General features: G+C 46.0%; 3 protein-coding genes, 2 non-coding genes and 2 pseudogenes across 6 annotated transcripts in view; 3 read left to right on the forward strand and 4 right to left on the reverse strand.

The window, feature by feature from the left end:
* Positions 1-12667: 12667 nt before the first annotated feature.
* On the reverse strand, positions 12668-13306 carry LOC120367872 (large ribosomal subunit protein uL22 pseudogene; annotated as a pseudogene).
* A 2507-nt stretch (positions 13307-15813) lies between these two features.
* Positions 15814-16533, reverse strand: LOC101030019 (small ribosomal subunit protein uS7-like; annotated as a pseudogene).
* Positions 16534-28946: 12413 nt separating this feature from the next.
* OVOL2 (ovo like zinc finger 2) lies at positions 28947-75823 on the forward strand. Of its 2 annotated transcripts, XM_074406201.1 has the most exons (5): positions 28947-30416; positions 31076-31296; positions 44557-44746; positions 62589-62939; positions 75120-75823. In XM_074406201.1, the coding sequence occupies exons 1-4, from the start codon at positions 30317-30319 to the stop codon at positions 62903-62905; spliced, it is 828 nt and encodes a 275-aa protein (XP_074262302.1). In that variant the 5' UTR covers positions 28947-30316; the 3' UTR covers positions 62906-62939; positions 75120-75823. The 2 variants fall into 2 exon arrangements, with proteins under 2 accessions (XP_074262302.1, XP_039335297.1); XM_039479363.2 differs by lacking the exon at positions 75120-75823 and having other exon boundaries at positions 28948-30416; positions 62589-63826.
* LOC120368047 (U5 spliceosomal RNA) lies at positions 34078-34193 on the reverse strand. The gene has a single exon (XR_005582267.1). It is a non-coding gene; the product is annotated as a U5 spliceosomal RNA (small nuclear RNA).
* Positions 75824-94070: 18247 nt separating the features above from the next.
* MGME1 (mitochondrial genome maintenance exonuclease 1) lies at positions 94071-119218 on the reverse strand. Its single transcript, XM_003933174.4, has 5 exons — positions 118899-119218; positions 117612-118192; positions 109930-110146; positions 96888-97020; positions 94071-95236 (listed from the first exon to the last, which is right to left on the reverse strand). The coding sequence occupies exons 2-5, from the start codon at positions 118126-118128 to the stop codon at positions 95075-95077; spliced, it is 1029 nt and encodes a 342-aa protein (XP_003933223.1). The 5' UTR covers positions 118129-118192; positions 118899-119218; the 3' UTR covers positions 94071-95074.
* The window catches only part of SNX5 (sorting nexin 5), a 27446-nt gene continuing 4577 nt past the window's right edge, over positions 119198-142066 (forward strand). Inside the window, exons 1-12 of the mRNA XM_010343737.2 lie at positions 119198-119313; positions 119550-119632; positions 132092-132196; positions 134073-134183; positions 135402-135523; positions 136866-136989; positions 137669-137764; positions 138847-138952; positions 139042-139117; positions 140140-140179; positions 140267-140353; positions 141888-142047. Coding sequence (XP_010342039.1) covers positions 119582-119632; positions 132092-132196; positions 134073-134183; positions 135402-135523; positions 136866-136989; positions 137669-137764; positions 138847-138952; positions 139042-139117; positions 140140-140179; positions 140267-140353; positions 141888-142047 — 1078 coding nt within the window. The 5' untranslated portion in view covers positions 119198-119313; positions 119550-119581. The remainder of the gene's footprint in view (positions 119314-119549; positions 119633-132091; positions 132197-134072; positions 134184-135401; positions 135524-136865; positions 136990-137668; positions 137765-138846; positions 138953-139041; positions 139118-140139; positions 140180-140266; positions 140354-141887; positions 142048-142066) is intronic.
* Positions 126417-126653, forward strand: LOC120367999 (small nucleolar RNA SNORD17). The gene has a single exon (XR_005582230.2). It is a non-coding gene; the product is annotated as a small nucleolar RNA SNORD17 (small nucleolar RNA).

A 142066-nucleotide genomic window follows, 5' to 3' on the forward strand; every position in this document is an offset into this window, starting at 1 on the left:
AAAGAAACTGTAAAAAGAATACCAATTAAAACCCAAAGAAAGATGAAGAAAGGACATAATGAAGACAAGAGACGTGGCAGCTGGTGAGCTGACGCCAGCAGCTTGGGGTCCACATATCACGAGAATCTGAAGAGGATCTATTAGATGTAGCCAGCACACCATTGTCTTAGTCCTTTGTGCTGCCGTAACAAAATGCCACCGACTAAGTAATTTTAAAAGAACAGAAATGTATTTCTCCCTTTCTCTCTCCCTTCTCTTCCCTTCCCTTCCCCTCCCCTCCCCTCCCTTCCCTTCCCCTCCCCTCCCCTCCCTTCCCCTCCCCTCCCCTTCCCTTCTCTTCCCTCTTTCTTCAGTCTTGCTCTGTCACATAGGCTGGAATGAAATGGCATTATCTCAGCTCACTGCAACCTCTGCCTTCCAGGTTTGAGTGATTCTCCTGCCTCAGCCTCCCGAGTAGTTGGGAATATAGGTGTGCAACACCACACCCAGCTAATTTTTGTATTTTTAGCAGAGATGCTGTTTCACCATGTTGACCAGGCTAGTCCTGAACTCCTGATCTCAGGTGATCTGCCTGCCTCAGCCTCCAAAAGTGCTGGGATTACAGGTGTGAGCCACTGTGCCTGTCCCTTTTTCCATCTTTTACCCTGTTTCAGAATGATCTTTCTGTTGTAGATGTGACCGTCTACCCTCTTGCTCAAAGCTTTTTATGGCTTTTTATTTCCCATAGAATGAAGTCCAAATGATTTTGCATGTTTCAGGACCTTCAAAACCTTGCCATATTCCCAGCCACATTCCTGTCCCTTTATTATCCCTTTGGGTGTCAGAGCTGACTGGTGCTCCTCCAAAAATTTGTGCTGCTTATCCCGTAGAATGGAGCTGTCTCTTAAAGATGGATTCCCAGGCAGGGACTCCATTTCCCGCTCTCCTTGTATCTGTGTGTGGCCAGATGGCTAATGCTTTGCAATAGAATGAGAATAGAAGTGACATGTATCACTTCTAGGCAGATTTTTAAAAGTAGATGGAGAATCCCCGTTTGTGGTTCTTCTTCCGCTTGCTAGAAGCAAAGAGAACCGAAGTCCTAAAGATGGCAGAGCCACAAAAGGGAAGTAGCCTGGGGTCTCAAGTCATTCTGTAAAGAAAAGCTGCCTTGCTCGCCTCTGAGTTGGCTTCATTTTCATCAGTCTTTTTCTTTTTTCCCATGCAGAGACAAAAATAATCTGCAGCAGATTCTGGCTCACATTCTACTAGTTTATTAACTGCAACTGAAAGAGAAATCAGGCGAGGCGCGGCGGCTCATGCCTGTAATCCCAGCACTTTGGGAGGCTGAGGCAGGCAGATCTCTTGAGACCAGGAGTTTGAGACCAGCCTGGCCAATAGGATGAAACCCCATCTCTACTAAAAATACAAAAAAATAGCCAGTCATGGTGGCACACATCTGGAATCCCAACTACTCTGGAGGCTGAGGTGGGAGAATCCCTTGAACTCAGGAGGCGGAGGTTGCAGTGAGCCAAGATTACACCACTGTATTCTAGCATGGGCAACAGAGCAAGATTCCATCAAGAGAAAGAAAGAAAGAAAGAAAAAGAAAGAGAGAAAGAGAGAGAGAGGGAGGGAGGGAACTCATATTTATTGTGAGTCCAGCAAAAGTCATAGGCTTTATTCTCATGGGGCTGCTTTGGGTCACATGTGAATCACTGAGCCATTGTCATGTCTGATATGAATATATTTTTGAGACAGAGTCTTGTTCTGTCACCAAGCGCCAGGCTGGAGTGCAGTGGTGGGATCTTGGCTCACGGCAACCTCCGCCTCCCGGATTCAAGCGATTCTTCTGCCTCAGCCTCCCCAGTAGCTGGGACTACAGGCATGCGCCACCACGCCCAGCTAATTTTTGTGTATTAGTAGAGACGGAGTTTCACCATGTGGGCCAGGATGGTCTTGATCTCTTGACGTCGTGATCCGCCTGCCTTGGCCTCCCACGTGTCTGAGATTTTTGAGCTGACCTACGTCGCTGACCCACTTCTGCAACTGAAGTTTGGAAAACACACAGTCTGAGCTTGGAGCAGACATGTTTCCCCCAATAGCTATGGAGCAGGCAAAAATAAACACACTTATACAGTGGGCTCCAGACTCAAAGTCATCCTGAGGCTGCCTCAGGCCTTCTTCCATGTACAAGGGAAACCTCTCCACACAACTACTCCAGCTCTTTTCCTCTCTGAGGGACAGGGAGAGAATCCGTCTCCTGACCACGTACTCTTCATCTTCCCTCATGCCCTTCTATGGAGATCAGTGAGGTCAGAGGCAGATGGCCGGAGTTGCTGCCTCTTCCACGTTCATTTCCCTTCCACACCAGGCTGAGGCCTGACATTCTTCGAGAGAGTGGAAAGAACTCTGCAGCGTGGCATTTGATCCAAGACCAGAAGGATGATAAAGGAGCAGTGGGGAGACCATTGATAACCAAGGCGCCGAGGTGAGAAGAAACATGGGTTGTGGGAGGAAGGGAAGGAAGCTGGTGTGGATGGATGGAGGGAAGCCAGGGAGAGGTCGGGAGGAGACAGGTTCACAGAGGGAGGCAGAGGCCTGATCATGGGACCTTGTGGCCTGAGGTAGGAGTTTGGATTTTTTTCTACTCATGGTGGAAAGTTGTTGAATTTGTAAACGGCGTGATTTATTCCAGCTTTCCAGAAGTTTCCCTTTCTTACTATGGAGAGACTGGATTGGAAGGCACAAGACAGAGGTGAGGAGACCAGCTGGTAGATAAGTAATGCTGGAGGCTGGGACTAGGATGGTGGCATCGGAGTGAAGACAGGGTGAGCTGGCGTGGTTAGAGCTGACAGTGTGTGGAGGGGTGGTGAGGGAAAGCAAGGATCAAGCATGACTCGGAGGTTTCTTGCTGTGGCGGCTGAATGAACACCATTTATTGACATGGGGAAGCCTGGAGCAGGAACGTGGGGAAGGAGAGATTGAGGGGAAACATCCAGGCTTTTTCAGACTTACTGGGATGTTTGTAAGACATTCAGATGAAGATACCAACAACTCGATCCCTAAGAATCTGGAACTCTATGAAAATTGTGGTTGTATTTATGACTTCAAATTCATGGGATTTAACACTTAAAAATGAGTGGGAGCTCCTTGGGACAGGATAAAGATAGGAAATATGAAAGGGCCAGGGCCAAGCTCTGGGGAATAGTTGAGGATGAAAAGGGAAGTTCCGTGGAAGGAACAGTAAAGGGAAGTGAAAAGCGTGGCACATACAGTAGAGCATGGTGAGATTCTCAAACAATGATCAGAATCACCTGGAGAGCTTGTAAAGCCCAGATTTCTGCGCCCGGAGTTTCTGACTCAGTGAGTCTGGGGTGGTACCCAGGAATTTGAATTTCTAACTGATTCCCAAGTGATGCTGATGCTGAGAGCCTGAGGACCACACATTGAGAACCGCTGACAGAGTGACACTTTCAACATACTTATTTATGAACGGGGACCAGAGAACTAGAAGGGAGTGGGGATACAGGAGGATTTTTTTTTTTAAAGATGGGGTTTCACCATGTTGGTCAGGCTGGTCTTGAACTCCCGACCTCAGGTGATCCGCCCACCTTGGCCTCCAAAGTGCTTGGATTACAGGCGTAAGCCACCACGCTCGGCCTACAGGAGGATTTTTAAAGATGAAAGACAGAACATCTGATTGCTAATGGAAGTGTTCCAGTAGAGTTGGGGAGACGAACGATGCAGAAGGGAAGAGGATGAATGGAGAGACAGAGCCCTTGATAATTCAAAATGGACCTAGGCCCTTTTGTGGCCATCACCAAAGCAGGAGCAGTCAAAATGAAGTTCAATCCCTTTGTGACTTCTGACCAAAGCAAGAACTGCAAAAAGCATTTCAATGCACCTTCCCGCATTTGCAGGAAGATTACGTCTTCCCCTATTTCCAAAGAGCTGAGACAGAAGTACAATGTGTGATCCATGCCCATCTGAAAGGATGATGAAGTTCAGGTTGTACGAGGACACCATAAAGATCAGCAAACTGGCAAAGTAGTCCAGGTGTAGAGGAGGAAATATGTAATCTACATTGAACAGGTGCAGCGGGAAAAGGCTAATGGCACAACTGTCCACGTAGGCATTCACCCCAGCAAGGTGGTTATCACTAGGCTAAAACTGGACAGAGACCGCAAAAAGAACAGAAAGCCAAATCTCACCAGGTAGGAAAGGAAAAGGGCAAATACAAGGAAGAAACAAATGAGAAGATGCGGGAATAAAGTAAGCTTTGATTAAAATTTGAAACAAAAAAAGTGGGTGGGCGGGGGAGGTGGACCTAGGCTTGCATCATCATAAAGGCTCTGGCTTCCGTAGGAGGATGACCATTCCCTCCACAGTGGCAAGTGTGTGCAGGTTTAGAGGATTCCAGGTTGGAGCTGGGCCAGCTTCTGTTAGGAGCGTCAGTATTCTCAGTAAAGAATGGAGAGCTCATCTGGAAGTTTTATTATTCTCTATTCTCAAGGAAGAATAAAGGGAGAGTGGAGAAAATGATTGGGGAGATTTAAGGCAAGGGGGAAAGGCTCTAAACTGGTTATCTTGGGGAGTGGGAAGTCAAGTTTCCCAACCTAGTGTAACAGAACTTTCTGGAATCATGGAAATGTTCCATAACCTGTGTTAACAGAGTAATAGAGTAGCCAGCAGTCACAAGGGACTGTTTATACATACATACATACATATAAATATATATATAATTTTTTTTTTTTTTGAGACAGAGTCTCACTCTTGTCACCCAGGCTGGAGTGCAGTGGCTCGATCTTGGCTCACTGCAACCTCCGCCTCATGGATTTAAGCAATTCTCCTGCCTCAGCCTCCCAAGTAGCTGGGATTACAGGTGCCCACCACCATGCCTGGCTAATTTTTGTATTTTTAGTAGAGATGGGATTTCACCATGTTGGCCAGGCTGGTCTTGAAATCCTGACCTCAAGTGATCCGCACACCTTGATCTCCCAATGTGCTGGGATTACAGGCATGAGCTAGCATGCCTGGCCTGATTATATTTAAGTTAATTAAAATTAAATAAAAATGGGCTGGGTGCGGTGGCTCCCGCCTATAATCCCAGCACTTTGGGAGGCCGAGGTGGGTGGATCATGAGGTTAAGAGATCGAGGCTGGGCGCGGTGGCTCAAGCCTGTAATCCCAGCACTTTGGGAGGCCGAGACGGGTGGATCACGAGGTCGAGAGATCGAGACCATCCTGGTCAACATGGTGAAACCCCGTCTCTACTAAAAATACAAAAAATTAGCTGGGCATGGTGGCGCGTGCCTGTAATCCCAGCTGCTTAGGAGGCTGAGGCAGGAGAATTGCCTGAACCCAGGAGACGGAGGTTGCGGTGAGCTGAGATCGCGCCATTGCACTCCAGCCTGGGTAACAAGAGCGAAACTCCGTCTCAAAAAAAAAAAAAAAAAAAAAAAACGAGATCGAGACCACCCTGATCAACATGGTGAAACCCTGTTTCTCCTAAAAACACAAAAATCACCTGGGCATGGTGGCGCAAGCCTGTAATCCCAGCTACTCGGGAGGCTGAGGCAGGATAATTGCTTGAACCCAGGAGGCGGAGGTTGCAGTGAGCCAAGATAGCGCCGTTGCACTCCAGCCTGGGTAACCAGAGAGAAACTCTGTCTCAAAATAAATAAATAAATAAATAAAAATGGGAATTTAGTTGCTTGGTCTCACTAGTTGCGCCTTAAGTAGCAATGGTCTCACTGAACACATAATTGGCCCAGGAGCTGTGTTGGGTGCATGCTGGAGGCTCATGAAACCAGCCAGCCATGGTTTGTAATTTTCTTCCAGCAATGCTCACCAGCTCAGCAGCAGGCCCAGAGAAGGTGAGAGATATAGGCCTCTCAGGGTGAGGTTTTTCCAGACAAGCAGGACAACTGGAGAGAGGCCCAGAGCACCAAAGGTATTGGGGAAGGAGAGATTATAATGCTGGGCTGGAAAACCTACACCAGAAAAGAACAGTGAAGTTGCAAGGGGTCTAGCGCATGTAAAAATGACCCTTCCAGATTACTTTTTTTTTTTTTTTGAAACGGAGTCTTACACTGTCATCTGGGCCAGGGTGCACTGATGTGATCTCAGCTCACGGCAACTTCTGCCTCCCTGGTTTAAGCAATTCTTCTGCCTCAGCCTTCCAAGTAGCTGGGATTACAGGCACCCACTACCATACCCGGCTAATTTTTTGTATTTTTGGTAGAGATGGGTTTCACTATGCTGGCCAGGCTGGTCTCAAATGCCTGACCTCATGATCCACCTGCCTCAGCCTCCCAAAGTGTTGGGATTATAGGCATGAGCCACCGAGCCAGGCCTTATTTTACTTTTATCTTCACTTTTTCTTTTGTTTGTTTGTTTGTTTGTTTGTTTGTTTTACAGCTACCAACTTCAGTGAATCTTCACTTTTTCTATAAACTCTATCTCAGGGATTAAATTATTGATAAGGGGAAGTTTCTTTTTATGCAAATATTCCAGCTAGTGAAGAAGGAATTATAGAATTAGAGGATCAACAAGCTATAAATTCTGGTGGCTTATGCCTATAATCCCAGCACTTAGGGAGGCCGAGGTGGGCTGATCACTTGAGCTCAGGAGTTTGAGACCAGCCTGGGCAACATAGCGAAACCTCATCTCTACAAACAAAACAAAACAAATTAGCTGGATGTGGTGGCATGTGCCTAGAGTTCTAGCTACTAAGGAGGCTGAGGGAGGAGGATTGCTTGAGCCTAGGAGGTGGAGGCTGCATGAGCCAAGATTGCACCACTGCACTACAGCCTTGGCATCAGAGTGAGACTCGGTCTCAAAAAAAAAAAAAAAAAAAAAAATCTATATGTTCTACTGAAATAATGGGTATAGGCAGTGATCATCAATGGTTGCTAGAATCACAAAAAAGAAAGACAAGGCATTTTGAGCCTTCTGATGGAAGTACTCAACACCACCTGTTGCATCCTTGCAAAAGGAAAAAAAAAAAAACCCTGAGTCTAATCAAGCTTCTATATCTAACAATCAATTTTGGAAAATGCAAGGGACTAAGGGACATGTTAGCATCAGAGGTGTAGAATCAGTAAAATCCAGACTGTGGAAAATTCTCCTGGATAAACAACTTGGTTTCTTTTTTTTCTTTTCTTTTCTTTCTTTCTTTGAGACTGAGTTGCACTCTGTTGCCCAGGCTGGAGTGCAGTGGTGCGAACTTGGCTCACTGTAACCTCCACCTCCCAAGTTCAGTAGGTTCTCCTGGCTCAGCCTCCAGAGTATCTGGGATTACAGGCTCACGCCACCACACTCAGCTAATTTTTTTTCGTATTTTTAGTAGAGACAGAGTTTCACCATGGTGGCCAGGCTGGTCTTGAACAACCTGTTTTCTTCAGCAAATAAGTTGCAAGGGAAAAATAGAGATGGAGGGGGAACCTAAAAGAGATTCATGACACACATCAACAATAATCGTATTATGGTTATATATTTTTGGAATACAGACTGAAATATTAACAGATAAAATTATGTACCTGAGGTGTATTTCAAGAGAATCCCAATGGATGAAGCCATTTGCTGATTATCATAGCTGGTGATGGGTACCTGGGGCTTCATTATACTATTTTACTTTATGTATATTTCAAATTTTTCATAATAAAAAGGTTAAATAGAAATAACACTTCCTACACTAGATATTGTGTCTAGATGGAATCCTGCCTCTCTCCTTTCACAGCCAACTTTCCTGAAGGAATGATCTCTGCTGTTTCTTCATGTCCTTACCTTCCATTCGTGTCTTTAGCCACTGCAGTCTTGAGTCCTCCACCTCTAAGCCAGGGGACACTTTATCTATCTATCTATCTATCTATCTATCTATCTATCTATCTATCTATCTTGAGACGGAGTCTCACACTGTCACCCAGACTGGAGTGAAGTGGCACAGTCTCGGCTCACTGCAACCTCCACCTCCCAGGTTCAAATGATTCTTGTGCCTCAGCCTCCTGAGTAGTTCCATCATGTCTGGCTAATTTTTGTAGAGACGGGGTTTCACCATGTTGGCCAGGCTGGTCTTGAACTCCTGACCTTAGGTGGTCCACCTGCCTGGGCTTCCCCAAGTGCTGGGATTATAGGAAGGAATCACCATACACAGCCCAGGGGACACTTTTCTTTTCTTTCTTTCTTTCTTTTTTTTTTTTTTTTTGAGATGGAGTCTTGCTGGGTTGCCCAGGCTGGAGTACAGTGGCATGATCGCAGCTCACTGCAAACCTCTGCCTCCTGGGTTCGAGTGATTCTTCTTCCTCAGCCTCCCAGGTAGCTGGGACTACAGGCGCGTGCCACCATGCCCAGCTAATTCTTTTTATATTTTTGGTAGAGACGAGGTTTCATCACGTTGACCACGCTGGTCTCTAACTCCTAATCCCAAGTGATTCCCCAGCCTTGGCCTCCCAAAGTGCTGGGATTATAGGCATGAGCCACTGTGCAGGGCCCGCAGGGGACACTTTTCTAACCTCAGCTCCCTCGCCACACTTTTCTTTCCAAACTCTCTCCAAACCAGCATAGCTGGTATCAGACAGCAAGGACTCACATGTCATCTGGCCACACTCTGGCTTGATGTTATCACTGGAGAGACTCTATAAGCCTCCATCTCCCCATTTCTAAAATGATGATAATAACTGTGTTTACCTGTCCTGAGTATCAATTCCTGTGCAACAATCCACCCCAAAACTTACAGGCCTCAAACACTATTTATGATCATCTTTTATGGTCCTGGGGGTGAATGGTCTTAGCTGGGCGGCTGTCACTTGCCTTATGCAATTATAGGCAGATGGTGTCAGAGGCTTGTGTCAGCTTCACTTACATCCCTGGTCCTAGACTAGGGTGGCTAGAGCAGCTAGAGCAGGTCAGGCATCACTCTCTCCATGAGACCTCTCCCTGTAGCTGGCTTGGGCTTCCTTTCAAGGTACTTGGACCTCTTATGTGACAACTGGCTTCCCTCAGAGTGAGCACTTAGGGAGATAGGAGGCAGAAACTTCCAATTTCTTACAGCTGCAATGTGGCACGGCATACCATATTCGATGGGTCAAAGCTGTCACAGAAACTGCCAAGGTTCAAAAGGAGGGGACAGTGAACTACCAGGGAAAAATCTCAAAGTCATTCAGCCTTGAAATAAACCCCACCCTCTATTGTAAAAAGCTCTCTCTCTCTCTCTCTCTCTCTCCTCTCTTTCACACACACACTCTCTGCCAACATCCTTTAGATCAGAGTTTATCAAAATATGAATGTGTTAGATACTCATTTGGCTGCAAGAAACAGCACTGGCTTAAACAATAGAAGGTATTTTTCCTCTCATTATCACGCCTCAGCCTCCCAAGTAGCTGGAACTACAGGTGCACACCACCACGCCCTGGTAATTTATGTATTTTTTCTCTTTTCTAAATTTTCATATATTTGGTAAAGATGGGGCTTCGCTATCTTGCCCAGGCTGATATCAAACCCCCCAGGCTCAAGCGATCCTCCTGCCTTGGCCTCCTAAAATGTTGCAATTACAGGCGTGAGCCACTGCACCCACCTCCAGTAATGTTTCAAAACAGTATATAATATGTAATGCTCGCATCAGGTAACTGGCATGCCCCTTGCCTCATTTGTCATGTCTTTATGATGGGAACATTTAAAAATCCACTTTTCTAGCTATTTGAAAATATGCAATAAATTGTTGTATGCTATAGTCGCTCTGCAGTGCTGCAGAACATGGGAACTTATTCCTCTTATCTAGCTGTACTTTTGTATTCGGCAACCAACCTCTGGCCATCACCCCTCCCTCTGCTTCCCAGCATCTAGTAGCCATTGCTGTACTCTCTACTTCTATGAGATCAGCTTTTTAAGCCTCTACACATGAGTGGGAACACGCAGAATTTATCTTTCGGTGGCTGGTTGTCACCCAGGCTGGAGTGCAGTGGTGCAATCTCGGCTCACTGCAACCTCTGCTTCCTGGGTACAAATGATTCCCCTGACTCAGCCTCTCAAGTAGATAGGATTACAGGTGCCTGCCACCATGCGTGGCTGCTTTTTGTATTTTTAGTATTTTTAGTAGAGATGGGGTTTCACCACATTGGCCAGGCTGGTCTGGAACTCCTGACCTCAGGTGATCCACCTGCCTTGGCCCCACAAAGTGCTGGAATTACAAGCATGAGCCACCAAGCCCAGCCTGGCTTATTTCACTTAAGATAATGTCCTCCAAACTTACCATGTTGCCACAAAGGACAGAATTTTGTTCTTTGCTAAACAGTATTCCATTGCGTATGTATACCTGATCTCTTTCTTATAAAGACATTTTTATTGGCATTTAGGGCACTCCCTTCCAGATGATCCAGGATAATCTCCTCATCTCAAAATTCTTAATCCAATGACATTTACAAAGTCCCTCATTCTAAATAAGGTGACATTCACAGTTTCCAGGAATCAGTGCATGGATATCTTTTGCAGGGAGGAAATGCATTTTTCAGCCTAACACAGTGGGAGTGAGCAAGGCGGAAGAGGATCAGCCTCTCTCACAGAAAAAACCATCTTCCTTTACAAGAGTGTTGCCCCAAATCCTTTTTCTGACACCATCTGTAGGATTTTAGCTCCATGGATGCACCTCCCATTCCATCATATGGCAGCTGTGAGAATGTGCCACTCACATTTCTGACTGCAGGAAATGCGATGGACCCCGGGCCGTGGCCACCACCTTCAGAAGTGCATCACTGCATTGGGGGTGAGGCTCTGCTTTCCATGGGCTGCTCCAGCCAGTGCCTGAGCTCATCGGGGAAGCAAGGGAGGCCCATTATGGCATCCTCTGACAGATGACCAGCTGAGGACTCCCTGAAGGCCTTGCTGAACCTGTCTTAGAACTGCCCTCCAGACCAAGAGGCTGCCACCCAGACCCTTCCCTTATTCCTGCTCTTCAGTGCCCCCTGGGGTGAGCCCTCAATCCCAGTCTGACTGCTCTCAAAACCATCATCTGGCTCCCTCCTCATTTCTCTCACAAACATTCCCCCTAAGAAGTTTTTTGCACGTTTAATCCCTTCTCGGCATCTGCTTCTTAGACAATCTAGACTAACTTATGTTACCTACTTAATACTTACCTTTAACTCAACTTATCATTAAATAAAGGTATTTAAGAAGGAATTTTACGTTGCTACTGGAGATAGGAAGCCAAATCACTTGCCATAAATAGAGGGAAAGCTGCATATGCATAGATAGAGACCAACAAAATAATGTTATTACATTTTAGTGAATTACTCATTGCTTACTTGCCAGAGGATCGAAGTCCGAGATTGGGTTGCTCTTTAAAGGGCGTTTAGCTAGTGTTAGGCCGGTGTTAAAGACCTTTTCACGGCCGGGCGCGGTGGCTCAAGCCTGTAATCACAGCACTTTGGGAGGCCGAGGCGGGTGGATCACGAGGTCAAGAGATCGAGACCATCCTGGTCAACATGGTGAAACCCCGTCTCTGCTAAAAATACAAAAAAAAAAAAAATTAGCTGGGCATGGTGGCGCATGCCTGTAGTCCCAGCTACTCAGGAGGCTGAGGCAGGAGAATTGCTTGAACCCAGGAGGCAGAGGTTGCGGTGAGCCGAGATCGCGCCATTGCACTCCAGCCTGGGTAACAAGAGCAACACTCTGTCTCAAAAAAAAAAAAAAAAAAAAAAAAGACCTATTCACAGCTGGTCGCAGTGACTCACACCTGTAATCCCAACATTTCAGGAGGTCGAGGTGGGTGGATTGCTTGAGTTCAGGAGTTCAAGACCAGCCTGGGCAACATGGTGAAACCCTGTCTCTACTAAAAATACAAAAATTAGCCAGGTGTGGTGGCATGCACCTGTGGTCCCAGCTACTTGGGAGGCTGAGGCAGGGGGGTCGCTTGAGTCCAGAAGGTTGAGACTGTAGTGAGCTGTACTCACGCCACTGCCTTCCAGCCTGGATGACAGCAAGACCCTGTCTCAATAAATAAACAAATAAACAAATAAAACCACACGAAACAACCCTTTTCACATCAAACTAAGACTTTCTCCTGAATCTAATCAGAATGATCAAAAGAGAATTAAAGAGAGAATAACTTTCTCATTTGGGGGTTCCACGTTACCATTTACCATAGACCAAGAAATATTCCTCAGACAGACACATAGTCACACACATGGTTGAAAGGCAGTAATGATGAGTGAATTGTTGGGGAAACCTTGTGGCAGGAAAACTACTGAAATACTAATTTGTGTTTTGTTCTAGTGGTAAGTTTTCCTCCATCAGCACCAAAAAGGTAGCTGCTTCTTCATGCTTTCTGGTCTTTGGGGGTCTGTGTGGAGAGGGCAGGGTCTTTTGAAGGTGCTTCTCCTGCAGTAGTCAAAGCAAGCTAAATTCATGAGTGTTAAGAGCAGTGTGTGAACCCAGGACCATAGAAGCACGGGAGGAGGTTGTTCCAGCTGGGGAGGAGAACACGGGCTTGGGATCCAGAGAGCAGTGAGGACCCCCATTTCCCTCCTTGTGGACAGAGTCCAAAGTGGAGAGGGAAGAAGGTGGTTGCATGGCAAACCCACCACATCAGGACGGAGCCTTGGCATCAAATTAAAGAAATAAAATCACATGACAATATCCATACACTTGAGTTCGTGCCATCTGGATTCCTACACATCTGTAAGCATCTTAAGTAATTCTTTTTTTTTTTTTTTTTCCCTTTTAGTTGCATTTATTTTAAGGCTGAATTTATTCCCGTGCCATAAGTTTTTGTTTCTTCAGTTTCTTCTGGGATATCTTCTTCTTCTGGGCAACCTCCTCTTCTGGTTTAGGAACAATCTGTTCCTTTTCAGTAAGGATCATCTCAATGTGGCAGGGAGAACTCATGTATGGGTTAATTCGACCATGAGCTCTGTAGGTCCGGCGGCGCATCTTGGGTGCTTTGTTCACTTGGATATGCTCAATGACCAGAGAATCTACATCTAAACCCTTAAGTTCAGCATTACTCTCTGCATTTTTAAGCATGTGCAGCAAAAATTCAGCACTCTTTTTGGGCCACCGACCTTGTGTCCAGCCCCACTGCTTGGCCTGGGCACACCTGCCAACTCCACCATTGTAACGTCGGAATGGTACGCACTGTTTCTGTAAAGTGACATCTTTCAGATACTTTGTGGCTTTTCGTATATGCATACCCTTGATGGCCTGAGCAGTTTCACGTGTGTTCTTAAAGTGAACATGAAGATTGGAACCTCTTGATTTGCATGACTTTGTGGGGTTCTCCGGATCAAGTGAATAGCGAACCATTTTCACAGATTACCTCAGGCCGCTTAGGGAAAGAGCAATTCTTTTTCTTTTCTTTTTTTTTTTTTTTTTTTTTTTTTTGAGACGGAGTTTCGATCTTGTTACCCAGGCTGGAGTGCAATGGCGCGATCTCGGCTCACTGCAACCTCTGCCTCCTGGGTTCAAGCAATTCTCCTGCCTCAGCCGCCCGAGCTGGGATTACAGGCACGCACCACCACACCCAGCTAATTTTTGTATTTTTAGTAGAGACGGGGTTTCAGCATGTTGACCAGGATGGTCTCGATCTATTGACCTCGTGATCCGCCCGCCTCTGCCTCCCAAAGTGCTGGGATTACAGGCGTGAGCCACCGCACCCGGCCTCTTTTTCTTTTTTTTGAGATGGTGTCTCTCTGTGTTGCCCAGGCTGGAGTGCAATGATGCAATCTCAGCTCACTGCAACCTCCGCCTCCCAGGTTCAAGCAATTCTCCTGCCTCAGCCTCCCAAGTAGTTGAGACTACAGGTGTGTGATATGACACCCAGCTAATTTTTGTGTTTTTAGGAGAGATGGGGTTTCACCATGTTAGCCAGGTGCCTGTAATCCCAGCTACTTGGGAGGCTGAGGCAGAAGAATCACTGGAACCCAGGAAGCAGAGGTTGCAGTTAGCTGAGATTGCACCACTGCACTCCAGCCTGGGCAACAGCACAAGACTCCATCTCAAAAAAAAAAAAAAGAAAGAAGGAAATACTGTGTGAACCACAGGTGTAATATTAAATTTCCTAGTACCCACATAAAAAGTTTTTTAAACAGCCACACATGGTGGCACGGCCCTGTAGTCCCAGCTACTACATAGGCCGAAACAGGAGGATCCCTTGAGCCTAGGAGCTCAAGGCTGCAGTGAGCCATGATTGTGCCCATGAATAGCCACTACATTCCAACCTGGGCAACATAGTGAGATTCCCATCTCTAAAAAAGTTTAAAATAAATAAAAGTTTCAAAAGTTGATTTTAGGCTGAGCACGGTGGTTCATGCCTGTAATCCCAGCAATTCAGGAGGCCGAGGTGGGCAGATCAAGAGATCAAGACCATCCTGGCCAACATGGTGAAATCCCGTCTCTACTAAAAATACAAAAAAAAAAAAATTAGCTGGGCGTGGTGGCGTGCACCTGTAGTCCCAGCTACTCAGGAGGCTGAGGCAGGAGAATTGCTTGAATCCAGGAGGCAGAGGTTGCAGTGAGCCGAGATCACGCCACTGCACTCCAGCTGGGTGACAGAGCAAAACTCCGTCTCAAAAAAAAAAAAAGATTTTAATAATATATTTTGTTTACCCTGATATATCCAAAACACAATCATTTCAACATATAAATCAATATACAAAATGGTTAATATTTTACATTTTTTTTATATTAAATATTTGAAATCCAGTGTGTATTTTACCTTATAGCACATCTCATTTCACACTACCCACCCGTCAAGTGCTCAGTAGCCAGTAACCACGTGACCAACGGCATTTCCCATTTGGGGCAGTGCAGGACTAGAGGCAGATTAGGCATAAATTTAGGACACCAGAAAAGCAGGAGGACAAAGGAGAGGGGCTGAGAAAGAGAGAGTGACAAAGAGAGAGTTTCTGCTTTGATGAGTTTAGCCAGAACCTTGCAAAATAGTCTAGAGAGTGAAGATTTAAGATAAGCATAGGCTGGGCGCAGTGGCTCACATCTGTAATCCCAGCACTTTGGGAGGCTGAGGCGGGCAGATTACCAGAGGTCAGGAGTTTGAGACCAGCCTGGTCAACATGGTAAAACCCTATCTCTACTAAAAATACAAAAATTAACCAGGCATGGTGGTGCACGCCTGTAATCCCAGCTATTCAAGAGACTGAGGCAAGAGAATTGCTTGAACCCAGGAGGTAGAGGTTGCAGTGAGCTGAAATCATGCCATTGCACTCCAGGCTGGGTGACAAGAGTGAGACTCCATCTCAAAAAAAAAAAAAAAAAAAAAAAAAAAAAGGCAAGTACATACTTTGTGGTTTAGCATTGTTTATATTTTGAATTACAGTCGGATGGGGATGATGAGACGCCATGGTCCTCTATCAGAAGACAGCTGAAGGTCTTAATGTGGTCCTGGGACATCAAGGTACCAAGATGTGGCAGCAGAACTCAATGTTGCCTGTTCAATCAGGAAAGGAAGGTGTTAAACGCTGTCAGGTAGCTCATGGAATCTCAGGAGACGGAGACACCATCTTGAAAGGAAGCATCCTGAATCGATGCTCAAATTAACGTGCAGGCCACTCCTGTGAGGGCGTCTGTCCCTGCCATCTCTGGCCAGGATGTCTGAGTAACTAACTACCATTCTTCCTTCTCCTTCTCCTCCTCCTCCTCCTCCTCCTCCTCCTCCTCCTCCTCCTCCTCCTCCTCCTCCTCCTCCTCCTCCTCCTCCTCCTCCTCCTCCTCCTCCTCCTCCTCCTCCTCCTCCTTCTCCTCCTCCTCCTCCTTCTCCTTGTCTCCGTCTCCGTCTCCTCTTCCTTCTCCTTCTCCTTCTCCTCCTCCTCCTCCTCCTCCTTTCTTCTTCTTCTTCTTCTTCTTCTTTTTTTTTTTTTTTTTGTGGCGCTGCCCCAAAGGGCAGACAGGTTTATTGGGCAGCAGCTGGGAAAATCAGCGGTTGGACTTGGCCGCACGCGCCAGCTCGTCCTTCTTCTTGGTGGCATAGGAGTTGGAGGAGCCCTTGGCGGCACTGATGAGCTCATTTGCCAGGCACTCAGCAATGGTCTTGATGTTCCGGAAGGCAGCCTCACGAACGCCTGTGCCCAGCAGCCAGATGGCCTGATTCACCCGGCGCAGTGGGACCACGTCCACAGCCTGTTGTCTCACAGTCCCGGCTCGCCCCGTGCGTGTGGAGTCCTCCCGGGGACCACAGTTGATGACGGCGGTCACCAGGAGCTGCAGAGGGTTCTCGCCTGTGAGCAGGTGGATGAAATCGAAGGCATGCTTGACGATGCGCACAGTCATGAGCTTCTTGCCATTGCTGCGACCACGCATCATCACGGAGTTAGTGAGGCGCTCCACGATGGGGCACTGAGCTTTGCGGAGGCGTTTCGCGGCTTACCGCCCTGCACTGTGAGGCAGGTACTCGGCATACTTTTCCTTCAGTGCAATGTGAGGCAGGTACTCGGCATACTTTTCCTTCAGTGCAATCATTGATCTGCACATCATCGGTGCTCCACTTCCCAAAGAGCTCGATGTCTGGGGTCTCTGCTGCCGCTGGTGCTCCTGTCTCTCACTCGGTCATCCTGAGAGCATAGCTTGAGGGTCTCTGTCGCTCGGCGTGGAGCACGTGCCGCTCTGGTCCAGACAGGAAGACCAACTCCCATTCTTGCTGAGCACAGGGCTCAACTACCAGGGAACTGGCCACAGCACCCTCCAAGCTGCGGACCTGTCACTCACCCTTGCCCCAGAGGACACTGACGGCTCCTCTTGGTTCATACTGTTCATGTTGGTCGTTTCTAACTGGAGTCTATGGGAAAATCCCAGTCATAGCACCTGGGTCACATGCTTGCACCCAGTAGCATGGAGTCTGGGAAAGGAATTTGCAGACGCTGTTGTGAGGAAGTGAACTCGTAAGTGGGAAATTGCGCAAGCATAAAGGTGTGCAGTGCGACACGTTCCTATACATGCCCACTACGCTAATTGATTTGGTTCCTCTTTTAAAAATTATTGTGACAGACGGGCTGGTTTCAACATAGTGAAACCCTGTCTCTACTAAAAATACAAAAATTAGCCTGGCGTGGTGGCACATGCCTGTAACCCAAGCTGCTCGGGAGGCTGAGGCAGGAGAATCTCTTGAACCCAGGAGGTGGAGGTTGCAGTGAGCCGAGATCATGCCACTGCACTCCAGCCTGGGTGACAGAGTGAGACCTTGTCTCAAAAAAAAAAAAAAAAAAAAAGACATTGTGACAATCAACAAAAGGAGAAAGCAACCCATGGAATGGGAGAAAATGTTTGCAAATCATATATTCAATTAAAGCATACCCAAAATAAATAAGGAAGTCATGCAACTCAATAGCAAAAAGCCCCAAATAACCCAATTAAAAATGGGAAAAGGACATGAATAGACATTTTTCCAAAGGAGACATACAAATTGGGTTGACATGTACATAAAAATGTAGTCAACATCACTAATCATCAGAGAAATGCAGATCAAAACCACCATGAGCTATCACCTCACAACTGTTAGTTTGACTATTATCAAAAAGGCAAAAACTAACAAGTGTTGGCAAAAACGTGGAGAAAAGGAAACCCTCAGAAATTGTTGGTGGGAATGTAAATTGGTCCAGCCATTACGGAAAACAGTAGGGAGGTTTCTCAAAAAAATAAAAATAGAACTACCATATGATCCAGCAGTCCTACTTCTGGGTATATATCCAAAGGAAATGAAATCACTCTCTCCAAGAGATAGCTGCACTCACGCGTTCACTGCAGCATTATTCACCATAGCCAAGATGTGGAAACAACTGAAGTGTTTATCCATAGATGAATGGATAAAGAATAGAAGACATAAATAAATTAATTTTTCTGATACGTTTAGACTCCAGGGCCTCTCTATGGAAAAGTCAGCTTCTTATTCAGACAAGATAATATTCAAAACAAAAAACAGGTATGCGAGACAGTGAGTGTTCAAGACAATGACTGAACTTACACACACTGAGGAGAAATAAAAAGGCAGTTTCAGCCAGGTGCGGTCGCTCTCCCCTATAATCCCAGCACTTTGGGAAGCTGAGGTGGGCAGATCACTTGAGTTCAGGAGTTTGAGACCAGCCTGGCCAATGTAGTGAAACTTTGTGTCTACTAAAAATACAAAAATTAGCCGGCATGGTGGTGTGCACCTATAGTCCCAGCTCCTCGGGAGGCTGAGGCAGGAGAATTGCTTGAACCCAGGGTGCAGAGATTGCAGTGAACCAAGATGGCACCACTGCACTCCAGCCTGGGCAACAGAGTGAGACTCCATCTCAAAAAATAAGTCAATAAAATAAAAAGGCTGTTTCCCTGTTTCCTTTAGTGTGTATGTTTTGCCTAAAGGGATGAGGCTCATTTTGGTGAAAAATGCTTTCATGCAGAACATTTTAAATTCTTTCACCTCCCGCCGTAGATGTTTCAGGCCCTGACCTGAACAAGGAAATCAAAATAAGGTAACACTTGGCTTCACACAAACCTCAGAACTATAATCTAACTGTACCTACAACTTCTTTACTTTAAAGAAATTTCAAAGTCCATTTACCTATGCCGAATCAGTAGACTGAATTTTCTTTTAGAAAGTTTTTAGCCAAATTAAAATTAATTTAATCTCACTTTAAAGTGCAAGAAAGAGACCAGGCGCAGTCGCTCACGCTTATAATCCCAGCACTTTGGGAGGCCGAGGCAGGTGGATCTCTAGGTCAAGAAATCGAGACCATCCAGGTCAACATGGTGAAACCCCGTCTCTACTAAAAATACAAAAATTAGCTGGGCATGGTGGCGCACACCTGTAATCCCAGCTACTCAGGAGGCTGAGGCTGGAGAATTGCTTACCCAGGAGGCAGAGGTGGCGGTGAGCCGAGATTGTGTCATTGCACTCCAGCCTGGGTAACAAGAGCGAAACTCCGTCTCAAAAACACAAACAAACAAAAAAATTAAAAAGTGCAAGAAAGTCTTTGCAAGACTGACTAGTGCTTGTTCTGTTGCAAAGAAAGAGGAGCATGCCTCCGCCAGCACTGGCCTAACAGGTACCACATGAAGAACTGGCTGCAGGACAGTGATCCATCAGATCTACCAAAAAGCGGTGGGACTCCAGGTTCAGCCTAGGAAGAGGGGTCACTGCCAAGTCTGACTTTTGCCAGACAACCTAAATCCCAAACAGATCTTGGGTCCCCAACTGACAAGGCTGGAGCACAGTGCCGGCAGTCAACAGGGCCAGAGTCGTCTCAACGAGTCAGTGATCTTTGCTGAATTTATTTTAAAATTTTTTTAGTAGAGACAGAGTTTCACAATGTTGGTCAGGCTGGTTTCAAACTCCTAGCCTCAAGTTATCCACCCACCTTGGCCTCCCAACGTTCTGGGATTACAGGTATGAGCCACTGCACCTGGGCATTTTGTTGAATTTTTTAATTGACATATAATAGCTGTACATATTTTGGGGGTACCTGTGATATTTTGATAGTTGTATACAATGTATGATGATCAAATCAGGGTAATTAGGAAATTCAACCCCTCAAATGTTTATCTTCCCTTTGTGTCGGGATACTCCTGTGTACACCCTTTCCTCTCCCCCTGGTGGTCACTTCTATCTTGACTTTTGTTATTAGTCATTTTCTTACTGCAGCTAATGATTATTTAAATTATTAAATTTGAGATAGTATAAATTCACAGGCAGGTGTATGTCCTTTGCCTGTCTTCTCCGATGGTAAATCTTACAGATTTAGAGTATGATATCACAAGCAGGATATTGACATTGAGACAATCCACAGCTTTTATTCATATTTACCCCATTTTACCTGTACTCATTTGTGTGTGGGTGTTTGTGTGTGTGTGTATTTAGTTCTATACAATTTCACCACACAACGTAGGCTTGTATATCAACCACCACAGTCAAGATACTGAACAGTTCCAATGCCACAAGAATATTTTGTGTCTTGCTTTTACAAATCCTTAACTCCTAGCAACCACCGATGTTTTCTCCATTTTTGTAATTTTGTCATTTCAAGAATGTTATATAAATGGAATCATAAATTATGCAAACTTTGAGATTGGCTTTTTTCATTCAGCATAATTCCTTTGATATTCTTCCAAATTGTCAATTGTTGTCTAATGGTTTTCATTTTGTTGTTGTTGTTGCTTTTTTTTTTTTTTTTTTTTTTTGAGATAGAGTCTTGCTCTGTTGCCCAGGCTGGACTGCAGTGGCAGGATCTTGGCTCACTGCACTCTCCGCCATTCAGGTTCAAGCAATTCTCTTGCCTGAGCCTCCCGAGTAGCTGGGATTACAGGTGTGTGCCACCATGCCCAGCTAATTTTTGTATTTTTGTAGAGACAGGGTTCCACCATGTCGACCAGGCTGGTATGGAACTCCTGACCTCAAGTGATCTGCTTGCCTTGGCCTCCCAAAGTGCTGGGATTAGAGGCCTGAGCCACCATGCCTGGCCTGTTGCTTGATGTTTTTAACACATATGTTTGCATTCCTAAATAACATACTGTTCACTATTATGTGTTTTAAAAAATAATTTGAATATTATAATATTTTGTAATTTAATTTTTCCATTCAACTATATTTTTGATTGTGTGGCTTTATTGAATGCATGTGGCTGTGGGAGCCATTTATTTTTATCACATAAATTTATCACAATTTATTCATCCAATTAGTTATTGATAGGTATTTGGATTGTGTCTTTTATTTTTAGGTTGAGTTTTTATTTTTTGGAGTATTAGGAATGATGATATTATGAATATTCTTGCCTGTGACTCTTGGTACATGATGTATGACTTTTTCTAGATTAAAAATGTGTTTTGGAACTTCTGGCTCAGTTTTACTAAATAAAGCCAAATCCGTTGCTTGCCCTCGCCAACAGACTTCTAGATTTTTGTCAGTCTGATATAAAACAGTATTTCATTGTCTTTTTTTTTTTTTTTTTTTTTTGAGAAGGAGTTTCGCTCTTGTTATCCAGGCTGGAGTGCAATGGCACGGTCTCGGCTCACCGCAACCTCCACCTCCTGGGTTCAGGCAATTCTCCTGCCTCAGCCTCCTGAGTAGCTGGGATTACAGGCACGTGCCACCATGCCCAGCTAATGTTTTGTATTTTTAGTAGTGACGGGGTTTCGCCATGTTGGCCAGGATGGTCTCGATCTCTTGACCTCGTGATCCACCCGCCTCGGCCTCCCAAAGTGCTGGGATTACAGGCGTGAGCCACCGTGCCCGGCTTCATTGTCATTTTAATTTGTAGTTTTTCTTGTTTATGAATGAGATTGAGCATCTTTTTATATGTTGATGATCATTCATGTTTTCCTGGAAATGCCTGTTCATGCCTTTTGCCATTTTTCTATTGAGTTTATCTTTTAAAAATTGATTCATAAGAGTTCTGTATATATTCTGGATTCTAATCCTTTGTAAGAGAAATGTGTTCCAAAAGTTTTCTCATTTTATTGTTTAGTGTATCATTTTCCTTATTGTGTGTTTTGAAAAAGACATTCTTATTGTTCACAAATGTATCAACATTTTATTTTTTATTTTATTTTATTTTATTTTATTTTTGAGACGGAGTTTCGCTCTTGTTACCCAGGCTGGAGTGCAATGGCGCGATCTCGGCTCACCACAACCTCCGCCTCCTGGGTTCAAGCAATTCTCCTGCCTCAGCCTCCTGAGTAGCTGGGATTACAGGCACGCGCCACCATGCTCAGCTAATTTTTTGTATTTTTAGTAGAGACGGGGTTTCACCATGATGACCAGGATGGTCTCGATCTCTCGACCTCGTGATCCACCCGCCTCGGCCTCCCAAAGTGCTGGGATTACAGGCTTGAGCCACCACGCCTGGCCCCAACATTTTCTTTTTTAAGTTCACAATCCTTCAAGGTGGAAACCCTTTTTCTTTTGTAATTTATTTTTGGGGTATTTAAGAAATTCTTTCTTGGCTGGGCGTGGTGGCTCAAGCCTATAATCCCAGCACTTTGGGAGGCAGAGGCGGGCGGATCATGAGGTCAAGAGATCGAGACCATCCTGATCAACATGGTGAAACCCTGTCTCTTTTAAAAATACAAAAAATTAGATGGGCATGGTGGCGCATGCCTGTAATCCCAGCTACTCAGGAGGCTGAGGCAGGAGAATTGCCTGAACCCGGGAGGCGGAGGTTGTGGTGAGCTGAGATGGCGCCATTGCACTCCAGCCTGGGTAACAAGAGCGAAACTCCGTCTCAAAAAAAAAAAAAAAAGAAAAGAAATTATTTCTTACCCTGTGGTCATAAATATATCCTTCTACATTGTCTAGATACAGATATTGACTATGACATCTTTCCCTGCTGCACTGAATATCCTTCTCATAAATCAAAGGCACACAAAAGTGTGGGGCTGTTTCCAGGCTTGCTCTCAGGTACCAGTGGTCTTTGTGAATGAATGTCACATCATTTAAATTACTATTCACATCTGATCGATCAAGTCTACACACATTGTTTTTCTTGAGGAATGTTTCGACTTTTCTTTCACATAAACTTTGAAACAAATTTATCAGGTCCCACAAAAGACTCAAGTTTTTTAAATAATTGTATTACATCTACAGATGAATCTGGGGAATTTGGACCTCTTTGATTCTGAATCTTCCAATCCATTGATATGGTAAAACTTTGATTAGTGTCTTCTTTAACGTCTTCCAATAAAGTTTTTTTTATTTTGTGGGTTTTTTGTTTGTTTGTTTTTTAAGGCAGGGTCTTCTTGCTCTGTGGTCCAGGCTGGAGTGCAGTGACACCATATAGGCTCACTGTAACCTCCACATCCCAGGCTCAGGTGATCCTTCCAACTCAGCCTCCCAAGTCTCTGGGACTACAAGTGCACACCACCCCATTCATCTACCAATAAAGCTTTTTAAAATTTTATACACAAAGAGTTTGCACAATATTTTTAAAAAATCGATTGCAAGGAGCTTTGTATTTTTGTTGTGTTTTAAATCATTTTTTCATTAGACTTTTTTTTTTTTGAAGTTTTAAAAAATGTTCATTTTATGTACAAAGAACTATCATGGTTTTTCATGTTAGATGTCTTGGATAATCCTTTGAAGGAAGATCATTTAGTCCAACTTAATGAAACCAATATCCTTCGCTTACTGACAGAAACACTGGCGATACATATTGAGGCCATATTTCTAGATCAAACCATGCCGGTTTGAACAGACTTGACAAGAACGAGAACTCTGGCCAAATTTTCGCAGATGTCTCCAGTACAGCTGCTGGTGACCTGTCTTGCTCTCGAGAGTGCAACGAGGTAAAAGGAAGGAGCCCTTTTCAACAGACTTTTAATTTTTCTGACTGTTGCTGGCATATAGAAATTTAATTGATGCTCAAAGCTTACACAGAGATTTTCTACACTGCAACCTTGCTAAACCCTCTTATTAATTCTAATAATTTTTTTTTTTTTTTTTTTTTTTTTTTGAGACGGAGTTTCGCCCTTGTTACCCAGGCTGGAGTGCAATGGCGCGATCTCGGCTCACCGCAACCTCCGCCTCCTGGGGTCAGGCAATTCTCCTGCCTCAGCCTCCTGAGTAGCTGGGATTACAGGCACGCGCCACCACGCCCAGCTAATTTTTTGCACTTTTAGTAGAGACGGGGTTTCACCATGTTGACTAGGATGGTCTCGATCTCTCGACCTCGTGATCCACCCGCCTCGGCCTCCCAAAGTGCTGGGATTACAGGCTTGAGCCACCGCGCCCGGCGCAATTCTAATAATTTATCTATAGATTATTTTGGGTTTTCCTTAGACCATGATACTAACTACAAACAATAGTCATTTTGTTGTTTTCCTTTATAATCCTTATACTCTTATTTCTTCTGTTTTGCCTTACTGTACCTACAAGGAAGCAATCTAATGTGAATGGGGTGGTGAGAGCAGGCAGCCTTGGCTTGCCTTTGGGTGCTTTTTCTACTGGTGAGTTCAGTGGGTGAAAATATATCATTTTCCTAATACTGTCGTATACTTCAATTAAAAGTGTAAATAAAGGCCGGGCGCGGTGGCTCAAGCCTGTAATCTCAGCACTTTGGGAGGCCGAGGCGAGTGGATCACGAGGTCAAGAGATCGAGACCATCCCAGTCAACATGGTGAAACCCCGTCTCTACTAAAAATACAAAAAATCAGCTGGGCATGGTGGCACATGCCTGTAATCCCAGCTACTCAGGAGGCTGAGGCAGGAGAATTGCCTGAACCCAGGAGGCGGAGGTTGCGGTGAGCCGAGATCGCGCCATTGCACTCCAGCCTGGGTAACAAGAGCGAAACTCTGTCTCAAAAAAAAAAAAAAAAAAAAAAAAGTGTAAATAAAGTTTCCTTAGGAATATTTTCTCAACATCTTACCCTCTTCTTATTGCTGTGTGCTCCAAGGATGCCACTGAGCAGGTTTGTACCTGTCTGCTTTCAACCTGACTATATATTACTGGAGAAAACAAGTCTTAAGGGAGGGCGCAGATGGCTGCTTTCAAGAATTTGAAGAACTACCAGGTGGAGGGAGTGCAGGGGGAGTCTCAGCAGCCCTGGAGGACAGAATAAAAGGGGAGGTGGAAGGGCAGGAAGGCAGCTTTCCACAAGCAGGAAGTAAAGCTTCGTAGCATCATTGTTGTCTATCCAGAGAATAGGTTTCTTTCTGAGATAGTGAGCTTCCCAGCATTGGAAGTATTCAAGCAGGGCTAGATGCACACCTAGGGTGCTGTGTAGACTCCTCACCCCCAATATTGGGTGCGGTGTGGACCACATTATGTCTTCTGTCTCTTCCAACTTCAGTCTTGAGATGTTTAAAGAATTGGGTTCATTTTTTCTTTTTTTTTTTTTTTTTTTTTTGAGACGGAGTTTCGCTCTTGTTACCCAGGCTGGAGTGCAATGGCGCGATCTCGGCTCACCGCAACCTCCACCTCCTGGGTTCAAGCAATTCTCCTGCCTCAGCCTCCTGAGTAGCTGGGATTACAGGCACGTGCCACCATGCCCAGCTAATTTTTTGTATCTTTAGTAGAGACGGGGTTTCACCAGGTTGACCAGGATGGTCTCGATCTCTTGACCTCGTGATCCACCCGCCTCGGCCTCCCAAAGTGCTGGGATTACAGGCTTGAGCCACCACACCCGGCTTCTTTTTTTTTTAAATTGAAATTGTTTTTATTAACATCTTGCGGGTGTTTGTGAGTTCTGAGTATTCAACTTTCACTATGACCGAAACATCTATATTTAAATACAAGGTATTTAACACATTGTGTAATATGAGCCACATCATTTGCTTTCATAAAGAGGACCCCTTACAAATAAGACAGAGGCCACGATCTCAGGTGGAAGAAAAAGAAATAAATCTATTTCAAGGTCAATAGCTACACCCCGAATTCACTCAGCTCTACCAAATTTACCCACACTGTCTCAGCAAGTCACCTCTACAATCTGACAAAACAAGCAAAAGTACATTTTGTACTGAATGTGGTAAGAGGTTCAAATATAAATGTCTACTTTTATATATTTTTAATTTATGCAGTTTGCTTATTTAATTACTAGGTTAGTTAAACTGATCTTGTTGCAAATGAGGTATGATGATGTACACATGAAGAATAATTGGGCCAGAAGTGGTGGCTCACATCTGTAATCCCAACACTTTGGGAGATTGAGGTGGGTGAATCATGAGGTCAGGAGTTTGAGATGAGCCTGGCCAACATGGTGAAACCTTGTCTCTATTAACAATACACAACTTAGCCAGGTGTGGTGGCGGGCAGCTGCAATCCCAGCTACTGGAGAGTCTAAGGCAGGAGAATCACTTGAACCCGGGAGGCGGAAGTTGCAGTGAGCCGAGATCATGCCATTGCACTCCAGCCTGAGCGCCAGAGCAAGACTTTTTTTTTTCAGACAGGGTCTTGCTCTGTCTCCCAGGCTGGGGTGTAGTAGGGCAATCTTGGCTCACTGCAACCTCCACTTCCTAGGTACAAGTGATTCTCCTGACTCAGACTCCCGGATAGCTGGGAATACAGGCGTGCACCACCATGCCTGGCTAATTTTTGTATTTTAGTATCAATAGGTTTTCACCATGTTGGCCAGGCTGGTCTCGAACTTCTGACCTCAGGTGATCTGCCTGCCTCAGCCTCCCAAAGTGCTGGGATTACAGACATGAACCACTGCGCCTGGGGGTACTTGAATGTGCTTAGTTTCTCATACCCTATTTTCCCTCCTTTTAAAGAAATGGGACAAATAATATTACCAAATGAATGTAAATAAAGGTATTTAGGAAATAATGTGAAAAAGTTTTAAAGCATTATTTACTTTTTCTTTTCTTTTTAAATTTTAGATTCATGGGGTAGCTGTGCAGGTTTGTTTCATGGATAAATTGCATGATGCTGAAGTATGGGCTTCTAATGATCCTATCTCCCAGTGAACATATGCCAGTTGTGGTAGTTTATGCCTATGATCCCAGCCCTTTGGGAGACCAAGGCAGGTGGGTGTATCACTCGAGCTCAGGAGTTCGAAACCAGCCTGGCCAACAGAGTGAAACCCTGTCTCTACTAAAAATACAAAAATTGGCCTGGTGTGGTGGCACATGCCTGTAGTCCCGGCTACTTGGGAGGCTGAGGCATGAAAATTGCTTGATCCCGGGAGGCGGAGGTTGCAGTGAACTGAGATCTCGCCATTGCAGTACAGCCTGAGGGACAGAGGGAAACTGTCTCAAAAATTAAATAAAAATAAATAGTGAACATAGTATCTGATAGGTAGTTTCTCAAGCCTTCCCCCTCTCTCCCTTCCCACTTTTGGGATCCCCAGCGTTAACTGTTCCCATCTTTGTATCTGTGTGTACCCAATATTTAGTTCCCACTTCTAATTGAGAACCTACGGAATTAGATTTTCTGTTTCTGAGTTAATTTGTACCAGATAATGGACTCCAGCTGCATCCATGTTACTGCAAATATATTATTTGATTCTTTTTTTTTTTTTTTTTGAGACGGAGTTTCGCTCTTGTTACCCAGGCTGGAGTGCAATGGCGCAATCTCGGCTCACCGCAACCTCCGCCTCCTGGGTTCAGGCAATTCTCCTGCCTCAGCCTCCTGAGTAGCTGGGATTATAGGCACGCGCCACCATGCCCAGCTAATTTTTTGTATTTTTAGTAGAGACGGGGTTTCACCATGTTGACCAGGTTGGTCTCGATCTCTCGACCTTGTGATCCACCCGCCTCGGCCTCCCAAAGTGCTGGGATTACAGGCTTGAGCCACCGTGCCCGGCCTTATTTGATTCTTTTTTTATGACAGCATAGTATTCTATGGTGTATATGTACCACCTTTTCTTTATCCTGTCCACTATTGATGGACACCTGGGTAGATATCATGTCTTTTCTATTGTGACTAGTGCTGCAATAAACATGCAAATGCTTATTGGTGAAACGATTTATTTTCCTTTGGTTGTATACCCAGTAACTGGATTACTGGGTCCAATGGTATTTCTATTCTTAGTTCTTGAGAAATCTCCAAACCGCTTTCCACAGGGGCTGAATTAATTTGCATTCTCACCAACACTGTATAAGCATATAAGGAGGAGGAGGGAGGAGAAGGAAGACATTTTTATAGCAGTGTAAAAAATGAGAATTGGGTTCATTTCTTATCATGCTTTCTGGGATACTCTATCAGCTCCTCTCAGAATACTTAAAAAACCAAACCTTACAATGGAGACAAGTCAACCAAGATAAAAGCTGGTTCTTTGTATATGTCAATAATTGTGATAGACCCATGTCAAGTCTGGTCAAGAAAAAAAGAGATAAATAAAACACATTAAAATTCCTTTGTCCCCAAGAAGCACCCAGCAAATATAGTCGGTGTTCATCCAATGATCATAGAATAAAAGTGTTATCCTGTTAAGTCTTCATCCCCAAACCTACAAAGGTTGCATTGCTTTGGAGGTTTCTAGCCTTATACTTAATCATCCTATAATCTTTTCTTTTTTTTCCAAGACAGAGTTTCGGTCTCGTTGCCCAGGCTGGAGTGCAATGGAGCCATCTTGGCTCACTGCAACCTCCGTCTCCCAGATTCAAGCGATTCTCCTGCCTCAGCCTCCTGGGATTACAGGCATGTGCCACCACGCCCTGCTAATTTTTGTATGTTTAGTAGAGACAGGGTTTCTCCATGTTGATCAGGCTGTCCTTGAACTCCTGACCTCAGGTGATCTGCCCACCTCAGCCTCCCAAAGTGCTGTGATTACAGGCGTGAGCTACCGCGCTTGGCCTTAATCTTTTTAAATAACAGAAATAGGCAAAGTAGTCGAGCACTCACTGGTTTGAAATCCAGTGAAAGAAAAAAAAAATCTTTATGAATGGAGTTGACAGCCTCTTCTGTAAAACACGGAGTTCTTAACGAAGTGAAGTTCTGAAGATTTTTAAAGACTGGGAATAATTCTGTAACTTCATAGTTGTACTTTATTTTTACTCTTCCATTCACCCAAGCTCCTTCTTTCTAGCAAATCCCGTTTGTTGGTGGATAAAAATAAATCTGCAGAGTCTCCCGGAAGCTGCCCCATCAGCCTCATAGACAAGAAGCCTGGTTTTCCTGCACTGCTACAGAAATGTCTTCCTCCTCCTCCTCCTCTGGCTCATCGGGATCAAAGTCTTTTTCGTTCTTAGCTGGTTTTCCTTAGAGAAAAGCTGGAGTTCGGAGTTCAGTCCAGCGAGGGTGACTCCTTGAGGGCAGGCCTGGAGGCTTGGCGCGCCCGTCCCCTCCGCAGGCGGGGGAGAGCAGCGCCCCGGCTCTCTGCGCCGCGCGAGTCCTCCAGTAGCGCCGAGAAATCCGTTACCAGGCGGCTGTGTCCCCAAGGGCCATTCAGGGAGGAAGGGAACAGGGAAAACCGCTGTTTTGTTTCCCGGGCCCTGAGGGCTGGGTGCGCGGCGGGTCAGATTACAGACAGGTGAGGCTGGCTGTTGGGTGAGCTGCGGGCTCCAGGGCATCCCTGGCCAGGCGCCCCCCCCACCCCCCCGCAGCACCCGGCAGCTGGCACACGTCTGACGACCTCCTGGAGCAGGGCGATCGCAGCGACACTGGAGGCTGTGCCTGTTGTCCTGGGCGCACCCGAACAAGGTCTTGGGAAGGGCAGCGCGCCCCCCAATGTGAACACAACTGCTTTATAAACTTGGCACCTTTTACCAACTCCCCCTCCTTCTCTCCCTCTCCCCTCCAGACGTAAAGGTTGATTGGAACAGACAGATATAATAATAAGTGCAAAGCTTTCCTTCCTCCCCCGGTAGGGACGGCGAGAAGATGTAGCCAATGTTCACTATGGTGGCTTCCTGGAAAGGTATTTCCAAGCCTCAGAATTTGGGTTCGGGTGGTTAGGGGAGGCAGTGGTGTGAGTGGGAGAGGATTGGGGGCTTGTTTCGAAGCTGCATTTGCATAATATGCTCCTGGCTTCTGTTTCTATTGTGTGTTTAGTTGGGGTAAGGGGGCTTTCGGGGTGCAACGTCTTGGGATGGAAGCTGCTTTGGCGGGGCAAGCCCAGATTTTATGATGCTAGTCAGAAAAATAACGTGTTCTAAAGATGTAACGTGTTCTAAAGATGCCGAATTTTAAAATTTATTTTTACTGCTTAACGGCAGTGTTGTAGCCGATGGATGGCTTAAGCCCCTAAGCCCCCTCCCCCATTATTAATAATCAGAGTCCTTGGAAGCCTCCCGCCGCCTCCTCTTCTGACCGCCCAGATTTCTCCAAGCCCCGGGAAGGCTCCACGAGGTCCAGAGGAACTGAGCCATTTTCTGGCTCGTCTGAGACAGATCCACCGGGCGGGGGAGGGGGGCAACTTGTGGGAGGCCCCAACTCACCGGAGGGGTGCCCTGGGAGGCAAACCTGGGGTTTATCTCGAAGAGCTCACCTCGAGGTGTAGGTGATGGGGGAATGGGAAGGTGGCGGATTAAAATATGTTCTGCTTTTTTTAAAAAGAGGAGGGGGAAGAAGAGACTTTAAATTCTTTTGCAAACATTCATGCCTAAGGAAGGGCTGGAACAGGCAGCCCCGGCCGCCGGAACCGGTCGGACAGGTAGCGAGCTTGTTGACACCGTTATGTTGCAGGGCGCATGCTCACTCCCAAGTTTCCTGGTGCCTTTTCTATTTCACCTTATGAAACTTTTTCCCCGGCGTGGTCTCAACCGCGATTTAAGGCATAGGTGTCGCCGAGCCCGGAGGCTGGGAGTCGCCAGGCGTGCGGGGGAGAGGCCTGGGCCGCGTCGCGGAGGGGGGTGGAGGAAGAGGGCAGGCGAGGCGGGAAGGTGGGCTCTGGCCGCCGGGAGCCGGGGACCGAGACGCCGCCGTCGCCCCTAGCGGGGAGCAGCCGGGAGGAGGGGGCCGCAGCCGGGAGAGGGGACCCCCACCATGCCCAAAGTCTTCCTGGTGAAGAGGAGGAGCCTGGGGGTCTCGGTCCGCAGCTGGGATGAGCTCCCGGATGAGAAAAGGGCAGACACCTACATCCCAGGTGAGCGCGCGCGGGGGCCGGGCCTGGGCGCTGGGCTCCTGGGGTGGGGGAAGGGGTGGCGGGTCTTCTCTGCTCTTCGTCAGGGTCGGGCTCCCCACCTCATCCCCCTCTTCCGCGGGTCACGCGGGGGTCTTCCAGGCGGGGGAGGGCGGCCAGTGAGGGACTGGGATGCCCGGGACTCTCGGCGCCCCCTTACCCCTAGTGGGAGCCTCTAATTGCCCGGCGGCGGGACCGTTGGCTGCGGCGCGGGCCGAGGTGGCCCAGGAAAGGGAACGAAAGCTAGCAGGGGTTAACCCCCAATCTCACGTCCTCATGGGGATGCACAAAGGCCCACCAACGCTTCTAGGGGTAGCTGGGAAGAGATCAGACCCGCCTCCCCCGCCCCGAGAGGAAACTTGGCGCGCGGGGTCCTCCGCCGCCCGTGGCCGCCCAGTTCCTCGTGGGAGCCGGGGCTGGGACCGGGAAGAGGCCCCGAGCACCCCAAGCTAGCTCGAGGGGCCGATCCCGGGCTTACTCGCCCACCCCCGCGACGTCGCCCACTTGGCGAGGTGCCCAGGTCCGGGGCGGGGCGGCGGCGGCACCGCCCGCAGGTCAAACTGCCTCGGGCTTGCGGGCTGACGCCGAGTGTGTGTGTCGGGGCGCGGCCCCTCCCTCCACAGTGGGCCTGGGCAGCCTGCTCCACGACCCCCCCGAGGACTGCCGCAGCGACGGCGGCAGCAGCAGCGGCAGCGGCAGCAGCAGCGCAGGCGAGCCCGGAGGCGCCGAGAGCAGCTCGTCCCCGCACGCCCCCGAGCGCGAAACCCCGGAGCCCGGCGACGCCGATGGCCCCGAAGGACACCTGGCGGCCAAGCAGCGCCCGGTTGCCAGGTCAAAAATCAAGGTACTGTGTCGACTCTGCCCCCGCCGCCACAAGCACCACGCCCTGGCGTCGGGCTCCCGGGGCCCGCGCCCCTCCCTGTCGTGCCCGCCCGCGCAACCCGGCACCCGCGCCCTGAGCGCGCCAGCCGCGCGGCTCCTGCACCTGCCCCTGGGCCGCGGCCAGGGCGCCTCGGCACGTCCTCCCGCCCGCTGGGTAGCCGCTGCGCAGGGGCGGCCGGATCCCGTTGTGGGCTCCGTCCGCCCAGGTAGCCCCGCCGGATGCCGAGTGCCCCCGCCTGATGCCGAGTGCCCCCGCCTGATGCCGAGTGCGGCCTCTGGAGCTGCGGAAAAGGCACAGGTATTGCTGCTTTCTGTCAGCAGCTCATTCCGTGCGCTAGGCCTCCGGAATAACCGAGGCCGTCGGGGGTTCCCGAGGTCGGAAAGGAGGCCCATGCGCTCTCAGAAATTCCACCCTGTGGGACGCAGTTCCTGGCCCCGCGGCTCCTAGAGTCAACCCCCCATGCTTGTGTTCTTGGACTTGGGCGGCAGCTTAGCACATAGTGGGACTCTCCCAACACGAGCGGTTCCCAGTATGTCAGACGGGAGGCCTGTGCTCGGCACTTTAGATCTGTCACCTTTCCAAGCTTGAATTAAATTGATGGGTAAAAGGGTTCAATGCAGATTTCCCGAGCGCCCCTACCACAGTAGATTGGAGTGTTTGCTCCCATCTACGGTGGCGCTTCGGGGCCCCCTCGAGCGTTCTGGACGCCCACCTGAGCTTTTCTGGGCTGAACTTCCATGATGCTCTGCTCGAAGGTATTCGATACCCACCAACATTTAGGAATCCCATTCCACTGACTCAGCCAGCTGCAGCAAGCGGGATGATGGTTTATAATCACTTGACCCCACTTCCTAGCCTGGTGGGCCGAAGTGCGATGTTGTGCACATCCTAGGCCCCCGGTGTAGGTGGTAATTCCAGAGCGCTCCGGTGCCTTCCCGCCACCCAGATCGGGGGCTTGGGGGCAGTGGGGAGGGAGAGCCCCGGCTTTGCTGTGGAGTGAGAAAGCAGCCCTCATTTTCCTGGGAGAGGCCACCCCCACTCCCCTATGCACATTCCTCATTCCCAGGGTTTGACTCCGGGGTGGGCTGAGGAGCATTTGGTTATGAATTGAGGCTTGAGGCTTCAGCTGGCATCCAAAGGAAAGAATTCTTTAAAGAAGAAGCTGCCGACGCCAGGCGGGCCGGCAGCCTAGCGGTAAGTGTGAGGCTGAGGTTCAAAGTCAACTGGCCTGAGGCTTTTCTGGGCCAGGTGGGGTTAAGTGGGAGGGAACAATTTGCCTGAGGCTGGTAGCTCTGCCCTTCGGGAAATTCTACAAAGTGTCCCACTTGCATATTTATCACCAGGCTGTAAGGACAATTGCAACGTTGTTTTGGGAGTCTCTGCAACTAGTTTGCCCCTCTGTCCCCCCATTGCCCTGATTCCCCTGGAGACAAAGTGACAGATTCTCTCCGTCTCTTAACCAACATTTTAGGCAGTCTCTTCTGCCTCAGGCACACACGGCCGTTGGAATCCCGGATTTAGGGAAAACGTAAACCAATCTGATTTCCTAGATTAGTTGCTTGTGTGCTGGGGGAAGGGGGTAGGGAGGCACAGTTTGCTCCTGTACCGTTAAGAGAGTCTTCTTTCCATGGTTTCCAGGGGAGTTTTTATTTACTGGGGATGTTTAGGTTCCTTCTTTCCCCCTCTACCCACCAAAAGGAGGCATTTTGATGTTAACATGCTCCAAGCCTCCAGAATTCCGCGGCATTGGCAGTTTTCAGATAACTGACCAAATACCCTGTGACTTAGCACGTTGCATAATTCTAAAGTTCTTTCCGAGGCATGCTGAACTCAGAGTTTTTCTAAGAATTAGTTTCTTCAGTCAGTGGGCTCCCAGGATCACAAGAAGGGCAGTTCTGAGCCACTGCCTAGCACTGGGAGGCAAACCCCGCCCATCTAACACCTGGGGTGTGTAAGGCGGCAGGAGGTAAAAATGCTTCCACCCTGGTGTTCCTTCTAGAATCATCTGGCAGTAACGGTTGAGCATGTATGCTCTGGCTTTGTTGCTTCTTAGCTGTGAGACCTTGAGCAAGTGGCTCACCCCTCTGGGCCTCAGATTCCTTATCTGTAAGATGATGATAATGTGAGGATAAATGAGTGGAGGGTAGAACCTGGTATGTGCCCAATTACTGTAGATAGTATTTGGGTTAATAGGGAGTCACAAACGTTAACTCTGCTGCAGGACAGTGAATGTGAAACCAGAATTCCAAGCAAAGACGTGATCAATTTGAGCAGGGAAGGTGTCCTGATGTGGAGTTGAAGGCCGTGGAGAAGGTAGCGGGTGGGCTTGAGGGCAGTGTGGGCTGAGTCCCATAACTGGAGCATAGAAAGGAGGAAGCTCTGGTGGCTGAAGATAGGAAATGGGGCTTGCTCGGGTCAGGGACAGAGTTGGCGGTAAATAACTAGAAATGTAACCAGAACAGGGTGAGATGGTGAAGGGGCCAAGCCAAGAAGTGTGGGTGCTCCTGCTGGACAGAGGAGAAGCTCTGGATGATTTGTAAGAAGGAAACCCTCAATAGGGTCTCTCTTTTTTTTTGAGACGGAGTCTCACTCTGTCACCCAGGCTGGAGTACAGTGGCACAATCTCGGCTTACTGCAACCTCTGTCTCCTGGGTTCAAGCCATTCTCCTGTCTCAGCCTCTCGAGTAGCTGGGATTACAGGCACCTACCACAATGCCCAGATAATTTTTATATTTTTTTATTAGCCCTGCCTAAGCAGGACATAAAAAATTTGGTTATAAACTCATAGTTGTTCCTCTCCACAGAAATCTTTAGTAAAAGGTGAAAGATTTATTCGTTATGAAGAGAAACCAGAGCATAACACTTTTTTAAATTTTTATTGTGTTTTAGGCTTTGGGGTACATGTGAAGAACATGCAGGATTGTTGCATAGGTACATACATGGCAATGTGGGTTGCTGCCTTCCTCCCCATCACCTGTATCTGGCATTTCTCCCCATGTTATCCCTCCCCAACTCCCCACCCCCTGCTGTCTTCCCACAGTTCCCCCCAACAGACCCCAGTGTGTGATGCTCCCCTACCTGTGTCCATGTGTTCTCGTTGTTCAACACCCACCTATGAGTGAGAACATGTAGTGCTTGATTTTGTGTTCTTGTGTCAGTTTGCTGAGAATGATGGTTTCCAGGTTCATCCATGTCCCTACAAAGAACACAAACTCATCGTTTTTTATGGCTGCATAGTATTCCATGGTGTATATGTGCCACATTTTCCCTGTCCAGTCTATCCTTGATGGGTATTTGGGTTGGTTCCAAGTCTTTGCTATTGTAAACAGTGCCACAATGAATATTCGTGTGCACATGTCCTTATAATAGAACGATTTATAATCCTTTGAGTATATACCCAGCAATGGGATTGCTGGGTCAAATGGAATTTCTATTTCTAGGTCCTCAAGGAATCACCACACTGTCTTTCACAATGGTTGAACTAATTTACACTCCCACCAACAGTGTAAAAGTGTTCCTATTTCTCCATATCCTCTCTTGCATCTGTTGTTTCCAGATTTTTTAATGATTGCCATTCTTTTTTTTTTTTTTTTTTTTTTGAGACAGCGTTTCGCTCTTGTTACCCAGGCTGGAGTGCAATGTCGCGATCTCAGCTCACCGCATCCTCCACCTCCGGGGTTCAGGCAATTCTTCTACCTCAGCCTCCTGAGTAGCTGGGATTACAGGCACACGCCACCATACCCAGCTGATTTTTTTGTATTTTTAGTAGAGATGGGGTTTCACCATGTTGACCAGGATGGTCTTGATCTCTCGACCTCGTGATCCACCCGCCTCAGCCTCCCAAAGTGCTGGGATTACAGGCTTGAGCCACCACACCCGGCCTAATGATTGCCATTCTAACTGGCGTGAGATGGTATCTCAATGTAGTAATTTTTGTGTTTTTAATAGAGATAGCATTTCACCTTGTTGGCCAGGCTAGTCTTGAACTCCTGAGCTCGGGTGATCCGCCCACCTAGGCCTCCCAAAGTTCTGGTATTACAGGTGTGAGCCACCTCACCTGGCCAGTCAGGTTCCTCTTAATGGCTGTGGTCATGCATACATTATCTCCTCCAGGCCTCAGTTCCCTGACCTGTAAAATGGAGGACTCAGAATCAGCCTTCCAGAAAAGTTACATAGATTAAATGAGATCGTGGGTGTAAAGTGTTTCGTTTTCGGTGCATGTATAAACTGCCCAAGAGGAAGTTACCTGACAGTGACATACAGCAAGTTTTAACACCCAACATTTTGTTGGCAGCAGTAAGGAAATGGATTCACTAACCTGATCGTGTAGATGTGTGGATCTGGAAAAGGAGTCTGAGGTGCAGGTTAGGAAATGTGGCTGTCCTTTCCCAGCCCATCTGCCTTGGGAGGGTGTGCCTCAGGGCAGGTTGTGAAACTGTATCTTTACTACTGAGAATTTTGTAATTTACCAAACAAATAGCGGTGAGAAGATGATGTACATTCCAGAGCGTGTGCATGGCATGCCCTTTTTGTGCTGGATCCATCTGCAGGTCTCCACCTGCGGGGTAGAGAAAACCAGGAAATACTAATTACCACTGTCCTTTGGAGGCTTATTGGAAAGTAACTCTCAAGTTAACCGACTTGGCTGATTGCATTCATTCCTGATTCTCTGGCTGATAGGACCCAGGTCCAAGTATGGACCACCAAGTGAATTTGTCCTCTCACCTCGTCCTATTCTGTTCTTTTTTTTTTTTTTTTTGAGACAGAGTCTTGAAATGCTGCTTGGGCTGGAGTGCGGTGGAGTGATCTCAGCTCACTGCAACCTCCACCTCCCTGGTTCAAGTGATCCTTCTGCCTCAGCTTCCGGAGTAGCTGAGATTACAGGTGCCTGCCACCATGCCCAGCCAATTTTTTGTATTTTTAGTAGGCACGGGGGTTTCACCATGTTGGCCAGGCTGGTCTCAAACTCCTGACCTTGTGATTCACCCGCCTCAGCCTCCCAAAGTGCTAGGATTACAAGTGTGAGCTACCGCACCCAGCCCTCTTTTTGTCCTCTCCCGTGGACTCTTCAAAAGAAATTAAGTTTAGATTCTTTCAAAAGTATTCTTGGCCTTTTATCCGGCTCTCTAATGAGTCCTATAGTGGAGCAGATGTGTGTTTATGAAGTAGTCCCCATACCCACATCAGTTTTTATTATTTATGATCTCAAAGACCTAGTCACATGTATCTGCCACCCAGCCCCAACAACAATTAACCGTGGCCAGTCCTGCCCAGCTACACCCCAACCCCTTGCCCCACACATGATTTTGAAGCAAATCTAGGACATCATACCATTTCAACCATAAATAGTTCAGAATGTGTGTTTAGTGGATAAAGACCAAAATTTGTGATCATACCCACATTATCAATTGTGTTCACATTACTAATCATCTCATAAATTCATACATTTCCCTCTAGTTTGCTTGATCAGGTCCACATAATGTCCGCACATTGTAATTGATGGGCATGTCTTCTGAGCCTCTTTTAATTTCATGTTTTTCCTCCACCAAGTTAATTGTTGAAGAAATGGGTGATTTGTTTTGCAGAGTTCCCAACAGTCTGGATTTTGCTGAGCGAATCACCATGTGTCTAACATTCCTCAGTCCCCTAGCTTTCTCCAAACGGGTAGTTGGATCTGCAGCTGCAGCATCCAGTATCACACGTGACTATCGCAGCCATAGTCAATTAAGAATAAACAATTAGACCAGCTGCTAGGATCACGCCTGTGATCCTAGTACTTTGGGAGTCCAAGGTAGGCAGATCACCTGAGGTCAGGAGTTCAAGACCAGTCTGGCCAACAGGGTGAAAGCCCGATTCTACTAAAAAAATTTAAAAATTAGCGGGGACGTGGTGGCACACTCATGTAATCCCAGCTACTCAGGAGGCTGAGGCAGGAGAATCACTTGAACCCAGGAGGCAGAGGTTGCAGTGAGCCAAGATCGCACCACTGCGCTTCAGCCTAGACAACAGAGAGACCCCGTCTCAATATAACAATTAAGTTCCTCAGTCCCACTAGCAACATTTCAAGTGCTCAGTAGTCATGTATGACTAGTGGCTACTGTACTGGATAATACACAATAGAATTTTTCTGTCACCACAGAAAGTTTTATTTCAACTCTCCCTGCTTGGTCAGGGAGACAACGCAACTCTCCCTGCTTGGTCAGCTCAATTTTTTTTTTTTTCTTTTTGAGATGAAGTCTCACTCTGTCACCCAGGCTGGAGTGCAGTGGTGCAATCTCAGCTCACTGCAATCTCTGCCTCCAGTATTCAAGCAATTCTTCTGCCTCAGCCTCCTGAGTAGCTGGGACCACAGGCATGCGCCACCACATCCAGTTAATTTTTGTATATTTAGTAGAGATGGAGTTTCACCATATTGGCCAGGCTGGTCTTGAACTCCTGACCTTGTGATCCACCCACCTCAGCCCCCCAAGTAGCTGGGATTACAGGTGTGTACCACCATGCCCAGCTAATATTTGTATTTTAGTTGAGTCAGGGTTTCACCATTTTGGCCAGGCTGGTCTTGAACTCCTGACCTCAAGTGATCCTCCTGTTTCCACCTCTCAAAGTTGCTGGGATTACAGGGATGAGCCACCACACCCAGCTGTTTTTCGGAGCTTTTTGAATTAGAGTTGAAGATGAAGGACTGGGGCTAGCGGCTCCCTTTTTAGTTTAGGTTTTTTTTTTTTTTTTTTTTTTTTGGAGTTCCCCTTTTCTTCCATCAAAGGGGGAAAAATTCAAAAGCAAATTGAGAAACAACAATATTTTTTTCTTTTTTTGAGATAGAGTCTCTCTCTTTGGCCAAGGCTGGAATGCAGTGGTGTGATCTCAGCTTGCTGCAACCTCCACCTCCCAGGTTCAAGTGATTCTCGTGCCTCAGCCTCTCGAGTATTGGGAACTGTAGGCATGCACCACCACAGCCGGCTAATTTTTATATTTTTAGTAGAGACAGAGTTTCACCACGTTGACCAGGCTGGTCTCGAACTCTGGACTTCAGGTGATCTGACTGCCTTGGCCTCCCAAAGTGCTGGGATTACAGTTGTAAGCCACGACGCCTGGCGGAGAAACAAGAAATTGTGACCAATTGTCTTTTGTTTAGGACCACAGAATTTTGGAGCTGGTCTAACTGTAATAGAACTTACAGAGCATCAGGTCCTTTCTAAGTAGCTTTTAAAATTTAATTTCTTCATTCATTTCTAAAAGGCAGGTATTATTATGCACATTTTATAGGTGATGAAATTAAGGCTTAGAGATATTAGGTAACTTGCCTTACAACTAAATTAAGTAATTGCCCCAAACTAAGGGATGGGGCAGGAATTGAAGGAATTTAGGAAACTGGAAAACAGACCCTGCTCTTAGCCTTTTTTTTTTTTGAGACGGAGTTTCGCTCTTGTTACCCAGGCTGGAGTGCAATGGCGAGATCTCGGCTCACCGCAACCTCCGCCTCCTGGGTTCAGGCAATTCTCCTGCCTCAGCCTCCTGAGTAGCTGGGATTACAGGCACGCGCCACCATGCCCAGCTGATTTTTTGTATTTTTTTTAGTAGAGACGGGGTTTCACTATGTTGACCGGGATGGTCTTGATCTCTTGACCTCGTGATCCACCCGCCTCGGCCTCCCAAAGTGCTGGGATTACAGGCTTGAGCCACCGCGCCCCGGCTGCTCTTAGCTTCTTATACAGCTGAAGAGATTATCTAATACCGTTTTATTGTTTTACATGTTGGGAAATTGTAATGTAGGGATGTTAAATGACATTCCATATCACACCCCTAGCCAGATCCAGGTTTTTTTTTTATCCTTCAGATTTCTCGTTTCTCTATTCCACTTATTGTTTTGTAACTAACATGACTAAGATGTAACTAAGTTTGGTCTCCTACTTGTAGAGGAAGAAGGTAAAATTGATTAACTCTTTTTTTTTTTAACTTTTAGGAGGTAGAGTGTTAGATGTACACCTGTGTAAGCATAATAAAGTACCCCAGTGAGCAGACCTGTGGTCCTGATCCAGTCAGGGTCAGCTGGTCCTCTGGCCCATGGGACATCAGCCCAGGAGTCAGATATGTCTTCTGTACCATGCAGTCCTGAAAGAGACACTTAGACATGTGGCAGGTCTGGCGTCTGGAGAGAATGATATGTCAATTACTATTCCAGATAACCTATTTCTGCTTTACAAGTAACCCCAAATTTAATAGCTAAAATAATGTAGTATTGTGTCATCCACCTCTGTGGGATGACTGGGCTCAGCAGGGCAGTTCTTGCCTTATGGTTGCAGTCAGATGTTGGCTGAGGCTGGAGTCTTCTGGGGGTTTGACTGGGATGGACATCCTTCAAGGCTCACTTATGTGGCTGGCAGTTGACACTTGAACATCCTGTTGCCTTTTAACTTTGTCCAGTGCATTAATTGTCAGCTTCTACCATCATTCTTTAACAAATTCCTATTGATAGATATATATTTAGTTACTACTTTCAAGGCACAGGGCATATGAAATATACTTTGGGGGATAAATTTCATGTGTAGGAATTTACAAAGATCCCTTCCTTTCTGAGAAGTAAAATAGTCTGGCAGAAGCTGGCTTTGACAGCCATGATTTTTTACCATTAAATAACCTTACATCTTCTTTCAACAAGGCTCCTGAAGACGTTGAGTGTAATTTGTTAATATCTGGGGGCCTGATTGATCATAAGCGTGGTAAGCAGCACTTAATGGATTGGAGGGTGCGCCACAGGGTGAATTCCCTACATGAGCCACTTCTTGGTGACTTCGTTTTCCATGCTGTGAAATGGGACGAAATGGAAAAATTGCCTTTGCTAAGGTATATGTGGAGAATTTCCATTTTTGCTCAAAGAAAACCAGAGGAATAGTCCCCTCGAGAATTAGGTGTACCCTCAGTCTCCAACCCCTTTCTCCATTCCCATTTTCTCCCCTGTTTTATAAAGCTTCCTGGCAAGTCATGATGGTTTACACCTGTAATCCCAGCCCTCTGGGAGGCCAAGGTGGGAGGATCCCTTGAGGATGGGAGTTGAAGATCAGCCTGGGCAACATAGTGAGATTCCATCTCTAAAAAAACAAACAAAGGCTGGGTGCGGTGGCTCACGCCTCTAATCCCAGTACTTTGGGGGGTCGAGGTGGGTGGATTTCCTGAGCTCAGCAGTTCGAGACCAGACTGGGTAACATGGTGAAACCCCGTCTCTACTAAAATACAAAAAATTAGCCAGGTGTGGTGGTGCATGCCTATAGTCCCAGCTACTCCGGAGGCTGAGGCAGGAGAATCACTTGAACTTGGGAGGTGGAGGTTGCAGTGAGCCGAGATGGCACCACTGCGCTCCAGCCTGGGTGATAGAGCAAGACTGTCTCAAAAAACAAACAAACAGAAATAAATAAATAAAACGCTTTCTATGTCTTGGTCAGATGATCTAGTGGCCCTGTACTCCCTCAAATTGTCACCAGTCTCCTTTCCCTGTGTCATTCAAGATCTTATTCTTTTCAAACAAAATAATGCCGGTGATTTGGGATATTCATTCTAGACTACAATAGAAGTCGTCTGTATTACATTCAGAGCATTTTAAAAATAGGAATTTATCAGAAAGATTAAATGAGAGTTCATTTTTGAACTGTGGTTGGTGAGTCCTTAGGCACATCCTACAAGACTTTCAAAAGACAGTTGTAGGTTTTTATGAATTTTAATCGGGATTACCAGGGTAATTGTTCTGCTTCATTACCTCTCACTACCACTCAGATGTCCTTGTGCACACTTGGCCTTTAGCAGCTCAAAGTACTTGGTGGAACATATTTCGTCTTTTTGTGTCCCTTCAAGGGTGGCCGTGAGCAGGATGGGGACTGGGCAAGGAGGAGAACATGATCTGCTCGGGTGATCGGAAACCCTGGGCAGAGGTGGGCAGCTGCAGTTCTGGGGAGTGAGGCAGTTGAGGATCCAGGACAGCCGCCCAGCTGGGTCATCGAACTCAGCCCCTGTGAGGGTCCTCCTTTGTCTTCCAGTGGCTCCTTCTTACCCTTTGACTATATTCCAGCCCCAGCAGGGCCCTCAAGGTAGACTCATAAGGGGATCCTGCTCTTAGCGACCACTGCTCTCTTCATTAACTGCTCTTCCAGGCTCAGGCTAGCCATGTTGAACCACATACAGCTCCCTCTTTCCCACCGTCCACTCCTGAAATGTTCTGTGCCCTGTGCTGCTCTTCCTCCTCATCCTTGCCTGGCTAAGGAGCTCACTTCCTCTGGAAGCATCTTCCCTGGCGCTGCACATCCAGGGTAGGTGCCCCCTTGGACCCTGGTCCTCTCAGATGTCAATGGCTGTTGACTTGCCTGCACCCCCCAGTAGACTTCCTGGGGACTGGGGATAAGTCATCTCTAACTGTATTGCCTCCAGCTCTAAGCACAGGGCTCATCACTGATCAGGCACTTGTCAGTGTTAGCTGCAGCAAGTTAAGCTCCAAGTAAAGGAAAATGAACTGGTGGAGGAGGCTGACTAGAATACCTTGTTCTGGGGTCTTGTGCCTCCCTTGAGGCTCTCTGCATACTGCCACCTGCTCCTAGCTGCCGGTCAGCGCACACTGATCGTCCACTGGCCCTAGACTCGACTTAGGGCAGGAGGTAGGGAGGCAGGAATGAGATCGAATGCTTGCTACCCATCCTCAAAGTGTTGAGTTGAGAAAACCAGATGAACTGTGTGCATAGTGAACCTTGGGAATGAGAAGGAATGTAGCATGACTTCTGAGGGCTAGTGTGGTGTGTACACCAGCTGCAGCGGCGTCTCCTGGGCCCTGCTTAGAAAAGCAGCACATCCGACCCTACCAGACCTCCTGAATCAGAAACTGTATTTTAACAAGACCCCAGGGGAGGTATAGGTATGCTGGAGTCTGAGAGGCACTGGTTTAAGCGTGGCAGTGAGCACTTTGGTCCTGCCTGGGCTGCAGTATTTGGAGAAGGCTGCATTGGCAAGGGAGCAGCTGAGCACTCGGGTCCTGGGAGGGCAATACCCAGGGTGGGTGAAGGAGGAGAGTATTTGAGGTTGGGAGGGTGTGGAGCCAGGAGAGGACCCGTCTTCATGCTAGCGATGAATGTTGGCAGAGCAAAGGAATCCACCTTCTAAAGGATCTCATTTGGCAACATTCACGTCACATGTTCAAAGGTTACCAAATCAGATACTAAAACTGAACACATCATTTTCATCATGCAGAGGTAGATTCTATGTTCTTCCTTAGCGGCAGCAAAGGTAGTGGAAAGCAATAGGCAGGGAGTCCAGACCCAGGTCTGGTTGTGGTTTTACTGATAACAAAGCTGTGGGGTCCTGACCAGGCTGCTTTACAAAATGAGAATTTTATTCATTTATGATTTTGTGGGTCAAGACAAAAGCCGTGGGCACAGCTCTGGCAGGCAGTTCTGCTCTGGGAAGCATTATCGGGGGTCACTCAGCTGGTGGCAGCCCTGGGTTGGGCCGGAGGGTCCAATGATGAGCCTTTCTTCATATCTGGCTCCTCCGTGCTCCCCCATGTGGCCTTTGGCTGTCCACATGGCTAACTTGGGCTTCCTCGCAGCATGGTGGCCCCAGACTTTTTATGTGGCAGCTGGCTTACAAGAGGGAAGAAGTGGAAGCTGCGAGGTCTCTTAAGACCTGGAACTGACACATCTTCATTGCATTCTATTGATCCCAGATTCAAGGGGAGGGACAACAGTCTGTATCTCTTGATGGATGGAGTAGGATGCAGGCACAAGAAGGACAGAATTGATTAAGGCTCTCTTTGGGAACTGTCCATAATGTCACATACCAGGCTCCATGGCATCATCAGGACCCAGACTCCTCTCTGCCTCTCCTCAGCACGCACTTCCATCTCATGGTCCAAAGTGGCTGTTGGTGCTCTAGCCAGCAGGAAGCAGCGGAGAAGGAGGAGGGCACCGTTCGCTCCCCTTCAAGGAGATTTCTGTTTCATTGTTCAGGTAGTCCATGGCCATGCTGTCTTAGTCCATTTTGCATTGCCATAAGGAATACCTCGGAATGACTAATTTACGGAGAAGAGGTTTATGGCTCATGGTTCTGCAGGTTGTACAAGAAGCATAGCACTGTTGTCTCCTGGTGAGGCCCTCAGGAAGCTTCCACTCATAGCAGAAGGTGGAGGGGGAACAGGTGTGTCATATGGTGAAGGAGGAAGCAAGAGAAAGGGGAGGAAGTGCCAGGCTCTTTGAAACAGCCAGCTCTTCCGTGAACTGAGGAGAGTAAGAGCTTGTTCTTTACCACTGGCACAGGCCATTCATGAGGGATCTGCACCCATAGCCTCCCACCAGGCCCCATCTCCAACACTGGGGATCACATTTCAGCATGAGATTTGGAGGGGCCTGACATCCGTGCCCTATCACATGGCTGTAGGATGCTGTAAGACAATGTGACCAGCTAGAAGTCGGAGGTCTGTTCTAAGGAAGAAGGGGAGAATGAAAAGGGGGAGAACTGGCTTTTGTCTTGACCCACAAAATCATAAATGAATAAAATTCTCATTTTGTAAAGCAGCTTGGTCAGGACCTCACAGCTTTGTTATCAGTAAAACCACAACCAGACCTGGGTCTGGACTCCCTGCCTACTGCTTTCTACTACCTTTGCTGCCACTAAGGAAGAATATAGAATCTGCCTCTGCGTGATGAAAATGATGTCTTCAATTTTAGTATCTGATCTGGTAACCTTTGAACATGTGACATAAATGTTGCCAAATCAGATCCTTTAGAACTGATTACAGCTCATGCCTATAATCCCAGCACTTTGGGAGGCTGAGGCAGATGGATCACTTGAGGTCAGGAGTTCGAGACCAGCCTAGCCAACATGGTGAAACGCTGTCTCTACTAAAAATACAAAAATTAGCTGGGCATGGTAGCGTTCGCCTGTAGTCCCAGCTACTCGGGAGGCTGAGGCAGAAGAATGACTTGAACCCAGGAGATGGAGGTTGCGGTGAGCTGAGATTGAGCCACTGCACTCCACCCTGGGCAACAAAGTGAGACTCCATCTCAGAAAAAAAAAGTGAAAGGAAACGCCAGTTGTTATTTCAACTTCCCCAAAGGCAAAACCTGCTTGAAATTTTCAGGAGGCAGAAGCTGCAGACAGGGCAAGCCTCAAGACACAGGGAGGTGGGTCTCCCGAGTGAGCCCACTGGCTGTGCCGGGGATCCTCACAGCCTCTCTCTGCCCGCAGTTCACCACAGGCACGTGCAGCGACTCGGTGGTTCACAGCTGTGACCTGTGTGGCAAGGGCTTCCGCCTGCAGCGCATGCTCAACCGTCACCTCAAGTGCCACAACCAGGTGAAGAGACACCTGTGCGCCTTCTGCGGCAAGGGCTTCAACGACACCTTCGACCTGAAGAGGCACGTCCGCACGCACACAGGTGAGTGGGCAGAGCGTGCTTTGTTCTCTGTTTTGTTATTCTGGCCAAGAGCTCCTGCTTCTTTCCCACCAGAGAACCAGGTCAAGAGCGTGGAACAATGTTGTGTTTCTAGAAAGATCACAAGATGTGAATCACAAGGTCAGGAGTTTGAGACCAGCCTGGCCAACATGGTGAAACTCTACTAAAAATAAAAACATTAGCTGGGCATGGTGGTGGGTGCCTGTAATCGAAGCTACTCAGGAGGCCTAGGCAGGAGAATCACTTGAACCTGGGAGCCGGAGGTTGCAGTGAGCCGATTGTACCACTGCACTCCATACCGGGTGACAGTACAACACTCTGTCTCAAAAGAAAGAAAGAAAGATCACAAGATGATGGGGTGTTGGGGCCAGCCCTTCTGTGTTCACCTCCGGACGCTGCCACATGCTGGCTGTGTCACCCTGGGCTGGGTGAGCCACCTTTGGTAGCCTGCCTTTCACCCTGTAAAATGGAGATACTGATGTGAGTTCTAGTAAGGCTCAAAACAAATTCCTGGCTGGAAGTATTCTGAGAATCATGATGCATGATACACACATGGGCACTGCCACAGCTCAGCACCTTGGTCCTGGCTGATGGAAGATGGTTCTTGTGGTCCCACAACGAGTATTTGCTGCTTCTCTCTTGAGACGTAAGCCTGTCTCTGGATAGCATCATGTTCCTTCTAAGAGACAAAAAGGAGCTCATTGCCTTTAGAGCTGACCTGAGCCTCCCACAGGGGCCTGGTGGGTGAGCAGCTGGCTCTCCTTGGACTTGCCTCAGTTTCCCAGCTTAGAAAGTGGGAATCCAGGTTCTCCCCAGTTCCAGTTCTTCACAGAGTCCTGGGGGTGCCCTTGGCCTCTGGTCTTGGCCTCACTGCTTCTGTCCTAGAAACACCTGGCCTCCATGCTTTCCCGCCTGAGCCCCATCCTCCACACATCTGCCAGAGTGATCTCTCCGTGAGAATTCTAAGGACTCTACTTCCCTGCTAAGAAATCTCCAGCTCTGAGCAGAATGAAATCCAGACTCCTCATCTCTCATCTTGGTGGGTTTTGTGTAAAGGCCTTTACAATGTGGGTCCCATCTTCAAATCCCGCATCCTATTCTCAGCCCATCCCAGCCCGTCACCTCCCATCCCATCTCCACCTATCACAGCCCACCTCAGGTCAGCCCGTCTCACGCCAACCCATTCAGCGCATCCTATCCCATCCCATCTTAACCCATTCAACCCTATCCCGGCTACCACCCACCCTCCCAACAAACTTACAGAATTTAGCATCTACAGACTAGGTGCAGTGGTTCATGCTCATAATCCTTGCACTTAGGGAGGCCAAGGTGAGAGGATTGCTTGAGGCCAGGAATTGGAGACCAGCCTGGGCAACATCAAAAGACCCTGTCTCCACAAAAAAATTTAAAATTAGCCAGGCGTGGTAGTGCATGCCTATAGTTCTAGCTGCTTGGGAGACTGAGCCTGGAGGATCACTTGAACCTAAGAGTTTGAGGCCATGGTGAGCTATGATTGTACCACTGCACTCCAGCCTGGGCAAGAGAGCAAGACCCTGTCTCAAGGAAAAAAAAAATGGTTTGCTATCTGCCCTCCCTGAGCTCTTTCAGTCCTGGTATTTTGGTAGGGATGGGAACATGCTCTTTCCTCCCTCCAGATGGGGCTCCCAGCTACTCGGCCCCCATACAGATTCCTTCTTAGGCCTCTGCATCCTATTTTCTAGTTCATATCATGCTCAATTGCTCTTAGAGAACTGGCTGAGCTGCCTCCCTGGTCTGGAAAGAGTATCTGCTACCTTAGAGAGTGGCTGGCATCCTGAAATATTTCTTTTTTCCTTTTTAAAAACTTTTTCTTTTCTTTTTTCTTTTTTTCTTTTCTTTTTTTTTTTTTTTTTTTTTTTTTGAGACAGGGTCTTGCTCAGACTGAGTACAGCCACTAACTCCTGGACTCAACTGACCCTCCCACCTCAGCCCCCCTAGTAGCTGGGACTATAGGTGCATGCCACCACTCCCAGCTATTTATTTTTATTTTGTATTTTTTTTTTTTTTTGAGACGGAGTTTCGCTCTTGTTACCCAGGCTGGAGTGCAATGGCTCGATCTCGGCTCACTGCAACCTCCGCCTCCTGGGTTCAGGCAATTCTCCTGCCTCAGCCTCCTGAGTAGCTGGGATTATAGGCACGCACCACCATGCCCAGCTAATTTTTTTTGTATTTTTAGTAGAGACGGGGTTTCACCATGTTGACCAGGTTGGTCTCGATCTCTCGACCTCGTGATCCACCTGCCTCGGCCTCCCAAAGTGCTGGGATTACAGGCTTGAGCCACCGCGCCTGGCTTTATTTTGTATTTTTTACAGAGATGGGATATTGTCATGTTGCCTAGACTGGTCTCAAACTCCTGGGCTCAAGCAATCCACCTGCCTTGGCCTCCCAAAATGCTGGGATTACAGGCGTGAGCCACCGCACCTGGCCAAAAACTTTTTCTGAAGAGAACTTTTCATTTCAGTGTGACGATGTACATCCAGAAAAGTGCACAGATCCTAAGTGCTGACCTCAACCAGTAGGAAGTTTTACAAAGTGAACATACCCATGCAGCTAGCAGTCAGGCTGAGAAACACTATTTCCAGCCACTAGAAGTCACTACCCTTCCCGGTCAGCCTCTTTCTCTCCAGGGAAAACCACTGTTGCAAATTCTAACAGCTTAAGTTACTGTGGCCTGTTTTTGAGCTTGATGTCAATGTAATCCCACAGTGTTCTCTTACGGCCTGGTTATATGGCTTCTTTTTTTTAATTCCTAGCACCAGTGAATCAGTAAAAGTTTGACTTCCGTGAGGCTAAGCTGGGCATGAGGTAGGGATGAGGAGAATGCTTGGGGGGTAGTGGCGGATCCATAGGGCAGTGGGGGGTCTTATAAGAGATCTGAGGGGAGGTATCGAGGCTGTCAAGAGACCCACATGGCAGCAGCAAATTGGGACCACTCCTGAAGTTGCTGGCCATTGGTGGCCCTGGAGGCTGTCTCTGCCCTTTATCTCTGAGGATGTCCTTGATGGCATTCCCTGCCTGGGTGGACTCTGGTCACTCCCCACCCCTGGCTTCTAGGACGCAGTGCAGGGGACCTGGGGAGCATGGCTGGCTGTTGGTACCTTGGAGTAACCACGGAACTGGTGGCATTGCTTCACCTGTGATTGAATTAATTCTCCATTGCTGGAGACTAAGGGAAATATTAGGGACGGGCAGCTTCTCGGAGAAGACTTTACAAGTTGAGATGGTCACATACTAGTTAAGAACTCCTGATCTGAGGTAGCTGACTGTGAGACTTCATCTAAATTATTCATCTTTCACCTTAGTTTTTCCATCTCTGGAATGGGTGTGATGATTTTAATACTTGCCACTTAAAGTGATGGTTGTGAGGTTTTCGGGCCAGCATTATAAAAAAGTGCTTCTTACATTGTAAGTGCTTAGTAAACATTAACTATTATTGGAAGTAAGACTGCAACAGTTGGCAGAGGCTTCCTGAGGACCTGATGTGTAACAGACCCCAGGATTCACCTCTGTGCTCGTGGAGCTCTCAGCCAAGAGAGGGAGAAATAACTCAGACATCTGACTGTGAGACGAGTGAAACAGCAGATCTGCCAGACAGAAAAGTGGCACATGCCAAAGGAAGTCCTAGGAGGTGCCTCCCTGCATGCCAGGGAGGCCTCTCAGAAAAGGTAGCCTTTCGGCTGGGCCTTGAAGGATGAGCGAGGTTTCTACAGCATGGTAGAAGGAGGAAGGGCATTGCTGATGAGGAGTGTCTTAGTTTGGGTTGCCCAGGAAGCAGACCTTGGCACAATAATTTGGATGTGAGCAGGTACAATATATTGGGGGGCAACCCAAACTCAGGAATCACAGTGGAGGAGGGAGGGGAGGCAGGAGGGAAGACAGCCAATTAGAGCTCATCAATAATAAGCGGGTTATCCATGCGTGGTGGCTCACGCCTGTAATCCCAGCACTTTGGGAGGCCGAGGTGGGTGGATCACAAAGTCAAGAGATCGAGACCATCCTGGTCAACATGGTGAAACCCCGTCTCTACTAAAAATACAAAACATTAGCTGGGCATGGTGGCGCGTGCCTGTAATCCCAGCTACTCAGGAGGCTGAGGCAGGAGAATTGCCTGAACCCAGGAGGCGGAGGTTGCGGTGAGCCAAGATCGCGCCGTTGCACTCCAGCCTGGGTAACAAGAGTGAAACTCCGTCTCAATAAATAAATAAATAAATAAATAATAATAAGCGGATTATCACTGTGGGCAACGGGGGCTCAATCCCACTGGAGATCCTTTGAAGAACCATATAGACTGCACCCCAGGTTACTGAGTCAGCCCCCATCCCTCCTGCTTGGGTGTCCATCCTGGACCTCCTCACTGCTAGGCAGTTCTCCTACCCACTTCCTGCCCCAGCCCTTTGCAGGCCTGGAGAGCATTCTTAGGCAGAGAGATGCAGGAACCATCTGAGATGCCTGGGGTCTGCTGGGGGGCTATGAGGGGGGAATCTGCCCTGGGGGGCAGAAGAGTTAGTAAGTGAGGAGCGTGGCTCGGCAGAGATGGGGAAATCCTTCAGAGAGTACCACGGCTCCTGCAGGCGGAAGCAAGCCACACAGGGTCACTCTCCTTCATGCCAGGCCCCCAGCCTTTATCCTGTCATCTCAGACTCCCCCAAACAGTCTGTACTGTTGTTCCCCACCTTTTGCAGATGAGGGAATCAGGCTCAGGGAGCTCACACAACCCATCAGTGGTGGAGCTGGGAACCAGACTGGCTGGCCCTGAAGCTCATGGTCTTTTATTCTCTGTAGGGTCTCCTTCTCTGCTCCTTTTGCCTCCCAGTGCCTTCCTCAGCATTCTCCATGAGGCAGGGGCCTCACCAGCCCACCCCGCTACAGTTTCTATCTAGGAGCCTGCTTGCTTCTAGAGGAGGATGAAATAAAGGGAAACTCAGACCTCTAAGTAGCATGAACTGCACACTCCAGCTTGGGGTTTAGTAGGTTGTAGAGGAGCCTGTGAACATGTGACTTTAGTGGTGCCAAGATGTCCTCTGCCCACAGAGGAAGCAAGAAACGGGGGCACCTGTACCCCCCACGCCCCGGACTCCCAGCCTGAGGTTCTCAGATTTTCTCCATCTCCTACTGTTCTAGTCACTTCTGCAAGGGTGCTGAAAATAATTTAAATTAGTGAATAAAAATACCTTCCACCTGATGCTTTCCCAAAGGGCTTCACAGTTATCGCCTTAGGGGAAAGGCTAGGGTTTAGGAGACAGCTAGGAGTGAAACACCCTAGAGATGTGCTGCCTGGTCCACTAGCCGCTGGCTGCGTGTGGCTCCTGAGTCCCAGAGGTGTGGCTGGTCCAAATTGAGATGTGTTGTATGTGCAAAACAGACACTAGATTTCAAGCTGACATGCAGAGAAAAAAAAGGGTGTAAAAGAATCTCAATTTTTTTTTTTTTTTTTTTTTTTTGAGACAGAGTTTCACTCTTGTTGCTTAGGCTGGAGTACAATGGCTTGATCTCAGCTCACTGCAACCTATTCCTCCTGGGTTCAAGTGATTCTCCTGCCTCACCCTCCCAAGTAGCTGGGACTACAGGCATGTGCCACCACACCCGGCTAATTTTTTGTATTTTTAATAGAGATGGGGTTTCTTCATGTTGGTCAGGCTGGTCTCGAACTCCCAACCTCAGGTGATCTGCCCACCTCGGCCTCCCAAAGTGCTGGAATTACAGGTGTAAGCCACCACGCCTGGCCAAAAATCTCAATTCTTAATATGGATTTTACATTGAAATGGTAGTATTTTAGGCATAATGAGTTAAACAGAATGTATCACTAAAATTCATTTCACCTGTTTCTTTCTACTTGTTCGATTGAGGCTTCTACAAAATGTTAACTTATAAAGTGGTTTGCATTTTAATTTGTATTGGACAGCAGTAAGATAACCTACAGATAATATTTAAAAATTTTAATCATAATTTTGACACTTAAAGTGATGAGCAAATGGAACTGTGGAAATGTTTTAGACCTATTTGCCCCACCCTGACCTATTTCTGATGAAGGTGTGTCTCTAAGTAATAAAAGACCAGAAAGAGCAACCCAGCCGGGGCTTCCTGATGCATCAGCTGGTCGCAAGCGCAGAGGCACGGGCCTGCCGAGGCATCTCTTCAGCTCCGTCCAAAAGAGACAGTTAGTACAAAGTGCAAAAATATGGGTTTCTCCGATGTTGCTTTAGTTCATGTGAACCAACCTCACAAGCTCCAAAAGACCTATGGGAATTCAGTGGGAATTTGGTCTTTCCTTTGCTTTTGTTTTTTGTGTTTTTGTGTTGGATCTTGCTCTGTTGTCCAGGCTGGAATACAGTGGCTCCCATCTTGGCTCGCTGCAGCCTCTGCCTCCTGGGTTCCAGAGATTCTCCTGCCTCAGCCTCCCAGGTAGCTGGGATTGCAGGCACATGCTACCACGCCTGGCTAATTTTTGTATTTTTAGTAGAGATGGGGTTTCATCATGTTGGCCAGGCTGGTCTCAACTTCCTCACCTCAGACGATCAGCCTACCTGCCCTCCCAAAGTGCTAGGATTATAGGTGTGAGCCACGATGCCGGCCTGGTCTTGCCTTTGAGCTGGGAGTGTTGTATTTTTGCTATTGGTTCTTACAAGTAAATGTTGTGTTTAGGCCAGAAACAAAGATATAGACACTTAATATAAATATGGCAGATAACTGAATGAGGGGTATGTTTGTTTGCAATCCAATTAGACCAGGCCATGACCAATTTAAAGATTTATCTGGGACCTCAGAACCTTTTGTTGGAGAATTGTAGCTATTATACTGATGGGGTGGGCAAAGACAGTGAGATAAAGAATCAGGGTTCACCTGTACCCTCCCCACTCCCCATCCCTTCCTTTCCCCTGCAACTACTGCGCGAACATGGTATCTAAGGAAAGACTCAAAACCCAAAGAAACATCTTGAAAAAGATCCAGAGAAACTAGAATCTGAAAATTTCTTATATTAATATCCAAGTAGATGAAAGAAAAGATTAGGACTTCTTCTTTGGCTGTGATTTCACCCAAGAAAGGTAAATCAGAGCGGGGGGTGTGTGTGTGTGTGTGTGTGTGTGTGTGAGAGAGAGAGAGAGAGAGAGAGAGTGTGTGTGTGTTAGTTAAATGGTATCTTGTTGAAGACTAGAAGAGAGAAATTGACCTGTGCAGAAAAAACTCCAAAAACATTTTGTGAAAACCTATCAGCAAACAAGTGGCTATTTTCAATCCAAATTGTCTTAGGTGGGGTTTGGAAGCGGCTTCCCATCAAAGGGTTTATTGAGGGAGGGCTGTAAAGAGGAGCCTGTGAGGGCAGAGGGTGAGCATGGGTTGTGCTCTTAGCTTGAGTCCAACCTCGACCTCATCCTGGGGGGACTGAGAGTGTGAATGAACTCCAGGGTGGACCTGCTACAGGCAAAGTGGGGGCAGGGACCTTTTTACCCCTATTTCTGACATTGGCTGAAGGCTGCGTCTGACCTGAGCAAGGTCAGGCAGACACTCCTAAGCATCTGGAAGGTCACTTGCCCAGTGCTGATTCCTTAAAGAAGGGGACGGCCAGAAGCTGTTAGCTGCCACCACATGACAGCTGGGGACAGGCAGTGACTCAGAAAAGCAGTCTGGATGGGAAGCCAGTAGCGGCCACTATATAACTGAGGGCATTGCTGTACTTCAGTGAAGTTGACAGGATCACTGAGGCCAACATGGGAAATTCTGCCTGCTGACCAACCCAAAATAGAGAGAGGGGCATGAGCTTCCAGAAAATGAATGTGTATTCAGTTCACAGTCTGTGAAAACCATCATGGGCCTGTTTTTGTAGGATATTGCTTTGGACTTATTTAAGTGTTTTACATTGAACAGGCTAGGATGCTTCCTAAGAATGGCTCTCTGTTGAAGTAAATGATTTGCTTTGGGAGGAGAGGGAGGAGATCTGTATTGTAGAGGAACAAATAATAACCAGCCCTCCCTACTCAAACTGTGGTCCTCGGACCAGCAGTGCCAGAGCCCCCAGGAGCAAGCATGCAGGAAGTGCCAGCTTTGGAGTGCCCAATGTCCCAGGCCCATCATTCAAGTCCAGCATTTATGGAAAGTGTTTTATTTCACTCATTTGTAAAATGACTACGTATTCTGTGAAAGAAATTCAGACAATATAAAAAGCTGCAGAGAAGACAGTGTAAAAAGGCTCATAAACAGCTGAGAAGGGCACACACATCCTCGGGGCTCCCGGCTAAGACTTTCTAAGACTTTGCAGGAAGCTGTGTGGCCCAGGGAGGTCATGAACCCTCGTTGGTTATGACTTTACAACACCGGCTGGAATAAAGGAGACAGTTCAGGACTCCTGTCATTCCTAGGGAAGCTGCTGAGTTCCACCGAAGCTGCGGAATTCCAATTTTGAGGTCGGGGAGGTGGGGAGGGGGCACCGGCCCCACCCTCTAGGGCGCCTTCTGGCCTTATCTTCCATGGAGGAGGGGGGCTACATTCAGAGGGAGGAGAAGGCACACAAATCCCATCTTGATTAAAGAGGAGAAAACAATGGTGTCTTTGTTTGGAGCCTAAAGGGAAGAATTGACTAGATTGGGAAAAAAGCAGATTGAGAGATGTTTGTAGTGGAGCAGACCAAGAAGAAAGAATCAAGTCATTTCCACCCCTGCTGGCCTGAATGCTGTCATGAGGAATTGCCTGGTCCGGTTAATAAACCCTCTCCTCATTGTTTTATTTTTAATTTGCATTTTATCTTAATTTATTTCTTAGCTAAAAAGGTAATATGCTCATTAGGAGAAAAAAGGACAAATAAAATTTAAATTCCCTTCACAGGCCAAGCCCCATTTAAACCATTTAATTTTTTTCCCAAAAGGTTTTAACGCATATTGCTGTTTTCATACAATACATATCTTGAAGCTGGGTGCGGTGGCTCACACCTATAATCCCAGCACTTCGGGAGGTTGAGGCAGGCGGATCACTTGAGGTTAGGAGTTCGAGACCAGCCTGGTAGGCATGGTGAAACCTCATCTCTACTAAAAATACAAAAATTAGCTGAACTTGGTGGTGGGTCATTGTAATCCCAGCCACTGAGGAGGCTGAGGCAGGAGAATTGCTTGAACCCGGGAGGCAGACGCTGCAGTGACCTCAGATGGCGCCACTGCACCCTAGCCTGGGCAACAGAATGAGACTCTATATCAAAATAATAATAATAATAATAAAGAAGGCCAGGCACGGTGGCTCACGCCTGTAATCCCAGCACTTTGGAAGCCGAGATGGTCAGATCACCTGATGTGGGGAGTTTGAGAGCAGCCTGACCAACATGGAGAAACCCCGTCTCTATTAAAAATACAAAATTAGCCGGATGTGATGGTGCATGCCTGTAATTCCATCTACTCCAGAGGCTGAGGCAGGAGAATCGCTTGAACCTGGGAGGTGGAAGTTGCGGTGAGCCGAGATCACACCATTGCACTCGAGCCTGGGCAACAAGAGCAAAACTGTCTCAATAATAATAATAATAAATCAGAACACAATTTCCAGTATCGAGGGACTGTGCTTTTTCTGTTCCCCAATTGATGACATTTGTTTCCATTTGCAGATATCATTCCTCCCTCCCTCCCTTCCTTACTTCCTATCTTTCCTTCTTTCCCTCCCTCCTTTCTTCCTTCCTTTCCTTTTTTCTTTTTCTCTTTCTCCTTTTCCTTCCTTCCTTCTTTCCTCTCTTCTCTCCTTCCTTCCTTCCTTTCTTTCATTTCAGGCAATCCTACCATGAATATATCCTGTATATCTTTTGCCTCTCTGTGCGAGTCTTCCTGTAGGTTAATTTCCCTGACGTGGAATTGCTGGATAGATACACTGTGATTTTTTTTTTAATGGACATTGCCAAATTGCCTTCCGAGGAGGCTGCTGTAAGTGTCCACTCCCACAGCATGCCCATAAAAAGCTTCTTACTGAAGTTCACCTTCAGATAAAGTTCAGTAAAGGAGCAGTTGAGCTATAGCAAGGAAAGCAACTGGAAAGTTTCAGTAGTGAAGAATTTTCCTTGGGGACGTGTGGCATGGAAGCTTGATTTGCTATTAGGAGTAAAAAATTTGAAAACAACAAACTCTTTTTAATAACCCAATAAACAATATGTTTCAGACTAGGTAGAACAGCTTGATGATACAGAATTCAAAAGGGCAGACGGCAAAAGCAGTCCCCTCCCTCCTCCGCCAGCCACACTTTAAAAATATATCCTTTGCGGCCGGGCATGGTGGCTCACGCCTGTAATCCAAGCACTTTGGAGGCCAAGGTGGGCATATCACCTGAGGTCGGGAGTTCAAGACCAGCCTGACCAACATGGTGAAACCCCGTCTTTATTTAAAAAACAAAAACAAAAAAACACCTCTTCTTTTGTTGTGAAATAAATAATACATACAAAAGTATACATATAGGCACAATTTAAAGACAAATCTGCAAAATATTCGTGTGCAGCCAGCTTATTTTTGTTTTGTTGTAAGATAGAGTCTCGCTCTCTTACCCAGGTTGGAGTGTAGTGGCGCCATTTCAGCTCACTGCAACCTTCGTCTCCCAGATTGAAGTGGTTCTCCTGCCTTAGCCTCTCAAGTACCTGGGATTATAGGTACCCACCACCATGCCCAGCTAATTTTTTTTTTTTTTTTTTTTGTATTTTTAGTAGAGACAGGGTTTCACTCTGTTGGCCATGCTGGTCAGCAGCTAGCTTATGAATGGGGCTTATCTGCATGATGTTGAGCTGTATCCCATTGAGAACTTAGTCTCTCTCAGTGAATCCTCAGAGCAGCCGTGCAAGACCTATGACACCCTGTGGCTGGTGAGGAACGGCTTTTCAGGCTGGAGCAGCTGCTCCCGTTTCAGATCTGCAGCCTGGCTTTTCAGTGGCCTTGGACTCACTGCCATGTGGGTGTCAGGAGGCTGGTGATGTCTAGTGGATGGGTGATGCTCTTCAGTCCCCGTGTCCTGCTTTAGACACAGGCGTGATTGGCCTTTGCTTGAGAGCACAATATGGGTGAAGCTCAGTGGTGGCAGGGGCCTCAGCATCAGTCCCTCTTGCCCAGGAGTCTCTCTAGCTACCTTTGTCCCCCTGAGTGTGTGGGTAATGGGGGTGCTCTGGGAGGGAAGTGCTTGTTCTTTTTTTTTTTTTTTTTTTTTTTTTTTGAGATGGAGTTTCGCTCGTTACCCAGGCTGGAGTGCAATGGCGTGATCTCGGCTCACCACAACCTCCGCCTCCTGGGTTCAGGCAATTCTCCTGCCTCAGCCTCCTGAGTAGCTGGGATTACAGGCACGCACCACCATGCCCAGCTAATTTTTTGTATTTTTTTTTTTTTAGTAGAGACGGGGTTTCACCATGTTAACCAGGATGGTCTCGATCTCTTGACCTCGTGATCCACCCACCTCGGCCTCCTAAAGTGCTGGAATTACAGGCGTGAGCCACGGTGCCCGGCCCGAAGTGCTTGTTCTTAAGCCTAGAAAGGGTCACCAAGGGGCTGCCTCATGGCAAGCCCTGCACCAATGAATGAGGAGTGAATGGTGACGTTTACAATAGAAAATGGGGTAGCAGAAGTGCTGGGGCACAAAGCAGAGCATTTGACAGAAGTCAGAAGTGGCCTAACTAGAGCTTCTGGGCCTATGTCTACTTTCCTTCTCTACCTGCAAGTTATTCATCCTCCAAGCCAGGCTCCAATTCCACTCCCTCCCTGGAAACAAAGTCCCCCCTGCCATCATCTCTGTTGTTCAGATGATGCAGGGCTTTGGAATCTTCTAGCTTTTGCTGTCCAGGCCTTGCTGTGTGCTCTGCTCCGAGAAGATGCTCAGAGCATGTGTTGACTGAAGAGAGGAAGGAGACGTGGCCCTGTGCACACGGGGCGAGTGGTGGCCGGGCTGGCCTCTCCCAGGGGGCAGATCATCTTTGAGGGTGGGAACCTCCTCAGCAGTGTGTTGCATCCAGGTTAAGCCTGATATAAGTGCGCCAGCTTCCCCGTATTTTTAGTTTGATGTTTTAAAACAGCAGTGGGTTATTTCTACTAGCTAGGGAAAGGAGCAACTAGTCTCTGGGTGATGAGCTGAAGGTTTGAGATCAGGTTTGCCACTTGATCTGCTGGGTAGTGGGAGCCAGCTACTTGCTGCCACGTGGGCCCAGAAGGCGGGGAAAACACAGGGTCTGCATTGCAGTGCTAACGTGAAAGCTAAGCGGGTGCATTCCTTAGGAGAGAAGCCTGTAGCCTTTGCCTGGGTGAAAAACTAGTCCCAAAGATGTGATCTTTCTTTCCTGGAACCAATAGGGTTCATCCATTCATTCAATATTTGATTTTTAAAATTTTGCCTTAAAACATTCTTAACCTTGATTGGTGAGGTGTTTTGTTTTTGGTTTTGTTTTAAGACAGGGTCTTTCTGTCACCCAGGCTGGAGTGCAGTGGCACGATCATGACTCAGAGTAGCCTTGAACTCCTGGGTTCAAGTGATTTCTCCAGCCTTAGCCTCCTGAGTAGCTGGGACCACAGGGGCATGCTGCCATGCCCAGCTGATTTTTTACTTTTTGGTAGAGATGGGGGTCACCCCCTGTTTGCCAGATTAGTCTTGATCTCCTGGGCTCAAGCAATCCTCCTGTCTTGGTCTCCCGAAGTGCTAGGACTACAGGCGTGAGCCATGCACCCATCCTAGAATAGTTTTAAGAGAAAAGGCGGGAGATGTGTTGTCATTCCACTGCCCAGAAGGAACCACAGTTAATACGAAAATTATTGTCAATTAATTTTCATCCTGGCAGGTGGCTGGAGATGGGAAGTAGCGCAGACAGGGATGCTATGGCAAGTGTACCCTCCAGACCTCTCCAAAACCCCAGGTTTATGTTTCAGAAAAATGTACACCCTTGCACATGCCAATGAAAATGTACATTTATTTAGAACGCTCGTTTTCATAGTTGGCTACACACTAGACCCTCCTGGGGAAGCTTTAAAAAAAAAAATTCTGCTCAGGCAACACCCAGAGATGACATATATTTATTAATCTTAACATACATATGTAGGCCAGGTACGGTGATTCGCACCTGTAATCCCAGGACTTTGGGAGGCCGAGGTAGAGGTCAGGAGTTCAAGATCAGCCTGGCCAACATGGTGAAACCGCATCTCTACTAAAAAAAATACAAAAGTGGCCGGGCGCGGTGGCTCAAGCCTGTAATCCCAGCACTTTGGGAGGCCGAGACGGGTGGATCACGAGGTCAAGAGATCGAGACCATCCTGGTCAACATGGTGAAACCCCGTCTCTACTAAAAATACAAAAAATTAGCTGGGCGTGGTGGTGCGTGCCTGTAATCCCAGCTACTCAGGAGGCTGAGGCAGGAGAATTGCCGGAACCCAGGAGGCGGAGGTTGCGGTGAGCCGGGATCGCACCATTGCACTCCAGTCTGGGTAACGAGAGCAAAACTCCGTCTCAAAAAAAAAAAAAAAAAAAAAAAAAATACAAAAGTTAGCCAGACGTGGTGGCAGGCACCTGTAGTCCAGCTACCTGGGAGGCTGAGGCAGGAGAATTGCTGGAACCCAGGAGGTGGAGGTTGCAGTGAGTCGAGATTGCGCCACTGAACTCCAGCCTGGGAGACAGAGCGAGACTCTTCAAAAAATAAAATAAAATAAAATATATATGTACATATATATAATTTGTAGAAAACATGAAGGATCACAAGAAACTTGAGAGTTAACGACTGGAGAAGGAAAGGTACATGGGGTGACGGGGATCTTTTCTGTTTTATTTTTTAATTTACTGCTATTTTCATCGTAAAACTGAGGGTACATTACTCTTAAACAACTATTAATAGAAACCTTTTATGATTTATTTTATTTATTTATTTATGTTGAGACAGGGTCTTGCTCTATTGCCCAGGCTGGAGTGCAGTGGCACGATCTTGGCTCACTGCAACCTCTGCCTGCCGGGTTCAGGTGCTTTTCGTTCTCTCTCCCAAGTAGCTGAGGTTACAGACATGGGCCATCACACCAGGCTAATTTGTGCGTTTTTAGTAGAGACAAGGTTTCACTGCGTTGGCCAGGCTGATCTCGAACTCCCAACCTCAGGTGATCTGCCTGCCTTGGCCTCCCAAAGTGCTGGGATTGCAGGCATGAACTGCCGCACCCAGCCTATTTTTTATATTTTAATAAAAGGTAACTATTAGGGCCAGGTGCAATGGTTCATGCCTGTAATCCCAGCACTTTGAGAGGCCAAAGTGGGCAGATCACCTGAGGTTGGGAGTTTGAGACCAGCCTGGCCAACATGGTGAAACCCTGTCTCTACTAAAAATACAAAAATTAGCTGGCCGTGGTGGCAGGCGCCTATAATCCCAACTACTCAGGAGGCTGAGGGAGGAGAATTGCTTGAACCTGGGAGGTGGGGGCTGCAGTGAGTTGAGACTGTGCCACTGTACTTCGGCCTGGGCGATAGAGCGAGATCAGTCTCGAAAAAATAAAATGAAATATTATAAATGAAATTGCAGCTTCCTAATCCCAGCCCCTGACCTATTACCTGGGGTCTCTGAGGCAGGCCCAGGAATGTGTACAGGGTCTGCGGGTTTCTCCAGGTGGCATCCTTTCTGTCTCTAGGCTCTAGGAAGGTCTCGTGGCTCTGGCTGTGGCCCCTTCATGCTCCATGCACCCCAGCACCATCTTCTCCCTCTCTTAGCTTCCACACTTATGTGACGTGTGTCCCCTTCACAGCCATAATCCTCTCTTTGAGAGCCTAAGTTAGACCTTACTATGGTGATTTCTTAATTTCATTTATTTATTTATTTATTTTTTTGTTTTTGTTTTGTTTTGTTTTTTTGAGACGGAGTTTCACTCTTGTTACCCAGGCTAGAGTGCAATGGCGCGATCTCGGCTCACCGCAACCTCCGCCCCCTGGGTTCAGGCAATTCTCCTGCCTCAGCCTCCTGAGTAGCTGGGATTACAGGCACGTGCCACCATGCCCAGCTAATTTTTTTGTATTTTTAGTGGAGACGGGGTTTCACCATGTTGACCAGGATGGTCTTGATCTCTTGACCTCGTGATCCACCCGCCTCAGCCTCCCAAAGTGCTGGGATTACAGGCTTCAGCCACTGCACCCGGCCTATTTTGAAGCAGAGTCTTGCTCTGTCGCCCAGGCTGGAGTGCAGTGGCACAATCTCGGCTCACTGCAACCTCTGCCTCCTGGGTTCAAGCGATCCTCCTGCCTCAGCCTTCCCCAATAGCTGGGATTACAGGCATGTGCCATCATGCCTGGCTCATTTTTGTATTTTTAGTACAGGTGGAGTTTCACCATGTTGGCCAGGCTGTCTGGCGCTCCTGACCTCAGGTGATCCACCCGCCTCAGCCTCCCAACGTGTTAGGATTACAGGTGTGAGCCACTGCACCCAGCCAATTTCATTTATTTTTGTGCAAGGTTTAATATTGGACTCTGCCCACAACTAAAGCCCAATAAAACTTGCTGATATACTCTATGGGAATTTCCGAGAATCTGTCATGTGAGATTTCAGCTTAGTGTGTTTGCTTCTGTCACACACCAGTCTCAACCTTTACCAAAAAAAAAAAAAAAAATCCACTTTGATTTTTAGATTCAGGGGGTGCATGTGCAGGTTTGTTTTTATGGGTACATTGCATGGCGCTGAGATTTGAGGTTCGGAAGATCCCATCACCCAGTTAGTACCCAATGGGGAGTTTGTCAGTCCTCGGCCCCTCCCTCTGTCCACCCTCGGGTAGTCCTCAGTGTCTGTTGTTCCATCTTTAAGTCCCAACCTTCTTTTTGAGTGTGAGCCTCCTGTTCAGCCACTGGCTCAAGGGGCGACCTTTGCCGGTGTAGGGCACTGAGCTGGGTGTGCTCTGAGGTTTCTGCTCTGTTACCTTACCTGACCTTAGGCAAGACCACAACCAGAATCTTAAAGATCTTAATTGGTGGCTCTTAAAAGCCAATTTAAACACTGGGATATCCAGTGACGTTTGTTTTAGATTCCTGACTTCTACCCCAGATCCACTGAGCTGGTTTTAGGAGAAACGAGTTAAGATTTTCTTTCTTTTTTTCTTTTTCTTTTCTTTTCTTTTTTTTCTTTTTCTTTTTTTTTTTTTTAGTTTTAGTTTTTTTTGTTTGTTTGTTTGTTTTTTTGAGACAGAGTCTTGTTCTGTAGCCCAGGCTGGAGTATAGTGGCACAATCTCAGCTCACTGCAACCTCCGCTTCCTGGGTCCCGGTTCAAGGAATTTTCCTGCCTCAGCCTTCCAAGTAGGTGGGATTACATGCACATGCCACCATGCCCAGCTAGTTTTTGTATTTTTAATAGAGACAGGGTTTACCATGCCGACCAGGCTGGTCTTGAACTCTTAACCTTTCGATCCACCCGCCTCGGCCTCCCAAAGTGCTGAGATTACAGGCGTGAGCCACCGTGCCCATCGAGTTAAGATTTTCAAAAGCTCTCCAGGTAATCCCGAGGCGCTGGCAAGCATGTAAAATACTGTACTGTCCAAGCTTATCTAAATATTCCATTGCACACACAGAGAGAGAGTCTATGTTTCCGTTCTTTATCTGAGATCCTGCCACACACATTAGTGAGTAATCATGGAGGTAGGAGCGGCAGTTCTTTGATGAGGCTGCTCTATGTTGTACCTGTGAAATCTCAGCTAGAGGGCAGGTCCCACTAATGTTAGCCCAGTTCTAACGCCAGCAGTACAAGAGCTTATTTGGAAATGATTTTTGTAACTACAACAGACACCTCAGTGTCCTGCTGATGGCCTGGGAATCTGCCATTTCTGGGCACACCTGTCCAGGTGGCGACTGCCCACGCTGCACCTCTGCCTGAGGGGTTTCCTGCTGATCCCAGTCTGTCTGCACAAGGCAGGCAGAAGTGCTGGGAATGGAGAATCACAGCCACCCAGGAGCAGCTGGGAGCCAGTGACTCACCCCAGCTCCTGGAGGGGCAGGATGACGCCAAGTGCGTGCCGGACTGTCTCCTTGCATTGCGCAGAAGGACTGGACTCGAGTTGCCCACCATGTAACTGGCTGGGTAGCTCCCCCTGGACTGGATCCTACCCCTCCCTGCCTCACATCTTTGTTCCAGCATAGGTTCTTCCTGGGATCACCTCTCAAATAAACTACTTGTACTGGAATGTTTGTTTCAGGTTCTGCTTCTGGGAAAACCCAAATTAAAAAAAAAAAAAATTTTTTTTTAAGATGGAGAATCATTCTATCGCTGAGGCTGGAGTGCAGTGGCTCAGTCTTGGCTCACTGCAACCTCCACATCCCGGGTTCCAGCGATTCTCTCATTTCAGCCTCTCGAGTTGCTGGGACTACAAGTGCATGCCACCACGTCCGGCTAGTTTTTTGTATTTTTAGTAGAGATGGGGTTTCACCACGTTGGCCAGGCTGGTCTCAAACTCCTGACCTCAAGTGATCTGCCCACCTCAGCCTCCCACAGTGCTGGGATTACAGGCGTGAGCCACTACCCGTGGCCCAAATTAAATTTTTTTTTTTTTTTGAATTTACTTTGCTCACAATAATGAAAACATTAAGGTGGGCCAGTTGAAAGAATAAACATCTTCCTCCCTAAAGCAGGAAGTGCTTTTTTTTTTTTTTTTTTTTTTTTTCCTATGTTGGCATCCGTTTGTGTTAGGTTTGCTCAGGTGGATGCTATGAGCCTTTGTAGATGGTTTTGTCTCCTGCTCTGACCGTTGTCCTCATGCTGCCATGAATCCTCGGTCAGGATGACTTTTACTGGTTTCATAGTTGGGTTGTTCTGACTTGGTTGTGACCAACCGATGCTGTGTCTGCCCCTTGTCCTTGCAGGCATTCGTCCCTACAAATGCAGTGTCTGCAATAAAGCCTTCACTCAGCGCTGCTCCCTGGAGTCCCACCTGAAGAAAATCCACGGGGTGCAGCAGCAGTATGCCTATAAGCAGCGGCGCGACAAGCTCTACGTCTGCGAGGATTGCGGCTACACGGGCCCCACCCAGGAGGAACTGTACCTGCACGTGAACAGTGCCCACCCGGGCAGCTCGTTTCTCAAAAAGACATCTAAAAAACTGGCGGCCCTTTTGCAGGGCAAGCTGACATCCGTACACCAGGAGAATACCAGCCTGAGTGAGGAGGAGGAGAGGAAGTGAGAAGGAAGGGGAGGACAGATGTTCACACTGCCATGTATGTCTACGTGGATTTTTGGTTTTCAGCGTTCCCCACCCCACTGGCTCTTCTTAATTAGAAATGTCCAGTTCACCTCTGTGTCCTTTTGGAACATCAGCCATCGGATCCGTTCCAAGATTGTCAGTTACCGTAGTGCCGTCAGGCCCTGTAACCCGTGTCCTGTCTGGTGCACTTGCTCACATTCACCAAAGTTTGTTTTCCACGATCTTGATAGCCAAGAACACCGTGTGGGCTTTTTTCTTTTTTTTTTTCCCCCAAGGATTTTCACACATGGAGGGAGAGGTATTTCTTAGAGCAATCATCATTTTATGGTGCCTTGAAATAAAAATACTTCGACTTGAAATGCTGTTTAAGCAAGGAAAATGAATTTTGTTATTCTGAAATAGTTTACAGAAATTATTTTAATAAATGAAATGTTCTTGTGAAGCTTTCAAAGGCCAAGTGAAACACTGACCCACAGCTCTCTGTTCAGAGCTTATTGTGTGATGTTTCGTTTCAGGAGATGGGGAGGCTGATTACGTTGTATTAGCGGTGTGGGTTTGAAGAAGCAGATCTTTCTCTCTCTTTTTTGTTTTGTTTTGTTTTTGAGACAAGTTCTCACTCTGATGCCCAGGCTGGAGTGCAGTGGTGTGAGCATGGCTCACTGCAACCTTGACCTGCCAGGCTCAGGTGATCCTCTCCCACTTCAGCCTCCCAAGTGACTGGGACTACAGGTGTGTGCCACTATGCCCAGCTAATTTTGTATTTTTTTTTTTTTTTTTTTTTTTTTGTAGAGATGGGGTTTTGCTATGTTGTCCAGGCTGGGATCAAATCTTGAGTGTTGGGTGGAAGAACAAATGGCTGATTAGAAAAACCTGCACTAAGGGGTAGGCTCATGCAGGCTGGTGGGCAGAGACGCCTGGGGTGGCGTGGCAGGGAACTCAACTCGAGGGTCTCTTTTTATGGGCCTGGTCACTTTGTCTGCAGAGGTCTTGGCTTTCTGTGGTTAGGATGCGCCGGCTGAAGCCTCTTCTTCCTCCCTTGAATGGGCTCTGGGGCCGACCCTGGAGCTTGAGAAATGTTGACTCCTCACTTGCAGGAGGGATAACAGTGTCAGGAGTTCCCTCAGGGTGCGTGACAGCTGAATGCAGTGACCTCTGCTACCTCCATCTCCTCACCTTGGAGGCCTGTGTCAGAGCCATGGAAGGCAAGACTCTGATAGGGCAAAATGTGGGCAGCTGGCCATGGGGGGAGGGGAGGAGGTTTCCTCATCCTGCCTGCCTCAGGAGGTATTTGCCACAGGCTGGGAGCTGCTACCTGAATTGAGTAGGAAGTTCAGATCATCTACACCCCAATCACCTACACTGCGTCACCTATACCCCAGTCACTTACACCCTGATCACCTACACCCAGTCACCTACACCCCATCATCTACACCCAGATCACCTACAACCTGATCACCTATACCTGGATCACCTACACCCAAATCATCAACACCCCATCACCTACACCTCATCACCTATACCCCAATCATCTGCACCCTGATCACCTACACCAGGCATCCCCAGACTACAGCCCGCAGGCAGCATGCAGCCCCCTGAGGCCATTTATCCAGCCCCCTGCCGCACTTCAGGAAGGGGCACTTCTTTCATTGGTGGTCAGTGAGAGGAGCACAGTATGTGGCGGCCCTCCAACGGTCTGAGGGACAGTGAACTGGCCCCCTGTGTAAAAAGTTTGGGGATGCCTGACCTACACTCTGATCACCTGCACCCTGATTACCTATATTCCATCACCTACACCCCATCACCTATACTCCGATCACCTACACCCCATTGTCTTTTCTTGCCCACTCCTGATCACCACCTGGGCCACTCCTTGATCTAGGGAAACGTTGCTAATCCTCGTCTTGTTTCCCGCCTCTCTGCTTCCTCTCCTCTTCTTTCCTTTCCCCTCCCTCCTTTCCTTCCACCTTCTCTCCTTCTCTCCCACATTGTGTGCCAGGCATTATGCCAAGATCTGGACATTTTAAGTGGCACATTCTATAGCTTGAGCCAACATTTCTCTTCCAATTCAGTGCTTTTGTTTCAGAAGGAAAGGAAACAAACCCTTTTGGGGCAGTGAGCTAGGTAGCCCTCACTGGGCAGATGTTTTCTGGGAGAATCCTCAGAGCCCCCCTGGGGTCTCAAACCTGTTTCCATGAGTAGATGAGGCAACTACAGAGGCTGTTTTCTGGAGGTCGGAGGCAGAGGCCAGGAATCCTGATTGAGGGAAATGCCTCAATTTCCCTCTCTCCTCACCCTCTCTTCAAAAAAGAAAGCAAAGGCTTCAGGCTGGACTGGAACCATGCAGAGGCAGATATGAGACCAGGGCTGACTAGGCGGTGAGGTGGGGGTGGGGGGTCCTCACCTCTCTGCTGCTTGGGCTGGCAAGGTTCAGGGGCCAAGGGGCCCTGCCCTGCCTCATCTGAAGCTCCAGGTTCCTGGGATGAGGCTGTAGCACAAAGCAATCTAAATGACCCCTTCAGGCAGCAGCAGCAGCAGGGGTTGAACCTGGCACTCAAGTATCACAGGTAGAGCCTCGAAGGACAGCCAGCGCCGAGGCTCAACCCTGACTCCAGAGAGCAGAGTACTAACATTGTGTTCTCTCCTAGCACCTGCCGCGGAGGAGACTGGCTGGAAGGTGGCTGATTTACTTTCTTCTTGGTGATCTGAGTCATGTAGACAACAAAAGTGAGCATTCTTAGAAAGGAATATCCAAATGACAGGACTGGGACCGCTGGCCTGTGCCTGTTTTGCACAGGGAATTGTGAACCAGTTGACGTTCTCTTTAGGGTCAGGTTTTTACTAAGCAGAGCTCTTGGTTACAAGGGACAGAAACCCAGTGTAAAACAACTTTAGCAGAAAAGGGAATGTAGGAGCGGAAAAGCCTAGGGTCATTCCGGTTTCAGGGGTGGCCAGATCTGGTGCTTACATGATGTCATCCTCTCTTACCTCTCTCTGTCTTTTAACTCAATTTCCCCAATGATGGCTTCTTTCTCAGGCTGGCACAAATGGAGGCTGGATGGCCACCCACAGCTCTGGACTTCTGCCTCACAGTGCAGTTACCCAGTAGGAGGGTTTCTCTTTCAGGCTAACATTTTGGGTGGATTTGGCTCTTGGGCCCACCCTCAACTAATTGGTGTGCCCTGGGAGATGTGCAGCTCTCTGGACCAGACCTACACCCCTCCCCCGCTGAACTGAGTGGAAAGAACGAAGGTCAGCTGCACCCCTGGTCTGGGAGCAGTGAGAAAGGGGTTGCCCAGCAGAAAATCAGGACACCATGGCCAGAAGAGGAAATGGACATTGGGCAGCTATGCTAGTTAAGTTAAGGCACGGCTGGGCCGGGCATAGTGGTTCACACCTGTAATCTCAGCACTTTGGGAAGCCAAGGTGGACAGATGACTTAAGGTTAGGAGTTCAAAACCAGCCTGACCAACATGGCGAAACCCCATGTCTACTAAAAATACAAAAATCAGCCAGGCATGGTGGTGGGTGACTGTAATCCCAGCTACTCAGGAGGCTGAGGCAAGAGAATCGCTTGAACCCAGGAGGCAGAGGTTGCAGTGAGCCAAGATGGTGCCACTGCACTCCAGCCTGGTGACAGAGCAAGACTCCATCTCAAAAAAAAAAAAAAAAAAAAAAAAAAAAAGAAAAGAAAAAAGATTGGGCATGGCTGCTGTAACAAAGATTCCCAACACACTTATGGCTTAAAGACTAGAGAGCATTGTTTCTCATGTAGTAGTTCTGGGTTGGGGGTTCTCCTCCATGCCATCACTCAGGGGCCCAGAGTTCTCCCTTGTGTTGCTCTGCCATGCCCTAAGACAATGTCATTGTATGCCTGGTAGAAGCTGAACAGACAATGTCATCATTGTATGCATGGTAGAAGCTGCATAGACAATGTTATCCTGTGCATGATAGAAGCTGGGTAGACGATGTCATCCTGTGCGTGGTAGAAGCTGGGTAGACAATGTCTTCCTATGCGTGGTAGAAGCTCGGTTTCTAAGGGTCTCAGCTGGTAGGAGAGTTGTCTTGAAGAAGCAAATCTTGAGTGTTGGGTGGAAGAACAGACGGCTGATTGGAAAAACCTGCACTGAGGGTCTGGCTCACGCAGGCTGGTGGGCAGAGGCACCGGGGGGGTGACTTGGCAGGAAGCTTAACTCTTTGGGCTCTTTTTCAGGCCGTGGTCTCTCTTTTTTTCATGTATTTTCGGTTCCTCCAGAAGCCAGTTCTGAAGGCAAGGATTAAAGTTCAAGTGGATTGCTTAGGAAGCGATCCCGGAAAGTGTCTGCAGGGGAATTGGGGAGGTGTGACAGGAAGAAAAGTGCCCATGTGGGGAAGAGAATCAAGGAAGTGCCTGCTGTGGGTAGCTGGTGCTGAATCGCCCTGGTGCCCTCCGGCAGGCAGTACAGCATACTCCTGAGAGTTAGCCCACTGCGGATACGTAGGACACTGTTCGCGACTCTCCATCCATCATTGGCTGAAGGCTGCTGACATTGGAGCCCTTCCAACTTGCCCTGTGCACTGGCCAAGCATGCTTCCTGTGCCAGGAAAATCCCCAGAGGCTAGCTGTAAGCAGCCTTCAGCACATACACCTGAAAGCCGGCAAAACAGGGCGAGATGATGGTTGTGTCTGGTACAGGTGTGAAAGGGTCACAGCCCCTTCCTGAAGACACTGGCCTGGGTGTGGCCTTTCCATTCCCATTCCATAGGGAGAATTTAGTCATATTAACTAGAGGGGAGGAGAAAAGCAGGCCTCTCAGCCACAACACTTCTGTGCAGCAGAATGGGGACGGATTATGGTGGATGACTGGCAGGCAAAACCAGCTGACGCCCACTCTAGCCTTTTTTGCTCCCTCCTCCTTCCAACCCTATTTAGAGTCCTGGTCTCAGCCAGTTGCCAGGAAATCCAGCCAAAGTGCCCCAGATCATGACTTAGGGTTCTCAGGCTGGCAGCCCTGGAGCCTTGGGTCTGAAGGTGGTGGAGATGGACACCCATGAGCAATTAACCCGTACCGAGTCCACCCAGCACTATCTGCTTTGGGTTGGTGTTAGTTTAGCACCGCGTGGATATGCTGATGCTCGTGCTAGTCAGAAGTTTCTACTGGTCATTCATTTCGGAGAAAGAGATCTGTTATCAATCAGTGTTATTTATTTTGTGAACATCGTAAGTTGGGCCTAGAAGCAGAGTCTGAGACAAGGATTCTGGGGTAAGTGATTTATTGAGGGAAGCTCTCAGGAGAAACCAAGAAGATGAGGGAAGCGAGGTACAGCAAAGGAAGAAACTGGGCAGAGTTGCTGGGTTGGCTAATGTCCAACCTCAGCCTGAGCCCAGGCAGCTCTGCAGTGTGAATGGCACCACCAAAGTCATCCCACCTTGAGGCAAGGAGGGCCGTCATCAGCTGTGGGCTGTCCCGGGTCGGGGAAGGCATAACCACCAGGCATTTTCAGCAGTAGCAACGATGAGCTGTTTAGCAGTCAATGGTCTGAGCAGCTGCAGGCTGGCTCTCTAGAGGTCTCCAAGCAGGGGAAGAGAGAAATCACAGGGATGAATTCTTAGGGGTGAAAAAGATTGAGGTCCACAGAATCTGGCTACAGCCCTCTGGAACATTTGCATTTTGATAAAGGACTTGCTTTTGGAGCTAAGGAGTGAATTGTTTATTGCAAATTATGAGGCATTTTCAGAAGAAATAAAATAATATATAAAAATGTATACAAAGAAAAGTCCTAGATGCAAACGAGTCCCTTATCTGTGAAGCCACTCCTCTACCATTGTAGTTAACCACGTTATTAGCTTCTCCTGTCACTTTCCTGACTTTCTTTCCCCATATATAAGCAAACATGAATGTGTGTATTCTTGCTGTCTGCTGTTTCTTCTTCTTTTGGCATTTTAATTAGCAGATCGCATGCTATACATACCGTTTGGCACCTTGCATTTTTCTTTTTTATTTATTTAAGTTTTAAATCTTAATTTTTGTGGGTACATAGTAGGTGCATATGCATTTTTCTTTTAATAGTACATCAATAGTTCTTTCCAAAATAGTACAAAAAAGTGTTCTCATACCAAAAAATTAGCTGGGTATGGTGGTGTGTGCCTGTAATCCCAGCTAGTTGGGAGGTTGAGGCAAGAGAATCTCTTGAACCCGAGAGGCAGAGGTTGCAGTGAGCTGAGATCGTACCACTGAGCTCCAGCCTGGGCAACAGAGTGAGACTCCATCTCAAAAAAAAAAAAAAAAAAAAAAAAAAAAAAAAAGAGTTCTCATTCTTCTTTACAGCTATCTAGTATTGTGTTATATGGATGTGCCATAATTTAGCTTACCAGTCTTCTATTGGTGGACAGTAACATTGTTTCCAATGTTTTGCTACTATGCAGAATGCTACAGTGAGTAACTTTATACATATCTCATTTCATATAGGTGCAAATATATCTGTGGGATAAATTCCCAGAAATGCGATTGTTAGAGCTAACAGTTTCATACAATTAAGGGTCATTTGTAGTTCCTTCTTCTGTGAACTGCCTTAATGCCCATTTTTCCCCTGGGTGTTGGTCTTTTTCTCTGCTTAACTTCTAGGAGTTTGGGTTTTTTTTTTTCAAACTATATCAGGAAGTTTGGCCCTTTATGACGTAAGTTGCTGATTTTCATAATGTTGATAGATATGGCCCAATTATCCTACACGGAGGTTGTACCGTTTGTTATATGTGAGAGTACCCGTGACCTCACCATCTTGCCAGGGTTGTCTTGCTATGGTTTGGAATGTTTGCCAACCTGATACAGAAGAAACAGCTTTTTGGTATAGTTTTATTTTATATTTTTGTTATATGTGAGAAAGCGTGAATTTTTAAACTATGATTAAGGGCCATTTGTACAGCCTATGGGTGGGGGATTGGTTCTAGGACCCCCACAGATGCCAAAATCCACAGATGCTCAAGTCCCTGATGTAAGATGGTGTCGTATTGGCCAGGCACTATGGCTTATACCTGACATCCCAGCACTCTGGGAGGCCAAGGCGGGCAGATCACTTGAGCTCAGGAGATCGAGACCAGCCTGGGCAACATGGGAAAACCCTACCTCTACCAAAAATACAAGAACATTTCCAGGCTTGGTGGCACAGGCCTGTAGTCCCATCTACTTGGGGGGCGGACATGGGAGGATCAATTGAACCTGAGAGGCAGAGGTTGCAATGAGCCAAAATCACGCCACTATACTCCTCCAGCCTGGAGGAGAGAATGAGAACCCATCTCAAAAAAAAAGGTGTAGTATTTGCATAAAACCTGTGCACATCCTTCTATATATATACATATTAAGATAAGATGAGGTCTCAGTATGCTGCCCAGTCTTGTCTCAAACTCCTGAGCTCAAGTGATCCTCCCACCCCGGCCTCCCAAACTGTTGGCATTATAGGCATAAGCCACCACACCCAGCCCTTCCATATACTTTAAATCATCTCTAGATTATTTATAATACCTAATACTATGTAAATAGTAGTTATGCTTTTTAAAAATTTACATAATTTTTATTAGATTTTTTTTCCTTTTTTTTTTTAATAGGGTCTCATTCTGTTGTCCAGGCTGGAGTACAGTGGCACAATCTCAGCTCACTGCAGCCTTGACCTCCAAGGCTCAGATGATCCTCCTACTTCTTAGCCTCATGAGAGGCTGGGACTACAAGCATATGCCATTACGCCCAGTTAATATTTTGTAGAGACAGGATCTCACTGTGTTGCCCAGGCTGGTCTCAGTGGGTCCCCTCCTACCTCGGCCTCCCAACGTGCTAGGATTACAGACATGAGCCACTGCTCCTGGCCCCAAATATTTTCAACCCATGGTTGGTTGAATCCACAATGTAGAACTCTCAGATATAGGGGGCCGACTTTATACTTCTCTCTTCTGTGAACTGCCTGCCTGAATGTCGATTTTTCCACTGAGTTTCGGCCTAGCTTGGCTTTTTTTTTTCTGCCTAATGTCCAGAAATTTTTTGTTTCTTTGTTTTATTTATTTTTTCTTTTTTGTGTGTGTTACTCTGTTTTCATGTTGCTGATAAAGACATTGTTTCTTTGTGTTAATAGATCAGGAAGTTTAGCTCTTTGTGATTTAAGCTGCTTGTTTTCCACCAGGATTGTCATTTATCTTTGGATTTTACTCACGCTGTTTTGTCGTTGTTTTCATGATCAAACAGAAGTTTTTGATTTTTATGTACTTTGAGTTGATCCATTTCTTCCTTCCTTTTTTTCTTTCCAGTAGAGATGAGGTTTTGCTATGCTGCCCAGGCTGGTCTTGAACTCCTGAGCTCAATCTAACCACCTTGGCCTCCCAAAGTACTAGGATGACAGGTGTGAGCCACGGTGCCAGCCCGTCTTTTTCTTTAATGGCTGCCGGAGACTGAGTCGTAGCTAGAAAGGCTTTCCTACTCCAAGGCGACATCAGAATGCTACGCTGCTTTTTCTAGGACTTGAATGGCTTCATTTTACCATGTATAAATCTTTGATCCGCTTGGACTATTTCCTGGTGTATAGTGGGAGGTATGGATCCAACTTTATCATTTTCCAGATGGCTGACAAGAGATATTTTTTAGCAGGGAGCTGGTCCAAAACACACCAGAGAACACTTTCTTCAGGAAAAGGTCACATGCCTCAGCAGAAGGTGTTGCGAATTATAGTAAGGAGCAGTTTTCTTTAATTAGCAGTTTTCTTTAATTCATTTGTTCAACAAATATTTTTTCAAGTGCCCACTGTGTGCTAGGTACTTTTCTAGATACTGAGACTGGAAAAAATAGACAAAAGTTTCTGCCTTCAAGGAACTCACGTTCTCTTGGTGGGGGCGCATAGATAGACAATAGAGAAACAAGTAAATACGCATTATGTTAGATACTATAGAGAAAAATTAAATGAGGCATTCGGTGACTATGGCTCTGCAACTAAATGAGCCCAAACTGATGGATTCTGTGGGTCAGGCTTTGGACAGGGCCTAGCATAGGGTGACAGGAGCAGCTTTCCCTGGTCCACAATGGCTGGGGCATCTGTCACAGCTTACCTTTTTTTTCATTGATCTGGAGTCTTGCTGTTGCTGCCCAGGCTGGAGTGTAATGGTGCGATCTTGGCTCACTGCAACCTGGGTTCAAACTCTGCCTCCTGGGTTCAAACAATTCTCCTGCCTCAGCATCCCGAGTAGCTTGGATTACAGTGCGCTACCACGTCTGGCTAATTTTTTTTTGTATTTTTAGTAGAGATAGGGTTTCACCGTGTTAGCCAGGCTGGTCTTGAACTCCCTACTTCAGGTAATCGGCTCATGCCCTCCCAAAGTGCTGGGATTACAGGTCTGAGTCACCACGCCCGACCACAGTTTACTTATTAGAAGCCAGTTACTAAAGGCTGGTTCGTATTCTCGGTGCCTCATGCCTGTAATCCCAGCACTTTGCTGGGCGGAGACAGATGGATAGCTTGAGGCCAGGATTTGAGACTAGCCTAGTCAACGTGGTGAAACCCTGTCTCTACTAAAAATACAAAAATTAGCTGGGCGTGGTGGCACGTGCCTGGAGTCCCAGCTACTCAGAAGACTGAGGCATGAGAATTGCTTGAACCCAAAGGTAGAGGTTGCAGTGAGCTGGGATTTTGCCACTGCACTCCAGCCTGGGTGACAGAGCAAGACCCTGTTTCAAAAAAAGAAAAAACAAAACAAAACAAAACAGAAAACTCTTTGATGGGAGGAGTAATTCTAGAAGAGCTTGTGGGAACATACATAAATGTGGCCATTGTTAGAAAATGCAATTTACCATGTAAGGCAAGGAAAGCTGGGATGAGGTAGAGGTGATGTTGATAGAGATTGGTGTCATTTTGTTGTGATTTTTTTGAGACAGGGTCTTGCTGTGTTGCCCAGACTAGAGTGCAGTGGTGCAAACACAGCTCACTGCAGCTTTGAACTCCTGGGCTCAAGGGATCCTCCTGCCTCAGCCTCCTGAGTGGCTAGAACTACAGGTATGCACCACCATGCCCAGCTAATTTTTTTTTTTTTTTTTTTTTTTTTTTTTTTGAGACGGAGTTTCGCTCTTGTTACCCAGGCTGGAGTGCAATGGCGCGATCTCGGCTCACCGCAACCTCCGCCTCCTGGGTTCAGGCAATTCTCCTGCCTCAGCCTCCTGAGTAGCTGGGATTACAGGCATGCGCCACCATGCCCAGCTAATTTTTTTTGTATTTTTAGTAGAGATGGGGTTTCACCATGTTGACCAGGATGGTCTCGATCTTTTGACCTTGTGATCCACCCGCCTCGGCCTCCCAAAGTGCTGGGATTACAGGCTTGAGCCACCGCGCCCGGCCCCCAGCTAATTTTTATGTATTTTTTGAAGAGATGGAGTCTTAATAAATTGCCCAGACTGGTCTTGAATTCTTGGCCTCAAGCAGTCCTCTTGCCTCAGCCTCACAAAGTGCTGTGATTACAGGCATGGGCCACTGTGCTCAGCTGATGTCATTTTTGTTGTTAGAACAACTCGGCAAAATAAAATTCCTGTTTATTGTTGGACAACATTGTTTCACACATACCTCCAGCAGGCCAAAAAAAGAAAAAAAAACCCCAGCAACTTCATAGACAAAAAAGGAAAAAAAAGAAACCGTTTATCTTTGGACTTTTTTTTTTTTTTTTTTGAGATGGAGTCTCGCTTTGTCACCCAGGCTGAAGTGCAGTGGCGAGATTTCGACTTATGGCAACCACTGCCTCCCAGGTTCAAGCAATTCTCCTGCCGCAGTCTCCCGAGTAGCTGGGATTACAGATGTGTGCCACCATGCCTAGCTAATTTTTGTGTTTTTAGTAGAGATGGGGTTTCACCCTGTTGGCCAGGCTGGTCTTGAACTCCTGACCTCATGATCTACCCACCTTGGCTTCCCAAAGTGCTGGGATTACAGGCGTGAGCCACAGTGCCTGGCTTTATTTTGGGGGGCCTTTTAAACTATCTCACACAAACCAACTACTTGCAGTACTGCTAAGTACATACATAAAAAAGTTACTGGAATGCTCGGAATAAGATTGTTTTTTTATTGTCGTTTTTGCTTTTCTCCCCCTTTGAGATTATAATGAACACAGTCACACACCACAAGCAAAGTCAGAAGTAGGACAGAGAATGCTTCAAAGGCTGGTTTGGTCACCCTGAGATCATAAAAAATGGCTGACCCTAACAATATGTACAAAGATATGTAAATTAAAAATGCAAACACATTTTCTTTTTAAAGTAATTTTTTTAAGTACTTTTTTTTTTTTAGATGGAGTTTCGCTCTTGTGCACGCTGGAGTGCAATGGCGCCATCTTGGCTCACCGCAACCTCCGCCTTTTAGGTTCCAGCGAGTGCCCTGCCTCAGCCTCAGGAATAGCTGGGATTACAGGCATGTGCCACCATGCCCGGCTAATTTTATATTTTTAGTAGAGACAGGGTTTCTCCATTTTGGTCAGGCTGGTCTTGAACTCCCGGCCTCAGGTGATCCACCCGCCTTGGCCTCCCAAAGCGCTGGGATTACAGGCGTGAGCCACGGCGCCCAGCCCCTTAAAGTACTTTTAAGAAAAAAAGCAGGGCCTTGGAAGTTTCGGCTTTTTCCTCCCTGTTGGGAATTCTCACGGTTTGGGTTGGGTGGTGGAGAGCGGTGTCGCCTGCAGTGGGCGGGCCTCTCTACTCAAAGGTGACCACGTTTAGATTCCGAGACGGGAAGTCGAGGGTGAATAGGAGGGTGACTAGGTTACGGCGGCCTTTTTTTTTTTTTTTTTTTTTTTTTTTAAGTTTAACTTTTCCTTTTTTGCTGTCTAGTCATCCTCGTCGGTCTTCTGCTTCTTGGTATCGACATCGTCATCCTCGTCATGTTCAGCTGTCCGCTTGCCCGTGGCAGACTCAGCTTCCCCGTCTTCACCTCCATCACCTGCTTCTTCCTCCTCCTCTTCGTCCCCACCTCCTTCCTCTTCTTCATCTACCTCATGGTCAGCTTCCTGCTCCCGTTTTCCTCGTTAGCATTCTTTTTTTTTTTTTAAGATGGGGTTTCACCATGATGGCCAGGCCGGTCTTGAACTCCTGACCTCGGGCGATCAGCCTCCCAAAGTGTTAGGATTACAGGCGTGAGCCACCGCGCCCGGCCCCCTCTTTAGCATTCTCATTAGCAGGGACGTCTCTTCCATTCTCCGTCTCTTCCACAGCTTCCTTCTTCTCCTTAAGTCCTTGGTGGTGATTTCGGAGCTGGTGTCCAGGGCTGCGTCTCCCGTGGTGGGTAACGCCGGTGATCCGACGCCGGGATTGAAAAGAAAGCGAGAGTTCAGGGACTCTGCGGATAAAGCTGCAGGAGGCCGTGGCCGGGGAGGCAGCTGCAGCGAGCAAGGAGCCACACGAGGAACGCTGCACAGACGGCTTTTCAGAGCCGACAGCGGGTGACGTCATTTCTTATTGGGAGTCGGGGACATGTGACCAGAGAGGCGTGAGAGAGGAAGCCCTGTCGTTATCTGGGAAGCGTTCCAGGCAGAGGGAAGAGAAGTCAAAGGCTAGGCAGAAGCGAGACTGTGCTTGACTTATCTGCAGAGCGTGAGGGCGGGTGTAGCTTACCTGGAGTGAGAAGAGGCGGGAACCTGTGGATGACATCAGAGCGGCTGCAGGGAACAGATGGCCGCTGTAGGCCATTTTGAAGACTTTAGCTTTTCCTCTGAACGGTCCAGCATTTTCAGCAGAGGAGTAACACAATCCCACTTACTCCTAACGGGCTTACTCTGGCTGCTGTGCAAACAGATTTGGGGGTAAGAGGCAAGTCTGGAAGTGGGATCAACCAGGAGGCCATTGCAAAGATAAAGGCAGCACAGGGTGAAAGCCTGGGCAAGGATGATGCGGAGGGGGAGGAGGCGAGAAATAGCCGGATGCTGGATATGTGTCTTAAGTTAGAGCTGGCTGGGCGCGGTGGCTCAAGCCTGTAATCCCAGCACTTTGGGAGGCCGAGGCGGGTGGATCACGAGGTCGAGAGATCGAGACCATCCTGGTCAACATGGTGAAACCCCATCTCTACTAAAAGTACAAAAAATTAGCTGGGCATGGTGGCACGTGCCTGTAATCCCAGCTACTCAGGAGGCTGAGGCAGGAGAACTGCCTGACCCCAGGAGGCGGAGGTTGCGGTGAGCAGAGATCTCGCCATTGCACTCCAGCCTGGGTAACAAGAGTGAAACTCCGTCTCAAAAAAAAAAAAAAAAAAAAAAAAAGTTAGAGCTGACTGGGTTTGCTGATGGCGGATGGGATGTGGGTTAATGGACAGATACATACATCTTGTTTGTCTGGGGAAGTTCAGGTTGATGTAATGATTTATACGGTCACCCTAGTACTGAGAAAAAGAGAGGAGCCAAGAATGACTCCAGATCGTCGTGGTGGTTTGCACCAGTAATCCCAGCACTTTGGGAGGCCAAGGCAAGAGGATTGCTTGAGGCCAGGAATTTGAGACCAGCCTGGGCAACATAGCAAGACCTCATCTCTACAAAATAGTTTAAAAATTAGCCAGGCACCTGGCACAAACCTGTAGTTGCCCCGTTCCTGCCGCAGTGGCCTGTTTTTTTCCTGGCTGTTCCTGTAGCACATCCCTGACTTGGGGAGTTTTCCTGTCCTCCGGCGCTGCAGGGCCCACTCCTTCCTCTCTCCTGGTCTCTGCTCAGCTGGCACATGGTCAGGGAAGCCTGGGCGGCCAGCCCTCGAGGAGCCAGGCCTCCCAGCACCCCTTTCCTTGTGTAGCCTTCTCCCACACGGGATGTCAGCCGATCCTGGCTTCAACTAACAGGATGTGACAGGTATGATGCCCTGCCAATTCCGGGCCTAAACCTTGACACAGCTGGCAGCTTCTGCTTCTGTATTTCAGGAGCTCTGAGCTGTCAGGTAAGAAGTCTGGCTGCCCTGCTGGAAAGGCCACATGGGGAGACCATGTGAGAGGCCACATGGACAGCCCTCGTGGAGAGGGAAAGCAGCTGAGACCACCTGGAGAGGGAGCCCAGTTGTCCCAGCACCCCACTGAGCCCAGCCCCCCAGCCATCCCTGCCAGGACACCAGACATGTGAGTGAGGCATCCTGGCCATTCGTAGCTGCAGCGAAAATCTGCATAAAACAAAAGAACTGTAGAGCTAAGCCAGTTTGTCCACGGAAACATGAGAGATAAGCAAATGATTGTTGTTTCAAGTAAATTAGTCATGAGGTGGCTTAGCATGCGGCAAGAGATGACTGGAACACTCTCCCTGGCTACCCAGACTCAAATGGCATTTTCTTTCCTCTGCTTTTCTTCTCTTCTTCTTCTTTTTTGTTTTTGTTTTTTTTTTTTGTTTTTGTTTTTGAAACAGAGTCTGGCTCTGTCATCCAGGCTGGAGTGCAATGGTGCCATCTTGGCTCACTGAAACCTCCGCCTCCCAGGTTCAAGTCATTCTCCCGCCCCAGCCTCCCGAGTAGTTGGGACTCCAGGTGCCCGCTACCATACCTGGCTAATTTTTATATTTTTAGCAGAGGTGGGGTTTCACCATGTTAGCCAGGCTGGTCTCGAACTCCTAACCTCAGGTGATCTGAATGCCTTGGCTTCCCAAGTGCTGGGATTACAGGTTTGAGCCACTGTCCCTGGCCCCTGTGCTTTTCTTCACACTTAAAATCTCCTGACATTTGTACACTTATTTGTTTACTGTCCAGCCTTTCTACTGGTGTGTAATCTCGATGAGGTGGGGAATTTTGTGGAAATTTGCTCACTGCTTTCTTCCTGGAGCTCAAGACAGTGCCTGGATCAATACAGGCACGCAATAAATATTTGTAGAATGAATGTATAAGTATCCATGGCCAGGCACGGTGGCTCACACCTATAACCTCAACACTTCTGGAGGCCCAGGCGGGTGGATCCTTTGAGCCTAGGAGTATGAGGACAGCTTGGGCAACATAGGGAGATCTTTCTCTAAAATAAATAAAACAATAAATAGGCCGGGGGTGGTGGCTCACGCCTGTAATCCCAGCATTTTGGGAGGCTGAGGCCAGTGCATCACTTGAGGTCAGGAGTTCGAGACCAGCCTGGCTAACAAGGTGAAACCCCATCTCCACTAAAAATACAAAAATTAGGTGAGCATGGTGGCGCACACCTGTAACCCCAGGTGGTCGGAGAGGCTGAGATAGGAGAATCGCTTGAGGCAGAGGTTGCAGTGAGCTGAGGTCGTGCCATTGCACTCCAGCCTGCGTGACAGTGAGAATTCATCTCAAAAAGAAGAAAAAAAAATTTTTTTAATAATAAGTAAATATTTAGCCTTCTAAGATCCAAACAGTCCTGCTTTTTTTTTTTTTTTTTTTTTTTTTTTTTTTTTTTTGAGACAGAGTTTCGCTCTTGTTACCCAGGCTGGAGTGCAATGGCGAGATCTCAGCTCACCGCAACCTCCGCCTCCTGGGTTCAGGCAATTCTTCTGCCTCAGCCTCCTAAGTAGCTGGGATTACAGGCACGTGCCACCATGCCCAGCTAACTTTTTGTATTTTTAGTAGAGACGGGGTTTCACCATGTTGACCAGGATGGTCTCGATCTCTCGACCTCGTGATCCACCCGCCTCGGCCTCCCAAAGTGCTGGGATTACAGGCTTGAGCCACCGCGCCCGGCCAGTCCTGCTTTTAGAATGACCCCTTTTCTCTGGGAAAACAAAACAGAACAAAACACCCAATCCCCAGCCCACAAAGGCACACGCTGTTCTGCGAGGTACATCCTGCAGCTGACCTCAGGCATGAAAATCCACATTTTTCTTGAACTGCACCATGGAAGATTGATTGAAAAACGAACGTTTAAAAATAAACAATGACTTTAGACAAACTCAGTTCTATGTTTGGACAGTCCGTTCTGTTCTAGGAGGAAGGGGTGAAGCGTGCCCAGGAGGAGAGGGCGGAGAGCCCCTCTCCAGCTGCCCCCAAGTCCCAGGGCCCCCTCTCTGCAGCCTTTGCCAGATACCAGTTCCCCCACGAGAGGCTTCCTGAGCTCTGGGAGTCCTGCCTTCTACGCGAAGGGGCAGATTTGTGTCGCCACCACCGTCCACACAGTTGCTATTTCAGTTCTCTCCCCTGTTCTGTCGGCCTGACATTTCCCCAGCCGATTCCAAGCCCAGTGTACCATTTTAGCTGACGTGGGTGAGCGTTTCGTGGGGACAGCAGATGGATGGAATGACAAATAGCAGGATGGTGGGGACAGCTGAGAAGTGCTTTTTCCTGTGTCGGATCTGTTGGCTGTGCACGTGCCCGACGTAGTCTAGACACACTGTGGGGGCAGCGCGTGTGCCAGGGCCCGGCCGGTGCGCGGGCTTCCCTTTCTTTCTTTGCTGCTAAGTGTGCCCATCCACACAGCCAATCAGCCAACTAGCCAGTTGTCTTGGTTTGGGCTTCACCAGAAGCAGACCCCAAGATGTTAGTTTCTTTGACCCAGGAAGCGTGAGAGGATAGAGGGAAAGTGAGACTGGAAGAGAAGGAAGACTGGTTATGAGCAGTCCCTGCCGCGGACTCAGCGCTGCTGAGTCTGGCCAGGTGACTGTGCAGATTCTGCCCCAGGGTTGTCCTGTGCTGGGCTATTCATCCACTAACTGCTGGTTTTCATTGGTTAGGTACTGCCCCAGGGTGTTAACGCCATGGAACTTTGGCCCGACCTGCACCCTGACAAAACCCACAGGCAGACATTCTCAGGCTCTTAGTAAGAAGCCATCATTTGGAACAGCGAGTGCTCAGGGTATGGTCATTTGTAACAGTGACCTGTGTATCTGCCACATACTGGACACTGAGTTAGCACTGGGAGCAGAGGAAAGATAAAGTGGCAGGTTTAGGCCAGGCACCAGCGCTCATGCATTTAATCCCAACACTTTGGGAGGCTGAGTCAGGAGGATCGGGAGAGTCTAGAAGTTTGAGAGCAGCCTGGGCAACATTGCAAGACCCCAATCTCTACAAAAAATTTTAAAATTAGCCAGGTGTGGTAGCACGTGCCTATAGTCCCAGCTACTTGGGAGGCTGAGGTGGGGGGATCACTAGAGCCCAAGAGTTTGAGGCTGCAGTGAGCCATGGTGGCGCCATTGTACTCCAGCCTGGGCGACAGAGCAAGACACTGTCTCAAAAAAATGATAAAAAATAGGCCAGGCATGGTGGCTCACACCTGTAATCCAAGCACTTTTGAGGTCAAGGTGGGCAGATCACCTGAGGTCGGGAGTTCAAGACCAGCCTGACCAACACGGTGAAACCCCGTCTTAAAAAAAAAAAGCAAAAAAATAATAATAATAATAATAATAAATAAAAATAATAATTAAAAAGTTGGAGACTTGCTCAGAGTCTAGTGGGGAGAGGAATATACAAGCAGATGTGGTGAATACCTTGGCAGAGCCCCGTGTCAAATGCAACAGGAGGCAGAAGCACCACGGAGCATTCCTGGGAAGCTTCACATCGCAGGGAACAAGAGCTGGGTCTCGCGAGCCAGACTCGAGTGCAGGGTTACGTAAGTGTAGTTTACAGTTCACAGTCTCTCCACACATATGGTGGCTGCCTTCCGTGATGGGACAGCTGGGACTCCCTGTCAGTTAGAAGTTCTTGGAATTCCTAACTGGGGAGCTGTTCCTCAAGCATGCAGCAAAGAAACCTACCCGAGGAAGGGGCAGAGGCCTCTCGGTCAATTTCATGTTTTGGGGTGACACCTGAGCTGCCGTGCGGGGAGCGAGGGCTGCCTGATGGCCCTGGTGACAAACCGGAGGTCCTGAAACTGGAAGGCAGTTGGAGAGGCCATGAGTCCTTTCATTTCTAGGCCCTACCACTGGCTGGCTCCGTGGTTTTACAGACCTCCACGGAGGTGGAGGGGGCGGTGTGCCATCACATTGTCATTTGTTCCCATGGTTAATGAGCCGCTTCTCCCTTCCTCACAGCTTACCTCTTTGAGCCTAGCCTCAGGGAATAACCTTACAGTCTGCTCTATTTATTCAGCATTTTACAGACTACGAGGCCTTGTGACATTCAGGCTCACAATTGGTTCTTACAGGGACTCTGTGAAACAGGCAAGCTGTCATTAACTGCATTTTTTTGAGAGTACCAAGGCCTCCAAATGTCGATGGGTGAGTTCAAGGTTACAGGGGTAGGAGGTGGGAAGTCCCTGACGCACACCAGGTCCTAAGTGTTCTCTGTGTATCTCGAGCTTCATAAAGGTGGAAAGTTGTTAAACAGGCAATTTTCTCTGTCCTGTTTCTGGTTCAGCCTCAGTGTTTCCTAAATGACTTGAGACAATTTTATGTACTGCACTATGCTGCTCTAAATAACACCAGAGTACACCGTGAAAAAGTTCATCCATTTTCTATATTTCCGATTATATTGGGGAGAAAATCTGTAGATAGTGCAGGCTTTGTCATCGGCTGTTTGCTTGAATATCTTCTTTTGATAAAAGAGACAGCAGCCCTCAGCTTCTGCTTTTGGAAAGCAGAAGTGAGTTAGAATTAATAGCCCTGGTTTTTTGTTGTTTTTGAAATGGAGTCTGGCTCTGTTGCCGAGGTTGGAATGCAGTGGCACGATTTCGACTCACTGCAACCTCCACCTCCTGGGTTCAAGCAATTCTTGTGTCTCGGCCTCCCGAGTAGCTAGGATTACAGGCATGTGCCACCATGCCCAACTAATTTTTGTATTTTTATTAGAGACCATGTTGGCCAGGCTGGTCTCGAACTCCTGACCTCAGGTGATCCACCTACCTTGGCCTCCCAAAGTGCGGAGATTGCAGGTGTGAGCCACCACACTCAGCCAGCTTTGTTTGTTTTTGTTTTTTTTTGCTTTGTTTTGTTTTGTTTTTGAGATGGAGTCTCTCTCTGTCACCCAGGCTGGAGTGCAGTGGTGTGCTCTTGGCTCACTGCAACCTCCACCTCTCGGGGTCAAACGATTCTCCTGCCTCAGCCTCTTGAGGAGCTGGGACTACAGGCGCCTGCCACCATGCCTGGCTCATTTTTTGTATTTTTAGTAGAGATGGGGTTTCACCATGCTGGCCAGGGTGGTCTGGAACTTCTGACCTCACGATTGGCCCTCCTTGGCCTCCCAGAGTGCTGGGATTATAGGCATGAGCCACTGTGCCCAGCCTGTTTGTTTTTTGAAACAGGGTCTCACTCTGTCACCCAGGCTGGAGTGCAGTGACACCATCTCACTGGTGTCAGATGGTGAAACCCCGTGTCTACTAAAAATACAAAAAAATTAGCTGAGCATGGTGGCACATGCCTATAGTCCCAACTACTTGGGAGGCTGAGGTAGGAGAATCACTTGAACCGGAGGTGAAGGTTGCAGTGAGCCAAGATCCTGCCACTGCATTCCAGCCTGGCAACACAGTGAGACTCTGTCTCAAAAAACAAACAAACAAACAAAAAAAAACAGTGAACCTGTTTAATAAAAAATATTGTATAAATAACAGTCTTGGCCGGGCGCGGTGGCTCAAGCCTGTAATCCCAGCACTTTGGGAGGCCGAGGCGGGTGGATCACGAGGTCGAGAGATCGAGACCATCCTGGTCAACATGTGAAACCTCGTCTCTACTAAAAATACAAAAAAAAACTAGCTGGGCATGGTGGCGCGTGCCTGTAATCCCAGCTACTTAGGAGGCTGAGGCAGGAGAATTGCCTGAACCCAGGAGGCGGAGGTTGCGGTGAGCCGAGATCAGGCCATTGTACTCCAGCCTGGGTAACAAGAGCGAAACTCCGTCTCAAAAAAAAAAAATAAATAAAAATAAAAATAATAATAATAATAATAGTCTTATGTGGTCCTCAGATATGGCAAAAACAAAGTTTTTTTGTAGCACAGGAGTGACTGGAGTTTGGGAAACATGAGTTTGCCCAATAGGGACTGAAGTTTTTCAATATGATGATAACAATAAAACAGCTACTACTATGTTATGTGCCAGTGACGTCTAGTCTTTTTGAAAACCCTGTGAAGTAGTTATTATTTTATCCATTTACAGATGAGGAAACTGAAGCTCAAAACTGTTAGGTAACTTGTCTGGGTCACACTGTTAGCATGACGGGTTGTAAAAATGGTCCCATTGTTCTCTTCCCTGTTCCACAGCCCTCTGCCATGTGAGTTTTTGGCCCCGCTCTGCCAGAGGTGGGATTCATTTCTTCATCCTTTGACTCTTGCCTTGGTTACGTGACCTGCTTTGGCAAACGGGACATTAGTAAGCATGGCCCAAGCTGAGGCGTGTGAAGTGCTGTGCGCTCCGGCTTGCTCTGCTGCTGCTCGGAACCCTTCTGCTATAGCTGCATGAACGAGCCCAGGTTAGCCCTCTGGAGGAGAGTCACCAGGCCCAGGCATCAGGTCAACTCTCAGACATCTAAGTGACGACATCCTAAATCATCTGGCCATAGCTAGCTGAGCTGGCGCAGACCAGAAATGCTCAGCCTGACCTCAGAATCATGAGAACTAAGTTGTAAACCAATGAATTTGGGGGTGATTTTTACTTACATGTTTTTGAGACAAGGTCTCACTCTGTCACCCAGACTAGGGGGGCAGTGGCACAAACATGGCTCACTGCAACCTCTGTCTCCCAGGCTCAAGCGATCCTCCCACCTCAGCCTTACAATTGGCTGGGGCCACAGGCATCTGCCACCACACCCAGCTAGTTTTTTTTTTTTTTTTTTTCTAGCAGCGAGTCTCACCACGGTGCCCAGGCTGGGTGATTTATCGTGCAGCAAAGCTAGCTTGATAGCCTTAGTGAGGAGAAGAGCTGGGGTTGGACCTGGATTGTTCTCCCTCCAGCCTTTCCCATGTCAGCAAATAACCCTCATGCCCCAAACCTACAACTTACCTTCCATTTATACGTCTTCCTCGCTCTTCTCATCCAAACCCTCAGGCAAGGCTCCCAAAATACATGTTGAATCTCCCTTCCCAGCGCCTCCTCTGCCGTTTCTCTAGGTCAGGCTACCTCTTCTCTCACCTAGACTGAGAGTCGGCAGGCTTACTCTGTAGAAGTCCAGATGGTAAATACTTGAGGCTTTGCAGGCCATGCGGCCTCTGTTACCTATGTAACCCTGCCGCTGCAGAAGGAAAGTAGCCCGAGGCAGAAGCAAATGGGCAATGCTCTGTTCCAGGAAACCTTGACTTACAGACGCTAGAATTGGAATTTTTATAATTTTATAAAAATTATATATGCCATAAAAGATTCTACTTTTGATTTTTTTTTTTAACCATTCAAGAATGTAAAAACAACTCTTCACTCACAGACTGTATAAAGACTGTATCAGGCAGCAGGCCGGATTTGGCGGATGAGCCGATGTGCTGACTCCTATTATAATAGCTCTGTCTAGAATAGTCCAGCCAGGCTCTGCTTCAGCGCGTGCCTCCTGCATTCTGCTCTCCAAACAATGCTGATCTTCTTCTTCCTCTTAAAAAATAATTTTAATTAAAATTAGGCCAGGTGCAGTGGCTCACCCCTGTAATCCCAGAAGTTTGAGGTGCTGAGGCGGGTGGATCATGGAGGTCAGGAGTTTGAGACCAGCCTGGCAAAACCTTATCTCTACTAAAAATACAAAAATCAGCCAGCCATGGTGGTGTGCACCTGTAATCCCAGCTACTCAGGAGGCTGAGGCAGGAGAATCCCTCAAACCCAGGAGGCAGATGTTGCATTGAGCCAAGATGGCATCATTGCATTTCAGCCTGGACAACAAGAGCAAAACTCCATCTCAAAATAAATAAAATAAAATAGATAAAATAAAATAAAATAAAATAAAATAAAATAAAATAAAATAAAATAAAGGTGGGGGAGGGTCTCACTATGTTGCCCTGGCTGGTCTTGAACTCCTGGTCTCAAGTGATCTCCTGCCTCGGCCTCCCAAAGTGCTGGGATTACAGGTGAGACCCACTGCACTCGGCCCCGATCTTCTTAAAAGGCAACAGAATGGTTTTATTCTCCTGCTCATCTCTGCCTTTCTATCTTGGAGTAAAATCTAACCTTACCACGGCGTACTGAATTTGACATCACCTGGCTCCCCCACCCACTCGTCCAGCTTTCTTTTCTTTTTTTTTTTTGAGACAGAGTTTCACTCTTGTTACACAGGCTGGAGTGCAATGGCGCGATCTCGGCTCACCGCAACCTCCGCCTCCTGGGTTCAAGCAATTCTCCTGCCTCAGCCTCCTGAGTAGCTGGGATTACAGGCATGTGCCACCATGCCCAGCTAATTTTTTTGTATCTTTAGTAGAGACGGGGTTTCACCATGTTGACCAGGATGGTCTCGATCTCTTGACCTCGTGATCCACCCGCCTCAGCCTCCCAAAGTGCTGGGATTACAGGCTCTCGTCCAGCTTTCAGTTCCCTTCCTTTCCCCACTGGCTTCTGGCCACCCCTGTGTTCTTATAGCTCCTGTAACACACTGTTTTTCTTACCTGGGGGCCTTTGAACATGCTGATCCTTCTCCTGGAATCTTCCTTCTGTGGCTCTCTGCAGTGCTGGCCATGTTTTCTCCTTTCCTACTTCAAGTATCATCTTACATGTTGCCCCTCAGAGGAGCCCTCTCTGACCACACAATCCAAACTTGCAGTTCCCCTCCCGGCTCAGTGATCCTGTTTCTTCATGGCACCTGTCAATCTGTCATTTTCATACTAACTTTCGCATTGATTAATTGTTTGCCCCTTCTCTACACTGTCAACTCCATGTCTTTCTTATATTCCCAGCATTTTGCAAAAAGTTAGCAGAAGACAGACATAGATATTTATTAGTAGACATGTGTCAGGTGAAGGAATGAATTACCACCTATGATGGTCAATCTTAGGTGTCAGCGTGACTGGATTAATGATACCCAGAGAGCTGGCGAAGCATTATTTCGATGTGTCTGTGTTTCTGGAAGAGATTGGCATTTGAATCAGTGAACTGAGTAAGGAAAACCCACCCCCAGTGTCAGGGGGCACTGCCCATCTGCTGAAGGCCCGGATAACAGAAAGGCAGAGGGAAGGAGGATTTGCTCTGTTTCCAGAGCTGGAACACTCTACTTCTCCTGCCCTTGGACATCAGAACCCCAGCTTCTCCAGCCTTTGGCTCTGGGACTCCAGTGACCTCCTGGATTCTCAGGCTTTCAGCATGAGACTGAATGCTATCAGGTTCTCTGGTCCTGACTGAGGCTTTTGAACTTGACCTGAGCCACACTCCAGCTCCCCTGGTTCTCCAGCTTGTGGACAGCAGACCGTGGGACTCCTCAGCCTCCACAATTGTGTGACCCCATTCCCCCAATAAATCCGGTCACATACCTATAGCTACACGACCTATTGGCTCTGGTTATTTGGAGAACTCTGACTCATACACCATCTAGCTCACAATCCCATGAGTTTCTTCAGCATCACATCCTTATCTGGGCTGCCTTATTAATCCTATTTTGCAAGTCTTGTTTCACTGCCTGACTCCCCTAGTTCTACACAAAGCTTTCATTTCTTTTTTTTCTTCATATACTCAAAGCTGTCTTTTTTCCTTCTTTCTTTCTTTCTTTTTTGAAACAGGGTGTTGCTCTGTCACCCAGGCTGGAGTGCAGTGGCACAATCTTGGCTCACTGCAACACCTGCCTCCTGGGTTCAAGCAATGCTCCTGCCTCAGCCTCCCAAGTAGCTGGGACTACAGGTGTGCACCATCACACCCAGCTAACTATATACTCAAAGCTTTCAAATCACTGAGCTCACAAGTGAACCCACAGCCTCTTATCAAAGGGGTGACGCGCACTAACCAAATTGCTCTGGTGAGCCATTCTGAACCCCAGCTCTTTTTCTGCTGCTCTAGGAAATGGTAGTTTCCTCTGTTGTCTTTTTTTTTTTTTTTTGAGACGGAGTTTCACTGTTGTTACCCAGGCTGGAGTGCAATGGCGCGATCTCTGCTCACCGCAACCTCTGCCTCCTGGGTTCAAGCAATTCTCCTGCCTCAGCCTCCCGAGTAGCTGGGACTACAGGCACGCACCACCATGCCGAGCTAATTTTTGTATTTTTAGTAGAGATGGGGTTTCACCATGTTGACCAGGATGGCCTCGATCTCTTGACCTCGTGATCCGCCCTTCTTGGCCTCTCAAAGTGCTGGGATTACAGGTGTGAGCCACCGCGCCCGGCCTGTTGTTTGTCTTTTTACTCATTTCTCTCTAAAACACTATTCGGGGCTGGGCATGGTGGCTCATGCCTGTAATCTCAGCACTTTGGGAGGCCAAGGTGGATGGATTACCTGAGGTCAGAAGTTTGACACCAGCCTGGCCAACATAATGAAACCACATTTCTACTAAAAATACAAAAAAATTAGCTGAGTGTGGTGGCAATCCCCTGTAATCCCAGCTACTTGGGAGGCTGAAGCAAGAGAATTGCTTGAACCCAGGAGGTGGAGGTTGCAGTGAGCCAAGATTGCACCACTGCAATCCAGCCTCGGTGACAGAATGAGACCCTGTCTCAAAACAAATAGATAAATATAAAGGGTTTTGGCTTCAGATTTGAGGGTTCCCCCACCCCATTTTACTTAAGAAATAGATATAAATTAAGTAGTTTTTTGTTTGTTTGTTTGTTTGTTTTGAGATGGAGTCTCACTGTGTTGCCCAGACTGGAGTGTAGTGGTGCAATCTTGGCTCACTGCAACCTCTGCCTCCCAGGTTTAAGCAGTTCTCCTGACAGCCTCCCAAGTAGCTGGGCCTACAGGCACATGCCACCATGCCCAGCTAATTCTTTGTATTTTTTTTTTTTTTTTTTGAGATGGAGTCTTGCTGTGTCGCCCCGGCTGGAGAGCAGTGGCACAATCTTGGTTCACTGCACCCTCTGCCCCGCGGGTTCAAGCAATTCTCTGCCTCAGTCTCCCAAGTAGCTGGGATTACAGGCACCTGCCACCACGCCTGACTAATTTCTGTATTTTCAGTAGAGACGGGGGTCTCACTATCTTGGCCAGGCTGAATCTTGAACTCTTGACCTCATGATCCACCTGCCTCGGCCTCCCAAAGTGATGAGATTACAGGTGTGAGCCACCATGCCCGGCCAATTTTTTGTATTTTTAGTAGAGATGGGGTTTCACTGTGTTTGTAACATACACATCTGAAATGGTGAAGTAACAGAAAAAGGTAGAATATGAAAAAGAAAGCGGATGGTAAAAACAAAGGCACCATAAGAGTTTGGTGAAGGGTGGAGTCAGTTCCAAGGAGGAAGGAGGTGATCTTTGCCCAGTGCGGAAGCATTCAGCGCTTGTCACTGTCTCTGATGATTAATATCTAACATTTTCATACGCTTTTCAATCCTTTTAGACTATGCTTTTAGAAGTCCTCACAGCAGACCGGCTGAGCCCGATTGGGACGTGTTAACTGGGACTCTGGTGAGTCGACTGAGTAAGTCCCCTGCGGCGCCTGTGTGACCGGCACCAACAAGTCCATTGCCATCTCTCCCGCTGGAGAGTCAGTGCTGCCCGTGGGAAGCCCGCCCTGGTTGGAGCTGCAGTTTCCTGCCAGTTTGGTAAATAGCCTCATTTCTAATTTATCTCATTCCACTTTTCTGAACCAGTGACCCAGATGCATTTGGTTGCAAGAGGCCTCACTGCGCTGTGTAGCCAGGTTTCCATATTGTTGTAGTAGAAAAAGTGAGAAGTACAAGCTGCCTGAAAACAGGGAGATAATGAAGAACGCTCATGTAGTTGATTTTATTCAAAACAGACCTGTGCTAGTGACTAAAATGCCCAAATTCCCTGAGATATACGTAGGTCTGCCCATTTTTGGCTTCTGTCCCATAATTGCAGTGTACTTCTCCTACCACTAGATGGCAGTCGCGTTTCAAAGCAGATTTTATTGAAGCATTAATGCTGTTCCAAATAAAAAATTGTTTTCATCCCACCAGATGGGGGGCTTACAACTCTTGTGTTCGTGACTATGCGAGAAATCAGAAAATTTCAGACACCACTGGTGGGACTGTAAGTCGATGTCACTTTTTGGAGAGGAATTTGGTGGTAATATTCAAGCTTTGACCCAGCAGAGAAATGTCCAAGTCTGATCATTTGATAGGAGGATGGCTAACATTTTGTTCCCACCATGTGTCAGGCACTGTTCTGAGTGCCTGTCTCATAGAATCCTCACAACTCCAAGAAGCAGGTACTTTTATTTTCCCTCAAATTACAGATGAGAAAATCAAGCACAGAAAGGCCAAGTAACTAGTCCAAGGTCACAGAGCAAGTGACAGAGTCACGATCCACACTGTACTTTCCACTCTATTGCATGTGTCTTGTGTGTACCAGAAAACACGTGCAAAGGTGCTCACTGTTGCATTGTCTGGAGTAGCAAAACACTGTTAACCAAACAGTCCGTTAGCGTGACAATAAAATAGGAGGGAGAGCTGCAGAGCAGTTAAAAGCATTTATTAAAAATCTAGAAGTGGTGAAACAAGAGAGAGCTCAAAACCAAATATTGAGACAACGCAAGTAAATCGAAAACACAGAAAGCAAAACTATATTATACATGGAAACCAGTACACACAGGAAAGCTACATATATAAAAACAAACACGTGGAATTTATAACGGTGTTTGTCTCAGGGCAGAGGGAAATAATGGGATTAGGGAAACAAGGCAATGGCTTTTATCTGTATGCTTTTTTTTTTTTTTTTTTTTAAGACAGAGTCTTGCTGTCACCCAGGCTAGAATGCAGTGGCGCAATCTTGGCTCACTGTAACCTCCACCTCCCAGGTTCAAGCGATTCTTGTGCCTTAGCCTCCCTAATGGCTGGGATTACAGGTGCCTGCCACCATGCCCAGCTAATATTTGTATTTTTAACAGACACAGGGTTTCATCATACTGGTCAGCTGGTCTTGAACTCCTAACCTCAGAAGATCCACCTGCCTTGGCCTCCCAAAGTGCGGGATTACAGACATGAGCCACTGTGCCTGGCCTGCTCTATTTTTTGTTTTGTTTTAGAGACAAGGTCTCACTCAGGCTGGAATGCAGTGGTGTGATCATAGCTCTCTGCAGCCTTGGATGGACACCTGGGCTCAAGCGATCCTCTTACCTCAGCCTCCCAAGTAGCTACGACTATCAGCATGCACCCCCATGCCCAACGACTTTTTAATTTTTAGAGATAGGAGTCTTGCTATGTTGTCCAGGCTGGTCTCCATCTCTTGGCCTCAAGCGATCTTCTAACCTTGGCTTCCCAAAGCATTGAGTTCAAGGTGTGAACCATTGTGACTGACCTATAAAATCTACTTATTTTATGTCTATTTCTTAAGGAAAACAGAAAAAAAAACCCCTCAAATCTGAGCCTAAAATATGTTTATTTATTTGAGACAGGGTCTCATTCTGTTGCCGAGGCTGGAGTGCAGTGGCGCAATCTTGGCTCACTACAACCTCCACCTCCCGGGCTCAAGTGATCCTCCCTCAGCCTCCTGAGTAGCTGGGACCACAGGTGTGTGCCACCACACCTGGCTATTTTTTTTTTGTAGTTTTGGTGGAGATGGGGTTTTGCCATGTTGCCTAGGCTGGTCTCAAACTCTTTTTTTTTTTTTTTTTTTTTTTTTTTGAGACGGAGTTTCGCTCTTGTTACCCAGGCTGGAGTGCAATGGCGCGATCTCGGCTCACCGCAACCTCCGCCTCCTGGGCTCAGGCAATTCTCCTGCTTCAGCCTCCTGAGTAGCTGGGATTACAGGCACGTGCCACCATGCCCAGCTAATTTTTTGTATCTTTAGTAGAGACGGGGTTTCACCATGTTGACCAGGATGGTCTTGATCTCTCGACCTCGTGATCCACCCGCCTCAGCCTCCCAAAGTGCTGGGATTACAGGCTTGAGCCACCGCGCCCGGCTTTCAAACTCTTAAGCTCAAATGATCCACCCGCCTCAGCCTCCCAAACTGCTGGGATTACAGGCATGAGCCACCGTGCCTGGCCATCTTCGTATGATTGGATCCTCACAAATGCATTACTGAACCTGACAATTTTTATTGTCATGGCAACATACAAGCCTTTTGCTCATTCAGGGGTCTCTCCCCAGAGATTCTCTCTCTAGTTCCCTTCGATAGTATAAATAACTGAAGTGGATCAGTAGGTTAGACTTCCAGCAGAAGCACATTGCTACTTAACTTTTAGGTCCCTGCTGCTGGAAGGGAGTGGGGAAGAAAGGAAAAGTTAGTTTTACTTTTTAATTAGCATTGAGTGGTTTAACACAGCTCCGAACAACTTATTGCTTCTTTAAACATAGATGTTTCTGGCCTGGCATGGTGGCTCACGCCTGTAATCCAAGCACTTTGGAGGCCAAGGCGGGCGGATTACCTGAGGTCGGGAGTTCAAGACCAGCCTGACCAACATGGTGAAACCCCGTCTTAATAATAATAATAATAATAATAATAATAATAATAATAAAATAAACGAACATAGACGTTTCAACTGTTTTCTATGTTGTTTCTTAAAATTGTTTTTCTCCAATAATTCTCTTCACTTGTTTGTTGAGAGATGGGCGGGAACACAGGGTGGGTTATAATCAAATATTTAATTGCTCAGATGGAAAGCCCCAGTGATAAAACAAATTACCCTTCTCTGATTCCTTTTAAAGCCAATAGGCAAACTGGTTACCTAGAAACACACTGACTTATGATCAACCCCTTTCTTAATTTACCAAGGTCAACACATATGAAACTGTAGACCCGTTGACAAGTCTTCCTGGAATTATAATAGGTTTATACTGGTTAATGTTCTCGGATTATGAGGCTCAGAGGAAGAGGCGAGGTCTAAAGGGGAAAAAGCCATATATATATATATATATATTGAAAAAAACAAAATTGGCTTTTTGTCAGCATGGCACTTCTGTCAGTTGCTGACTGCAATGGTAAGAATGAGTAGAATAGTGGAGGAAAAGGAAATGCAGTTATCTTTGAAGCCAACGGATTTTCTTAAAACTTCACATTGGAAGACAAAGTTCTGTACTTCTTGAAAGCCTCCTCAGAAAAGCAATATACACCTTCTTTAAAAAAATTAAAATTATCCTTGAGAGTCTCTCCTTATTTTGAATCCTGTTTCATTTCACTGGAGTTTCATATGCTGTATATCACTTAGTAAAGAGATGGCAACCAACAATCCCTAACATGCATGTTAAATCTTTTGGAGACGGAGTCTCATTCTATCGCCCAGGCTGGAGTGCGGTGGCGTGGGCTCTGCTCACTGCAACCTCCGCCTCCTGGGTTCAAACAATTTTCCCATCTCAGTTCCCCAAGTAGATGGGACTACAGGTGTGCACCACTAGGCCCAGCTAATTTCTTTATTTTTACTTATTTTTTTTATTGCATTTTAGGTTTTGGGGTACATGTGAAGAACATGCAAAATTGTTGCATAGGTACACACATGGCAGTGATTTGCTGCCTTCCTCCCCATCACCTGTATCTGGCATTTCTCCCCATGCTGTCTCTCCCCAACTCCCCACCCCACCGCTGTCCCTCCCCTATTTCCCCCGGACAGACCCCAGTGTGTGATGCTCCCCTCCCTTTGTCCATGTGTTCTCATTATTCAACACCCACCTATGAGTTAGAACATGCGGTGTTTGATTTTCTGTTCTTGTGTCAGTTTGCTGAGATTGATGGTTTCCAGGTTCATCCAGTCCCTACAAAGGACAGGAACTCATTGTTTTTGATGGCTGCATAATATTCCATGGTGTATATGTGCCACATTTTCCCTGTCCAGTCTATCATCGATGGGCATTTGGGTAATTTTTAAATTTTTAATAGAGACAGGGTTTCACCATGTTGGCCAGGCTGGTCTTGAACTCCTGACCTCAAGTGATCCACTCATCTCAGCCTTCCACAAGTGCTGAGATTACAGGCATGAGCCACTGCACCCAGCCTCATACATGTTAATTCTTGAAAAACTGCAATTCATTTAGAAACTCAAATTTTACCTTCTGCTACTATGCCTTCACAGTGACAATAACTTTTTTCATTGACATAACATCTCAGGAGACTGAGTTGGTGACGCCCAAAGATTGTCAGGAGAAATTGGTGAGCCCCTGAGCACAAGAAAACCTGCCCAGGGATTTGCCTTCAACCCCATCTTCCTAGTCACACTCTTCTGAGGGGCTCCCTCATGAAACTTTGCAGCCCACCATTATCTTGGGAGACTCCTGGTACAAAGTGACAGGTCTGAGGCAAATTTATATTTACACAACAGAACACCTGTATTAAAATGAAATTTTATGGCTGGCCCTAATGGCTCATGCCTGTAATCCCAGCACTTTCGGAAGCCGAGGTGGGTGGATCACTTGAGGTTGAGACTAGCCTGGTCAACATGGTGAAAACCTGTCTCTACTAAAAATACAAAAATTAGCAGGGCATGGTGGCGCAGCTAGCTATTCAGGAGGCTGAGGCAGGAGAACTGCTTGAGCCTGGGAGGCGGAGGCTGCAGTGATTCAAGATCACACCACTGCACTCCAGCCTGGCTGACAGAGCCAGACTGTCTCAGTAAATAAAATAAAAAAAGAAATTTTGCTAAGTCTAGTCTTCTAAATTCTAGGTTGAGGTTTATTAGAGCACAGTGGCAAACTCTGCTAGTACAACTTTAACTGCTTCACTTCTTTTTTTTTTTTTTTTTTTTGAGATGGAGTTTCGCTCTTGTTACCCAGGCTGGAGTGCAATGGCGCAATCTCGGCTCACCGCAACCTCCGCCTCCTGGGTTCAGGCAATTCTCCTGCCTCAGCCTCCTGAGTAGCTGGGATTACAGGCACACGCCACCATGCCCAGCTAATTTTTTGTATTTTTAGTAGAGACGGGGTTTCACCATGTTGACCAGGATGGTCTTGATCTCTCGACCTCGTGATCCACCCGCCTCGGCCTCCCAAAGTGCTGGGATTACAAGCTTGAGCCACCGCGCCCGGCTTCACTTCATTTTTAACTAGAAATTACAGGCTACAGAAATATGTCTCTGCAACTTGAGAAAAACCTACATAAATGCAGAAGTGCAGAGAGATAACACAAAGGTCTCCCTCGATCCTCCTCTCTCCTACCTGAATCTTGCTTTCCTTGCCAGGTGACCATGGCTGAGAGCTTAGTGAGGACACTTTCTCTTATGGATTTACATAGAACGCTCACCAAAGCTACTGGGCCCGTGGTAAAATTTTAAATTATAAACAAAGTGCAAACAATTTCCAGGTTCATAAAATTATCCTATAAACACCTAAAATTAAAACAAAAGCTTCGTTACTCATATTTTGTATTTTATTTCTTATGAAAATGACTACCCAAAGAAGTCATTCTAACAGCCTACTATTTCAAGGCAGCAACTATAACTTAAATGCTAACGGACTCGCTCCCTAAGACAGAAAGGCTTTCCCCAGGCTGAAATGGGCATTGAAATTTCCCAAACCCAGTGACAACTGGTAATTTTAATTACCTATCAGATAGAAACAAATGGATTTTATAGTTCCTCTACAGCTGAAAAACGCCATAAACAATTGACTCTACCTACATGATCCGTTGACTTATGTCAGAAATAGCACTAAAACACTTACAATTGTGATAGGTTATCACAATAGCTCTGGCTACCTCTGGGGGTTATCTGGTGTTATGCCAAGGCCTGTTGCCAGCAACATGGTGAATATACTGGCTTTATGGACAGCAACTTTACTTGAGGCTAAATAATCATGTATTTATTTTTCTTAAAAGGTTAACTATAAGCTTTTCCCAACTGAAATATACAGAAAACCCCAATGTATGAAACAATTCTTGGGCACTGGTGTTGGCAGCGGTAGTTGGCTGACATACCCTCCCCGCACGCTCCCTGTCCTACCTGGGGGCGTGTGGTCCCTTCCCCTCTGGTGAACCCTGGGGAAATGCTTGGCACCCTCAGCCTTACTGCCTTCTAATCTCAGCGCAAAGACTGGGCATTCTGCCTGGGACACAAAAAGGTCTCTCAAAGGAGTCCGAGTGTCACCAGTGTGACTGTCCCTCCTGCGTGTCCTCCTTTCAGGTAAATCAGAGTAGCACAGCTGGGATTTCATGTGCCGAAGTCTGGCTCTTTACATCTAGACTTTTCGGGCTTTTCAGTCTCGTTGGTAGTAATACATTTCAACAAATTAATACTTCTATTGTGTTCGTGTAGCACTCAGACCTAGTGGCATCTCATTTTTACACTGCAGTAAATGGCAGTATATGTTCCCAAACTTTGAGAAGGTGCTGAATGTTCCCAAATAGCATCCTGTTCCCTACTCTGGTTTCTGAATATTCTGGTTCTTTTTCTTTTCTGTATATTCTTCTAGTCGAAGAAGCCACTTGGCCCAGTACTGGGAACAGAGCTCCTCATCCATGAAATGTGGGTGGGCAGGAGATCCATCTTTGTAGGCCACCACAATTAAACCACACTGAACCTAGGAAAAAACACAGGGCAATTCTCATTTCACTACAGGAGGTCCCAAGTTTAGGTTCATTTCCTTCTTACTCCAGGGCAAACTCAGTAGAAAAAAATCTACAGGCTATCTCCTAACTCAATTTCTAAGGTGGGCTGATCAAAGACTGCACCAGGACACAGAACACAAAGATGACAGATAAAACACTGACGGGTGGAAAAGTGCTTTTTTTTTTTTTTCTTTTTTGAGACAGGGTCCCACTCCCCTTGTCCAGGCTGGAGTGCAACGGTGCAATCTTGGCTCACCACAGCCTCAACTTCCCAAGCTCAGGTGATCCTCCCATCTCAGGACTCCTGAGTAACTAAGGCGGGCACCACCACTTCTGGCTGATTTTTCACATTTTTCATAGTGATGGGGTTTTGCCACATTTCCCAAGCTGGTCTGGAACTCCTAGGCTCAAGCAATCTGCCCACCTCGGCCTCCTGCCTCAGCCTCTTTCAAAGTGCTGGGATTATAGGCGTGAGTCACCACACCGGCCAAAAAGTGTTAATTATTTATTTATTTAGAGACAGAGTCTTGCTCTGTTGCTCAGGCTAAAGTGCAGTAGTGTGACCTTGCTCACTGCAACCTCTGCTTCCTAGGTTCAAGAGATTCTCCTGTCTCAACCTCCTGAGTAGCTGGAACTACAGGCGTGTGCCAACATGCCTAGCTAATTTTTGTATTTTTAGTAGAGACAGGTTTTGCCATGTCGGCTAGGCTGGTCTTGAACACCTGACCTGAGATGATCTGCCCACCTCGGCCTCTCTAAGTGCTGGGATTACAGGACTGAGCCACTGCGAACAGCCTATTTATTTTTGAGACAGGATCTTGCTCTATCGCCCAGGCTAGAGTGCGGTGGGGTTATCTCAGCTCACGGGAACTTCCACATCCTGGGCTCAAGCAATCCTCCCACCTCAGTCTCCCAAGTAGCTGGCACTGTAGGTGCATGCCACCATGCCCAGCTAATTTTTATGAGTTTTTGTAGAGATGGAGTTTCACTATGTTACTCAGACTGGACTTGAATTCTTGAGCTCAAGCAATCTGCCTGTTTTAGCCTCCTAGAGTGCGTGAGCCACTGTGCCTGGCCAAAAAGTGCTTTTTTAAGTGGAAAAGGAACAAGGAACAGATCAAGTAGTGGGATAAAAATAGAGATTAAAAAAAAAAAATAGAGTAAAATCCTAAGAAGTTATATATATTTTTTTTAACTTTTTTTTTTTTTTTTACAATTTTTCTCCTCTTCCCTGCAACCAAGGAGTTAAGAGTTTTGTTGCTGTTGTTCTTTGAGACAGATTTGAGACAGTCTCACTCTCTTGCCCAGGGTAGAGTGCAGTGGCACAATCTTGGCTCACTGCAACCTCTACCTGCCTGGTTTAAGTAATTCTCCTGCCTCAGCCTCTGGATTAGCTGGGACTACAGGTGTGAGCCAGCATGCCCAGCTAGTTTTTGAATTTTCGTAGAGATGGGGTTTCACCATGTTGGCCAGGCTGGTCTCGATCTCCTGACCTCAAATGATCTACCCGCCTCAGCCTCCCAAAGTGCTGGGATTACAGGTGTGAGACACCACACCCAGCTGGAGTTACAGCTGACAAGTAAGCATTGAGCAAAGCTTTAAGTGGAGGCTCAGTGTCCTGACCTGAAAGCTGTAGTTGGTGTCATGGTTCATGGCACCCATGTATGCCACTACTTGCAGTGGGTTGTCAAATGTATCTCGAAGAAAAGGTTTTGGTTTCTCTGATGTCTTCCAGTCAATCACACACAGCTTGCCCCTAAAGAGAAACCACAGGAATACTTTGTAGGTAATAGATCAAACTGAAAATCTCTACTAGGTTAACCCTCCTCTTATGTATAGTTTGTTACTTGTCACCCAATGACTATTGCTCCTATTCGCCATTTTTTTTTTTTAAGAGATGGGGTTTCATATGTTGCCCAGGCTAGACTCATACTGTTAGACTCAAGTGATCCTCCCACCTCAGCCTCCCGAGTAGCTGGGACTACAAGCGTACCCCACCACTTTTTCTTTTGCATCAAATAATCAGTGGATTCCTCCCCTCTTTCCCTATCCTGGTGGGGTTTATACTTGCCAAACGCAAGTATCAAAAGCAGCACAGGGAGTGGACTAATAACTGGTGACTCTCAAAGGACTCTACCAGTTCAATCTGTCTTTCATGACTTCAATTTCAAAACCAGCAGTTTATAGGGAGATTTTGTACATAGAGCATGTACATTACTTACATGTCGCTATAGCTCTAGACAGTTACAACTCATGCAAAATCAGTCTAGAGCAGCACTGGCAAAAGGAAAGAAACTGCGAGGCATGTGTCATTTTAAATTTTCTAGCAGCCACATCACAAAAGAGAAAGAAATACAGGTGAAATTTTTCTTTTTTTTTTTTAATTGGAGATGGAGTCTCTGTTGCCCAGACTGGAGCACAACGGCATGCTCTTGGCTCACCCCAACCTCCGCCTCCTGGATTTAAGCGATCCTCCTGCCTCAGCCTCCTGAGTAGCTGTGATCACAGGCACATGGCACCATGCCTGGCTAATTTTGTATTTTTAGTAGAAACCAGGTTTCATCGTGTTAGTCAGGCTAGTCACGTACTCCTGACCTCATGATCCACCTGCCTCAGCCTCCCAAGTGCTGGGATTACAGGTGTGAGCCACTGCACCTGGACACAGGTGCAATTTTAATATTTTACTTAACCCTAACATATCCAAAATATCAACATGTAATCAACATAACAAATTATTAATGGAATATTTTACATTCTTTTTTTGTACCAAGTCACTGAAATCTAGCTTGTATATTGTTACAGCACACCTTAGTTTGGCCTGATCAGATTTAAATGCTCAATAGATACAGGTGTTTAGTGGCTACTCTACTGGACAGTGCAGGCTTAGAGATAATTTTATTGTCTTTATAATTGTTTTGCAATATTGCCAAGTTTGACAATCTCTGTAATTGAGGAAAGGGCCCCAGTAACTCTAGGAGGCTGCCATTCCTGGTTCTTTTTTTTTTTTTTTTCAGATGGGAGTCTTACTCTGTCACCCAGGCTAGAGTGCAGTGGCACAATCTTGGTTCACTGCAACCTCTGCCTCTTGGGTTTAAGTGATTCTTCTGCCTCAGCCTCCTGAGTAACTGGGATGACCTATGCGCCACCTCGCTCAGCTAATTTTTGTATTTTTAGTAGAGATGGGGTTTCACTATGTTGGTCAGGCTGCTCTCGAACTCCTGACCTCAAGTAATCCACCTGACTCGGCCTCCCAGACTGCTGGGATTACAAGCATGAGCCACCATGCTATATTTCTGCCACAGACCACTTTATTTTTACATAATAAATGAAAAAATTAATGGCATTCTGTAAACTGTAAAATATTGATGAAAGAAACTGAAAAGGATACAAATAAATGGTAAGATATCTTGTTATGAACTGGGATAATTAATATTATTAAAATGTCCATACTACCCAAAGCAGTATATAGGGTCAATCTCTATCAAAATTCCAATGGCAGGCCGGATATGGTGGCTCACACCTGTAATCCCCAATACTTTGGGAGGCCAAGGCAGGCAGATTGCTTGAGCTCAGGAGTCCAAGACCAGCCTGGGCAACATGGTAAAACCCTGTCTCTACAAACAATACCAAAAAATCTGCCAGGTGTTGTGACTGGAGCCTGCTGTCCCAGCTACTTGGGAGGCTGAGGTGGGAAGATGACTTGAGCCCGGGAGGTGGAGTTTGCCATAAGCCGAGACTGTATCACTGCACAACAGCCTGGGTAACAAGGTCAGACCCTGTCTCAAAAAAAAAAAAAAAAAAAAAAAAAAATTCCATCATAATTTCACATGGAACCACAAAAGACTCAGAATAGCCAAAGTAATCTTCAGTAAAAAGAACAAAGCTGGAGGCATGACATTCCCTGATTTCAAAGTACAGTCATGCGTAGCTTAATGACAAGGATATGTCCTGAGAAATGCGTGGTTAGGCGATTTTGTCGTTGTGCAAACATAGAGTATTTTACACAAACCTAGGGAGGATAGTACTACACACCCAGACCTTTGCGCCTAGGCTCAAACCTGTACAGCATGTTACTGTACTGAATACTGCAGGCAACTGTAACACAATGACAAAGCGTTAGTATATCTACACACATCTAAACATAGAAAAGGTACAGTAAAAATATGGTATAAAAGATGAAAAATGGTGCACTTATACAGGGCACCTACTATGCATGCAGCTTGCAGGACTGAAAGTTGCTCCGGGCAACTGAGTGAGTGAGTGAGTGGTGAGTGAATGTGGAGGCCTGGGACATTACCACAGACTACTGTAGACTTTAAACACTGTACACTTAGGCTACGCTAAATTTACAAAATTGTTTTTCTTTCTTCAATAATAAATTAACTTTAGCTTACTGTAACTTTTTTACTTTGTAAACTTCTTTAATTACTTAATTAATTAATTTTAAGATGGAATTTCATTCTTATTGCCCAGGCTGGAGTACAATGGCATGCTTTCAGCTCACTGCAACCTCCGCGTCCCAGGTTCAAGTGATTCTCCTGCCTCAGCCTCCCAAATAGCTGGGATTACAGGCATGTGCCACCATGCCCGGTTAATTTTGTATTCTTAGCAGAGACGGGGTTTTGCTATGTTGGCCAGGTTAGTTTCAAACCCCTGATCTCAGGTGCTCTCCCCACCTCAGCCTCCGAAAGTGGTGGGATTACAGGCGTAAGTCACCACACCCAGCCACTTCTTTAATTTATTGACTCTTATAATAATACTTATCTTAAACACATCATACAACTATATAGAAATATTTTCCTTTTTTTTTTTTTTTTTTTTTTTTTTGTGATAAAGTCTCACTCTGTCACCCAGGCTGGAGTGCAGTGAGGCAACCTTGGTTCCCTGCAACCCCCACCTCCCGGGTTCAAGCAATCTTCCCACCTCAGCCTCCTGAGTAGCTGGGATTACAGGTATGTGCACCATGCCCAGCTAATTATTTTCATTTTTAGCAGAGACGGGGTTTCACAATGTTGCTTAGGTTGGTCTCAAACTCCTCACCTCAAGTGATCCACCTGTCTCAATTTCCCAAAGAGCTGGGATTACAGGTGTGAGCCACCATGCTCCGCCTCTTTCTTCGTATCTTTATTCTACACGCTTTACCTATTATTATTTGTTACTTTTAAAACTTTTGTTAAAAACTAAGACACACACACATTAGCCTAGGCCTACACAGGGTTAGGATCATAGTAAATACACAAGCCATTAATAGCTGTTTATTATCATTATCAATTATATACTGTGCTGTACATAATGGTATGTGCTGTTTTTATATGACTGGTAGAATAGTAGGTTTGTTTATACCAGCATAACCATAAACACGAGTAGTATGTTGAACTATAACATTACGTCACTAGGTGACAGGAGGTCTTCAGCTCCATTATAATCCTATGGGACCACTGTTGTACATGCAGTCTGTCGTTGACTGAGACATTGTTATGTGGAACATGGCTGTATATGGTAAAGCTGTTGTAATCAAACGGCATGATAATGGCATAAAAAGAGACACATGAAACAGTGGAACAGGACAGACAGCCCAGAAACAAATCTATGAATGTACAGTCAATTAATTTTCAGTAAAGGTGCCAAGAACAAACAATGGGGAATATCTTGAAAACTGTGTCAGGAAAACTGGATGTCGACTTGCCTAAGAATGAAATCGTACTCAATCTCATACCATATACAAAAGTCAACTTAAAGACTTAAACGTAGGCCTGAAACTGTAAAACTGCTAGAAAAAAAACATGAGAAAAGCTTCACGACACTGATCGGAGCCATGATTTCTCAGATAGAAGCCTGAAAGCATAGGTAACAAAAGCAGAAACACACAAATGCATCAAAAACCTTCTGCATAACAAAGGAAACAATTGACAGAAGGAAGACACAACCCACAGGATGAGAGAAAATAATTGCAAATCATACATCTGATAAGGGGATAATATCCAAAATATGTAAAGAAATCAAACAACTAAATAGTAGGAAAACAAATAACTTGATTAAAAACTGGGCAATGGAGCTAAATGAATATTTCTTTCTTTTTTTTTTAGACGGAGTTTCGCTCGTTATCCAGGCTGGAGTGCAATGGCGCGATCTCGGCTCACTGCAACCTCCGCCTCCTGGGTTCAAGCAATTCTCCTGCCTCAGCCTCCTGAGTAGCTGGGACTACAGGCACGTGCCACTATGCCCAGCTAATTTTTTTGTATTTTTAGTAGAGATGGGGTTTCACCATGTTGACCAGGATGGTCTTGATCTCTTGACCTCGTGATCCACCTGCCTCAACCTCCCAAAGTGCTGGGATTACAGGCTTGAGCCACCACGCCCGGCTAAATGAATATTTCTTAAAAGAAGACATGAATGGCCAACAGATAAGATGAAAAAATGCTCAGCATCCCTAATCATTAGTGAAAGGCAAGTCAAAATCACACTGAGCTATTACCTTATGCCTGTTAGAATGGCTATTATCAAAAAGACAAGCGTTGGTGAGGATATGCAGAAAAAGAGAACCCTGGTACACTGTTGGTGGGAATGTAAATTATCTTAGCCATTTGAGAAAACATCATGGAGGTTCCTCAGAAAACTAAAACATCTAAAAACTAAAACCAGAACTACCATATGATCCAGCAATCCTACTTTTGGGTATACAGCCAAAGGAATTAAAATCAGTATGTGGAAGAGACATCTGCAATCCCAAGTTCACTGCAGCATTATTCACAACAGCCATGATGTGGAAACAGCCTAAGTGTCCATCTAGGGATAAACGGATAAAGAAAATGTGGAGATACATACACACACACACACACACACACACACACACACACACACACACAAATAGAATACTACATAGCCTTTAAAAAACAATGAAATTCTGTCATCTGTGACATGGGTGAACATGGTGGATGGACATTTTGCTGATTGAAATAAGCCAGGCACAAAAAGACAAATACTGTATGATTTCACTTATATGTGAAATCTAAAAAAGCTGAACTCAGAAGTAGGGAGAGTAGAATGGTGATCACAAGACAATAGAGACGAGGAGTGGGGAAGGGGAAAGGGGAGATGCTGATCAAAAGGTATAAGGTTTCAGTTAGGTTGGAACAATACATTTTAGTGATTTGTTGCACAGCCCAGTGACCATAGTTAATAACAATATATATTTAGAAGTTGCTAGAAGAGAGTTTTTAAAGGTTCTCACCATCAAAAAATGATAAATAGGTGGAGTGATAGATATTAGATAATTAGCTTATTTAATCTTTCCATTAGGTATACATATATCAAAATATCATACTGTAACCCATAAATATACAATTATTGTCAGTCAAAAACATTTTTATAAATTGTCGTAGTGTAAACGCAAATTAAAAGTGCATTAACAGTTCACAAATAGCTCTTTTTTTTTTTTTTTTGAGACGGAGTTTCACTGTTGTTACCCAGGCTGGAGTGCAATGGCACAATCTTGGCTCACCACAACCTCCGCCTCCTGGGTTCAAGCAATTCTCCTGCCTCAGCCTCCCGAGTAGCTGGGATTACAGGCGTGCACCACCATGCCCAGCTAATTTTTGTATTTTTAGTAGAGACGGGGTTTCACCTTGCTGACCAAGATGGTCTCGATCTCTTGACCTCGTGATCCACCCGCCTCGGCCTCCCAAAGTGCTGGGATTACAGGCGTGAGCCACCGCGCCCGGCCACAAATAGCTCTTAAAAGATGCTCAGCCTCACTTATGTGAAATGTAGATTAAAAATACGTTATCAAAATTACTAATGCTGTATTGTTAAATGTATTCTCTCATATCCTTCGTAATTTAAAATGCATACCCTTGACCCAGCAACTTACCTAAAGAAAGTACAGGACAGCAATAGCTTAATATCCTAGGTGCAAGTGACAAGTGCCTGGGAGATTTAAGAAGTACTCATACCTAGTCTACTTCAGACCAACTAAATGTACTGTTAACTGCATATATCACACATCTACAACACACAAGCCAGGCATGGTGGCTCACGCCTGTAATCCCAGCACGTTGCGAGGTCAAGGTGGGTGGATCATCTGAGGTCAGGAGTTCGAGAACACCCTGGCCAACATGGTGAAACCCCATCTTTACTAAAAATACAAAATTAGCCGGGAGTGGTGGTGCATGCCTGTAATCCCAGCTACTTGGAATTCCAAGGAGGGAGAATCACTTGAACCTAGGAGGCGGAGGTTGCAGTGAACACATCATTTCACTCCAGCCTCGGCAAGAAGAGCGAAACTCCATCTCATGAAAAAACAAAAACAAAAACAAACGCATCTGTGCATCTCCCTTGAACAGCTCTGTAGTATACAAGGAGGCACATTGGCCACAGCACTGTTTGTAATTGTGGAAAACTAGAAATAACCCGAATGTTCCCAATAGGGAAATGAATGTGGCTCATTCATACAAAAGAATATCAAAAATGAGTTAAGAGAGAAGTAGGGCTGGGTGCGGAGGCTCAAGTCTGTAATCCCAGCACTTTGGGAGGCCAAGATGGGCGGATCCACCGGAGGTCAGGAGTTTGAAACCAGCCTGGTCAACATGGCAAAACCCTGTCTCTACTAAAAATACCAAAAAAAAAAAAAAAAAAAAAAAATTTGCCGGGCGTGGTGGTGGGCACCTGTAATCCCAGCTGCACAGGAGGCAGAGGCAGGAGAACTACTGGAACCTGGGAGGCAGAGGTTACAGTGAGCCCATATTGCACCACTGCCCTCCAGCCTGAGCGACAGAGTGTGACTCGGTCACACACACACACACACAGTAGTAGATTGGGCAAGGTGGCTCATGCCTGTAATTCTAGCACTTTGGGAGGCTGAGGTGGGAGGATCACTTCCTTCCCAGTTCCAGACTAGTCTAGGCAACACAGCAAGACTTGTTTCTACAAAAAATTAAAAAAAAAAAAAAAAAAAAAGCAGATCAAAACAATAATGCCAATGTCTACTGAATATGTAGTATGCATTAAGCAGTGTTCAGGGAATATCTCATTTTATCTTTATAACAACCCCATGAGGCAGGTACTACCATTTGTCTTATCTTAAAGATGAGTAAGTTGAGAGAGACTAAGTAACTAACCTAAGGTCAAGATGAAAAGCCAGAATCCGGAACTCAAGCAGCTGGCTCCTGTGTATCTAGAGATATCTATATATTCTGTATACTGTGCCTTTCACAGTTCTGTGTGAAATACCCGTGCATGTGTATTATACATAGTATTATGTGTGTGCTAAGAGTATAAAGAGCACATGATCTCCAGTTCTCCTGATGCTGTGTCATGGACCATTAGTCATTAAAAAAAAAGAAAAGAAACAAAAAAGAGCGTAGGAGGTAGACTAGAAGGACACATTACCAAACTTAAAACAGTGATCACCTTTGGCCACAGGCGGTTCAACAGAATTTGGGCTTAATCTGTAATGTTATATTTCTTTAAAAAAAGATCTCCAAATAATCATAGGAACAAGGAAAAAAAAGTTGGAAGCAAATGTAACAGTGTTACTAACTATTAATTCTGGGTGGTAGAAAATTATTACATGAGAAAAGAATGTTACAGATCTATATAAACTAATAAGGAAAGATCTCTAAGATTTTTTTTTTTTTTTTGAGACAGAGTTTCGCTGTTGTTACCCAGGCTGGAGTGCAATGGCACGATCTCGGCTCACCGCAACCTCCGCCTCCTGGGTTCAGGCAATTCTCCTGCCTCAGCCTCCTGAGTAGCTGGGATTACAGGCACGCGCCACCATGCCCAGCTAATGTTTTGTATTTTTAGTAGAGATGGGGTTTCACCATGTTGACCAGGATGGTCTCGATCTCTTGACCTTGTGATCCACCGGCCTTGGCCTCCCAAAGTGCTGGGATTACAGGCTTGAGCCACCGCACCTGGCCTAAGATTTTTTTTTAAATAATTTTTTTAAGTGGAAAAAAGCAGGGTATATTATCTTGGTTTAAAAATAAGTGTGGGGCCGGGCGCGGTGGCTCAAGCCTGTAATCCCAGCACTTTGGGAGGCCGAGGCGGGTGGATCACGAGGTCGAGAGATCGAGACCATCCTGGTCAACATGGTGAAACCCCGTCTCTACTAAAAATACAAAAAAATTAGCTGGGCATGGTGGCACGTGCCTGTAATCCCAACTACTCAGGAGGCTGAGGCAGGAGAATTGCCTGAGCCCAGGAGGCGGAGGTTGCGGTGAGCCGAGATAGCGCCATTGCACTCCAGCCTGGGTAACAAGAGCGAAACTCCGTCTCAAAAAAAAAAAAAAAAAAAAAATAAGTGTGGGGCCGGGCACAGTGGCTCAAGCCTGTAATCCCAGCACTTTGGGAGGCCGAGGCGGGTGGATCACGAGGTCGAGAGATCGAGACCATCCTGGTCAACATGGTGAAACCCCGTCTCCACTAAAAGTGCAAAAAATTAGCTGGGCATGGTGGCACGTGCCTGTAATCCCAGCTACTCAGGAGGCTGAGGCAGGAGAATTGCCTGACCCCAGGAGGCGGAGGTTGCGGTGAGCCGAGATAGCGCCATTGCACTCCAGCCTGGGTAACAAGGGCGAAACTCCGTCTCAAAAAAAAAAAAAAAAAAAAAAAAAGTGTGGGAACAAATGATTGTACATATGGTCATAAAATATCTCAGGAACACAGGAACTTTTTAAACAGAGGTTCAATACAGTGTGGGAAGTTATTCCTAATTGCCTGAATTAACAGAGTGTTTACATTACCCATTAAAAATTCAGCGGGGCAGGCACAGTGGCTCACGCCTGTAATCCCAGCACTTTGGGAGGCCAAGGTGGGCAGATCACCTGAGGTTAGGCGCTTGAGACCAGCCTGGCCAACAGGGTGAAACCCCGTCTCTATGAAAAATACAAAAATTAGCTGGGTATGGTGTTAGCAGGCACCTGTTATCCCAGCCTCTTGGAAGGCTGAGGCAAGAGATTCACTTAACCTGGAAGGCGAAAGCTGTAGTGAGCCAAGATCTCGCTACTGCACTCCAGCGTGGGCAACAACAGCAAAAACTGTCTCAAAAAAAAAAAAAATTGGCTGGGCATGGTGGCTCATGTTCGTAATCCCCACACTTTGGGAGGCTGAGGCAAGGAATCAATTGAGTCCAGGAGTTCAAGTCCAGCCTGGGCAACATGGTGAGACCCCACCTCTACAAAAAAGTAGAAAAATTAGCTGAGTGTGGTGAAGCTGAGGTGGAAGGATGGCCTGAGCCCAGGGAGTCAGAGGCTGCAGTAAGCCCTGACTGCATCGCTGAATTCCAGCTTGGGTGACTGAGTGAGACTCTGTCTCAAAAGCAGTGCCTCACACCTGTAATCCCAGCACTTTGGGAGATGGAGACAGGCAGCTTGACTTCAGGAATTCCAGATCAGCCTGAGCAACATGGCAAAACCCCCTCTCTACAAAACATAACAAAAAAATTAGCTGGGCATAGTTGTTTGCACCTGTGGTCCCAGCTACTCAGGAGGCTGAGGTGGGAGGATCGTTTGGGCCTGGGAAGTGGATGTTGTAATAAGCTGTACTCCAGCCTGGGGAGCTGAGCAAAACTCTGTCTTAAAAAAAAAAAAAAAATTCTAGGCCGGGTGTGGTAGCTCATGCTTGTAATCCCAGCACTTTGGGCAGATTGCTTGAGGTCAGCAGTTTGAGACCAGCCTGGCTAACATGGCAAAACCCCATCTCTACTAAAAATACAAAAAATTAGCCAGGCGTGGTGGCGGGTGCCTGAAGTCCCAGCCGCTTGAGGAGGCTGAGGCACGAGAAATCGTGTGAACCCAGGAGGTAGAAGTTGCAGTGAACTGAGACTGCACCCACCAAACTCTGGGTGACAGAGACTCTGTCTCAAAAAAAAACCCAAAAAACAAAAAACCTTAGTTTCAAAAATGTTCATATTACCAATGTTGGTGCTCTGATTTAAAGAGCAAAAAACAAAGAACAGTGCTGTGGACATACTTTCTCATCTCTATTACAAGCACTGGGTGTCAGGAACTTCTTATAAGGCCTTGGGTGGAGGTAACTATACGGCTTCCTAGATTAACCCAAAGGGCGGCCAAAAATAGTCTATTAAATCTCTTGGTAGGCCGGGCGCGGTGGCTCACGCCTGTAATCCCAGCACTTTGGGAGGCCGAGGCAGGTGGATCACGAGGTCAAGAGATCGAGACCATCCTGGTCAACATGGTGAAACCCCGTCTCTACAAAAATACAAAAATTAGCCGGGCGTGGTGGCGCACGCCTGTAGTCCCAGCTACTCGGGAGGCTGAGGCAGGAGAATTGCTTGAACCCAGGAGGCAGAGGTTGTGGTGAGCCGAGATCGCGCCATTGCACTCTAGCCTGGGTAACGAGCGATACTCCGTCTCAAAAAAAAAAAAAAATCTCTTGGTACACAGGGCTCTTCTCAGAGATGAGGCAGTTGTGGTATAAAACCATTAGGTAGTCTAAACAGTTTCTGGACTATTAGGGGTGTCCAGTCTTTTGTCTTCCCAGCCCATATTGGAAGAATTATCTTGGGCCACACATGAAATACACTAATAGCTGATGAGCTAAAAATAAATAAATACCCCAAAAAAATCTCATAATGTTTTAAGGAAGTTTATGAATTTATGTTGGGCTGTACAGAGTCTCGCTCTGTCTACCAGGCTGGAGTGCAGTGGCACAATCTTGGCTCACTGAAACTTCCGCCTCCCGGGTCTGAGCAATTCTCCCACCTCAGCCTCCTGAGTAGCTGGTACTACAGGAGAGCACCACCATGCCTGGCTAATTTTTGTATTTTTAGTAGAGATGGTGTTTCACCATGTTGGCCAGGATGGTCTCAATCTCTTGAACTCGTGATCCACCTGCCTCAGTCTCCCAAAGTGATGGGATTACAGGTGTGAGCCACCACCCTGGGCCTAGACAAGCTTTTAAACTTGTATTTTAACTAGCGCTCCAAGGTTTACATGAACAGATTTTTCTCCCTATCTTGTTCTTAGTGCTCCCTTGCCTTATTTGGATTAGGGGTATCTGCTGGTTGTGGCCACCCTTGTGTCAGAGGCGTTGGAACTAGAGCAACTCTATCTTTTTTTTTTTTTTTTGGGACAGAGTTTCGCTCTTGTTGCCCAGGCTGGAGTGCAATGGCGCGATCTCGGCTCACCGCAACCTCCGCCTCCTGGGTTCAGGCAATTCTCCTGCCTCAGCCTCCTGAGTAGCTGGGATTACAGGCACGAGCCACCATGCCCAGCTAATTTTTCGTATTTTTAGTAGAGACGGGGTTTCACCATGTTGACCAGAATGGTCTCGATCTCTTGACCTCGTGATCCACCCACCTCGGCCTCCCAAAGTGCTGGGATTACAGGCTTGAGCCACCGCGCCCGGCCAGCAACTCTATCTTGAGTGAGGGCTAGGAATATGAAGCTGGGACTTGCTGGGCTGCATTCCCAAAAAGTTAGGCATTCCTAGCCTCTAGATGCTACAGTTAAGGGAACAAATTAATAATGTTTACCAAACAGACCCAGACTTGGGAGTGTCCAGATACCCTGATATCTGAGAAACCAAGGTATTTCTAATTTTGCTTTAAAGATGATATCGATTCTTACAAAACATAGTAATTAAAAAATTACTCCTGCCGGGCGCAGTGGCTCAAGCCTGTAATCCCAGCACTTTGGGAGGCCGAGGCAGGTGGATCACGAGGTCAAGAGATCGAAACCATCCTGGTCAACGTGGTGAAACCCCTTCTCTACTAAAAATACAAAAATTAGCTGGGCGTTAGTCCTAGCTACTCAGGAGGCTGAGGCAGGAGAATCACTTGAACCTGGAAGTCGGAGGTTGCAGTGAGCTGAGATGGCGCCACTGCACTCCAGCTTGGGGGACAGAGCAAGACTCCATCTCAAACAAAACAAAAAACAAAACAAACAAAACACCACAGGAAGCTGTAGTAAGTTCAGAGCTCTGATCCATGTCAAGCATTGCCTGGAAGCCAGGAAGAGAGCTGATTTTCAGAACCAACAGATCATGGTGCTATCTTTAGGAAAATAGGAAAGAAAATGCAGGAATGAAACTGGATCTTATGGCAGGTACCTTGCTTTGGGGGAGAGGAAGGACAGGCTGGCAAACAGGCCACGTTAGGGATATTGAAAAGTCTCAGCTGGGTGTGGTGACTCATGCCTATAATTCCAACACTTTGGGAAACCAAGGTGGATGGATCACTTGAGGTCAGGAGTTCGAGACCAGCCTGGCCAACATGGTGAAACCCTGTCTCTACTAAAAATACAAAAACTAGCTGGGAGTGGTGGCAAACGCCTGTAATCCCAGCTACTCAGGAGGATGAGGCAGAAAAATCGATTGAACCTGGGAGGCAGAAGTTACAGTGAGCCAAGATTACACCACTGCACTCCAGCCTAGGTGACAGAGAGAGACTCTGTCTCAAAACAAAACTAAGGGTATATCTTTCTCCAACAAACAATTTGATTTTAGAATACTGGAGGACAAAGGTTCTGTGGCTCTTCTCCTTGTACCTGTTCTCAACCCTGCCCCTCCCAATTCTTCTACCTAGCACAAAGGTTTGGACATTAAAGAGACAGAGGCTGCAGGATCTATAGGCACACCTTTTAACAGGTACCATCTCGTATTAATTCACCTCCATACTGTATGGAAACAATCTCATACTTACTGATACTCGGCCACACAGTCCAGCAGACCTATATAGTTTAAGGTTTCATGTTGAACAGCACTTTCAAGAGCTCGCACTCCACTGACATCTTTCAGAATATGCTGAACACTTTCGATGTAACCAGACTTGAGATTTTCATCTCTCTCTTTTACGGTTTCCTGGGGTGAAAGTATGCTTTCCAAGGCTTCATGGAACCGTTTCCCTTGTAAAAAGACGTCTGTAAAGAAAATCGGGGAAGGGAAGGGGGAAACACAAGCAACGCTAACACTAAAAAACAAGTACTCTCAAACGCTCTGAACAATACAATTAAAACTTAATTAGTTTTAAACCATGTTCTCATGAAAAACAAACAAACAGAAAAATTAATTCTTTCTTTCGTTTTTTTTTCCTCAAGTCCAGGTACACTTAATAGTTATTTATTTCTAAGTGAAATCCGTAAGACCAAATTTCAGCCTCTTGTGAAACATAATATACTTTGAGAACCAAAGGGATTATTAATACCATCGTTAGGCAATAAAATGAATTAAAATTAAGTATTTCTAGGAGAATTAGGCCAAAGTCAGAACTGAAGATCTGGAGGCTACAGGACCACACCCAGTTTATGGTACTGTGTTTAAGTACCCAATTTAATAAGTTAACTGGCTGTGATTTAAAAAAATCATTAGAAATCTAGAGACGTATGCTTCTGTTTATAGTTCTTTTTAGACCAAACCTTAATTATGAACATAGGTGGGGGGATTCTTTTACTAATAGGATTAGTGACAAGCAAGGAATGGAAAATAAGGCACACAAAAATGAAAAGTAATGAATTGGATACTGTGGAATTTGGAGGGGGAGGAAGAGGAAAATATGTGACATTCTTCTCCTATACTTTTTTTGAGCGTTGGAACAGCCGGAAAAATTCAGCTGTGTCCCCAAATTTTTTCCCTCATATACTTTTTAAAAATTCTAACATTTAATATTTAACATGTAATATTTTTATAATTAGCCTTAGATTATTAGAATTCTGATGTATGGCTTGTAAGAGGATACATTTTCCCTCTTCCTAACATTTTATAACATGTGAATACAAGGGATATTTCATTAACCAAAAGGACACATTATTTTTCCCGTGTGTTCATTTTCGGAGGTCCAAGCCTTACTTTTTGTCCCCAGGTTATCTGAAAGAACTGCAGTGTCTGGATTTGTCAGCACATCCCAGGATCTAACTTGATTTTTGAACCCTCTCCTCATTTTCAGTGCTCCTTGGCCTCCGAGTGCTTGCATAGTTAAGCCCCTTCCTTGTATACATTTTAAAAAAGGGAACATAGCCTGGCATGGCGGCTCACGCCTGTAATCGCAGCATTTTGGGCGGCTGAGGCTGGTGGATCACCTGAAGTCAAGAGTTCGAGACCAGCCTGGTCAACATGGTGAAACCCCATCCCTACTAAAAATCTGAAAATAGCCAGGTGTAGTGGTGCACACCTACAATCCCGGCTACTCCAGAGGCTGAGGCAGGAGAACTGCTTAAACCCAGTAGTGGTGGTTGCAGTGAGCCAAGAATGTGCCCCTGCACTCCAGCCTGGGCAACAGAGCAAGACTCTGACTCAAGAAAAATAAAAAGAAACCCAGGCATGGTGGCTCATGCCTGTAATCCCAGCACTTTGAGAGGTTGAGGCAGGCAGATCACAAGGTCAAGAGATTGAGACCATCCTGGCCAACATGGTGAAACCCCGTCTCTACTAAAAATGCAAAAATCAGGCCGGGCGTGGTGTCTCATGCCTGTAATCCAAGCACTTTGGAGGCCAAGGCAGGTGGATCACCTGAGGTTGGGAGTTCAAGACCAGCCTGACCAACATGGTAAAACCCCGTCTTAAAAAAGAAAAAAAAATACAAAAATTAGCTGGGCGTGGTGGTGTGTGCCTGTAGGCCCAGCTACTAGGGAGGCTGAGGCAGGAGAATTGCTTGAACCTGGGAGGCAGAGGTTGCAGTGAGCCAATCACGCCACTGCACTCCAGCCTGGTGCCTAGCGACAGAGCAAGACTCTGTCTCAAAAAAAAAAAAAAAAAAAAAGGAACATAAAGAGATTCAAGAAATGAAAAACAATATTCACTTGTTTCTTGGTAAGAGGAGAGAAACAAAGAGGGGGCACTGATATGCTAAGCAATGGCCTTGGAGCTTTCAAAACATTATTTAATTTTCAAACCCAACAATCCAGCAAGATAAGAATAGTTACCACCATTTTAATGAATGAGGCCCTGTCCCACTAGGCAGTGCTGTTAATTTGCCCCAAAGCAAAAAGCTGGACAGGTAGCCAAATCTGTGTTCTGTCCAATCTACCATACAGTAGCACAAATGAGGCAATCTTGGACATCACCAATCACCAATTAGATAAATACAGAAACAGTAGGAAATACACATGCTTGGAACATGCCCGCAGAGACACCCACAGAAAAGGAGGAAAGTGCCTTATCTAATGAGATAATGTTAAACCACATTACATTGTCAAGTTTTTTTTTTTTTGCGACAGGGTCTCACTTGTCACCCAGGCTGGAATGTACTGGCTCAATCATAGCTCACTGTAACCTCAAACACCTGGCCTTAAGCAGTCCTCCTGCCTCAGCCTCCTCTGTAGGCATGTGCCACCATGCCTGGCTAATTAAAAAAAACGTATTTTTGGAGAGATGGGATCTCTCTACATTGCCTAGGCTGGTCTTGAATGCCTGGCCTCAAGCAATTCTCCCATCTCAGTCTCCCAAAGTGCTGGGATTACAGGAGTGAGCCACTGCACATGTTTTTTTACAAGGCTGGAGTGCCGTGGCATGATCTCGGCTCAATGCAATCTCCGCCTCCCAGGTTCAAGTGATTCTCCTGCTTCAACCTCCTGAGCAGCTGGGATTATAGGTGCCCACTAGCACGCCTGGCTAATTTTTTTGTATTTTTAGTAGAGACAGGGTCTTGCCATGTTGGCCAGGCTGGTTTTGAGCTCTTTTTTTTTTTTCTTGAGACGGAGTTTCGCTCTTGTTACCCAGGCTGGAGTGCAATGGCGTGATCTTGGCTCACCGCAACCTCCGCCTCCTGGGTTCAGGCAATTCTCCTGCCTCAGCCTCCTGAGTAGCTGGGACTACAGGCACACGCCACCATGCCCAGCTGATTTTTTGTATTTTTAGTAGAGACGGGGTTTCACCATGTCGACCAGGATGGTCTCAAACTCTCGACCTCGTGATCCACCCGCCTCGGCCTCCCAAAGTGCTGGGATTACAGGCTTGAGCCACCGCGCCAGGCAGTTTTGAGCTCTTGACTGAAAGTGATCTGCCTGCCTCGGCCTCCCAAAGTACTAGGATTACAGACGTGAGCCACCACACCCAGCTGGAAATGTCAATTCTATTATTGGCAAAAAATGGAATCCCTTCTGAAAAAATTATTTAGAGTTAAAGAAAATTCAACTTAGGAACTAAGTTATTCTACCCCAAATTTACTTGGCTCAATTGAAATTATTAACCCATGAAAGATCTATAAGAAATTTATGACTGATGGAATTAAAGCCTAGGAAAAAGAAGTGTAGCATTTATCTACACCAGGAGTCCCCAAACTAAACTATGGGCTGCATGCAGGCCCCTGAGGCCATTTATCTGGCCCCCCGCCGCACTTCAGGAAGGGGCACCCCTTTCATTGGTGGTCAGTGAGAGGAGCACAGTATGTGGCGGCCCTCCAACGGTCTGAGGGACAGTGAACTGGCCCCCTGTGTAAAAAGTTTGGGGACGCCTGATCTACACACTAGCTTAATGAAGCAGAAGATAAACATGTTAAAAACAGGAAGAAAAAAATTTAGCAAATGCCATGCCAAAAGACCATTCAGTTCTAGCTGCAAACTTACCCCTGGCTATGTTCTTCCCATTCGCATGATCACAAACATGAAAACCTAGATTACAGGATCCTTTAGACTCTAAGGCTCAGAACATTCAACATGAACAATTTATAAAAATAAAAAATGATTCCAGAATAGATTTACTGCATATAGCATAGGTCCACTTACTCATTCAAAGTAATAGTGAAATGTTTCAAGTCCTAGTATATGAAGTGCACTAAATAAACCTTCAAGCATCTCCAGTATCCTGATGATGGAACTGGCAGGATGGCTAATATTTCAGAATTAAATCAGTATAGCAAAAAACAAAAACTAAAATCTACCCTTTTTTCTTTCTTTTTTTTTTTTTAAAGACAGGGTTTCACCATGTTGGCCAGGCTGGTCTTGAGCCACCATGCCCAGCCAAAAACTAAAATCTAAACCCCAGCCCTTTGTGTGTAATTTATACACAAAATACAAATCAGAGTAAGTCAGACTCTCATTCCTGCCAGTCTTCAAAAGGTGAACTGATGCTTGGGAAACTGCTCAAGTATTTGGAAGAATGCCAGCTCTGGACACATTTCTATGTTCTCACCTTTGAGAAGACTAGGTAGAAATTAACTTATTGATCCAATATTTTTCATTACAAAAAATCTTTTTAATTTTTTAAATGTAATTCTTCTTGGGTGCCACCTTCTTGGGTTTGGGATTTAGTATCCTCCAGACCCATTAATCAATTTAGTGAGCTCTGATATGCTTTTTCTTTTTTTCACCATGACACTAATTATCCCCCTACTTATTTCAGAACCCATTGCTAATACTCATTTTCTTAAAAAAAGCGATTCTGGCCGGGTGCGGTGGCTCAAGCCTGTAATCCCAGCACTTTGGGAGGCCGAGGTGGGTGGATCACAAGGTCAAGAGATCGAGACCATCCTGGTCAACATGGTGAAACCCCGTCTCTACTAAAAATACAAAAAAACTTAGCTGGGCATGGTGGTGCGTGCTTGTAATCCCAGCTACTCAGGAGGCTGAGGCAGGAGAATTGCCTGAACCCAGGAGGCGGAGGTTGCAGCGAGCCGAGATCGCGCCATTGCACTCCAGCCTGGGTAACAAGAGCGAAACTCTGTCTCAAAAAAAGAGTGATTCTGCCTGGGTGCGGTGGCTCACACCTGTAATCCCAATACTTTGGGAGTCCGAGGTGGGAGCATCTTGACGACAGGAGTTGGAGACCAGCCTGGGAATCATAGGAAGATTCTCATCTCTACAAAAAATAAAAAAATTGCCTGGGAGTGAAGGCTCATGCCTGTAATCCCAGCACTTTGAGAGGCCAAGGCGGGCAGATCACCTGAGGTCAGGAGTTCAAGACCAGCCTGGCCAACATGGTGAAACCCTGCCTCTACTGAAAACACAAAAATTAGTTGGGTGTGGTGGCATGCACCTGTAATTCTAGCTACTCAGGAGGGAATCACTTGAATTTGGGAGGCGGAGGTTGTAGTGAGCCAAGATGTGCCACTGCACTCCAGCCTGGGTGGCAGAGCAAGACTGGGTTTCAATCAATCAATCAATCAATCAATCAATAAGCCAGTCATGGTGGTGCACCCCTGTGATTCCAGCAACTCAGGAGGCTGAGATGGGAGAATCACTTCAGTTCAGGAGGTCAAGTCTGCTGAGAGCTGTGATCATCACTGCACTCCAGCCTGGGTGCCAGAGTGAGACCCTCTCTCCAGAAGAAAAAAAAAAAAGTGATTCTGCTCATTTTTTTTTTTTTTTTTTTTTGAGACGGAGTTTCGCTCTTGTTACCCAGGCTGGAGTGCAATGGCGCGATCTCGGCTCACCGCAACCTCCGCCTCCTGGGTTCAGGCAATTCTCCTGCCTCAGCCTCCTGAGTAGCTGGGATTACAGGCACGCGCCACCATGCCCAGCTAATTTTTTGTATTTTTAGTAGAGACGGGGTTTCACCATGTTGACCAGGTTGGTCTCGATCTCTCGACCTTGTGATCCACCCGCCTCGGCCTCCCAAAGTGCTGGGATTACAGGCTTGAGCCACCGCGCCCGGCTTCTGCTCATTTCTTAAGGTCGATACTGAGTTAACCGAGAAACACAGCTAGGTGCTAATCTAGATCAACAAAGCTGACTCTATGAAAAAAAACCCACAGTCTTCTCTCTGCCCGGGCTAGTGGGGCTCATTCACATTCCAAACAGAAATTCCTCTCTGCTGCACTTCCTTACTTTATGCCAAGAGCTACAGGCCCTAGGGTCCCACGTGTCCCAGCAGGTTTCTACCTTTTAATAATACATTTCTTATTAGTAATTTCAGTTGTGATAAACTCAATTCTAAATTTTTTAAAAAACTGTAAGATGCCATTAAAAGATTTTTATAGCCGGGCGCGGTGGCTCAAGCCTGTAATCCCAGCACTTTGGGAGGCCGAGGCGGGTGGATCACGAGGTCGAGAGATCGAGACCATCCTGGTCAACATGGTGAAACCCCGTCTCTACTAAAAATACAAACAATTAGCTGGGCATGGTGGCACGTGCCTGTAATCTCAGCTACTCAGGAGGCTGAGGCAGGAGAATTGCCTGAACCCAGGAGGCGGAGGTTGCGGTGAGCCGAGATCGTGCCATTGCACTCCAGCCTGGGTAACAAGAGCGAAAGTCCGTCTCAAAAAAAAAAAAAAAAAAAAAAAAGATTTTTATGTTGCTTGCTTGGAAAGCAGAGAATAGTTTGGTGGTTGCTACTAATTAACTATCTCAGGGAAGCAGTTAGCTCATGCATTTATAATCCTTACCCCACACAGCTGAGGAATGTTATAAGGAGCTAAGGTCTTGACTATTTTTTGTTATATCCAGTACCACTTGTAGGTAGTATTTTTCTTTAGAACATATGACATGTTTAGTATGTTACACACATGCCCACACACATAGTTTTAAGAGTCTGTATTAGGGGAAAGACGACTTTAAATAGAGGCCCAGCCTATGGCAAGGGTTAGTACACTATTCTTAAAAATAAAAAGAGTTTGTGGCCGGGCGCGGTGGCTCACACCTGTGGTAATCTCAGCACTTCGCAAGGCCATGGCGGGTGTATCACGAGGTCAGGAGATCAAGACCATCCTGGCTAATACAGTGAAACCCCGTCTCTATTAAAAATACAAAAAATTAGCCAGGCATGGTGGCACACACCTGTAGTCCCAGCTACTCAGGAGGCTGAGGCAGGAGAATCGCTAGGACCCAGGAGGTGGAGGTTGCAGCGAGCCAAGATTGAGCCACTGCACTCCAGCCTGGGCGGCAGAGTGAGACTCCATCTCAAAAAATAAATAAATAAAATTAAGGAAGCTATTCTCCTCACTTGTCCAAGTTGAGTAAATTAGAAGTTGAAGGTGAAAGTGTATTTATTCTCAGATACTTATCAAGAACCTCTGATTATTTCAGTTTACATGCGTTCTGACCTGCTGCTGGGTCTTTAAATTTACGAGTCAGTTTACACTAATAAGTAGCACACTGGGTATTTACTAGATTCTAAGTAGAGTATCTAGCTAACAACTAGAATTCAGGTGACTGACTTTTTTCCATCATCAAAGGAAACAAGCAATTTTAATATTGTTGGTAGCTGATAAAACAAGTGACTTTAAGTATTAGTCAAATTATTTGATCTATTTTAGTTTCATCTGTAAAATGTGGATAACATCTATAATTCCCAGGACTGTCATGAGGGTCAAGTGAGTTAATACACAAAGTGCTATTTAATGTTAATTACTAATTGAAAGGAGTTCCTAGCTAGTAAGTTTAAAAAAAGAAGACACTGTTGCTCTCTACTCTAGAAAACACAGCAAACATACAGAACAAGATTTGAGATAATTACTTGAAGTATATTCTTTAAAGCCATCTTCTCCCAGTTCCAGAATCATCCGCTGTTTCCACCTCTCCAACCAGAAAACCTGCTGTTTCGTCATGGTCTGCTGAAGGACTCGGGTCACACTTGGTATAAGATTCCTTTGCAAGGGGATTTTCAAAGGAACTGAAGGGTCACTTGCATTTGATTTATCATTTCTCTCTGGATTGAAGATAGGAAACCAGTTTTGTGGCATTCGTGTGTCCTCATCTTGCTTTGGGGGCTTATGCCTGATCACAGGTCCATAGAGTAAAGCATCTTCCTTCAACAAGGATTCTGGGGTGTGGGTGAGGCCTCTGGATGACAAGACAGACTGAACTAAATTAGAGTATTTTTCTTGGTCCACTTCTTCATATGGGTTCACTTTTTTCTTCCGGCCACATGAGTAAGAGGAAGTAGAGAAAGCCACAGGGGTAGCTGATTCCACAGAAAACCCCTTTGAACTCCTGAGCTGCCTGCAGATGGTCTGAAAAAACTTCATCTTCATTCAGATTTGTTTTCACTTTTCTCTAATCTGTTTGCAACGGTCGAGGGCCTTTATGTTTGTATTCCTATTAGAGAGAAAAGAACCATCAAAGCGAAAGCTGCATCGGAATGATATTGCACATCAAAATTGTACTCAGTGAACTTTTCCGACATGTTTGGACAGAGCCCTTTCTTGAGAAAGCCGACAGAGCGAGACTCTGCCTCCAAAAAAAAAAAAAAAAAAAAAAAAAAAAAAAAAAAAAAAAAATTATAAATAAATAAAGACTCTCAATACCCGAAGGACCAGCACATATTAAATGCGAATTAGTAGACAGCTTGGGGCAAGACGTCCCCAGTGTCTAATCTGCAGGAATGTGACGCCCAGGAAGGGGGGCGTGTGCGAGACACAGAAAAACACAAAGATGGAGCCCGTCCCAGGACTGCCACACAGTCCTAGGTGACAGACAACCACTGATTCCTAGGCACTAGGCTCTCTTCTAAGCATTCCGTGTGGACACTTCTCATTTGGTCCTCACACCCTCTAGTGCTGGTCTAGAATGAGTCCGTGGCACAGACGTGGAAATCGGGTTGGAGGGTCCAGGTGCTCGCCGCAGGTCAGAGCTGGTGGCGGTGCCGAGGTCCCGTTACTGTGACCCGCAGAAAGCAGCCTCCCGCTCCGCCCTGAGTGCGGACCCCTGGCAGGATCAGTGCGGCGGTGGCCCCTGGGACAGGGGTCTGGATTAGGGAAAAGACGACTTAAATAGAAGCCTAGCATACAGCAAGGGTCGGTACCTCGGAAGCCACCACACTTCGCTTAACTCCTACGGCGCGAGCAGCTTCTCGCGTGCCGCACTTTCACGCGTCCCGCGCTTTGGTTTCAAGTCAGGCACAGCCTAAGGCAAAGCAGGTCCAGAATGCCCCGCGGCGCTCACGCCCCACCGAGGACCAGCGAGCGGCAGGGAGTCCCTCCTCCGAGCGGAAGAGTTGGAGTCTCCGAAGCGCCGGCGTCTCCAAATCGCGCCCTTCTGCTCTCGCGACATCTGGTGACGTCAGCGCTCACCGCCATCTTGGACTCGGGCTGAGTAATAAAATCCTCCCTGCACCAAAACGCGGTCTTTCTCCAGACGCGCGGTGCTGGGAGTGTCAGTGGCTTCGCGTCCCTGTCGCGGCCCTGCGGTCGGCGGCCTCCTAGTGGAGCGGAGCAAGGGTAGGCCCGGTGTGGCGTCTTTGCCCGGCTCCAAGATGGACGGCAGCGGGGACTGGGAGGCCGCTCTGGGGGAGCACGTGGCGCCTTGTTCGCCTGCTCCCGGGGCAGCTGGGATGGTGGCGGAGTCCGGAGGCCTCCTGCTGCCGTCGGGCAGGGAGGCCGGCGGAGGCGGGGCCGTGGCCGCCCCTGAGAGGCGCCCAGGCGGCGGCGGTCCAGCCTCTTCTTTCCTCGCACAGCCAGGCGGCCCTTGCTCGAGTCCCGCGTCGTCATGGCCGCGGTTCCCGAGTTGCTGCAGCACCAGGAGGAGGACCGCAGCAAGGTGAGATCCTCCCCGCCTCCGGCTCCAGGGCGGGCGGCCCCGCGAGCTCCTGGGTCGCCACATTCTTGGCCTTGCGCGCCCCTGGGCCTTGGCTGCGCGCGGCCATCCCCAGCGCGGGAAACACCCGTGAGACCCGGGCAGCCCCTCTCCCTCGTCTTCCCTGAAGGCTGCCCTGGGGAGCCCTTGTATGTGTATCCCCGGATTCCCTCGTGAGGATAGAAGCAGAGACGCGGGACCTTACCCCCGGCTCAGGCGCTCATACCGAGCGGACTGCGAGAGCTGATCCCTGGAGACCCCAGAATGTGTTCCTTTTAAAACCTATCTTGACTTCTCAGTGACCAGTAGGTGAACGAGAAATTGACTTAACATGCGACAGACCAGTTTGCTTTGTTGCCCTCAAAATGCATCCCCCCCACCCCTTTCCACGTCTCCCCCTTCTTTTGAGAAAACGTGTTTTTGGCCCAAACAACTTGGGAAATTCCATGGAGTTTCCGAACATGCTTTTTACAACCTTAGAAACGCTAAATGCGTTGTTGTGGGAGTTGTGTAATTTTTAGTAGGTGCTCAAATACTTGCTGAACTTGGGTTTTATTTTTAAGTCTTATCCATTGATGTGAACTATCCGTAGGACACGTGTATCTTGAGGTCTAAAAGATTATTAATGCAATAAATTGAGATTACCGCAGTCAGTTAAAGATTCCGAGACTAGCTTCCACTCTTCACTGTTTAAGTTTGCCTTGTTAGTTTTGTGATGCATGGTTCGTGAGCCACAACCTTTCGTGCGGAATCGTCAACGTAAGTTCTGATAGATGAAAAAGAACGTCTAAAAATACAAGGCTCTCTAAAATGTAACTTGGAGCCCGTCTTACACATCTCTTGAAGTCAAAGGCACCTCCATAGAGAATCTTGTTCATCTAGTAAGTAAATAACAAAGTTTCAAAGCGGCTGGATTGTTGCAACAAAGGTATCATTGTTGCATTAATTACTGAAATAGAGCTTTGTATACGGGAGGGTCTTGTTTAGAGTGTTTTCTTTGAAAGTTATTTATTACTAAAACTGAAAGTGCAAACTTGACCACGATTCACTGTAAAACATAAGGGTACTTTCCTTCATGAAGGGTAGATACACTAGATGGGGATTTTCTTAGCATTTTGTTTTTTCTTTCTTTCTGGTACATTTCTTTTAGTTGTCTTGATTCAGAGTCAGCTAGGTAAAAGGACTAGATTGCTTCACCCCAGTCTTATAGTACAGTATTATTGCACCTGTTTGTGTGTGTGTGTGTGTCTTTTTTTTTTTTTTTTTTTTTTGAGTCTCGCTCTGTCTCCCAGGCTGGAGTGCAGTGGTACGATTTCAGCTCACTGCAGCCTCTGCCTCCCAGGTTCAGGTGATTCTTCTGCCTCAGCCTTCTTAGTAGCTGGGATTACATGCGCGCGCCACCATGCCCAGCTAATTTTTGTATTTTTTAGTAGAGGCGTGGTTTCACCATGTTGGTCAGGCTGGTCTTCACCTCGTGATCTGCCCGCTTCGACCTCCCAAAGTGCTGGGATTACCGAGCCCGGCCTGCAACTTGACTTTCCCACCACCCTGATCCTCTAGCAAAATTGGAAGACTGTTAGGAAGGCCATTTCCTGCCTGCTGGTTTTAGATACTACAGAAACTGTCCGTATCTGTAGCGAAGAGAGTTATGTAGCTTTATTTTACTTTTTAAATTACAGGAATAAGGAGATAATAAAACGGAGTAATCACCTTGATGCCTGGCTTTATTTTTGTTTTCTGATCCCTGCTAATGCTGGTACCCTGCTGTGGTCTGGTCTAGATGGTGTTAACTGTGTTACGGTTAACTGAAAGGCAGTTTGAGGCAAGTATAAAATAATGAGAAACCAAGTCCTGGCCAGCCTCTTCTAGCCTTAATACAGTTTCATTAGTCAACTGAAATGTCTTATGTGTTAAAATGTTTAACTGCCCTACCGATAATTTCCCTAAGGTTGGAGTTAAGCCCCTTAACTAATAAGGTAGGAGGACATACCCTGATTCTTTGGGCTTTTGAACTCTAGTCCAATACTCATTTTGGCTAATTCAGCAAAACTGAAAGGGAAGACCCTGTCAAGCCATGTCTGGTAGCCAGACACTATTATGTTAACATTCTTTAGCAGAAGGTGTTGGGGTTTGTCTTCTTCAGAAAATACAGTTCAGAGGAAGAGATGCATGGTTAACTTAGTTCCTAACTGGTTCTCTACTAATGAGAAAGATTGTTTTTTTCTTTTTTTTCTCACTGTCGCCCAGGCTGGAGCATAATGGCAGATCTCACTGCAACCTCCACCTCCCGGATTCAAGCGATCCTTCTGCCTCAGCCTCCCAAGTAGCTGGAATTACAGGCATCCACTATTGTGCCCAGCTAATTTTTGTATTTTTGTAGAGATAGGGTTTCACCATGTTGGCCAGGCTGGTCTTTGAACTCCAACTTTAGGTGATCTGCCGTCCTCAGTCTCCCAAAGTGCTGGGATTACATGTGTGAGCCACCGTACCCAGCCTGTTTTTAGATTTTAAAATTTAGAAAACTAGAGTTTTGCCAAGTCTAGGTCCTGAAAACCAGAATGAAACCTTTATGACACCCAAGGAGATAGAACTGTCTTCCCTTCTCCCACCCTGACTGGATGGGAGTTCTCAGATGACTGGAATTTTTAGTGGGTTGGAAGAAATAATTGGAGATTATGCAGAAATAACCTTGTTCTCATAAAAAGAACATGCACCTTCTAGGTTTGCAGAAAGGCATTAAGTAGTTGGGCACCATGAATCCATGGGAGTTGAATCATGTTTCCATTAGTTTTATCAGTCCTGTGGCAAATCATATATAACAGCACTGGGAATCCTGACTGCCTCCTGGGACCTTTGATTCTGAACAGCTTTAGGTTTCTCTGCTTTATGATGGTGAATGGACTGAAGCAAATTGAGCACATGGAACGGAAAAGCCCTGCAGGGAGCTTGAAACCTGTTATTGAAGGACTAGGTGGTAATCCTTTCCAGTCTAGTGCTATTTTTAACTAGGGGCTTCTCCTTCCTTAACAGTAACAAGTTGGCCTTAACTTACCGCTTGGTTACATGGACTTTGGTGAGTAATACCTGTCCTCATACCTAGTCAGGAATGTTGAAAGTACTGCTGCTCTTCTGGGAGTGGAAGCTGCCTCTAGGGATATTTTTATTCTCTATTAGCTAGGAGAGAGTGCAATTTGTTAGTATAGGAACAGTCCTGAACTTTGACCAATAACACAGCAAGTCCTAACTTACCAAATTTTGTGAACTGAAGCTTTATGCTACACTTGCAACTATTTTCTAAATTCAGGAAGTGTGACATACCAAGCTGCCCACGCCTTAGTTCCAGTTCAGTAACTTGTACTTAGTATCTTAAGGTGCCCATTTGTGAATATTCTAAAATATCATGATCTGCTCACATTATTTTGGCCATAGGTAGAAATGGTTAAAAGGCTTTTTTTTTTTTTTTTTTTTTTTTTTTTTTTTTTTTTTTGAGACAGGGTCTGGCTCTGTCACCCAGGCTTGAGTGCAGTGGCACAATCACAGCTCACTCAGTCTTGGTAATCCCCCCATCTCAGCCTCCTGAGTTAGCTGGAGTTACAGGCATACACCACCATGTCCACCTAGTTTTTGTCTTTTTTGGTAGAGACCGCGTTTTGCCATGTTGCCCAGGCTCAAACTTCAGTTCAACATGCTGGGATTACAGACTGAGCCATTGTGCCTGGTCAAGATTATAAATCTGTGCCTGCCCCCGGCCCCAGTCTCATTCTGGTCGTCCAGGCTGGAGTGCAGTGGCACTATCTGTGCTCACCACAACCTCTGCCTCCCAGATTCAAGCAATTCTCCTGCCTCAGCCTCCTGAGTAGCTGGGATTACAGGCACACACCACCCTGCCTGGCTAATTTTTATGTTTTTAGTAGACAGGGTTTCACAGTGTTGGTCAGGCTGGTCTTGAACTCTGACCTCGTGATCCGCCTGCCTCACCCCTACTGGGATTACAGCCAGCTGTAAATTTTGTAGAATTATTTTTGAGCCGTAAAATCTAATTTGGTAAGGCCTAGTGATCATCTAATTTATTTATTTATTTATTTATTTTTAGAGATGCAGGGTAGGAGGGAGGTGGGAGCATATAATTTAGAGCTTTATAAAATTCGGTTTCTCAACTTGGGTAGCACTGTTGACATTTTGGCTTGATCAATTTTGTTGACAATGTTAAGCGACGTTCTTGGACTCTGCTAGGATGCAGTCTCCTCCCCTCCGATGGTGATAAGAAGTCAAAATTGCCTGTTTGAGAATCACTGTTTTAAATGGACTTCTTTCTAAAATGGTATGATGGGTAGGGTCAGGTTGTGTTACACAAGGTAGTATTTGTGTGCTTGTTGCAAATTTTTCAGATTTTCTGTTGATCTTACCTAAGGAAATATAACATGCCATGTGAAAATTAGCACTGTTGGATAACTTTGTGAGAATTAAGCTTTTCCACCAGTGTTGAGGAACCTTACCAAAAGGTGGTGGATATTTGATGGTTACAAAGGGAGGGCTTTGTGTTTGCGAGTGAAGTACAGGCTTTGGACACTAGAAGTTTCTTGTGCTGCAGAGGGGAACTTGGTTTAAAATCCTGCTGTTTCAACATTTTGCTGTCTTTGTTATCAGGGTCTTGTTGCTTGAGCAAATTAGGTGAAAACAGTTCTGTAGGCTAGTACCCTGAATGTCTCAAATAGCCAGTGGTCAAAAAAGTATGCAGTGAAGTTATAAATAGTATTTAAGGAAACACTAACTTTTAATGATCCCAATTATGAGAAAAGACTATTTCAGAGCTTTGTAAGTTTTGCTTTTTCTTAATGAAATTGTAAAGGAAGATGGCCATAGGACATCTTTCATCTCACCCAAATGTGGTAAATTTGATTTTTTTTTTTTTTTTTTTTTTGAGACAGAGTCTCCTTCTGTCACCCAGGCTGGAGTGCTGTGGCACAATCTGCCTCCAGGGTCCAAGCGATTCTCCTGCCTCAGGATTACAGGCTCACGCTACCACACCCAGCTAAATTTTGTATTTTTAGTAGAGACAGGATTTCACAGTGTTGGTCAGGCTGGTCTGACCTAGTGATCTCCCTGCCTCAGCCTCCCAAAGTGCTGGGATTACAGGAGTGAAACACTGTGCCTGGCCTTATTTTTTTTTTTTGTTTTTTAAGTGTAAATTTTCTCTACATGATCTAACTTTCCAAAAAAGTAGGTTCTTCACCCTTAATACCTATTTTCTGATTGGCCATTGAGGTGCTCTGAAGAGATCTAAAAGAGACTTGGAACTTGTCACACTGCTTCATACCTTCATCTGCTGCCTAAAGGCAAACAGTAGTCTAAGGAGGAGTGTGTAAGTCGCAGTTTGAGGGGCAGTTGAGACTGAACTTAAGTTTAGAAATGGGAGTCCTTGGCTTCATTCACTCTTCCCCTTTTTACATTTTGGCATAACTTTTTTAGGTACTCCTATATAGTCTGGAGAGAAAAGCTCAGTTTCTGAAGGGCACACACATGCATTGTAGTCATGGTAAATGGTGAGGAATACAAATTCAGATGACTCCCCTTACAGGGTTTTCACTTGTTCTTTCAAGAGCACTTCAAAGCCAGGATATTGTGCTAATAGATATTTGGTAGCTGGTTGGTGATAAAATGTTGGACTTCTTCATCTGCCCTTTCCATATCTTTCATGAATTTTGTTTTGAATTCCTGTTTTTATTTTGTTTAGAACTCTTTTTTTTCTCAAGACAGTCTTGCTGTGTTGCCCAAGCTGGTCTTGAATTCCTGGCTCAGGCTGTCCTCCAGCACTTAGCTTCCTGAATGGGCCCCTGGCTTGAGTATTGGAATATTTACATCTGAATGATTTGGGAAATTTGCTGTACCTCGGACTCAGACCTCAAACTCAGAGTGAAAGAAATGTCCAAACCTATTTCCTATTTCCTGTTCGTCTTGGGTTGATCATGAAGTGAGACCATGAAAGGAAGGCAGTGAACGTCCTTAAACACCCTCATCCACATGAGTAATATGGACCTTGTTAGCTTTGTCAAAGAGGGCTTGTTTCAGCCTTGGTGACAGTGAAACCTTGCTACAAAAAAAGGGCTTGCCGACTTGATAAACTAGCACACTTTTGGGAGGGAGCCTGTAAGGGATTGGGTAGTATGTGAAGGGCTTTAGATCTGAATAAAGGAAACTGGAATTTCTGTTTTTACTTTTTAAGATAGTCTCATGCTGCTCCTAGGCTCGAGTGCAGTGTTCTAATCATAGTTCACTGCAGACTCAAAATCCAGGGCTCAAGTGGTCTTCTCACCTCAGCCTCCCTTAGTGTTGGGATTAAAGGTATAGGCCACAGAGCCTATCTGATTTTTTTTTTTTTTTAAGACATTGCTATGTTGCCTAGGCTTGTCTCAAACTCTGGCTCAGGCAATCCTCCAGCCTCAGCTTCCCAAAGTGCTGGGATTACAGACAAGAATCATTCTACCTGGCTGGTTTTTTGTTATTCATTTGTTGGACCTGTTTTCTTGATAGCAGTGGTATGTTGATTCCCAATAGGATTTCTCTGCGAGGAGATCCTTACAGAGCGTGTAATTCAACCCTTTTGCTTTGTGAATTCATTTGAAAGTGTTACACTTTCAGTATCTAATAATTATGTGCATTTCTTGACATGCATTAGCATTAGATATTTAAGGCAGTAATTCAACTCAGGTTCCTTGTTAATTCCACTAGTGCATGGGCTTGCAGCCTTGTGAAATGATGAATCAGTTTATCCATTCGCTGAGTGCGCTGCACTGACCTCCTTCCAAGTCTCAGTTCCTGTTCTAGGAACTTTAGGCTATGTAGCCTGCAAATGCCCTGCAGTCTGCAGTGTTCTACTGTGAACTGCTTGTGTGTTGGCAGGCTATGGGTAAGGATGGTTGGTGTCAGCAGGGATGGGGCCCTCTGAGTCCCATCTCACAAAGATGAGTGGTGAAAATCTGATCACTTGCTGTAACCCTTTAGTTTCTTATTAATCTGATGCCTGAGTAGCAGCTATTAGCTATGTTAGTAGACTGCTCTTCTGTTAGAAGTCCTTAGTTCTGTTTTTCTTGAGGGACTAAGAAATTATATTGCTGGCCTGAATTACAGGAAGGAGAGAACCAATAACTAGGGAATGAGAGCCAATATCTGTGAAAGCAGAGTTGGGCTGGGCACAGTGACTCATGCCTATAATCCTAGCACTTTGGGTGACCGAGGTGGGTGGATCACGAGGTCAAAAGTTTGAGAGCAGTCTGATCAACATGGTGAAACCCTGTCTCTACTAGAAGTACAAAAATTAGCCGGGCATGGTGGTGTCCACCTGTAATCCCAGCTACTCAGGAGACTGAGGCAGGAGAATCGCTTGAGACGGAGGTTACAGTCAGCCAAGATGGCGCCGCTGTATTCCAGCCTGGGCAACAGTGAACCTCCGTCTCAAAAAAAAAAAGCAGTTAATATATTGCTTATAGTTAATTGAACCAGTTTTTCACACACCAATGCCGTAATGTAAAGCTGAGATTGAGCACAGATAAGTAGATGTGGGTTATCTTGAGGGTGGAAGAGAATGGTAACAATTCAGAGCACCACTGGAAACATTTTTTCTGAGAGTTCAAACAGTAACAGTAATGCATGTTTCCTAAATATGTATCATGTGAGTCTTTAATGTTTGCAGAAATTAATTCGAATCTAGAGTGTGACAGAACAGTTTTGAATTTTAAGTCCTCACTTATGAATATTGGACTAGGCAAGATGTGGATACCTTTTCAGCTGAAGTATGTCCTGCTTTTGCTTCCTGTGATGGGAGTGAAAATCTAATCAAGGAGGCAGGCTTCTTGGCACCATGCTAAAAATCATGGATGATTTGTCATATTGGCCTTCTTCCTGGCAAAATCTTAGTTTCTTAGGCAGTGGAATGAAGCATAACAAAAACAAAATCCCTAGAGGCTAGCAACAGGTTTGAAGGGAGGAGACAGTAGCATGTGCTGTCTAAGTGCGTATCTTCTGCCTCTGGAATGGAAACTAGAAAGTCATTTAAATAGATACATGTCTTTTCTATCCTGTCTGTAGTAATTTTTGTGGGATACTCAAATGGGAAAAGGGGCTAGCACTGCATGTTGTGTATATATATATTATGTTGCATACAAAACTGATTAGAATGACTATTCAACTAGCCCCGTTTTCACATCAGATTGTGAAGTTTACTTCGGACTGTGTGTCTCTTCCTTTGGGCTTGGAGTCTGCAGTCACTATAACCACTAGGAAAGATCTGTATTTTTTTCTGTTTTCCTCATGCGTTCTGAGTTTCGGAATCTCGCCTTTTGTGTTGTTCAGTCTTCAGGGGCCCTTTGCCATCTGTAGGCCATTAACCCTTTTGAGAGGCAGTTTTGCTGCAGGTATTGTCTTGTGCCACAGTGAGTTGTAAGTGAGATTCGGACTCAAGTGAGTTCATGAAGACTGGTGGGCAGGAGTTCAAGAGCTGTAGGATTGTCCTGTAGCCAGTGCCTCATGTGCCCCAGCTGGGAAGCTGATGAATAGGTGAGGAAATGCACAGGGATTTCTGTAACCGCTTTTCTCCTTTTAGAAAGTGCCTCAGTTCTCTTACCAAAAGCATTCAGATCTCTCCTTTATTTATTTATTTATTTTTTGAGTCTTGCTGTGTCACCAGGCTGGAGTACAGTGGTGCAATCTCAGCTCACTGCAACCTCCGCCTCCTGGGTTCAAGCAATTCTTCTGCCTCAGCCTCTTAAGTAGCTGGGACCACAGGTGCGTGCCACCACGCCCGGCTAATTTTTGTATTTTTAGTATAGATGGGGGGTGGGGGGAGCGATTCATCATGTTGGCCAGGATGGTCTCGATCTCTTGACCTCGTGATCTGCCCGCCTCAGCCTCCCAAAGTGCTGGGATGACAAGCGTGAGCCACCGGGCTGGGCCAGATTTCTTAAACAGTTGAAAATGTGCTTTTCAGATGAGGCTGTGCTTGTTTGCCTCTTGTTTACCATGAAGGCTGATTATAATCCATATTGTAAGGATTGATCTGGTAGGGAAGTTCATCATGAACTGAAACTTTGAATATGTGAGGCAGTAGTTTCAAGGGAAATGTACAAAAGACAGGTTTCTAAAGAAAATTTTTTTAAAATTCTTAAATAGAGGCCGGGCGCGGTGGCTCAAGCCTGTAATCCCAGCACTTTGGGAGGCCGAGGCGGGTGGATCACGAGGTCAAGAGATCGAGACCATCCTGGTCAACATGGTGAAACCCTGTCTCTACTAAAAAATCCAAAAAAAAAAAAAAAAATTAGCTGGGCGTGGTGGCGCGTGTCTGTAATCCCAGCTCCTCAGGAGGCTGAGGCAGGAGAATTGCCTGAACCCAGGAGGCGGAGGTTGCGGTGAGCCGAGATGGCGCCCTTGCACTCCAGCCTGGGTAACAATCGAAACTCCGTCTCAAAAAAAAAAAAAAAATTCTTAAATAGAGATGAGGTCTCATCATGTTGCTCACGTTGTTTTTTTAACTGCTGACCTCAAGCAGTCCTCCCACCTTGGCCTCCCAGAGTGCTTGGGATTATAGGCGTGAACCACCACACCCAGCCAGAAGTCAGTTTTGAAACTTACATTATTTGAGAGTAGGTATGTTTTCAATTTGATTCTTACAGGTGACCTAAGGGATCTGGAAAAGAGGTAAAACTTTATATGGCAAAGGTCTGGCATGCCCAAGGACAGACTTGATTCTGAGGCCTGCTTGTCAGCTGCTGTAAATGGCCACTGTAAGCATGCTAACATCTGTGGCCTAAGTCAGAGACTTGGCCAGCAGGGCTAAGGATTACTCTGGGTGCTTCAAACTTAGGGGGATGGAAGCGAGGCAGGTGAGCAGAAGAATAGAGCCTGGTAATTATTTAGCAAGTTCTTTTGCACTGTGGAGTAGGTTTGTTGACTAAGCATAAGAAGGAATGCCAAACTTTTAGTCATAGTTGGTGCTTCCTGAGTGAGGATACAAATGCTGACTTAGCTCTAACCATTTCACAACTTTCTACTCATGTTTGTCTCATCTGGAGGGTTACATGCTACAGTATGAGAGAGTTCATTTAACTTCTTACTGGGGGACATTGATGGCCTGGATGCTGAGGGAATTTTGCCAGTATTCTCTTTTAGACAGTTCTTTAAGGCTTAAATACAGAATTGAATTATCTGCTTATTTGGTGGTTAAGACTATCATGTCAAATGATTGGAATTTTGCTTGAATACCTTCCTAGAGTGAAGTGTCTGCTTTAACCTTTTTTTTTTTTTTTTTTGAGAGGGAGTTTCGCTCTTGTTACCCAGGCTGGAGGGCAATGGCGCGATCTCGGCTCACCGCAACCTCCGCCTCCTGGGTTCAGGCAATTCTCCTGCCTCAGCCTCCTGAGGAGCTGGGATTACAGGCACGCACCACCATGTCCAGCTATTTTTTTTGTATTTTATTTTTAGTAGAGACGGGGTTTCACCATGTTGACCAGGATGGTCTCGATCTCTTGACCTTGTGATCCACCCGCCTTGGCCTCCCAAAGTGCTGGGATTACAGGCTTGAGCCACCGGGCCCGGCCTTTTTTTTTTTTTTTTTTTTTTTTTTTTTTTGCCAGTGAGTTGGAGGGGTGACAATGGGTTCAAGCTCCAATGAGCTCGCCGAGAGGGGCTTCCTAGCAGCTTAGCATCAAAAGCAGCTGCTGGGTCCTCGGACCGAAACGCGAAGCTGCTGGCACTGCTGTGCAACGAGCCTAGAGGAAAATGTCTAGGCAAAAATGGCTGCTAGTGAAGCTCGGATGTTTGATATGCTGTAGTTGCAGTCACTCAGAGCCTAGCGGTTTTCTTCTTTTTGTCTCGATCACATTCTTTTTTTTTGAGACGAGTTTCTCTCTTGTTACCCAGGCTGGAGTGCAATGGCGCGATCTCGGCTCACCGCAACCTCCGCCTCCTGGGTTCAGGCAATTCTCCTGTCTCAGCCTCCTGAGTAGCTGGGATTACAGGCGTGCACCACCATGCCCAGCTAATTTTTTGTATTTTTAGTAGAGACGGGGTTTCACCTTGTTGACCAGGATGGTCTTGATCTCCTGACCTTGTGATCCACCCGCCTCGGCCTCCCAAAGTGCTAGGATTATAGGCTTGAGCCACCGCGCCCGGCCTCGATCACATTCTTAAATGAAAAATATGTTTTATAGTCCTGGTGTATTACCTCTACATGGTTGGGAGTGTGGGAAAAAGGACAAAAACAGAAGATGATTATTAAGTGGAACAAAAAAGCAGCAGCTAAAGCAGCTGGTAGCATTCATTGTAGCTTTGACTGTGGTGCTTAAGTGAGTCCCACTTACTTGATTACATCCCTCTTGGGTCCTCCTATGGGTATTCCATGTGGAGTTCACAGGCTCACTGAGTTTGCTGGGCTTGCAGTGAGCAAAAATGGAATTGTCAGTATATTCAGTTGAGCAGGGCTAAAAGTCAGGGTTTGTGACTTCTTTAGGAAATGGAATCTTAGGAAATGTGGTGGCAGTTCTTGTGCTCTGGGAAATGCACCTTAGACCTTTTCTGTGAGCTATCTTATGTCTCCTCCAGAGTCCATGGCTACTTCTTGTGTGTTGCTCTCTTTATTCCTATTCTTTGGCCTGACTGACCTTGACAGGTAAGCATAAGATCAGTAGAGTGGTTGGTATCCCTTTGCAATCACGTCTCAGTTAATGGTTTGAGGTATTTTTAAAGGCTATGTTTCCCCAGTGTTAACTTAGCAGAAGGAAGGAAGCTCTTAACAGAAAACATGCCAGAGCTAGAGAGTCACAGTTATGATCAAATGAAGTCTCTGACCTTGAAGCTTTATCTTTGCTTGCAGATATCTCACAAATGGACATTTGAAAATTTAAGCCAAACAAGCAGATATTTCTTAGGAGTCATCAAGAATTCATTTGGAAGAAAAGTACTTATGATGAGATGTGAAGGCTCTAAAGTATCTGTTGTGATCTTACTAATAGCTGGTGTTAAAATCAACTTCTGGTGACTACTTGAGCTTTTATTTCTTTGAGGAAAGCTATTGTTTCAGGCTCCCTCTGGCTTTCAGAATTATAAGGAAAAGGGAAGTACTTAAAACTTATAAGTAATCCATGTGCTTTTAGTGAATATATTAGTCTTTGTAACAGATTGACCAGATTTACAAGTTTTAGAGGTTAAGTACGTAAGTTTTTAGTCTTGAAGAAAAGACTAAATGCATGTTGTCTATACTGATGCATTTGAAGAGCAGGTTTCCCCTCAGTTTCAAATAAACTTGGAAATGCCTCAACTGACATTTCTAAATGATCTACATACAAACTGCTTTTCAATAACTACTTCTCATTTTTGGAATAATTTTTTAGGGCCAAATGAGTTTGGAACTAATACTCAAAAAATGTATTTCAGCTGAGATCTGTATCTGTGGACCTGAATGTGGATCCCTCACTTCAGATTGACATACCAGATGCGCTCAGTGAGAGAGATAAGGTCAAATTTACAGTACACACAAAGGTAAGTAATATACAGTGGTAATACATACAGTGCTGGGTTGCAGCCTTGTTATTCACAGTGGATTTAAGAGGTTCCCTGAGCTTGAAACAGTTGGTGTTTATAGAGTAGCACTATTGTTAAGTGAGAACCTCCCTAATCTATCTCACAGTACACATCAGGTGAGTACCATTGCAGGAACAGCATTCTGCTTTGGCAGAGCCCTAGGCTGTAGGCATCGCCGATCTTGTGTGGCCTATACTGTGCTTCATGAGTACGTGTGCCAGCCAAAGTGATGCAGCTCAAATCTACCACCTTAGTGTGTGGTGTTTTTGTTGTTGTTGTTGCTGTTTAAAAGATAGTCTCGTTCTGTTGCCCAGGCTGGAATGAAGTGGCGCCATCTCACTGCAGTCCATGCCTCCCAGGTTCAAGTGATTCTCATGCTTTGGCCACCAGAGTAGCTGAGATTACAGGTGTACACCACCATGCCCGGCTAGTTTTTGTATTTTTAGTAGAGATGCAGTTTCACTATGTTGGCCAGGCTGGTCTCAAAAACTCCCGACCTCAGGTGATGCACCCGCCTTGACTTCCCCAAAGTGCTGGGATTGAAAGCGGGAGGCAGAGCTACTACACCTGGCCCCAACTTTGTTTTTAATTTGCATCCAAGGGAAGTTTCTCTCTGTAGCTTGTGTTTTTTCAGTATTTACTAAATTGGGAAGGACCTTTCCCACGTGTTTTTTTTTCCTAATGCCTGGGTGGCTTGAATAGCATACTTCAGTCATTCTGAGGCAGTGTAAAGACTGGTGACATAATTCTCTGCCTGCACTTACCAGATCAAAGAAGGTAAAATCAGCATTCACTGGAGTGAAAAGGAAGGAAATCAGGGACAATTTTTAGAACTGTAGTAAGTTAAAGCTAAAAGGTTTTTGTTTCGTTTTAATTTACTTTTCTTTTTTGTCATAAGTTGGGGGTAAATTCAGGCCCCTTTTTTTGAGATGGAGTCTTGCTCTTTCACTCAAGCTGGGCTGCAATGGTGTGATCTCAGCTTTGCCTCCCAGGTTCAAGCGATTCTCCTGCCTCAGCCTCCTGAGTAGCTGGAATTACAGTCATGTGCCACCATGCCCGGCTAATTTTTGTATTTTTAGTAGAGACAGGGTTTCACCATGTTGGTCAGGCTGGTCCCAGACTCCCGACCTTGTGATCGGCCTGCCTCAGCCTCCCAAAGTGCTGGGATTACAGGTATGAGCCACTGTGCCTGGCCAAATTCAGATTTATAAAAGTAGAATTTGGGGCCGAGTTGGGTGGCTTGCACCTGTAATCCTAGCACCTGAGGAGGCCAAAACAGGCAGATCACTTGAGCCTGGACAACATGCCAAAATACCTGTCTCTTTAAAAAATATGAAAAGTAGCTGGATGTGGTAGCGTGCATCTGTAGTTCCAGCTACTCAGGAGGCTGAGATGGGAGGATGGCTTGAGAGCCTGGAAGGCAGAGGTTGCAGTGAGTCAGCATTGTACCGCTGTGCTCCAGCCTGGATGACAGCCAGACCCTGTCCCAAAAATGTATGTAAACAAACAAACAAACAAAATACACAAAAACAAACAAAAAATAGGGTGGTGATTTACCTTCCTGGAACTGAACTTCTACCAGTAGATTCTTTGATTGGATATTCATTACAAGCTTCAGTAAGGTGGAATTTGGGGGAAAATCCTTAAGAGTTCAGACTGAATCTTAGCTATGCCTTTCATGACAGGAGATCATGTGTTACTGCTTTCTTCTTTACTGGATCATATTATGATGTTGTATCTTGCAGAATTTTCTCACTGTGCAGCCCAGGAAACTTAAACCACTTATCAAAAAGTGGTGGTTAACCAGTTAACGTCTTTCTTTCTTTCTTTACAGACCACGCTGCCCACATTTCAGAGCCCAGAGTTTTCTGTTACAAGGCAACATGAAGACTTCGTGTGGCTACATGACACTCTTATTGAAACAACAGACTATGCTGGGTTTATTGTGAGTGTTTTAGAAAACTAAATAAGCTAGTTCTGCCTTGCTGTTCATTTAGTTTAAAGAGACTTATATCCACTTTTTTTTAAAATAATAGATTGTGAAAAGTTTAATTTCATCTACCTGCTAGAGCATTTGCTGCTAACTACTGGTCAAGTGGAAAATATGTGAAGGAATAGTGTTACAGCTTTGTGGTGATGCATACAGGCTTACATTATTTATGTTGTAAAAGAGTGTAAACAGTGTAATGACTTTAGTCTTATTTACCTTTAGGTTTGGTTTTTCTGTGGTACGTTGTTTCCAACGTCAGTAGAATTGATTTTTAGGAACCATTAGTATTGGTAATAGTGTGTGATAAGATTTCTCAAAAAGTGCTGAAGGAGGCCATGCTGGTAATCCAGTGCTTTGGGAAGCCAAGGTGGTTGGATTCCGTCAGGGTTTCAAGACCTACCTGAGCAACATACTGAGATCTGTCTCTACTAAAAATACAAAAATATAGCTGAGTGTGGTGGTGCATGCCTGTAGTGCCAGCTGCTGGGGAGGCTGAGGCACAGAATCACTTGAACCTGGGAGGCAGAGGTTGCAGTGAGCCAAGGTCACGCCACTTCACGCTAGCCTGGGTGCCAGAGTGAGATTCTGTTTTCAAAAAAAAAGTCCTTGATCATTAATTCTTGGCTGCAGTAACAGAGACTTAGCTGATTGTAAAGGAGATTTCCATGGATTTTGTCCTGCCAGGCAGACTGAAGAATCTGTCCAAATGATGATTTCTTAATAATTAAATGATACTAGTACGAAGCTTATATTTAGATACGTTCTGTTCATTCAAAATTAGAGCTCTTGATTATCCTTAGGGATTAGGAAAATCCCTTTGGAATACTAGAGACTTTATAATCTTGATGGCTAATTGTTGGTGTTTCGCATTAATTATACTAGTTTTAGGCAACATTGAAGCAGTGTAGACACTGTTGTGCTCTGAATGATTGTCTGTAATGGATAAACTGACCAAATGATTGCCATCAAAGTTGAATATGCAACTCTGAGGAATACACTTCCTTTTGAATGGCCAGAAGAAATAAGGTTAAGAAAAAAACAGGAGTTGACTTTTAAATAGCCCACAGGAGTGGAGTGGTTGTTTCCTGTGGACCAGCAAGAGTAGAATGAGGCACCAACTAGAAAACCTCGCTGCTGGGACAAGAGGCTCATGAGTTCCTGCCTCTGCTGCAGATTCCGCCTGCTCCTACAAAGCCTGACTTCGATGGTCCTAGAGAGAAAATGCAGAAACTAGGAGAAGGTGAAGGGTCTATGACCAAAGAAGAATTTGCCAAGATGAAACAAGAACTGGAAGCGTAAGTGGATTTTCTTGGTGGGCTCTGTCTTTTAAGAAGTAGAAAAGTGGTGCTGTGTACAGAAGTAAGTAGAAGAACCTGACTTAATTTTGTTTAAGTGTAGGTGTTAATTAGGTCCCTGGTGTCCTTTTCTAAAACTAGCAGTACATCTTGCATAGTGGGGGACATGGTCTTTGTACTTCACACAGTGATTCATTGGAGGCCATTGGCACTAATACCTGATAGACTAGTTGTTTTTTCTCATATGTAGGGCATACTTATTAGGGATGCTAGTCTGGCACGGTGAGGAAATAAACTTTTATGTCTTTATAAATTGCTCAAAATCTACAAAGCTTTTCTTTCTGAAGCTTGGTTCCCAGAAGTTTAGAAGAAACTAGATTGTAATGAATGCTGTTACATGAGGTTTTTTTTGAGACAGAGTCTTGCTGTCTGCCCAGGCTGGAGTACAGTGGTGAGATCTCAGCTCACTACAACCTCTGCCTCCCGGGTTCAAGCCATTCTCCTGCCTCAGCCTCCGAAGGAGCTGGATTTTTGTAGAAACAGGGTTTCACCATGATGTCCGGGCTGGTTTTGAATTTCTGATCTCAGGTAATTCGCGTATCTACCGGCCTCAGCCTCCCAAAGTGTTGGGATTATGGGCATGAGCCACCATGCCCAACCTATCATTTAATTTTTTTCAAACAAAAATAGATTCTTGGAAAGTTTCTTTAGAATCTATCCCTGCACTTCCTCATCTTAGCTGAAAGTACTCATCCCTCCCTTCTTCTGCCATCATCTCTCCCTCCCCAAACCCATGTGTCATCCAGGGCAGCACTCAGACCTCCAGGCACTGAAAGCATTTAGCACATACTGGAGTGGCTATCAGCTCTGGGGAATGAGGCACACTGAACACAACAGACCCAAGTTTTTACCATTAGGAATTTTTAAGTGACCTTTAATGTGTAGGTTGAGATAGAGCTGCTTTATGATTTCTGTTAATTTTCAGTTTCCTTAAACTCATGCGTTACTGTATCCTCAGGCTTCAGAGTTAAAGGGTTTTCTTTGCTTTAAAGAAACAGTTGTGCGGCTACTAAATAACAGTAATTGCCTGTAGATTTGGGAGCCCATGGACTTGATCCATCAAACCCAGTTACAACATTGCTTTCCTCCATAGGCTTATTCCACAGATTCAGAAATGTCAACTGCCTCATTTATCTAACTAGACACCAGGTTATACTGAAACACTGTTTGGTCTAGTTGCATTGGTGGCATGAGCAGAGCCATAGAATTAACCAGGAAAAGTATTTATTGGTCAGGTAATTGAGCTGTGCCAACTGAATGCCATGTGCACATCTCTTTCCAGTGAATATCTCGCTGTTTTTAAGAAGACTGTGTCCTCCCATGAAGTCTTTCTTCAGCGGCTTTCTTCTCACCCTGTTCTCAGTAAAGATCGCAACTTTCATGTTTTCCTGGAATATGATCAGGATGTAAGGCATTTTAGTTCTGTTTTGATAGGCCATTTCAAATGTTTATACTTTCAAAATATACTTGATAGTTTCTAAAAAAAATGACTAAAGTTTTGAAATTTCTTATACAATGGAAACCTTTTTAGATGCTGCTTTTCCTTCATTGTGTAAGACATTTTTGTAAAACTCTGCTTAAAGAAAATTTTGCCTTTCCCCTTCCAAAAGCTGGGTTTCTTTTTAAGAGATTAACAATCCCAAGCATCTAATTTCTTAATCCCGAACTTAACTAATTTCATTTTAAAGGAATTAAAATTAGCATAAATTTATTTTCTTCCTGCCTATGCTTTTTGTTGAAAGATGACTCTTAGCTGTTTTTCTTTTTAACATGTTTTGGTTTTTGCTACTTAATATGGATAGAACAGTAATTTTCCTAAGGATTTCAGAGGCACTAAGCCTTAGCTTCTAGTCAGTCTTTCAAAATCTCTTAAGTCTTTTAGAATTAGATGACCTACCTATGTTGAGGTTTAGCCATGAGATGTTTTAAGCTTGGAAGTTAAGGCAGAATTAAAGATAATTTATGCATTTGCCCATACTAATGAAAAGGATTCCTTGAAATGTTAGTCAGAACTTCTTTAAAAGAAGTTTTAAAGAAGAAAAATACATACCATATAAGCTGTTCTTTGGAATTTTCTCCCTTTAGCTAAGTGTTAGACGGAAAAATACTAAAGAGATGTTTGGTGGCTTCTTCAAAAGTGTGGTGAAAAGTGCTGATGAAGTCCTTTTTACTGGAGTTAAGGTTAGTGACTTGGCTGTTTGTGAAAATGTTTGACTTAATTGGGAATCTTTTCTTTGAAAGAGATACTTGTGAAACAAATGGTTAACTTACAAGAAATCTAAGTTTTCTTCAAATTTTGGTAATTTTCATCTACTTACTCAGTTTTCACCCATTTCCCAAAGCACCTTGTTCTCTCCCAGGAAACTCAGTGTGAACCTTTCCACACTTGGCTTCATTTTCTCCTTTTCTGTAAGTAGGGAGATTACTCAGTTATTTTATGCCATTCTCAGACCTACACTGTCCAGTTTGGTCACCAACGACAGGTGGTAGAGAAGCATTGACGTGTAACCTAGCTGACACAACTAAGTAACCAAATTTTAGATTCTGTTTACATACTGGTTTTCAAGGTGTTAGCACTAAGATAAGAATACAAAATCTTCCTAACATTTTCATCATCCTCATGGGTATGATTTACTTCGTTACTTCTGAGGCCTTCTCTTCCTTTGTAACTGAGTTACCCTTACAATTATCATCTGGTAGATCTGGCTTTGCCACTCTGGAGAGCCCAGAATACAGGTGCTAAGTAGAGAAGGCATTGTCAGAAATTGGGAAACTCGGACTTAAACTTGGTGCAGTTTAAAGTGTCTGGGACTGTCCTGTATCCAGGCATTATGGGATGTTTGGCATTGGCATCCTTTGCCAGTGTCTACCAGATAATCAGGACTTCCTCTCAGTCTGAAAGCAACCAAGTCAAGAGGAAAAAAACTCATTCTCACACAGATAGGTATCAACAGCTAAGTGGCCATGTTCCACCATTGTACTAGTGTAAAATTGCTAGGTGTTCTAGAGAGGATGCCAGTTTTATTGGTGATTGTTAAATGATTCTTCTGTATACATTTTCTGCCAGCCCTTGATTTTTGCCAGCCTTAGTTAAGAAATAGTATCATAAATTTGTAATTCCCTGATCTGTAGAGGTTAACTTTATATTCATGTTTATTTGCCATGTTCTAAGCAATATATTTTTATTTTGATAAATATAAAAGGCTGCATGAATAGTATATTTTCACATTCTTGAAATGTCTGGTTCTTTTTGTTTCTTTTAGGAGGTAGATGACTTCTTTGAGCAAGAGAAGAACTTCCTTATTAACTATTACAATAGGATCAAAGATTCTTGTGTGAAAGCTGACAAAATGACCAGATCTCATAAAAGTAAGTTATCATTTACCATTGGTAACTTAAAGCTTTGCTGATGAGCCTGGCTGTTGTTTGGATAAAAAGAGTTGTCCTTGTTTCTGCAGATGTTGCCGATGACTATATCCACACTGCAGCCTGCTTACATAGCCTGGCTTTAGAAGAGCCCACAGTCATCAAAAAGTAAGTTTTTTGGAAAAGCATTTCTTCTAACTTAATTGAAGAGTGCTGAGTGGTATAACTAAAAGCATAAATGAGTAAAGACTACCATGGTTTCCATCCTGCTCTGGAGTTACAAGCTCACTAAGGCAAGTCTCCAGCACGCATCTTACATGTTCTCTGTACATAAGACACTTGTAAGACAATTGTAGGGGACGTGGGCTCTTCTATACATAAATAAACACGGTTAATGTGGTCAAAGCAGTAGTTTCTGTCACACTTAAAAAGCCTGTTTGCTTTAGTTTTGGGGGTTGAGAGAGTTGATCTGGCGGTTGGTGCTTGCCGTTTTGCCTGGTAATGCCCTGGACCACCTTTTTGGCCTGGGATGCAGCCCCAGGAGATCCTGAGAACATGTGCCTCTGTCCCTGGATCTTGAAGAGATTTGGTTGTGATGGTCTGAAGAATAATGTAATGACCTCAGTCTGATACACAGCCGGTTTGATGCACAATTTTCTGAAATTACATTCATTCATTGAATTAAAAATCTTTCCATTTTCAATCTTCACTTATGTATGTGTTTCAGTTTCTCCATCCTGGGCATTTCTAGTGTAAGGCAATATTTTACTTAACATCTAGGCTTGGCAAAACAGGTGATACTACTTCTGACTTGAAATTGAGAGGCTAATGGGAGAACCATGATGAATTAATGTATTTACTGCTTTGGGATACCCATAGCAGAGTTCATTAAACCCGACCTTAGTTAACACAGCATTGGCATTTAATAAGAATATTTGGATACATGGCAGGATAACAGAAGGGACACCAAGAGGCTGATGCCACTGAGTGTCGTGCTGTAAATGTGTAATTTTGTGACCATTATCTCTATTATTTTGGGCCGGTTGAAGTGACAGCGCTACTTTTAAATTAATGCTAAAGTGCCAAAGGCTAGGACTCCTGAGTTAATCCATTCATGTCTTGCACACTGGTAAGATCATATTTTATAGGTGATTTAAGACCTTAAGCCAAAATTATGTGTATACTTCCAGGTACCTATTGAAGGTTGCTGAGCTATTTGAAAAACTTAGGGTAAGGATTTTTGTGTTGGTCTTCATAATGTATATTTTATCATCTGTAGCTTTCTGCCTTGATGGTGACCTTTCCTTTTCTATATAGAAAGTAGAGGGTCGAGTCTCATCAGATGAAGATTTAAAGCTAACGGAGCTCCTCCGATACTACATGCTTAACATCGAAGCTGCTAAGGTAGGAAAAGAAGTTGCTTAGTTTATCAGAGTAGTACAAGACAAGAAGTCTGTTTAAAAAGTTGCTTTATGCAAAGGGGAAAAATAGAAATTTATCAGACTTGTTTTTATAAATGACATCTAATGTTGTATCCTTATAAGCTTGTATATCTGACAGCACTGTAGGGGTTGTGTGGTGTAGACAGTTAATAGTTTGGGGTATTCTAGGTCATTGATATGGGACGTAGCATGCAGAAAGGGCTATTTCTGGGGCAGAGAAGGTTTGGGAGTTTTTATTGAATTGCAAGTATCCCTGTAGCCTTTGAGCTGTAAAGCATTATTTATAATATATATAGATAGATGAAATGGTAAGCAGACAGAATAATCTTTGGGAATGAAACATGCATCCTTCACTGTCTGCATTGGTCTAAACAAATGTGTTTTAATTTTATGTGAAATGTATTAAATCAGGCTAAATAAAATTAGATAGGCCTCTGATCCTGAAATGCCATCAGAAAGTAAAAGAATAAAAGTTTATTTGTTCCCCCATCATGTAATTTTAGTTAATTTGCCCTTTGGCATATTTTCTGAATTTTAAGGGTTTTTAAAAACACTGTTTTTATTAGCTTATTTTCTACTTTGATGGAATTAAGAGGTCACTAAAGAATTTTTGAGTATATACAAAAATAGGTCTAATAGTTTCACCCATCTTTCATTATTTCACCTATTTTTAAATGTATAATCTATACATCATAATTGCTGAATTTAGATACTGAGGTAACTTCTACTTTGTTGTAAGATTGCAAAGAGGCTGAGCACGGTGGCTCACGCCTATAATCCTAGCACTTTGGGAGGCCGAGGTAGGTAGATCACAAGGTCAGGAGTTCAAGACCAGCCTGGCCAACATGGTGAAACCCCATCTCTGCTAAAAATACTAACATCAGCTGGGCATGGTGGTGCATGCCTGTGGTCCCAGCTACTCAGGAGGCTGAGGCAGGAGAATTATTTGAACCTGGGAGGCAGAGGTTGCAGTGAGCCGAGATCACACCACTGCATTCCAGCCTGGGTGACAGCAAGACTCCAGTCTTGAAAAAAGATTGCAAAGAACCGTTATATCTGACTGACTAAGTGGATCTCCAGGGTAGATTACCAGAAGGAGCAGGATTTGCAGGGCAGGGTTATGTTTCTTGCTACTTCATTGCCCAGTTATATTTTAGCAGTGCTCAGCTTGAGTTACCCAGCAGTGATTATATATGTGTTTTGATACAAAAATACTTAATTTTTAAAGTTACCTTTATTTATTGAATTAACTGGAAAAAATAGTCCTTCTGTTTTTACTCTTGGGTAGTCACTTGATATAAGGAATTCTAAAAAAGTTCTCAACAAAACTATCAGTTGCTCATCCCTGCTGAAGCTGGAGATTTAAAAATAGGGGGAGAGAAGATATAGAGGTAGATTGTTACCACCTAACATCTCAGGTGATACATTGTCACTTGGGCTATTCTTTAGACTGGTTTAGATATTTTAGTATGTATACCTGTTAATTTTTTTCCCAGGATCTCTTATACAGACGCACCAAAGCCCTCATCGACTATGAGAACTCAAACAAAGCTCTGGATAAGGCCCGGTTAAAGAGCAAAGACGTCAAGTTGGCTGAGACACATCAGCAGGAGTGCTGCCAGAAATTTGAACAGCTTTCTGAATCTGCAAAAGAAGGTTGAGCAGGGACATTTTT

The sequence above is a fragment of the Saimiri boliviensis genome, chromosome 9 (genome assembly GCF_048565385.1).
Source record: "Saimiri boliviensis isolate mSaiBol1 chromosome 9, mSaiBol1.pri, whole genome shotgun sequence".
NCBI classification, from domain to species: Eukaryota; Metazoa; Chordata; class Mammalia; order Primates; family Cebidae; genus Saimiri; species Saimiri boliviensis.

Excerpts from the sequence above, each read along its gene's own strand:
- MGME1 (XM_003933174.4), bottom strand. The coding sequence starts at position 118,128 with ATGAAGATGAAGTTTTTTCAGACCATCTGCAGGCAGCTCAGGAGTTCA. Across the intron at positions 110,147-117,611 it reads CTTTAAAGAATATACTTCAA|ACGTCTTTTTACAAGGGAAA; the intron begins GTAATTATCTCA and ends TTTTCTTTACAG. Across the intron at positions 97,021-109,929 it reads GACTGTGTGGCCGAGTATCA|GGGCAAGCTGTGTGTGATTG; the intron begins GTAAGTATGAGA and ends GTTTCTCTTTAG.
- OVOL2 (XM_074406201.1), top strand. The coding sequence starts at position 30,317 with ATGCCCAAAGTCTTCCTGGTGAAGAGGAGGAGCCTGGGGGTCTCGGTC. Across the intron at positions 30,417-31,075 it reads GGCAGACACCTACATCCCAG|TGGGCCTGGGCAGCCTGCTC; the intron begins GTGAGCGCGCGC and ends CTCCCTCCACAG. Across the intron at positions 31,297-44,556 it reads TTGCCAGGTCAAAAATCAAG|TTCACCACAGGCACGTGCAG; the intron begins GTACTGTGTCGA and ends CTCTGCCCGCAG.